Raw genomic sequence first — 121896 nt, 5'->3', positions numbered from 1 at the left:
ACCACTTTATAGCAATTCTACGTATTTATTTCACACGGAATAAAATTTCTGCAAAAACATCGATATGTAAATCTGAGCGTGACGTAGTTGTTTTGGTCGCACTGGACGGTTTGTATAGGTATATGTCTTATACATTATTTTAATAATTATTTGGTATAATTAGACATTCTAATGTGTATGATGGTATCAGGGCCTCAAATTTAATTATACATCGTTAAAAAACCCAAACAAGTTGTGTATTTTCGTTCCAAGGCAGAAAAATATTGCAAGACGGGAACCAGCCAGTATAGTTTAAGTTTCAGTAATTTATTCACAACAATAATATCATTCCAATGTAAGTATTTACTATTTTAAGTACCTTTAATTATGTCTAAGCATAAATAACGCAATATCGAGATAAATAACACTGTTGATACATTTGAGGTTTGGCCTCATTTGTTTTGCTTGTTAATTTACAGAATGAAGATGCAAATGCCAACTAGACAGAAGGAAATGGGCTTTCAACTGAATTCACTGAACATCCCACCATGGTTAGATTACGAAAAGTCAATATCAAATATCTGGGTTTTTTCTTTATAAAATAGTTCTATGTGTTATACTTCACAAAGTTGAGGATAAATGACACATATTTCATTGAAGAATGTGATTTTATCAAGTTTTTACAGCTTGGTATTTGTGTCATGAAAAACAGAAATTTCAAATATTTCGAATAATATTTACGTACAGACAATGTGTGACCCAAATGTTGTCACTGAAGTCAAGTAAATCCAAAGAAATGAAGCAGATATGTAGTCGAAGAATTCATAGGAAAACTTGATATGTTAAAGCATATCGAAACACAGATTTTGCAAAGTACTTAATAAAGTGTTGTAGTTACACATGTTTATAAAATTGTTAGGCTATTATTAAAATTAGCTTAAAAATTATAACATAATTTGTGCAATTTTATTACCAAAATATTACCAGATAATTTGATACAATTCAGAATGCATCATTAAATGTAATATAGATAATTTAAACCCTTTTTTCTATTGATAATATCTGAACTTGAACCTAATTTGTTTTATTTATCTTGTATATGAGTGTCTAATAATTCTATTCAACGATGTAATATGAATATCATGGTAGCGTTGTCAAATACATCTGCATCTGTATCTTTAAATTATCATCATAACATTTTTCAGTAGAATACTACTGACACAGTTCCCAAGTGACGATTGTGCTACTATTGGGTACTCTTCAAAGTCATTACCTGCATTTATTAATTTTCTTGCCAAGTTTTATACTGATAATATTTTTAGTTAATGTTTTTCAATATTCTAGTACATTTAATAGTAAGTGTTTCCAGAATACTCACTAGCATCCTTTTTAAAATTAGTATTTCTGTTATGATTACAGAGTGTACGGTCATATCGACCAATCGATTGTTGGCGAATTTGGATTATTTGACTTGATAAATCGCTGTTCAATTTTTTTCAGTTATCTCTTCTTTCCGTTGGTTGTACAAAGCCATTTTTTTAACTGTGGAATATAAGATAAATAAAGCAAATAACATCGAAGTGCACTAAAAAGCTTATACGAGGGTCACTATTTATATTTCGAGAATTGGCAACACTATTGTCATGTGAGTGCATCTGACGGTTCCATCGTAAAGCTTGACATTTTTGACGATATACGTACCTGGTGTCCTGTTTCTTCGCGAAAACTGGTCATATTGCAACAGTGCCTCTAGAGAAACCATTTGTTTGCCAGGAGTCTTCGGTGAAATAAGGAAAACAAACAAGATTTCGTCCTTCAAACGGTCCAATAACACTATGTAATAGTGGCTGATCCTTCCTTTTTCAAGGTAGTTAATGAAAACTAGTTCATTTGCATCCCAAAATACAGACGCCATAACCTTGCCAGCTGACTGTTGCGTTTTCCCACGCTTTAGAGCGGGTTTATCGTGTGCAGTCCACTCGGATGACTGTCTATTTGACTTACGAGTGAAATGATGGAGTCATATTTCATCCATTGTCACATATCGATGCCGAAACTCGGGTTTATTACGCTTAATCATCTTCAAACACTGCTCCGAATCATCAACTCGTCGTTGTTTTTGGTCAAAACCAAGCTCGCGCAGCACCCACTTTGCACAGAGCTTTCTTATACCCAAATAATCGTCAGTGATATGATGTACACGTTCAGTTAATATCTTTAGAGTGTCTGCTATATCATTCATCAAATTCAGCATCCTTTTTAAAATTAGTATTTCTGTTATGATTACAGAGTGTACGGTCATATCGACCAATCGATTGTTGGCGAATTTCGATTATTTGACTTGATAAATCGCTGTTCAATTTTTTCATTTATCTCTTCTTTCCGTTGGTTGTACAAAACCATTTTTTTAACTGTGGAATATAAGATAAATAAAGCAAATAACATCGAAGTGCACTAAAAAGCTTATACGAGGGTCACTATTTATATTTGGAGAATTGGCAACACTATTGTCATGTGAGTGCATCTGACGGTTCCATCGTAAAGCTTGACATTTTTGACGACATACGTACCTGGTGTCCTGTTTCTTCACGAAAACTGGTCATATTGCAACAGTGCCTCTAGAGAAACCATTTGTTTGCCAGAAGTCTTCGGTGACATAAGGAAAACAAACAAGAGACGCCGGATTGTTCTTCATCACGACAATGCGAGCTCAAACAAGAGCACTCAAATCATCGAAATGATGGGTCATCCGCCGTACAGCCATGATTTGACATCCAATGACTTCTTTTTGCTCCCATCCGTGAAGAATAAACCGCGTGCTCCACGATTTTCATCGTCAGAAGGAAAGGAATGCTTTGGAGGATGGTAGATGAAAATGTTTTGAAAATTTGTTTGAGCGTATGCAAAAGTGTATCGATCAACGTGGCGAGTACTTTGAAAAACAATAAAAATATATTCGCAGTTTAAGACTATTTGTTTTTTTTCTTTCCGAAATCTAAATAGTGACCCTCGTATTGAGGGAATGATGATTAGGAAATGATAAGTGAGGTCGATGTGCGTAGCACTTCTGATAGGTGTTTAACTCGAACATGAATGGTGAATTTTGAAATGTTTTTATTTGAGGTAAAATCTTAATAATACCACTTTTTGTTTTAAAATAAATGTATTTCTAATAATCTCTCTATTGAATATTATTATTATAAATCAATATTTTTGTGACTCTTTATTATAGTCATCTAGCCTATTCTTGAATTTTATCATGAGATGAAGCACATACTATTTTAGGCAAAAGCTTTAAAAAAATTTTTGATAACCTCTTTATTATATAAGCTTAGTAAAAACTTTTTTTTTACTCTTTGTGATTCCACAATCTGCCCTATAGGCAATAAGTATTTCTTATATCTATATTATATCTACGTGTCATGTAGAAAATCACTTCATTAGGCGATCTCCTGTATAAAATATTATCTTAATTAATTAGTCTTATTCTAAAGCTTATTCTAATTATTCTAAAATCTATATATGTCCAGTATCAGTGTCCAGTATATTTCACGTCGCATATTTAACTGGTTAGCGAGTATGTTGGGATGCACTGACACTCTTTCGAAGTACTTCACACAAACACGTTGAATTTGTTTGGTTCACTTCAATCTTCTGCGCGTTTTCCAGTAGTTGTATTGCATCCAAGTTAGTATGATTTAGTAATCTTCTTTCGTGTCTTAAGGATAAATCTTAGAAAACTTTGCAAATCCATTTGATTTCCAGGTCATCGTGCAGTTCTTCGTTGGTTACATAGCGATAGGCATTGGTAATTAATCGAAGAATTTTGTTTTGGCAGCCTTGATGACTAGTTGATTTGAATTTTTAGTGCAGCCCCATATTTGCACCCCATAGGTCCAAATTGGCTTAATGATGATAAATCCATCTCTTTGATTTTACATCAAGTTGAGAGTATATTCCGACTAACCAGTATAGTTGCTTTATTTTGGTTCTAATGTGTTTTGCTTTTTGTCTAACATGAACAAGCTTAACATTGACTAAATTTAATTTTGCTAAAATGTTGTAAAGGCACTTATTTGTGTAAAAACTTTTTTTTTTACTCTTTGTGATTCCACAATCTGCCCTATAGGCAATAAGTATTTCTTATATCTATTTTATATCTACGTGTTATGTAGAAAATCACTTCATTAAGCGATCTCCTGTATAAAATATTATCTTAATTAATTTGGCTTATTCTAAAGCTTATTTTAAAATCTATATATGTCCAGTAATTAGATCAGGTGGTGTTAGACATTTTAGTCTACGCACTTCACTATCACGTCACATATTTAGCTGATTAGCGAGTATGTTGGGATGCACTGACACTCTTTCGAATTACTTCACACAAACATGTTGAATTTGTTTGGTTCACTTCAATCTTCTGATTTCCTGCGCGTTTTCCAGTAGTTGTATTGCTTCCACGTTAGTATGATTTAGTAATCTTCTTTCGTGTTTTAAGGATAAATCTTAGGTAAATACCCAAATCCATTTGATTTCCACGTCATCGTGCAGTTCTTCGTTACATAGCGATAGGCATTGGTAATTAATCGAAGAATTTTGTTTTGACAGCCTTGATGACTAGTTGATTTGAATTTTTAGTGCAGCCCCATATTTGCACCCCATAGGTCCAAATTAGCTTAATGATGATAAATCCATTTCTTTGATTTTACATCAAGTTGAGAGTATATTCCAACTAACCAGTATAGTTGCTTTATTTTGGTTCTAATGTGTTTTGCTTTTTGTCTAACATGAACAAGCTTAACATTGATTAAATTTAATTTTGCTAAAATGTTGTAAAGGCACTTATTTGTGATTGAAAGCTATAATCTATATATTCCATATTGGGGTTAGGAACAGCCCGTGGGGCTCTGTTGTTTATCCTTTCAATTACTTAACATTTTGTTAAGAATCACCAATGATTTTATATGCGGGAGAATGTAATACAATCTCCAATAAGTGCTTTTTTGTCCATTTTAGTAGAAACACCCCTTCATACTTGAAAACTTCACCCTACTAGATAATGATTCGGTTTCGTATAAAAAAGAAACAAGAAACCGTTCTGGCTCGTTTACTTCCCGGCCTTTTTTCGTCTGTGGGGTGTGAGGGTTGCCCGAGAAAAAGACCGCTCATAAAATACGCGGAAATGACTGTTATATTTTAGAAGATTAATCAAAGGGTCTCTATCGATATTTACAACGATTTTATGATAATGCGGCCGCGATAGTTGTGTTGCCAATTTCGACCGGAATCATTTATTTGCTATTAATCATTTTGATTTGAGGAAAGTGTATTTTACATGAATATGACGTGACTATGAAGAGTCAGCAATAAAAAATCGCTTCCACTAGTTTAAAATTAGCAATGAATTATAAAAATGTTCTTTTTTGTGTAGATATCTGCAAATGTTTAACCATTATTGCCAAATCAAGCTATATTTTTGCTTTTTATTGCAATTATGAGCTGGCAGTGCCATCTGTTAAATCTACACTAAACCCTTCTAGACATAATATTGACATTACTGAAGATTACTACCCATGATATTCTCAAAAACCACTTAACTCATGCTGTTTTATTACTTGAATCAACACTAATATTCAAGTAACATAATAAATAATCCAACATAATTAAACTTAGTTTATAAATATTTGTACTACGTCATAAATATAAGTATCAAATTATATATCAAAGTATTAGTACAATCAATATTTTATTTAGTGTTTTAATTTAAAACTAATGGACCGCATTGGCAAAGTATTGTCAAATACCATTGACAAAAATTAATGTGTATAATAAATCCACAGTATTTAGATAACCAGATATATAAAAATATTTAAAGCAAATAAACATTGGTATGATTTTTAATGGGATTTTACACCGTTGCCGATAATTAAGGTTCTTTCATTGAATTATTTTAAAATGCATAAGGGTTACCTGAACGGGCATCACTCCTGGCGCTTTCACCATTCTGTTTCAATTGAAATATATATATTATTTATATGTTCTTTAAAAAATCAAAATATACGGCAGCGCCCTCTATTATCTAAAAACTTCGCTCTACTGGATAATGATTGGGTTTCCTATAAAAAAAACGTTCTGCTTCGATTACTTCCGGGTCATTCTTTCGTCTGAGGGGTGTGGGGGTTGCCCGAAAAAAAAAAGACCGGGCATAAACTAAGCGGTAAATATTATATTTTGGAAGAATAATCCAGGAGTCTCTATCGATATTTACAAAGATTTTATAATAATGCGACCGCGATAGTTGTGTTGCCAATTTAAGCGTAAACGGAGTCATATATTTGCTATTAATCATTTTGATTTAGAGGAAATGAATTTTACATGAATATAACGTGACTATAGAGTCAGCAATAAAAAAATTGCTTCTACTAGTTTAAAATTGACAATCTATTATAAAATATTTCGTTTTTGTGTTCAAATTCAATATGCAAATTTATTAACCACATTGCCAAATGAAACTTTTTTTAATTTGTTTTAAAATAATTACGCGCCATTATTAACAGCGCCATCTGCCAGAACCATACTAAACCCTCCTATACATAATTTGGAAGATTACTACCATAATACCATTTTAAAAAACCACTTACTTCATGCACTTTTATTAGTTGAATTAATACTAATATTCAAGTAACATGATAAATAATCCAATGTAATTAAACTTAGCTTGAAACCTTATACAAGTTTACTTATTTATCTTAATATATTAAAAAATATAAACGTAATAAAGTTCAAAAGAGGAATATATTTCAAATGCCCATTTCTGTGCCATTAATATAAGTATCTAATTATATTTCAAAGTATTAGTACAGTCAAACAATATTTTATATTATTTATTATATTAAATAAAAACTAATTGAATTGATCTTTTAACCTTATCAGTTACATAGAGAATAACTTTTCATGATATATCTAACTTCAGTATTCAAATTAAAAGTTATATTGAGCAAGAAATCAAGGCATTGACAAAGTATTGTAAAATACTATTGACAACATTTAATGTGGCTAATACCTCCTCAATTTTTAGATAGCCAGATATATACTAATATTAAAAAATTACATTGCTATGATTATTTAATGGGATTTTACACCGTTGCCATTAATCAAAGTTCTATGTAAATTAACAAATTAAAAATATGATTTTATTGAATTATTTTAAAATTTGTAAATGCTACATAAGGGAACCTAACTCCAATCGCATTCACCATTCTCTTTCAATCAAGATATTCTTTATGTATTATTGCGGTTCTATCCAAAAAGGAGTAAAATATTTTCTTTCATATTATAGAACCATCAGAACCATTTCAAAGTTTGCCAACAGAGCCATTCTATAACAGGTCAATTAAAAAGGCCCGGCCTGACACATAGATGGTGCTACTACAATTAAATCTGTGGCGATCGCCACGACCCTTTTGGGCCACCACGCATTTACCTACACCAAGTTCAAAGGTTGGCAACGCCGGTGGATTGGTACCATGCGGTTCTAGGCTATAAAATACCATCACGACGACGTCTCGCTTTTTCTTTTCTCCACCCCCTTATACCAGTACCACTTCCACAGCGCTACCCTACTTCCTTTACCTTAACCTAATATCCTGTCAATTCTCCCGTCGACCACATGTATCGTTTAATATCGCAATAAACAAGCTACAGAGACAGCTACAGATTCCGTCCGACTGACCAGACGAACATTCCTACAGTTGGTGACCTCGACGTGATCAAGGTGCCTAACAGATAAACCAGCTACACATAAGCCACTTGACAGGTGCTTGACACCTGCATGGAAGGATAGCACGAGGTATGGAACCCATCAACATCACATGGTCGACGTCATCCCACGAGACTAGTCTGATAGACGAAAACCACAGAAGCCCATCATGTATAACATCAACACATGAACACCCTTGCATCACGAAACGGGACACGTAAGGCATCACACTTATAGGTACCCTAAAACATTTTGAAACGCCCCAAGACGAACAACGTCCTGCTACAACTTCGATGGCAGCTGATCCCGTAAAACTCCTTGCTCAGGTTGGGATCCCCATTTCATAAGCAGTCCCTGGGCGATTCATTGTGTGATGACGGGAGTGATGTCGCTATCGCCACGACCCTTTAGGTCCCCACGCATTCACCAAGTTCAAAGGTTGGTAACGCCGGTGGATTGGTACCATGCGGTTCCAGGCTATAAAAGACCATCACGACCACCTCTCGCTCTCTTTTTTCCTTTCTCCACCCCCTTGTAACAGTATCACTTCCACAGCGCTACCGTACTTCCTTTACCTAACCTAACATCCTGTCAATTCTCCCGTCGACCACATGTATCGTTTAATATCGCAATAAACAAGTTTTATTCAACCAGTGTTTTTAGTTCTCGTGCAAATTCCTTCCACGAATAGTAGTGAGTGTTCGGACAAACAATCGCATCGACAGCTACACATTCCGACCTACCGACCAGACAAACATTCCTACAAATCCATATGTTTTTAGTTAGAACTCTGAATAGATGCGTGTATAAATTTGACAGCTGTCGGATCATTAGTTTGTGGATTATAGAATTTGTGTGAAGCAACTTTTGTTATTGTGAAAAAAAAATGATAAAAAGAAATTTCGTGTGTTGATAAAATTTTGAAGGGAAAAAATACTGTTGAAGCAAAAACGTGGCTTGATGCCGAGTTTGCCCAGGAAAATCAACCATCAAGGATTGGTTTGTTAAGTTTAGACGTGGTGAGATGAGCAACGAAGACGGTAAACGTAGTGAACGGCCATAGGAGGTAGTTACCGACGAAAACATTTAAAAAATCCACAAGATGATTTTGAATTGCTATAAATTGAAATTGAATGAAATAGCAGACACTCTAAAAATATCAACTGAACGTATACATCATATCATTCACGAATATTTGGGTATGAGAAAGCCTTGTGCAAAGTGGGTGCCGCGCGAGCTCACTTTTGACCAAAAACAACGACGAGTTGATCATTCGGAGCAGTGTTTGAAGATGATCAAGCGTAATAAACCCGCGTTTTTGTGCCAATGTGTGACAATCGATAAAACATGGCTCCATCATTTCACTCCGAAGTTCAATCGACAGTCATCGGAGTGGACTGCACACGATGAACCCGCTGCAAAGCGTGGGAAGAGGCAACAGGCTGGCAAGGTTATGGCGTCTGTATTTTGGGATTCGCATGGAATAATTTTCATTGACTACTTTGAAAAATGAAAGACCATCAACAGCGTTTATTACACAACGTTATTGAAACGTTTGAAGGACGAAAGCGTTCAGAAAATCAGCCGCATTTGAAGAAGTCGTTATCATCAGTGTTAGAGCAAAGGACAAATCGTACTACAAAAATTGTATCGAAAAGTTGGAGGGTCGCTATAATCAGTGTATTATTCTTTTATTATTCTATCCTTATATCTCCATGACTTATTAAAATTAATCAAATTCACAGAGAAAACGACACTCCCAAATCAAACATTTTTCAGATTTTTCAACAGCTTTCCAAAAACAACTCAGCTTAAGTATTTCTGAAAATGCGCTTGTTCACGAGCTGGTCGACACGTTGGGATCTTAGCCCCGCATCACCGTTTATGTCCCTTATTATATTTTGTGGTCTCTTTCTCCAGACTGCAACGACCTTATCCGTCGCTTTAGTCTTAATTTTATCCCCACACTACAGTACCCAGCCGTGTGTGGTTGTATTTATGGTGGCCTAAAGTTTTATTCGTCGCCATCTTTTGTTGGAACTATGAAATATTGCATTACTAGCATAATCTTTCAGATTTCTTTAAAATGCTGAGCATGTTACAGATTTCTATTATAATTTACTATTAAACTCAATTCCAGTGACTACATATTTTTAAATAATACAGTCAATTTTATATTTTACTTTTGATTCAGTATTTTTATAGTCGAAAAAAAGTGTTTTGTATTTTCTATTCTTGATAATTTAAAATATTTAAAAATCAGTATCAATATACAGGTTTCTATGACATGATGGATCTAATGATTTTACAGAATTCTTCATTTTATTTATAATAACTAATTCCTCAAAAATTTTAACAAATTCTTCTGTATATAATTTTTTATTTTTATATTAAATCAATATTAGATTACAGTTTTCTATAATATTCTACCGGTTAATGTTTAGACGACATATTTCACTTGTGTTAAACTATGGGTGTCAATAGATGGCTCTGATTAACACTGTCAAATATATTTAATTTAATCTGATTAATGGTTTTTTTTGTTGATTAATAACTTTGATTGGGTAAGATTTTTTTTTCTTCATTTTATTTTATTTATTTGATAAATAATGAGTTGTTTATTTTATTTTATTAGGTATTATAATTTATTTTATTAGATTAATTTAAAATTGTTGTTTAAACACATCATATCTACAATTCTTGTTCATATTTCATGGTTGTCTATTACAGTATTGTATTTAATTGTGTTATTGAGAAATTTCCATATATAATTATTTATTAATATTTATAATATTTTGAAGTTTAATAATTCTGACTCGAATATACAGGTAAAATGTTGAGAATTAATAGAGATACAAACATTTTCCTCGCTGTATCTCTCCTCCAACTATGTACACTATTAATTAATCTTACCGAAAACGATAAAGTATTTAAACTATTTTGATAAACGGTTCGAAGCCGAAAATATCAGCAAAGCCGGTAAAGCCCTAATACCAGACCAAAATATTTTCGGATAATCTGTGCCATTTGGCATATAATTATCATAGAGGCCTTTTAAGGCCCCCGGATGAGCGGAAAGGCTCGAATAAGGGTAAAATACAGTTGATATTAACATTTTCCAGATGGTAGCTACGTATAAAAAAGCAGCTGGTTTTTTTTTTATGCGAGCCGGGTACTTTTGATAACAGTGGGGTGTTTCATTGCTGCAATGTGTCAAAGATCAGCTGTCCGAACCAGGTTACTTTTAAGGGAATCGGTGATAAGCTCATTTGTAATCGTATAGCCTTTGAATCTTTAAATGTTTTATAGTTTCTCGTTTTAAGTAAAGCTTGGGTGTTTTGTATCTCGTGATTTGATAAGTTTTAATGGGAAACTTACTTTTTAAACTTACCCGGATGGGCTACGTCAATATTATAATATATAGATATATTTTTAATTGATAAAATATTCTTTTCACTTTTTGAGCTTTTTTGTTACTTATTTAAAATTGATACTTATTGTCTCAAATGTCTTTAGGGCCTCATGTCCGACCTTTAATAGGGTCGCAAATTATAATTAAGTACCAAGCCTGACAAACTTATAGCATTGAAAAAAAGGGTAAAATAGACAGTAAATAATCAAGGTTATTTCTAATAATATTATATTTGCATGGCTGCCTGCGATATTTTACTCGTTCCTTTTTTTTCTTCTTGAACTGCTTTCGGATATATCTGAAGTATTTCGTTTGAGATCTTATCACGTGACTTAACGAGTTTCAACAGCTCCCGTTCTTAGATAATATATCGTCGATATCATCAGGCAGTTCCAGTTCGTGCAGTTAGATTTAGTTGATGCTGAACATTCGTTAATCAAGCAAGAACAGATTTTTTGAAACTGATAAGATCGAAAAAAAAAACGTATTTTTACAGCTGTATGTGGCTTGATAATTTACAGCTGAAGGAGATTTATGACGGTAAACAGTTAGTATTTGGGTTGTAAATATGATTTATCGGGTTAAAATTGTCTTATTTATTGTTTATATAAATAAGAAGTTGATATTAAACTTGAAGCAAATGATCCATCAAGGTCTTTTTATTGTCATAAGGATCTAATGCATACTTATCTGTTAACCTTTTTGAAATATGTTTTTAGATTTATAGCTGCAATCAATTATTACATCTCAGTTTAATTATCGATGAAAATATCATTATACCAGTCATTGCAGACTCAGTAAATTTAAGAGCACCCTTAAAAATAACCTACCACACTTGATATATGCTCCCTCTTATTGTCATTTGTTTGGGTTAATATCACATGGCTAGGTTGACCGGCACTACTGGTCCTATGAAGAAGCAAAAAATTAAATCGATTAGTGGTTTGCTTGAAAAGATAACCAGTTTTCTGAAAGCGGGATTTCTGTTGTTTCTGAAGTTTTGTTTTATAACAAAACTAGAAAATAACAAAGTAAAAAACAGAAATCAAATTGTCCCTCTATAATTTAATAGGGTTTTTAATATATACCCTATAACCTAAAAGAGAAAACTGATAAATGAAAATATCACCATTCCAATGATTTAATATAATTCAGCTGTAAAAAAAATTAAACGAAAAAATAAATCAAGTAGTCGTTTTAACGAATTATCTGATAATTGGATGCATTTCGACGTTATTAAAAAATTGCTCTTATTATTTAATGGCTGTTTTATGAGCAGATGACGTGAATGGAGTGTTGCTTTTATTTTATTTTTTTAAATTGAGCCTTTTCCTACGAAAACAACGTAATTTTGTGTTATATCTTTGGTGTGGGGCTATTTTTATTTAAAGTGTGTAGTTCTGGTTATTTTATTATTATCAACCTCAAACATAAATGATGGCTGCTGTTTTTAACAATATTGTTGTGATGGAAAGTATCAATGTTAAAAATAGATGGTTTCAATAATTCAGGAAATTGAAGAAATTAAAATCATAAACGGAGTTTCTTGGAGTGCTTTCGGTGAAATTTTGATTGTAATTTTAGACAAATGTTCCTCTTAGAGTTTGCAAATGCAGGCAGAAACTGATTTAAGAATGTTTTACTGTTGTCGTATTAATTTTTATTCGGAACTGTTAATTTTCTTGGTAGTTTCTTAATTATATTTGTCAGCAATTTTTGTAATACTATTAATAATTCTCTGTAATAATTGTTTCGCTTTTATTAGATCCACTGTAACTAGAACAAATATATATGATTTTTTGATATTGCATCTACGTTTTTCATAGCTGATATGCTATAAAGGCTACTTATATTTTAAACCTTGTCATTACTAAGTACTGTTAAGCGCTATCTGATGTCTCCAATTGAAAGTTTGACTTTTATAAGCGTAGTCTTCTTTAGGTTGTTTTGTTGTTTACAGTGACTTGAAAATTTGGTCTGAGTTAAAAACTGCAGTTAGTTCGTGAACATTTTCATTTTTTACCATTTTGGATGTGACTTATCAAAACTGGGGTACATTGATGACTTACTTCGACTCTTGGCGGTGAATCCCCATCCTTTGCCATTGTGCTATGACTTGTCGTGAGATTGATAGATAAAAAATCCCTCTTAATTAGTCTTTGAAAAACTCCTATTTTATTTAATTTCAATTCCGAATTGGTTTTAATATTTATATAATAACCAGAAATGTGATGATGTTAAATTAACAGTCAAATAGTTTTTTTGTTAACAGTTTATGACTTTAAGAAAGAATTTTTATAATGAACAACTGCAAGTATTTTTTTCATAATAAAAAATGCAAAAACCAATTCACCAATTGCTTTAATTAGCAGATTGTGTAAATACTCCAAAATTACTGACCTCTATGGGAAACCAAAAACAGATTTTAGAAAAATTCGCTATAAATAAAAAATTTTTGAAATACAATTTTCTAGAATTTTTCTAGAAATAATTCTGAAATTTATACAAAGTTGCAATTAGGCCTGAAAAATAATTAATTTTGTAATAATAAGTATTGCAATAACGTTATATCACCTTGTATATTTTTCAAACTATAATCTTTTCAATAAAATAGCCAATACACCTCATATATTATATCGAATATACTGCCCAATTAATATATTAATATAATTAATATATAAATATATTAATCCTTGTTAAAATGTAATGCATGAAACACAGCGCGGTTATTTCCTTTTCATATTACCCTGGTTAAAACGAAACAGAATGCTGTCTGATGCGTCAGAACATGTAACCGAATCAATCTATATAATTCGATTTGTCTCTTGGTATTGGTCGACCATGTTGTCAAATGTCTACAAAATTCTTCAAAATGTTAGTGATAGTAATTAAAGGAACGAATAATCAGTCACGCCAGTAACCAGGCTGGGTAAGACGGGATGTCTTCCGGGATTGTCCCCAAGTTGGTCACTGGCCAGTCAGTAGGCATAATGCCGAGGTCCGTGGTTCGCAGTCCACGTTAAACTATAGTCCAGATCAATCCTCGTTGGTTAAAAGTCATAAAACGTTAAACCTTGTAAACCAAAAGTTAAATTTGGTGAGGCAACATTGCTACACATTATTGCAGGCGTAATAAATTTTGATGGCGTGCCTTTGCTGTTTTATTGGATAGATTATGTAGTCCATTATCAATAAAACAGTGAGATCGTGTCAAAACGTTACAGTGTTGTGAAAGTAGTTTTAGTTCATTTTGGCTTGATAAAAAAATTCTATTTTGAACAAAATAATGAAATAAAAATAATGTTATAAACATGTATTTTAACATTACAGTAGATCTAATGCATATATTGACTCGTTCAAATCAATAAATAATGCTGCAAAATTAGTTCAAAAACTCGTTCAAAATAAGCAAAGCGCCAAAACAAAACAAACAAAATATATAAACGGCCTTTTAACTGGCAAGAGGGGTCTCCATTATCTTGCTCCTGTTCGATGTAACTGATTAGAACAATATGTGTCCCACTCTGACTTTCTGCTTTAATGGTTTCACTGTTTTCATCCAAAATTATATTAAGCAGCGATTTGAAATGTATCAAAACAAGCAAAGCGTTAAAACTATGTTTGCCGATATATAAACTGCTGTTATTATTACTAATATTTTGAAGAAATTCTTCAAGTCCTCATGTTTCTTCGGTCAATAATTTAGGCACCATTTAAGTTATACTTTTTAATTTAAAGCATATAATTTTAAATTGTCGTCAATTTCTTTATGCCTAAAATGTTAATTAACGTTGACAAAAAGGAAAACATTGCGATGGGTTTTATTTACTCTTTGTGGAACTTTCGAAAAATCATTTAACATAAACTTACAGATATGAGACTTATTTCACTCTATGAAACCGTACGAACTTTCTTGCTAGTGCAATGCGCCTTAATAGTTTTTCCATACAGAAAAAAAATCAAAACGTTTCATAAACGATTAAATAATTTTATTGATCTCCAAACAGGAATTAACCATAAAAGATTACCCTAAACAATGAGTGGACCTATGACTGGATCCAAAGAAAGAGGGTCATTTTAGTTTCACATTTCTTTATGTGCGCTCCGCGCGACCTCATCCGGTATAACGAAAAACCCATCACCAAGTGCCGTGTAATCGACGAACCCAAAAAACGAAATCAAAACCTAAAATAAACTTTACCTAATCAACTTTAATAAACTACCGTCAGAACAACAACAACAAAAAAAGACCAGCGCCAAGAGGAAGAAGGAAAACCCATTATCCGCTTATAAAAATGAATCCTACGGGTTCGTTTCTATTTGATCGGTCCCGTTACGTTCACGACTGAACAGAGACGGGGCGTGTGATTCCGAACGGCCCAAACGCCTAGCAATAAAAACCTTGACAGGAAACCGGTAGCGAGGTCTCACGAAACCAGAATCCACGTACGTAGCTGCGCCGATGGCCCTAACTACCGGTTATGTGGTTCTTTGTGTCGGGATCAGGAACTAGTTCGGATTTTGCGTGAAATACATCAAATATCAACCGAAAATTCCCATCAGAACGGAGATAGTTAATATTCCCAACTATTTCAGTGATATTTTTATAGAAAAATTACTAAAAATACATTAAAGAATGTAAAACAGGTTTTAATTTCCCAACCGGCGTTGGTAGGAGAGGGACGGTGACGAGTCACGTCGTAGCTCTAAGCGGGTCGATCGTTACAGCTGATTCTGACACTCGGCTGTTGCCAGGCCAGAGGTTCACGATAGAAATCCTCTCTCCCCATTGGTCGGAATTACAGGACAATCCAATGGGCCACGATAATAGTGTTACCGGACAAAGTAATGCAATTATTTTAATCATATAGAATTTGTTGATTAAATATTGGAAATTGTGCTAGATTCTAACGTTTGCCGATTTATTTTTTACGTATATATTATTCAGGGTACAAGTTTTTTTCTTTTACAAATATATCCCTATGTTATTACCGTAAACTCTAACGGCTATATAATTATTTATCTACTGTTATATATGCTAAAATATATTATTTTTGCTGGGATTTTTTTAAAGTAAAAATTATATATTCTTTTATGTATTATTAAGTACTGAAAACCATTTCATAAGCAAAAGCGATATATAGATACAACGTGATTATAATTGTTTTTATGTTTAAACTTTATTTTTTTATTGAAATTTAAAATTTTGTCATTTTGATTCTTTCGTATACGTCTTCGTTTTTCAAGACGTTAAATTCTTTATATTGTATTCGTGATCTATACAAGACTAGTTTATGAAGGAAAAATATTTTTATTACAATAATTGACAAAAACATATGAAATCAGTGAATTTGTACTTTAAGAAATGTTTAAAAATCCAGTCATTTCACCAGATTTAAGTCTACATGATTTGTGGTTGTTTTATTATTATCTTTTTAATTTAAATTTATTTTATATATTAGTTTCTTAATTATTTTTTATTTATAAAGTATAATTATCATAGTAAATTAAAAATATGTGGAAAATAATAAAATCTATCTTTGTTTTGCTTGATTATTTGTTTAATATATGTTGTTGAATTGAAAATATGTTGCAGATAAAGGATTTCTGTCTTGCTCCATTAAATTTTCTATCAAAAGCTCTTATTTTTAAATCTTTATTTGTTTTTGTTTTAGCTGTACTCTATATTATATTCTTATAACGTTAATTTTATATGAGAATAGTTATACTTTTTTAAGTTTAGTTAAGGTTCCGAACTAAAAGGAAATAGACGTAAAATTAAAGGAACTGCCTTTGTTCTATTGGATTCTCTATTATGGGGAACATTGATTTTTTTTTGTTCTTATTTTACAACCAAATCAGAACAGATATTACTTATAAAATACTTTGTTTTCCGTAGTGTATAAAGTAAGTCCACTTTCTGAAATATAATTTGCATAAAATCGTGCTCGCTATAGATTGAAACTTGCCCGTAATCTCCTCAAACAAAGGAAAAAAAGCCGAGAGGAGGAAGCGTCGGTTAACGTTTGCTTGCTTTGTCCCGGCGCCAGTGCGCCGGTCCACTGTACGTTGTCGGGGCTGCCGGTTGATCAGCTGATATTCTGAGGCGAGTTCTTTGTCAGGCGGCGGTGGTGCAACATCATTTCCCCAGTCACATCTCGACGGACCATCGCCGAATACACACCGCACGATGCGAAGAGTGCTATGAGCTGTCGTCGTCGGCGGATCGCACGATCGTGACATTGACAGGGGAGCCGTCAAAAAAAAAACAGTAGTCAGAAAATAAAAAGCGACGAGATGTTCCGGAGCAGTTTCCAGGAGGAACGGGTCGTGGCCAAAGATTCCAAACTGCAGGCGGTTTTCAGTAAATTGTCGGGGGTGTTGCCTCGAGCCGAAGACTTTCAGGGCAACACCATACCGAAAATCATGTCCTCGGACATAATCGAATCCGTATTGGCCGATTCGCCCGTGCCGGTCTCTACAAGTAAGTAGATTTTCATTTCATTTCTTACAAACTACACGCTGTTATTCCGCGTGTCACTTATTCTCCACAAAATAAAAAAAAATACTTGAAAATTAAACAGCTAAAACTTTTTCCTGGGTGCATTTGGAAGTCTGAGATGCCACATTGTTTATAGAGTGATGCAATTTCTTAATAAATACTTTATAATATATATAAATACTGCCGCAATTCAATAAATATTTGTTGTAATGTAACGCGGAAAAAAATAAATGCGTCCGAAAATAGATTTCTGTTATACCAACATGGAAAATAGTTTATTATACTATGAAATCTTTCTAATATATTGCTTTAATATATATGTGATATAACTATGAAATTATTATTAAAACATTCTATATTTGGTGTTATAGCCTATTTGATCTTTTATATGTATCGTAGAGACGCTTTCTAGAGTTTTAAGGCTTCTAACAAAGTTTATTTGAAATGCATATTTTTTATTTCACTAGTTCATGAACTTATTTATATTGCGATTCTACGGAAGTTGCATTTTGTTTCATATTTTACGGAATGAATGTTTCTATTCAAATAAATAAGAGAATACTTTTTTAAATCCATTTTTTATACGTCAGGTATAAAATACATTTTACAATATAATTAAAGTTCTTATACATATGTAAAATATAAGACTTATAGCAAACTATTTTTTATAAAGAATATATATTAGCATGCAAATGTCTAAATTAATTTAATAATCTGATAACATCAAATTGAAAAATATTCTTAAATTATTTGGGCATTAAAGGAAGCTATATTTAATACTACACTGTTTCGGATATGTTATGCATTTCTCAATGACCTTAGAGGCTAAATTACTTTATACCAATTAATTCCTTTTTCCTGATAAAGTACAAAATATATTTTATGGTAGAGGATACATATATATGTAGTTTTTAATAAATAATATAGATCAGCACATTAACTTCAATATTATTAGTTGTAAGTTAAAATGTAAAAGTTCTAGTAAAATAAATATTTGTTCTAATATAACGCTGGTTTAATAAGAGTATCTCAAAATTTATTTCTATTATACCAAATGGAAAAATACTGACTTGTATTACATGAATACTAAACGAATATATATTTAATTTTTTTTGGGATCTAGGGATAGAGCATAGAAAATTACTCCAAATAAATTTAGTCATTTTTGTACTTGAGAATAGTACAATAGAAATTAGTTTTTTTGGTACATCTCGCAAGACAGCCTACTGTATCACTCGTAGTGATGCAATATCTAAATAAATAATTGCCGTTTATAATATACTGTCGTAATGAAATAAATATTAGTTGTAGTGCAATGCTGAAAAAATAATGTGTCCCAAAATAGATATCTGTTATACCAACATGGAAAATGCTTCAAAACTATGAAGTCTATTTGATATTCTATAGGTTTTATTCGATTTTTATGGCTTCAATTTGACTAAATCAATTTTTATTATAAGTTTTCTATAATGTTATATCTTTTCTTGATTGTGAATACTTATATTATTATTCGGTGACATATGTATTTAATTTTATGTTTTAAATAATATTAAAATATATACCTATAGAAGACGAGTGGTACTGTCTTTCTCATATATATAAACTGTTAAATATAGTGTTCTAAACAATGTTGTATATGTTTCACAATAAGTTTATTTATTTATTATATATTATTAATATTTATTAAAATAATAAATAAATAAAATGAAATAAATATTTATATATTATTGAACGAATCTGTTTCCCTAAAAAATTATTTGATCTTAATTGGTTTTTTTTTTAAATTCTAAAACATCTTATTATGCTGTGTTGTGCTTGTAAAATATTTTAATGGGAATTTATAAAATACACATTGAGAATAGAGGTTACATTATCATCTATTTAAACTATTTTCTCGAATTTATATAGAAAATATGTTATAAATACAAGATAAGACTGATATCACCATTCTAATTAGAGAAAAAATAGCTTTACCTAACTGAATATACCGGCCTTAAGATATCTAATCTAATTGGAATTATATTTAATATTATAAAGTTTTGGATATTGCATTTAAATATATGTTTCTTGTCTTTCTTTTAAAACTTTTCCTGAAAAAAATATTTATTTAATTTTTTATTTATTCAGTTTTATTATTTTTTTGCTTATTGAGGGTTATATTGTAATTTCACGGTAGTTTTTTAAAATGATTTTTTGGAATGATTTTTTGAATACTGAAAAAGTATCGTTGAGATTATGATATATATCACATTTGCCTCACTTTCGAGTATACTGTCTCTATAAAATAAATATTTGTGCTGGTGTAATAAATGTACCCGAAAATAGATTTCTGTTATACCAACATTGAACAAGTCCTCTTAAACCAATGAAGTATTATTAAACGAATCTATATTTAACACTGTCATAATGTTCATCATATTTACACGGTCTATATATTATATAAGATTAATTAATTTAATTAAACCTAATGTATACAAAATATAGTAATTCAGTTAAAAAAAAAATGTATCTGTAACCCTACAAGAAATACAGAAGGGGCTTTTATTCTTTTGAACACGATGATGCAGTAGGCGTCTAATATTACTCAGGCGCCTTTGATGTTTTATTCGCTTTTTAAATCCGGCGATTATTCCCTAGTCAAAAGGGTAACGTACGAGCTTATAAGGATTCAGAACGTGTAATATCTCGTATATTAAGCATATTTGATGATTTTATTCTTTCGTAAGGGTTTCAAAATGTTTTTGAACACTGTTATGGTGGAGTTTTTCTGAAAAAAATAAAACTTTTACTTTCCCTCGATTTCAAATTAATTAAATTTTTGTTTTTGGAGTAATCTTTAAGAGTTTATTGGAGAGTTATAATAACTTTAGTCGGCTGAAAACGATGCCTTTAAAGCGACTTTTTTTAACAGAGTAAAACTTAGTGATCAATTCATAGTAATGAGTTCAATTTATATCGATTAAGTCACCATATTAATTAATGGTGTACGAAAATGGGAATTATCCTCATGAAAAATGAAGAATTAAGGTTTATTATTGATTTTAAATTATTCAAAATTATATAAGCCTAAATACAGTACAATGTAGTTACGAAGAAAAAATACTATTGAGTCAAATTAATATAATAGAAACACAAGACAAACCCTGCCAAGTCAAAAAGCTTTTTTTATTGGTTCTTAATGATATTTAATATTTGACAGATATTTGAATGCCTAACAATGTTTAGTTAAAGTACTTTCGTAAATGTTATAGTTCTTTACGATTTTTTGTTAGCTGGTTATTAGATAAGCAATATGTTGAAGTAATTTTGAATCTTTGAAGCATCATATGAAAATGAGACAGACAGTTAAGGTTCTAAATATTATAATGCTCGGCTTGGTTAATGTAGTGATCAACTCGACAGGGCGGTCCTGCTACTGTTGCGATAGTCATGGGTTCGAATCTCACTGGGGTTGCTGGTAAATGTATGCTTGTTATAATTGTCATTGTCTTGTATCTAAGTCACCCCAGTAACCAGACTGGGTAAGACCGGATGTCTTCTGGGATGATCTCTAAGTTGGTCACTCGTCAGACAGTAGGTTTAATGCCGACTACTAGATGCTAAAAAATATGTGCATATGTGTTATGTGCACGATTATGTATTGCCGATTTAGCTCAGTAAAAATGTCGTTCTTGCATTATTTGTCCTGATAATTTCATATGAAAGAAACAATCAACGGATATTGTTTTATTTTAAATATCGAAAAACGGACTGCACTATATTTTGTTCATTGTTTTGTATGTTGTTTATCGAAGATCGTGCATACATTTTATCGCCTTGGTATTGTTATCTATAATGGCTCGAAAGAGAAATGCGCTACCATTTATTTGCCGGTTTCTATTTATTTAAAAGGAGTCTCGTTGATATAGGTTTAAATTTATGTTTCTAAAGTAGTTCGTTGTATAGTATGGTATTTATTATTAAAAATGTATTGGTTTTTAATTATATTTTACGAAACGAGCATTTTTTTAAAATATATTTTAATGTCTCCTTTTACCAACTATGGGTTTATCTGGACTGGGCCTAAAGTTTAACGTGGGCTCCGAACCACGGTCTCAGCATTAAGCCTACCGACTGGCGAGTGACCAACTTTAGAAATCATCCCAGAAGACATCCGGTCTTACCCAGCCTGGTTATTGGCGTGACTGGGATCATTTTCCTTGTCGGATTTTACACTCTTGCCTAGAACATTCACAAATTTTAAATAATTACAAACAGGATTCGAACCCGCGGCTATCGCAACAGTAGGAGGACCGTCCCATCGCCTTTACCACTGCGCCACCAAGCAGCTTAAACGAGTAGTTTGTTCAATTGTGTTTCCATATTAAAAAATAATGCGAAAAATATTTAAAATATATTTACATTTTTTTAAAAAATATTTTGAATTCTATTTCTTTTTTATTAATTATATCTTACATATGTTTAGTACAATTTTAATTTACAAGTTAACGTGTTACTGCTGTTCTGTTGTATATTTCTAAGAAAAAGTAAAAATAGTAAAATATTAGATTAAAACATGTTTTGTCACATAGTTTTTTAAATAAACCTTTAAAATTAAGTACCAGAATTCTCTAAATTAAATACCAATTTTAAAGGTTTATTTAAAATTATATTTAATTTATTCTGAAAAAGTTTCGAAAAATATCACCTAAAAATATCTGACAAAAATATCGATATATCGATATTATTTCTGCATCCCTAGTACGAGATTAATACATTAGTCTGTATTTCCCAAATTAAAATAAAACTAAACTACTTAAATTAATGTTAAAGAATACACTTATACACTAAATAAGTTCGTGTGGTTTGGTTGGCTTCAATCTTCTCATTTCCTGCATGTTATCCAGTAGCTGTATTGCTTCCACGTTGCTGTGATTTAGCGACCTTATTTCATGTTTTAGGGCGAAATCCTGGATCACTTCGTGTATCCATTTGATTCCGAGGTCATCGTGCAGCTCTTCGTTGGTTACGCAGCGATAAGCGTTGGTAATTAATCGTAGAACTTTGTTTTGGGTGCGTTGGATTACTAGTTGGTTTCATGTTTCAGTGCAACCCCATATTTGCACCCCATAGATTCAAATAGGCTTTATGATTGTCTGATAAACGAATCTCTTTGATTTTTGGTCAAGTTGAGAGTATCTTTCTACTAACCAGTATAGTTGCTTGACATTAAGTCTAATCTGCTCTGCTTTTTATCTAACATGATGTTGCCAATTTAACCTTCTATCGAGATATATTTCGAGGTATTTAGCTGATTCGGGTTTGAGGAATCGGGCACAAAATAAACATTAATGTTATTATGGTATAATTGAACATTATGTTATTCTTCAAAATAGTCTTTTTGTAATTCACTGAAAACTTTTGTAACTCATTGGTTGATATAGCCTTAAACTCTTTTTGTGATTGATTTTTAACCTCATCTATGTTTGATAAAGGATCTATTTCTGCTATTTTAAACAAGCTTTTTTAATTTTTGGGAATAGAAAAATTAACGTTGTACTGTCAGTGATTACTGAGGGCTAGATCTGGATTGTACTTGGGGGGCAAATCAATTCATCCAGTTCGACCATAATTTTTACAAATTTGTAACACAGATATAACAAAAGTTATTTCATTAAAAATACTATAAGTTTTAAACCAAATATTAGATTGTCATGAAATTTTGATGTATTATTTAAGGTTTACTGTTGTTAGGTTTAGGAAGGTTATCTGTATGTCTTACCAGGGACTTATTGAGTGATGTGTTAATGTATGCCAATAATTATTTAAAAAATTGAATAAAAATAGTTACTTTCGGTAAAATATAATGTACAGTATCATTCAAAGCCTTGGACCCAATAAGTTAATTTAAAAAAATATCTTAAAATATTTTGTACAACAAATTGAATGCAGTTTCCGTTAAGTCCTGGCGTCGTCAAAATGTGATTTTTATTACTTGTTCACAAATTTTACTCATTCTCTTTATTAACTTATTTAAGTATTCAGAGTTCAGTGTCTTTCATTCACTTTCTAAGTATTCTCCAAATTATGTTGGGCTCGACGAGCATCATCATTACTTCATTTTTCAATCAAGTTCATCTCATACTAATTCAATAAACACGCAGGAAATCAGAAGATTGAATCGAATAAAACCACACGATCTTATTTGGTGTATAAGTGTATTCTTCACCTTAGCTTAAGTAGATTTGTTTTGTTTTAATTTGGGAAATACATACTGATGTATTAATTAATCCCGTACTCGCCTTGTGTATTAATGCAAGTACAACAGAACAGTAATAAATTAATCTGTAAATTAAGATTGTACTAAGTATATCTAATGGCCATGTTTAAATCGTTGACATAAATGTAACAAATGTTGAAAAATGCTTCAACTAATTACATTTACTCTAGAAGGAATTCAATTTTCTTGCAGTATTTTTGGTAACCTTTATTTCAAGTTTTCTATCAATTTTAATCATATTACTGGGTTTACTATTACCAAAGTATATCTAAATCATCACCATGCTTAATAATCTGCATTGTGCATGCTTCTTAGATCTGTTCACATTTTCATTGGTGCACAAGGACATATCCATTAGGTCGGAAAATCTGAAATTTAGACTCATTCGTCCATAGGACATTTTCCTCATTTTTCCGTCAAGTTTTTTAGCCCACTCCAGTCCATTTCTCTTATGAGTACTAGGTAATCTCGTTTTTTTTTCTCTTTTAGCTCAATATACAAATAGTACTCAATTGTTCAAGGTAAATCCGTTTCCTTTTTGCCATTTTGTGCCTTTAGGAACTCTTGCAATTATTATATGAACTAATAGATTGGAAATGATGACGGTGTGATAACTTTTGTTGTCATAAAACACGTGTACTGGCCTTTTTTTCAAAATAAGGGACAATTTATAAGAAACTAGTAATTTTGTTTATTATTGTTATAGCAGGTTGTAAAAATAATTAACTTCAATACGAATACGTCTATTTAAACATTTATGGTAGTATTTTTATGTCAACTAATAATAGGGTATTTTTCAATCTTTCACGACATTGTAGTTCTTTGCCAGCGTCAATGTGTCACAATGCCGTGAAACGTGTTTTGACAGGGAGGCGGCCCCATCTATCCATGCACCCGTTTTTGTATTCTTTATGGTTTTACTAATATGACCTTTCTCCCAACCAAACTAAGAGACTTCTTTCCCTTCTCTTTCTCCCCCCTATCTGTCCATACATATATATTTAGTTATTAGAAAATATATAAAACAATATTTAATAAGGAAGTATTATAGCTGTTATTTTAACACCAAGTTTAAGCTCTTTATTTACGAATAATTCTTTCGTTTTACTATATTTTTAAATATATTAATATATAACATTACTGTTCGAAATTAATGCTGATTCTCCGTTAGAACATCAGAGGTATACATCAGCATGAAAAAAAACCAGTCCAATTACTCTTAAACAATGTTTTTAAAATGTTTTCTGATAGCTTTATATCGTGGCTTTCTTTCGCGTTGTATGCCCCGTGACTACACAAGAAACCGGTTTCGCGTTGGAAGCTGGTGATTTTGAGGCGGTGGCCAAAATACGTATAGTAAACGTAACGTAAAGTCTTCTAAAATATTTTTTATCTCGAATTATCGGTATTATGTTTTTTTTTTGGTTCGTAAAAATATGATTATATAAAATTTATATACATTAAGATAGTGTTTCTACATTTTTACATTATTTTTATCAGTTTTAAATATGATTTTGAATTGATACATACAATTATCAGTTCAGATTCTATTCGTCGATTTTTTATTGTTCAAAAACTTTTTTAGATAAATATATTTTTCATCATCGTCAGTCCGTTGCTGGTGATTTGGTAAAGTGTCTAATTCTCATAGAACGCTGCTATTGGTTCCCCAGGGCTTCGAATATCATCACTTCTTCGTTATTCACATTGTCTATTTCGATTTATATTTAGAAACCTATTTTTAGCACATTAAATAAAACATAATACTAAAATTAATACATGAGCATTTCTTGAAAAAGTTTTAAAACGTGCTTTAATGGAAAAGTAGTTTTCTACTGTCTGAAAATATGGATAAATTTTAAATTTAGCTATAAAATTACATTCAAGGGATTTTTTTTGTAGATTCCTGGTTTTAGTTTGAAAAATGGCATATATATTTTTTTCAAGCATTACCCATCACTAGTCACTATTTTATTACGTCATTATAACATTCGAATTCTATGTTAGTTAGAACATATGATAATGGGAATGGTGGGGTAGGTGTTTCTATCTAAGCATATCTAGATTGGTAAATATTGCTGCCTAAGTAATCATGTATGATAGCATATTTACCATGGATTTTCAATATAAATTCAATAGTACTTTTAAAGCCTTTAAAATTAATTCACAACTTAGTATAAAGTGTGCGATAGTGTTGGTATTTCATCTTGTCAGTATTTGTGGACATAGACTTTCTTTTATTATTGTATATTGTGTTGTGGTGATTTATCAGCATACGAATATCTTTATCAGTAATACTTCATCTTTCTAAACTGATGTATAAGGTTGTAGATGTATTTGATAGTAGTACTTTTACCCCAGTTAATTTTCTATCTTCTCAATGGATGACTGGAAACATCTAACCACAGTTTCTAAATGAGTAAATCTGAATATTTTTCGCGTTCGGTTTGTCCTCGGTTTTTTCTGAATTACTATGCGTTGAACATTTGCGAACAGTGGATGGAACGTGATTATTATCATCAAATTTAATATTTCTGTTAATACCATTTTATGGATGAATAATAAAATTTTTTAATGTTAATTTTAAATAATTTTATGAATATTTGATACTGACGATATACCAAGTGTGTCGGTAATTTTTTTTTCGTTTTTCGCTAGAAGAAAAATAAAAGCAGACCAGGCGTGGAGAGTATGACGGATATAATAAAACTTCTTATACAACTGATTTTAACATTTATTTATCTTGTTTTGTTTTGTGAGAAGTGATGGATAGTTAAAATTCATTGATTGATTGCAGTTAATGGGCCGGCTTCACCAAGTGATAACCACGATTTTTAAGCTGTTATTATTCGATGCAGAAGTAACTTCTTTTCATATTTTTTAAGTAGCATTTAACTGATATCTCGATTGTCTATATCTTTTCCATCGCTTGTAATCATTCACAAATTATGACTAGGCTCACATTCAACATTTTTTAACAATCGAGTCCCAACAGTACATACTTATGCCGAGAGAAATACTAAAAACCGACTACCCGGTATATGTTCTTCGTCCCTTTGGACCTAGAAACCTTTAGAGCTGATATCTGTATGCACCTAACACCATCACCGAATATCGATCACCGTCCATTTCCAGCTCTATTCAACTGGTGGATGAATCACCCTGTAAATAGAACGCGCCCTCCCCGCAGCGATCCGGCAGGCGAGATAAAGAATAGGCGGCTGCGAACGCCAAAATCGGCAAGACCCTCCGATCGTTAGGCAACCACCGAAGGAATTATCGTAACCCGTCTCTTTATGTCGGATAATCGAATGAAATATTCGAAATATTCCGAAATGAGGAGCGCGTTTGCCGCTCCAGATTGAGATTTTGGGCGAGCGCGAGCCTCCCCCACCCCCTGGGGCTTCGGTATGTGGATGGTGAGGGCGGGAGGGCCGAGGGGAGGAGAGAGTGAAAGGCCACATCTCGGTATTTTTAAGTATATATATTTCCCCTTGGGGAAATTCGCTACTAATAAAACTAGCAAAAGGTTGTTCATGTAAGATATTGGCTGAAATATTCGCAGTCTAACTAATAAGAGAACTTTTTTGTCACTTTCGAATACGTTATTGTCATTTCGCGACTATATAATTGTGCTTTTGCGCTTGAAGAAGGAAATTCCATACAATGGGCGTGGACAAACAAAAAATTATATGTAATAAGTCAATTGGAAAGTCCCTGGCCTACCATAGTAAATCACATTTTTCTGGGAAAATTAGTTTTTTTTTATTCAACATAATTTCCTTCAAGGGTGATACACTGATTATAGCGACCCTTCAACTTTTCGTTACCATTTTTGTAGTACGATTTGTCGTTTGCTTCAAAATCGCGAATGAGCTCGCGCGGCACCTACTTTACACTGAGCTTTCTCATATCCAAATATTCAATTGATATCTTTAGAGTATCTGCTATTTAATTTAATTTCAATTTACGGTCATTCAAAATCATTTTGTGGATTTTTTTAATGTTTTCGTCGGTAAAACCTCTTTTGGGCGCCCACTGCGTTCACCGTCTTCGGTGTTCATTTCACCACGTCTAAATTTAGTATACCAACCCTTGATGGTTGATTTTCTTGGGGCATCGTCCGGAAACTCGTCATCAAGCCAAGTTTTTGTTTCATTTTTGCTGTATTTTTTTCCTTCAAAAAGCAATATTTTATCAACACGCGAAATTCCTTTTTATCCATTTTTTTCACAATAACAAGTAACTCAAATTGCCGTAATTCAGAAACTAGTGATGCGACAGCTGTCAAATTTATACAGGCATCTTATGAGGATTAGGGTTAACTAAAAACATATGGATTTAATTCTAGTAGCGCCATCTATGTGTCAGGCCGAGGACTTTTCAATTGACCTGTTATAAATACTATGTACATAATAAATTAAAAATATATGACCACAATTTAACAATTTGTGTGTAACAATTTTACAATTTAGGTATACAAAAAATGTCAGCGTTCAGGATGAGGGTGGATCTACACTGGCGTCAGCAAGACGGATATCAAGACATTTAGTGAATTGTAGGAGTCCGAAAGGATGAGCTATTTTCTGTATGGTTTTATATATATATAACTGTTTTGAGCTCATACCAGTTGTATCAGGAATATCGTTTTTTTTAACATATAATCAGTCCAATGTTTTTCACACATAATGGATGAAATTGTTTCCAAGATGGTTTATTTCTTAACTTAAGATATTTTGATGTCTGGGAATAAAATTATCATTAAAGATTAAAATTAGCGATAAATGTTGAATTTTATGCTATTGGAAGATTAAACTAATCTAACTAGAAGAAAACAGTATTTTCGAAGAATTACGTTTTTTAATTTTTGTGTTAAAAAATCTCTTCTTAAAAGATATTTCTTCAGTTTCATTTGATTTTAGTAGTTCCTAATACACTAGACTTTACTGATCCCACCATATGCTTAATAATATTATGAACCAACCCTTTCTGTCACTGTGCAGATATCACTCCTGAACTAAACCATGGCTTTTTGCTTAGGATTGTTGTAATAAATCCACTTCTCATCGCCAGTCACAATGCGTTACAGAAAGCTGTTAGTTTTTACCAGACAATCAATGAAATCGTGATGTTGAGATCTAAATGCCATTTTTAGTCACTTCCTTTCCATCGCCTGTAAACGTTTGGACTTTATTTAAAGTTTTTTTGCTGTGTTTTGAGATGTTTAAAATTGATTTTTGTTCAATATCTCATCCAAGTAATTGACTTCGAACTTTTTTGGTCATTCAGGACGTTTTTTTTTCATTGACATCAAAATCACACAAAGTGGGATATGATAAAGCAGCATCACCATAAATTTCTAAAAGTATTTGATGGGTTCGAAATCTGGTTTCTTTAAATTAAACAACAGAAGTAACGTTATTTTCAATATTTTGGGCGTTCTAGGGGCAGTTTTTCCCATTTTTTCACTTGTTTCATAAACTATATTTTGTATTATTATTTTTATTGTTATAGTACTGGAATTTAAAAATAGTATTAATTTATGAAAAGACGTCATTTTTACGAATAGTATTGGATCTGAAATGAAATTCAGAAAATCTGTTCAGAAGTTCTGAAATTTCCTCTATACTAGTTTTGTCTTCAGCATACCAAAATATAAGGAAATCAGTTGAAAATACTTCCTACTTTGTCTCTTTTATCTAAAGATTTAGTTTCGGAAGATGAAAAAGAATAGCGCGACATCGGGATTTATCGCTTTCTTGCTGAAAATGGGGTTGCATTTTCCAAAAATAGTTATGCGTTGATGCATTTCCTATCTAAAATGTCAATTTTTGAGTCAGGATTTTAGTACTCATTTTGTCAAAGTTTTTCCAGCCTGTCGAAAAATAAAAGTTACTTCTTTCTTTTCAAGACTTTATAACATTCATGCTGTTCATTCATTGCATGTGTTTGCAAATATTTTAAGTTGTTTAACACCCCATATTCTTTGCACTAAACCGTTTGTTGAACTCTTGAGCAGTGACAGAGGAAACAACTCAATACATTGTCATCAGCTTATAGAATGAAGCTCGTCATGATTTATCTTTTACATACATATAGATTTAATTCTGTATCAATGGTTAAAGTTGCTAGGGTCTTCTATATGTTAGGGTTTTACAGTTTCGTTATAGTATAACATTATATCAAGAGATTTATCTAATTCCAAAATTGGTTTTTGCTTTGCCTTACACCACAGTTCGGAAAATTAATTATTTGATGTTCGCTCACTCGTGATTCTCTTTAATGGAACTGAGCTACGAAACCTTTACCCTCCCCTTCTTTCCTCGCCTCCCATTCGACGTTCATTATTTCACCGTCGTCTATCTTTCATTTTAATGGCCGAAACTAAACCAGCAACACCTAATCTTGGGCCTTTATGATCGGTTCGCTTGTAGCGACCGATGTGGGGATGTGGTAAAGATCACATACCGGGAAAAGTTTCGCCGCTTTCCGTCGAATTTTATCTGTTCCAGACGTTAATGGGCGATCCCCCAGGGGGGACAGTCGTAATTCAACGTTTAACAGTGCGCTAATATCTCAATTTTATTGCGGACGGTGTGTGTGCGTGATTTCGGGGGTGTGGGGAAAGGGGGGCGGCGATTTTATACGCTCAATAAAACGGTAAAAGGGAAATGAATTGAAATGTGATCCGAAATATAAAGGCATTGAAAGGAAATAAAGTTTTTTTGGTGATGTTAAAATGTCACAATGAATCCCACAATAAATTCGCTGTAAGAGTTATATTAAATAAAGGCTTGCTTCGAGCTTAGGGGTGGTATAAATTGATTTTTTTTTATTGAAGTTCGTCATTTTTTGTCCTCTCTATCTGTCACATAATAATTTAAAGAATAGAAATTTATTAATTTTTTTATCGAATACGCACGTGTTGTTGAAATAAAAAAACATCATGTGAACGTCAGTGTCTTCTTTCAAGAATTGCTCTTAGGAAGTAGCACACAAATGTATAATGAATATACTGCGAAATGAGTGTTGAGATGTATAAAACCGTTGATATTGTTTGATTTATTATTACATCTACTAAGTATATAGTACTATTTTAATTTACTAATTAATTCCTAACTTTTGTTTTGTTGCGCTTGTATCTATATATTTAAATTATATTACTTAAGCTAAAGTTAAGACTAAACATTTATACACTATACAAGTTTATATGGTTTGTTTTGTTTCAAACTTTTTTCTGTCCGTTGTTCAGTATTGTGTGTTGCTTGCACGTTGTTCTAATTTAGTAACCTTCTTTTATGTGTTAAGGCCAAATCGTGGTCTTCGTGCAATTCTTCGCAGATCAAGTATCGATAAGCATTGCTAATTAATCGATGAACTTCGGCAGCTTTGGATTACCAGTCGGTTTAATGTCTTAATTAAGTATGACTTATAAATGACTGATAAACCAATCTTTTTGATCGTAGGTCAAGATGGAACTTGAGTTTCGCCTTACCAATACGATTCTTGGTATTTTGAATCTGCTTTGTACACCTTTTGATCTAATGTGATGTATATTGTATGACTTGTTGATGATGATTAACGGTATGAACGAAAATGTAAATTTAATTTTCCTTACACATTTTTTTAATACATATTATGTATATAAACTAATGCTGTTAAATGAACAAAACATTGAAAAAGTGGTTTTTTGTCTAATTTCCAGATTTCTTTACAGGCTTTCTCAGAACAGAAATAATGTGTGTATTGTTAACACTTTGAAGCCATATTGTTGACAGATGTCGTATCTTATGAAATTGGAAATCTCTGCGCTATTTTGATAATGGCATCTTCTCTAGAATAAAACAGATGTTTTTAGTTAATAGCAGGTCTATTGAAAAGTCCCCGGTCTGACACATAGATGGCGCTACTAGAATTAAATCCATATGTTTTTTAGTTAACCCTAACCCTCAAAATATGCGTGTATAAATTTGACAGTTGTCGGATCATTAGTTTGTGAATTATAGCATTTTAAGTGAAGCAACTTTTGTTATTGTGAAAAAAATGCATAAAAAGAAATTTCGAGTAACGATAAAATATTGCTTTTTGAAGGGAATAAATCCATTTAAAGCAAAAACTTGGCTCGACGGCGAGTTTCCGGACACTGCCCCAGGAAAATCAATCATCAAGGATTGGTATGCTAAGTTTAGACGTGATGAAATGAGCACCGAAGATGGTGGAGCAAAAACAACGACGAGCTGATGGTTTGGAAAGTGTTTGAAGATGATCAAACCTAATAAACCTGAGTTTTTGCATCAATATGTAAGAATGTATGAAATATGACTCCATCATTTCACTCTGAAGTCCAATCGACAGTCATCCGAGTGGATTGCACACGGTGAACCCGCTCCAAAGCGTGGGAAAACGCAACAGTCGGCTAGCAAGGTTATGGTGTTTGTATTGGATGCACATGGAATAATTTTCATTGACTGGATTGAAAAATGAAAGACCATCAACAGCGACTATTACATCGCGTTATTGGGCCGTCTGAAGAACGAAATTGCCGGAAAACGGCCGAAATTGAAGAAAAAGAAAGTTCACCAAGAAAAGGCACCGTGTTATAAGTCAGTAGAGATGATGGCAAAAATCCGTGAATTGGGCTTCGAATTGCTTCCTCATCCACCGTATTCTCCAGGCCTGGATCTGAAAAGAAAGCTCGCTGGGAAGAACTTTTCGTCGAATGAGGAGAGGATCGCCGAAACTGAGGCCTATTTTGAAGCAACGGACAAATCGTACTACAGAAATGGTATCGAAAAGTTGGAGGGTCACTATAATCAGTGTATCACCCCTGAAGGGAACAAAAATGAATAAATAAAGCTAATTTTGCCAAAAAACTGTATTTTACTATGGTAGGCCGGGGACTTTTCAATTGACCTGTTAGGTTAATCACTTTCAAGATTACACTATTGTCAAGTAAATTTGTTTGCTGCTAAATTTGCATAGTGATTAATACTTCTTATTCATTAATATTTTATTTCTAATTTTTCTTGTATAATAAATATATTCTTTAATATTTTAGATTATTCAGTGATTAAGTTCTTTTATAGTTTCAATTATCAATAATTGCAATTTCACATGCCACGATAATGTTCCCTTAAACATAAACAATGTTTAATTTATGAGCTGTAATATATCGAGCTTTATTTTTGAAATTGGTTCTTTTAACACAGCCGAGGCGTCATTTTCATTTATTACCTTCGAATAGATGTACTGTTTGGCTATTTCGTAGAGTTTAGGTAAAGGAAAAGGCGGACCTATCTGGCAGATCTATTTGATTGGCCTATCTTTTGACCAATACCGGATGTATATATGTGTTGAAGTTGGTCTTTTGTTCCTTAACGGCAGGTAGTTAAAAAGGAGGAAGTATATCGTAAAACTGTTTCATTGTTCAAAAATATGGATGAAATAATAATTAGAAAATATATATTAAGCATAAATGTAATGCATACTCATAAAGTAAATAACAATCAAATATGGAAGTTATGAAGATGAAAAAATAGAATTGAAGACAGAAGCAAAATATAATGAAAAGAAAATTGATTATTTTTTCACGCAACTTAAAATAGTAAATTGTTTTATCACACTCATTGGTCGTTGACTCATTGTAGTCGAATGAAAATAACAATTTCTATGTCAATGGAATGCACCCTTCGAGGGTTTTTCCATTCGTGACATAAGACGGACATGTACACAGATAGAAAGATGATGGAAAGGGCACAGATAATTGTTCGGATCTCTCTGCTGTAAAAATCACTAAAGACAGTGTAAAATTAATTTTATATTTTATTGTTAGTTCTAAATGTTCTAATATTAGAATTTGTTGTTTTTTAATTACATAACATTAATCTTTATCAAGTATTGAACTACAGGGACCTTTAAATAAAATCATAGTTATTTACTGCTGATCGGGAATGTTTTTAAATTATCATTAGTTGAAACTTCTATAAAAAAATTAGCATTTAAAATGTTTGAATTGGAGATGCCAAAAAATATCGATATATCGGTATTTTGTTAGCAGATAAATATTAAAAAAAATATAAATCCAAAAAAGTTACGGACTGATGAAATAGGGGGCCTGCAAAAATTGCGCGACAAGCGAGAAATATTTTTACCATTTTCTGACATTTCCGAATTTTAAAAAATATTAAATATCCAAATGTTGTTGTACCTTCTACTGGAGAAGGCTCACACCAAATTTCTAGTAAATCGGTTTAGTAGAACTGGAAATGTCATGTTAACCATCTAGAAAAAGTAGTTTTTAAAAAACGTATTTAGAGTTTCGTTTTTAGAAGCCGCATCACTAAAACAGCTCTGTCTTCGAAAATAATTTGAATTTTAAAAATTGTCTTAAAGTTTAATATTTGAAATTATGAAAATTTTTTAATAACGATTTTTTCACATCTTTATACTATAATATTTCCTTAATATGTCTTTTTTCTTTTAATAATGAGTAATGATATATTTCTCTCAGTGCGGTAATAGTTTCACGTTCTATTATTCATTTAGGGTCGTTAATTTAATGAATTCTTCTCCCCGCTAATTAATTATCAATAACCCATTAAGTCCAATTGATGTTAATATCGGGTAATTTTAATTTCGGCCCATGGGTGCCGCTGGCCTTGACGATCTCATCACCGTTAATAAGCTCCCTAATAATAGACGCTTGTTTGTTTCAGATAATTGGCCCAATGATCCGTACTGTCACCCCCATCACCGCAATAATCAGTCGAACACGCCCCCATCTCCGACGACCCTCCCGGAAGACGTCAGTGACGATGTCGTTTCGAACGCCACCACCCTCACCAGACGTCTGGAACAAGAACTTCGGGCGGCGAAACGCACCCATCTCTCATGCGGGGAGGTATTGTTGCCCTGTAGCCTTCTTCAGAGGGTAAGCGCTAGTCACTAGGTGGTCTTGGTTTGGGGGAGATGTTAACTAGGGGGCAAATGTATCACGCATTGTCAACCATTTCGTTTTAATTAATTTTTCCTTTATATATATATATATATGTATATATATATATATATATATATATATATATATATATATATATATATATATATATATATATATATATATATACTAACGACCCGCCCCGGCTTCGCACGGGTGCAATGCTGATACTAAATTAAATACACTACAGAAAAAATATGAACGTTGTATATAAAAACATAGCGGCCCGCTCCGACTTTGCACGGGCATAAAATATATATGCCTATGTCACTCAATGAAAACATGATTAAAATCGATCCAGTATTTTTGGTTCATTCATTACTGCCCTTGGCCTGCACGCATTAAATTTGGAGTAAAACAATTCCTCTTCCCCTATACTTACTATGAAGATTTCCTGCTATCTTTGGAATATCTAAATTCATACAATTTTTATTACATTACACATTTTTAAACGCAAATTTTAAATTTGTAATATCTCCGAAAATATTTGTTTAATTTACATGCTGTAAGGAACCATATTGATCTATATTAATTGCACACTGTATTTAAGGTACTTAATTCGATAAGGATTAATGCCGTATTGCTTAAAATAGCTTCGTAAATAAGCCATTTTCTCATGTAAAAAGTAAACAATAAAAATGGTTAATGTGGGTTATCCTTAAAAGATAAACATATACCATCGCGGACTTTTTTGTAGACCTTTTTATGGTGTACAATACTGTAGTACATTAATTTGATCTAACTCGTAGGGTTAGGCAGCGTTTTTGCTAATTGTTAAATAAGCCTAAAAATAGGTTAATTTACGACATCACGTTAGAAACCTCTAAAATTAGCAATGTTGCCTTAGTATATTATGCATGTATTATACATATAAACCTTCCTCTTGAATCACTCTATCTATTGAAAAAAACCGCATCAAAATCCGTTGCGTAGTTTTAAAGATTTAAGCGCACATAGGGATATAGGGACAGAAAAGGCGACTTTGTTTTATACTATGTAGTGATCACTACATAGTATATATATATATATATATATATATATATATATAATATTAAAATAAACAATTTCGTACATAATCGAGCAAATATATAATAATCAATACTAACATATAATTTATAATATACTGGGTGTTTATAATTATATATAAGATCAGCAATAACAGGTCAATTGAAAGGTCTCCGGCCTACTGTAGTAAAACACATTTTTTTGGCAAAATTAGTTTTTTTATTCAACCTAATTCCCTTCAAAGGTGATACACTGATTATAACGACCCTCCAATACCGATACCGATACCATTTCGATTTCGATACCATTTTTGTAGTACGATTTGTCATTTGCTTCAAAATAGGCCTCAGTTTCGGCGATCACCTCTTCATTTGACGAAAATTTCTTCCCAGCGAGCATTCTTTTGAGATCTGGGAACAGAATAGGAATAGTCGAATAGAATAGGATTGTTGCCATCGTTTTCACTGACTTGTGACACGGTGTATTGTCTTGGTGACGCAGCACTTTCATTTTCTTCAAATGCTGCCGTTTTTCGGCGATTTCGTCCTTCAAACGGTCCAATAACGCTATGTAATAGTCGCTGTTGACAGTACTTCCTTTTTAAAGGTAGTCAATGAAAATTATTCCATGCGCATCCCAAAATACAGACGCCTTAACCTTGCCAGCCGACTGTTGCGTTTTCCCACGCTTTGGAGCGGGTTCATTGTGTGCAGTGCACTCGGATGACTATCGATTGGACTTTGGAGTGAAATGATGGAGCCCTGTTCCATCCATTGTCACATATCGATGGAAAAACTCGGGTTTATTACGTTTGATCATCTTCAAACACTGCTTTCTCATACCCAAATATTCGTGAATGATATGATGTACACGTTCAGTTGATATCTTTGGAGTGTCTGTTATTTCATTCAGTTTCAATTTACGGTCATTCAAAATCAATTTGTGCATTTTTTAAATATTTTCGTCGGTCACAACCTGTTTTGGGCGTCCACTGTATTCACCGTCTTCGGTGCTCATTTCACCACGTCTAAACTTAGCATACCAATACTTGATGGTTGATTTTCCTGGGGCAGTGTCCGCAAACTCAGCATCAAGCCAAGTTTTTGCTTCAACTGTATTTTTCCCGTCAGAAAGCAATATTTAATCAACATGCGAAATTACTTTTATCCATTTTTCTCACAATAACAAAAGTTGCTACACTCAAGATGCTATATTTCACAAACTGAGATGATCCAAAAGCTGTCAAATTTATACACGTATCTTTTGAGGGTTAGGGCTAACTAAAAACGTATGGATTTAATCTATGTATGAGGCCGGGGACTTTTCAATAGACCTGTTATATGTGGTATATAACATTAATTACAGTAACAAATGTCATATTAACCGAAGTATCATGAATAAGATTATCATCAATACTTCAACAACTTCAGAGAATGGAATATTAAATGAAGTAATACATACTTGTATATTAATAACAATACTGACACAATTAGGCACTTAATTTTTATATTATAGAAATTATATTGAAGTAATGCATTTATAATCATTAAATGAAGTGGTAACTTTATTTTATATTCAGTATTTTAATATTTGGAATGTAACAATGACATAATATAATAAAAATGATTGGTTTAGCTCTATTTCATTCCAAGGTCTGCTTACGAATATATTTTTTGAACCGTGTCATAAATGAGACGAAGATGTACATACTTATTGTCGAATTTTCTTCCAATTTGTTCAATTGACGTCGGTAGACATCTTGCTCAGAAAACTCTTCTTTTTTTGGTAAGCAACAGAATCGCGATGTTGGGTCCTTGTGGTAGCCATTTTCTCTTCTTTTCGATATTTTCTATCTCATAAAAACGCCCGGATAGTGTCGATTCACCAACTGTTAAGCTGTCTGAAAGCTGTTTGAGAGTTTGACCCGAGTTTTTATTCATTAAGTCTTACAATTCGTTATTTTTAAAATCACACTCAGTAATAATATTACTATTAATATTCAGTTATATAATGTTAAAACAGTAAATGCTACTAATTTATCTATATAAAGTAGAGATAGTGAGAGGGAGCACTGAATGTTAGCTGACTTCACCATTTTTCATGTGTTTCATCAACCATGTGTTAACAGTAATGTATGTTTTAGTCCCATTTTTAAACCATTAAGAGATTATTAGCTTTTGGCAAGTTCTTACACTGCATGGTACATTTTTGTAAATTTCTCAAAGATTGGACACACTTCAAGTTAATACCCCATTAACACAAGCTGATTTTAACGCAATTTAGCAAATAAAAAAACAGCCATTGAATTTTAGATGAAAGGCATATAAGGTTCCAAGTTGTTAACAAGACTTACCAACAGACAATTTTGAAAATATAAGGTTCTTTGGATTTGGTGTAGAAATCTTTTAGTCAGGAGTTTTATCGCTCTCACAAATTTAATATAAATGTAAGAGAAAGCTGTTGATCTACTTTTCTATTGTTTATTGAAACATTAACATTGACTTTTAACAGGAAATATGTTACACTCATAAGTCATTAACTAACATTTATCATTATAATAATTTGGCAGTGTTAGATATGGTTTCTTTGGTGTACTAAAAGTCAATCATGTTGGGTCTTAAAAGGAATGTGAGGTGTGTTGCGTGTATGAAGAAAGTTCATAGCTAACAATATAATTGTTTTTTTGTTATTACAAAAAATTAGTTTTCTTGTTATTAGGTGAATTTTATTTGGATGAAACCAATAAAATTAATTCCATCAAATATAACAAGAACCCTAATTCTTAAATTATTAAAAAAAATATAAATTATTTACACAGTTTCCTTTTGTATATAAAGGAGATAAACAAATATGTTAATGGTTGGCATTGCTCTACAAACTAAAAGTGAAAACTCCCAGTATTTCTATCAGTTTAAACTATATTGCTATCTTCAGAAAGTAAAGTAATTCTTTCAGAGCGTAATGTAATCATCGTGTCATCATGGTTGTACATCCTCTACTTCGCCATCTGTTTACCTCGAGTTTTATTTTCAAGACAGATATAATTGATATAGATAGAAATAGGTATATAGTTCTGTATGGATTTTATTTAAACAATTAAATAAAGTTTAACAAGTTTTTCTTATAATTATTAAGATTGTTTAACTTGATTTTTAAGAAAATTAATGTTTTAATTATAAGATTTATGAGTATAAATAATCAATTTATTGTTTTCCTGCTTTTATATATCATAGACCTCATGCAAAATAAACATAACTTATCCAAGTTTACAATATTAAAGAAAAAATTGTTTTCTATACTTTATAAATATAGTTTCAGAAGATATTACAAATATATGAATAATATTATTTAAAATAAATTTGTCCAGTAAAAAAATAGTCCCCTAATCTTTTCACTAATCGTAATCTTTGAAAAATATTTTAAATATTTACTATTATTTCTATATTTTTTAACTTATATAATATTTTGGTAAAAGGTTGTTTTTTTTTTAAATATTTTTAAGTAACAAAAAGCTTGCTTGAGATAATTATCCCGACTCTTTTAGTGTCAAGGCTAATGAATTGAATAAAATATAATTAATTTTTCTCTGCTTTATTAGCTATTTAAAAATTTGTTGACTAAGAAGTTATTAATTCGTTTTTGTTTAACAAAAATATGCTTTAAACTAGATTATATAAACTAATGATTGAAACAATGTAGTCTAACTGCATTTAATTAAATAAATAATTTTCAGAGCAAATCAAATATAGCTATCTCTCTTTTGTTGAAGGTGGCCAGGGATATCGCCTCTATGGCAGAATCAGAACCATACGGCTTACGTGGATGTCACTTGTACATCATCTTCGAGCCGCAGGGTGGTTTACCCAGTTGTCGTATAGGGAAAATTGAATGCGACCCCAGTACGGCCTGTACCTTTGAGCTATACCTGACACTGAAACAAAGTTCTAATGGCTGGAATTTTTTGCCACACTTTTTAAGGTAAGAGCATCCTTAACATTTATAATTACTCTGTGGGACACATTTTTTTCTTCTATGATATTAAATAAAACAGTTTTTTTTGTCAAATTGTACCTGCCGAACACAAAAACTTATTAAACCGATTTTTGTAACACGTACCATTTTAAAGTTATGATAAATTAAAGTACAATAAATTAATAAAGACAGTATAACATTTTTAAACCATATTTATTTATTTATATTATTAATTTTATAAAAAAATAGACAATGAATCAAAGGAGTTCATGTTTAAGTGGCTAATAGAAAAAATGAGCCATATATTCTGAAATAAAATGACGAAATATTAACTTTTCTTTTTGTGAACAGTAGAATCTGCTTTTATTACAAATCAGCAGTAATCTGCTAACATTTTAGTATTCCATCTTGCTTGATAACGCTCTTCTATCTGTTTTATATCCTGGTGAAAGCATTCATCTTGTTCGTCACTCACCATTCCAAGATTAGGGAAGATTCCAAGAAACGTATTTTTAAAGACAGTCGGCACCCCATTGTTTTAAATTTTTGTAACAAGTCTCAAACAACTAAAAACTCGGCATTTTCAGCTTTAAGTTTGCCTAAAAATCCATGAATTACTTTCTTTAGAGATTAGACTTTCTTAGACCAAGCCGCTAACTCTTTCGCGGCAAGATTTTCATCGAATGCACTATATTTTAAAACATTCCTTATTTGTGGACCAACAAAAATACATTGTTTCACATAGCATGTATAACTTCACTTAATTTAAATAAAATTATTTTCAAATACAATTTTTTTAATCATTTTTATACATGGCCTTAACAAAATTTTTCATTAAACCAAGTTTTATATGTTCGGGTGAAAGATTCATATTTTCTTGTGGAATAAGAGGTTCATATTTAACGTTTGCTTCACCATAAAGGCAGCCTTTTTAGTCAACCTTTGACATCATAGTGGTTTTTGGTGTCTGTACAGTTGTTCTATACTGTACTGTGAAACAACATTTCGTGAAACCCCCCTGTAGTCCAAGCAATACAGCAACAACTTTGATAAAGAATATCGGCTGCCATTATGAAATAATACAATAAAGGTAAATAATATTCACATTATTACTAAGGAGATGGCGTGTTTGACAACTATATCAATAGACAATATTTTTAACAATGGAATTAGGAATTTAAAATACGTAATCTTACTTATGTTAGAAAAATTGTGTCACACAGTGTTAGTAGTAATTTTTATTCAAATGTACTTTAAATTACAAGTAATACGGAGTTAGCTTACGGAATGTAAATTGATAAAAAGAAAAAATATAAGTAAACATTCAAAATACTTCCTTTAGATACGCCTATTAAAAAAAATCAAATCTTTGTTTCTTTCATTTTATCTTTATTAAAAAAATGCCGTCGATTTGTAATGGGTAGACCATTTTTGGTAACATGTTTGGTAACATCATTTTCTACACCTTTTTTCCATCTTTTTGGTAACATGGTGATGCCCTGTTGAACAAGACTCATTATGTCTGATGAACATTCTATGAAAACTTCATATTCCTTCATAACTAGTATAACTGAGCTGTCTAAAAGTTCTTTGAGAGTTTGAGCTCTTGCAATTCATTGTTTTCCAACTTTTTGGCCTTCCAGACCTTTCTTCGTTGGTAATGATCGTTGAAGCCATGAACGATAGTTAACTAACATGTGGAATAAGATGGAGCAGCATCACAATAAGAGTTTGATGGGTTTCAGTAGCAGATTTATTCATTGAGCCTTGAGATTTGAGTGTTCCATGATTAGTATCTATATACACTGAATAACTCAGGCCTTCTAGACCTTTCTTCGTTGGTAATGATCGTTGAAGCCATGAACGATAGTTAACTAACATGTGGAATAAGATGGAGCAGCATCACAAGAGTTTGATGGGTTTCAGTAGCAGATTTATTCATGGAGCCTTGAGATTTGAGTGTTCCATGATTAGTATCTATATACACTGAATAACTCAATAATACTAAATGATGTTTTGAATGTGTTTGTTTTATAGAAAGATATATCGGAATTTAGCAGTAGGTTGTTTAATATTCGTTTGCATCTATACTTTGTGTTTTCACTAGTAGATAGTGCTGATTAAAATACATTTTGATCGAGCGGCTGCAGTATAGATGTACAGTTTGGTGATAAGGATGGTTTAGATATTCTCATCACTTAATCTAGGTTCTTGTTCATTTGGGTCGTCTGAAGCAGTTTTTTAGCAAAATAAATAATAAAATAAAATAAATGCCGAATCACTGAGAACCTAATATATAATTTCCTTGACATTGATTTAAAACTGTATACAATATCGACTTAAACCATTTTTAAATATTTTTTGTGATTTATAAGTATTTCTAATATTGAAATGTGACTCTATTCTGCTTATTTGTCATTTGTTTACCTTGGGTTTAGAAAAAAACGGAGAACCATATAATATTTTGATAAATTTGTCCAAAGAATCGTATTCTGTCGGCCTGTCGTTCGTGTTCGATTGAGTTATGGTACGATATGAGTAAATGTTATTTAAATTACGATCCTTTTAGAGGCATACCATTAAATTTAACTTTTTATACTTGAACTTTAGCAGGTAATAACGGCAAATATTGCGACTCCAATTGTGCCTTATCACGCAACCATCTTTTAACTTATGTTGTAATACACGAAAACCGTCTCTGACGTAACGTGTATAAAAGGATACGTCGTTCGTCATCTTTTTTCTTTCCGAAGCTAACGCGATCCGGTCTGATATACTTTTTGATATCGAAGTATATTTGATCTAAATATGGACTATACATATTAATAGCTAAAAAATTAAAAAGGAAAACATACATGAATTGCTTTATATATTTTGTGATAGAGTAAAATTTTGGAACTAAACTTTACAAGAGTCTACTTATGATTTTGCCATGTTGCCAGTTTTTGTCCGTTATAGGCGTATTTCAAGAATTCGAAAACTGACTTAAAATATCCGATTAAGTCCCAATGTTGATAAGTTTATTGGTAGCAAGAACGTTTTATAAAAAAATTAATTGTACAATAATTTATATTAGAGGATAAAAAAAGAAAAAACAGTATGTGTAATAACAAATAATTATCTAGTCAAAATATCGATATTTCGCTGATATATTTTTGGGCGATATATATGATATTTTTCGAATATCGATAGTTGTAAAAGAAAGTATCGAATTTTGTGTTTCGAATTAAAATACGGTATTAAAACCTATTGCTTTTGAAGTAGAGTATTGAACCTTTGTTTTGAGATTTCGCCCCCCTTAGTCATCAAGAATTTTGCGTGGAAAATTAGTGTTGGAGTAAGAAAATATTAATAGTGCGAAAAGGAAGTATCGATATATTTTTTAAAATATCGATACGGATGTATCGATATCTGTCTCAACAGCCGATATCTCTAGAATGAAGAAATGTTAGCATTCCTTAAAAAATTATCTTATTGATAAATATTATACAACTGAGTAGTGAGAATTGTTGAAGCTGAAGACATCAAATAAAACAAACTAGTCAAATAAAACACTGTAAGAGTTTTTAAGTTCTGACTACAATTTAATAAACTTGCTGAAGATTTAATAAGGTCAACAGATGTTTGTAATTCTGTACTACAACCTTCGTATTATGTACATATTCAAGATGCTGCAATAGTATTCATCTGTCGAATACCAATTCGTTTAGTGAATATAGTTTAAATATATCAAGTTCTGACCTGACCAAGAACTATTTGTATTTCATTCCAGTAATGCTATTAAATATGTATTAAATATAGGGTGAGATGATACTTTACTGGTTTCATCCATATTATCCATATCATAATCATTGCATTTTTGATGGCCGATTTTTTCATTATTTACTTTTAATTTCTTTTTCATAAGTATGCTATGTTATAACGATACTCTATTCTGTCAATTCTCTTTGGGTTTTCCTAAGATTTCATCTACATCATAATTTCGCGATATCCATAATGATATTGTATAACTCAGTATATGTGATAAATTGGCTAAAATGATTGGTTCAGTGTGGTTCCTTTTGTTAATACAATATACAACAGACGCTCGTTAATGTAACCAATAATTCAAACCAATATTTGTCGTGTTCTGTCAATTGCTTGACCCTTAAAGTAGTGTAATATAGTATTTTTAACTATATATATCAAAAAGAAATCTCGGAAATCATTTTCAAGCCCTAAAAGGTGATATGGATAGCCCAAATATAATCTTTCATCACAGTAGTGTTGTCACTTCATGATTGTTATGTTATAAAAACTAGAACAATGGAAAACAATTGAGAGATGTGTTTTTATATCAGAATAAACTTTAAAAAAATAACCTCCTACTGTTGCGATAACGGCGGGTTCGAATCCTGCTGGGGCATGGTCGTAAATTTATGTTTGTGGTTGTTTAAAATTTGTGAATGTTCTAGGCAAGAGTGTAAAATCCGACAAGGAAAATGATCCCAGTCACGCCAGTAACCAGGCTGGGTAAGACCGGATATATTCTGGGATGATTTCTAAAGTTGGTCACTCGCCAGTCGGTAGTCTTAATGGTGAAGACCGTGGTTCGGAGCCCACGTTAAACTTCAGGCTCGGTCCAGAAAAAACCCATAGTTTCATCATTGGAACTTTATCTTCCTTGTCCTCTCAAAAAACTCTCTGGGCGTAGTCAGGATGACTTCTAATTGGTTCTTCTGAAGTTAAACAATTATATATTTTTTATTAGTAGACGTATAAAACTTGAAGTTGAACAGAGGAAAAAAATGAAATTATAATTTTTCTGGAGCCGTGAACAAAATGTCAAACCAAAAAAGAAAAAAAATCAAAGCACTAGGTAATGTTATTTTCAAGAAAGTGTATCTATTAGAATTTTGCTATAATCTATTTAAAATTTCGGAATAATGTTAAAGACGCCGGCTTAGTTGCAGCAGTGGTAAAGGCGACAGGACGATCCTCTTGCTGTCGCGATTAGTGTCGTGGGTTCGAATCCTGCTGGGGCACGGTCGTAAATTTATGTTTGTGATTGTCAGTCTGTGTAAGACCGGATGTCTGCTGGAATCGTCTCTGAGTTGGTCACTGGCTAGTCCATGACCATAGTTCGGAGCCCACGTTAAGCAGTAGGCCCAGTCCAGATAAACCCTAGTTGGTAAAAAGGATACTCCAAAATATAACAAAAGAAATATTTTAGACATAATGTATCTATCTATTTAATAAGATTAAGTATAGGTTTTTTTAATAAACTTTTAAACCCACCTAACTCCTTAAGAACGAGTTTTTTCCCTCAGTTAATTGAGCCAATAAAAAAGCGACACGATAAAGTCGGAAAGAAATGCTTCAAAACAGAATTCCGACAATTTTTATCGGCATCTATATTTGACGTATAATATTTATAATTTGACCTTTTCCGTCGTCGTATACAGACGCGTCCGAAAAGAAATAATAACAATAAAAGAAAACTGGAACTTTGAACTTTAGCGCCGCTACGGCGTAATGGGCGATTTAGTTTTGCAGCGACCTTTTTTTCGCACCCTCAAAGGAGAGTGTGTTGGAGCACGCATTACCAGGTTTTCAGGGCGCCTAGCCTCATTTTTCCTTTTCCCTTTGACGCTATTATTTAAGATTCCCTTTAATTATTCAGATTGCATGTCACTGACATAGGCGACAATTTATTTCTTACTTTGATGTCTACTGCATCGTTTTTGTTTTTATTTTGTAGAAAAAACGTGATATGTTCGCATACATATATATATATATATATATTTATATATATATATATATATATATATATATATATATATATATATATTCATTAATTTTTTCATATACCATCGTTGGAAAGTAATTAAAAAATGATAATACAACAGATTAGTTGTAGTATATTACTCGAAAATCTTACTCGACATATTACAACTAGTTATTTTTTATAACCATCTAGTAATTTTTCCTTTATTTTGTTTTTATAGTCCAGAATTTAAGACCTAAGGTTAATTAACATTTGATGGATGTACTGCCGCTGGTGCGCTCTACATATGGTTAGAACGCGACACGGTTTTCACAATTAATTATATTAGTTCAATATCAATTTCATCCCATATTATTGCAGTAGGAGAAAGGTCTGGTGATTGTAAAGGCATTTAGAATTTCAAGAATTTCATCATTATTTGCTATTTTTGTTACGTTTCGTTTTTACGGTAAGAACCTTTGGCCTAATTTTAACAAATGCTTGGGGTCATTATTTTTTTTAAACTCCTTTACTTAGAGTATTGATATCTGTCTTCTCTGGCGAAAAGTTTATAACAAAATAATTCGCAAAAACATAAAGTTTTAATAATCTTTTAGTATCAAAACACTTGTCATACCTTATCCAGACTTTTTCTTATGGGGTTTTTTAAAATCAAAAGTTTATGTGAATAAACTCCAAATGATTTTCAACATCTTAAAGACAATATTCGTCACGAAATTGAAGAATTTCCGCCTCAGATGTTGCAGAATGTCATGAAAAGTGTCTTAAAAAGAGCCGAAAGTTGCATAGCGAATCACCATTTAGCCGATATAATTTTTAAATCATAAGGAAAAATTATGTAACGAACAAAAGTTTTTATGAAAACCAAATGTACTTATCTTTTCTTTGAGCAAAGTTCTAGGCAATCAAAATGGTTGCGGGACCTCGTATTTAAATTTTTTTAATATTAATTCACACTTTGAACTAAAAAAATACTGGAGTTTAATTATTTGGCATATTTTTTGATTCATGTCCTTTCAGTTAATAAATGACACTTAACCCAATTTCGTAATTAATGATATTTGAGCCATTAAAACTACATTGAATTACGTGCGCTGAAGCCATAAAAAGTACGATCACGTTATGGGGCGTTTAATAAACATCATAAACTGTAAAGATTGTCATGGTTTACGGTTCGCGCGAGACAAAAGAATAGCAGTATTGTGTAATTAAAAAGTTGGTTCTATTATGTTGCCAATGATTTGTCATGTTGTGACAGTTACAGCTGGAGAAACGTTGCAATCGGAAACTAATTTCGTTTCGAGCAAGCAAGCAAGCGACGGCCGATATCAAAATATCCATTTTATGTCATGCATTTTACGTCCGTTTTACAATCTATATAAATAAAAATGGAAAATGTCGGTTTGTACGTTATATATTTGATAACAGTAATTTTAAATAGTTCTATTGATCGCCCTGTGGTCTAAATTCAAACACAATTTATAAAGTTCAATCACGTTTCTCTCAAAACAAAGTAAAGGGGCTAATTAACAAATTAGATCGGAAATGTATTAGATATCTAATATTAATTAGAATAATAAGTGTCTAAATGCAAATAAGTAATTTATCTTTATCTTTATCTTACCTTCTATTGCTTTCATTTCAGGAATTAAAATGCTATGAAGCTATTTTATATATTGCAAAATATACATTTTAATTCTTTATGTACAAATTTAACATACTTATTAACTGCAATATGCAGTTAGTTTTGTTAAGAAATGCATCTACTAAAGAATCTTGAAGTTAATAACACTAAATTTTTTATCTTTATGTTTTATCTTTTTATTCTTTATCTTTTTATTATTAACTTTACGTTTCTATGTCATTACAAATGTAAAATTTAGGGTTTCGTCTTGCGATTCAAAATTGCCTGCGGTACAACGTTGCCAGATTTTCTAAAAAAAAAATCACTAAGCTCTTTAATAATAGAAGAATAGATTAATATACAGTCTGGATAATTCTTATTCTTGTGTGTATTAATTATATTACTAGCCACTCTCAGTTTATTTAAGCTGTTGGTGTAGCGTACTTATTCAAATCATATTTCGGGCCCTATAAAATGTACACCCTTCAGGATTTTCAACGTTCAAGGAATGGAAGGTAACGAAGGGTGTTGATCGATTGGCCGGACCGTTTGCCATATATGGTTATCGCATTCATAAAACATTTTTGTATGAGGGTCTTTTATTCGGTGATTGATTATAAGATGAATAAGGTAGTACAGCTAGAATGGGATATCTGCGAAGGTGATAAACACAATCTCTTGGACATTGAGTTGTGTAATAGACTTGTAATATAGTGTTCGTTATCATTTTGATAAATATGGCTTTAAAATTCTTTTTAGTTTTTTTTAGAGGAAATTTGCTTAAAATAATTTAGCAATATTAGATCGCTTCTACATATTTGTTGTATAACACTAACTAGTTTTTTTGTTCCATGTGTGAGATTTAGTTACTAGTACTGATTGAGCATTTTGATTTTCTAGTTTGCTGATTACATTTTAAAACTATTTTTCACTTTAAAAGACATTTATGTTAAAAAATGTCTATATATATATATTAATCAAAATATTTTCCATCATTTACTACAACTGTTTCCCACTTTCTGGCAACCGGTGTTGATGCAGATGGCTCTCCTTGGCTAACCCATGACTTTCTACACTTGGAATTGTTGTAGTAGGTCCATTTTTAATCGCCAGTCACAATACATCACAGAAAAGCAATTCAACCGTGATATTGAAAGCGTTCGAAATAATAATTTCAGTCAATTTGTGTGATTTTTCCTCGTTTTGGATCTTTCTCATGGTATATAAAGGCCTGGAAACAGTTGATTCATTATCTACCAAGCTGTCTAAGAGTTTTTGGACAGTTTGAGTTGGGTTTTTGTTTTCGCCAGTTTTTATCATTGACATCAGAATCAACATTATAAAATCCTTTAAACAGTTGCAATATGAGTGAGCATCACCACAAGTTTCAAAAAGTGTTTGATGGACTCAGTAGTATCATATGGAAAATTATTTTATGTAGAAGTTTGTCAAAACCTGCTAATTTCTCAACTAATTCAACAAGATCCACTCTCTCGAATTTCTTTTTGTTTAGATGTTATTATTAGGGAACTGATGCAATTAATATGTTGATGAAGGACCCTGTTTGTAGCTCCTTTAAACTATTTACAATTCTAATCTGAACAGTTTGATCCAGTATAATGTGTCTGATGTACCTGTATAATCAAATCATATTAATAATGTTCCTTCTTGTAGAGCCTCGGTAATTGAAATAGCATTTTTAAGTTTATATACCGTATGTAATATGTTTAGTTGTGGCATTCAACTCTAATACGAATTAAGGCTGTTCGAACAAAAAATCTGAGTGTTGCTGGGATATTCAATGACAACAATAACCTATTTTTGGATTATTAACCGACTTCAAAAAAGGAGGAGGTTCTATGTAAGTCTGTATATTTTTTTTGTTTAGTGTATGTTCGCTGATTTCATGGTCAATTATGAATCGATTTTCAAAATTATTGCACTTCCGAGCTGGCCCCATTGGGACCAGGTCAGGATCTGATGGGCGAAGAGGGAGAAAACGAGGGAAATCGTCAAAAAATCCCACAAGGGCTTTTGAAAAGTTTTCACATATTTTTTTTATCTAAAATAATCAGATATTTGTGTTTAATGTTGTTGCTGAGCTGACGTGACGGAAAATCTCGGATGATTGTCGATTGGACTTCGGAGTGAAATGATGGAGCCGTGTTTCATCCATTGTCACATATCGACGCAAAAACTCTGGTTTATTACGCTTCATCATCTTCTAACACTGCTCCCAATCATCAAGTCGTCGTTGACAGAGCTTTCTCATACCCAAATATTCGTGAATGATATGATGTACACGTCCAGTTGATATCTTTAGAGTGTCTGCTATTTCATTCAATTTCAATTTACGCCCATTCAAAATCATTTTGTGGATTTTAAAATGTTTTCGTCGGTAATAACCTCTTTTGGGCGCCCACTGCGTTCATCTTCTTCGGTGCTCATTTCACCACGTCTAAAATTAGCATACCAATCTGTGATAGTTGATTTTCCTAGGGTAGGAAACTCGGGATTAACCCAAGTTTTTGCTTCAACTGCATTTTTTCCTTTCAAAAAGCAATATTTTATCAACATGGGAAATTCCTTTTTATATATTTTTTTTCAAAACAACAAAAGTTGCTTCACTCAAAATGCTATAATTCACAAACTAACGATCCGACAGCTGTCAAATTTATACACGTATCTTTTGAGAGTTGGGGCTAATTAAAAAACATATGGATTTAATTCTAGTAGCGCCATCTATGTGTCAGGCCGGGAACTTTTCAATTGACCTGTTATACAACAGAGTACTCATCCAGTAATATATTTTCTGTGTAATGTTTGTACTAATATATTCAGGAAGTGAGTTTTAATTTCGCGTTACATAGCAACGCTGAACTTATTCGAAAGGTTTCGTTTTCAAAAACAATTTGGGCGCTTGTTCAGTCATAACTCATCTCTGTTTCAATACGCGGGGCCTTAAATTACAACCCGAACACAATGCCGAATATCCTATTACATTATATCTCTCCTCGTTCGCCACCCGAACACCTCTCCCACCTCCCTCCACCCCTCTCGCTTTCCGTTTTTTTTCTCTCGTGTTTATTTCGGATAAAGTTCAACGAGGTTTTGCGGTTTTAATTGTCTCGGATTTACGACGTCGAAAACGCGCGACCCTTTTTAATTATGCCGTCGTGGTCGCCCGCTTACATTTCCGTTTATTTATAATACTAACACAATTAAACAATGTTTCTTTTGCTTTTGCTAACAAGCAAAGGACTTTTTCTTCGTCTTGTTCCTCGCGAACAACAACAACGTAACGTTTTTATTCGAATGTTTTCGTGAAGTTGGTCCACGGGTCGACGAGATTGTTGCCCGAGGCTTGTCTTGTTTGAAAAGGAAACTTCTGGTTCGGGTTTTTTTTTGCGATACATGAGTGAGTTCTTTTACTAGAAGATTGCGATTGTTTTAGTTGGTTTCTATTGTTATATTTAGGACCATTTTTTACACAGTATTGTTTGGTTATTATTACACAGATTGGCATTTCAATTAGAGACTTATTTTCACAGAAACTTCCAACTAATAGAAATTCCGACAGTCAAATCAAATATTTGAACGATTTGTGTGGTAGCTATTTTTGTTCTTTTTGTATCCTTCTCATCATATATAAACAAGTTAATTCATAAAATACTGAGCTGTCTAAAGGTTTCCTAATAATTTTTGTCATTGTCTTCATTGTCTTGATGTGTTTGATAAATGTTTTTAGTCCAGTAGGATTTGTCATTAGCAACAAAATTAATACTTTTAAATCGTTGGATCTGACAATTGGGATATGAGCGAGTACTATTTATATTTCGGGAATTGGCAACACTGTCATGTGAGTTCATCTGACGGTTCTATCGTAAATTTTTTGACGATATACGTACTCATAACATTTTGTCGCACGGACGCTATTTGTTTATTTTATATTTAGTTGAAAGTTTCGTCTCGGCAAGAAATGGAACTGAATCGTGAACATTTTTGTCCGATGATTTTTTACGATTTTCGACGTGGATTATCACAACAAGGGTGCGTCAACATGAATCAACTTAATTTGACTTTTGGTAATGAACCTCCATCAAAAACCACCGTGTATCGCTGGTTTAGTGAATTCAATCGTGGTCGTAGTTCGCTGTCCGACGAGTTTCGTGAAGGTCGTCCAAAATCGGCTGTTGTGCCAGAAAACATCGATGCTGTGTGCGCGAAATGATTAAGCAAGATCGTCATGTCACCTATTGTGAGATTGAGGCATCCCTAAGCATTAGTTCCACCAGCATATATGCGATTTTAAATGAACACTTAGCTGTGCGAAAGTTATGTTCGCGTTGGATCCCACACAATTTGTCAATCACTCAAAAAAAGGCTCGTGTCGATTGGTGTAAAGAAATGCTTAAGAAATTTAATCGCGGTGCTTCGAAAGACGTTTATAAAATAGTGACAGGATTTGAAAATAGTGATAGGACAACGAATCATGGATATATTCGTATGAGCCCAAAACTAAGCAGCAGTTGACTGTATGGGTGTTCCAAGATGAACCAAATCCAACAAAAGTTGTTCGCGCACGAAGCACTTCAAAGAAAATGGTGGCCTGTTTCTTCGGGAAAACTGGTCATATTGCAACAGTGCAAGAGAAAATAGTAGAACAGTAAATTCTGATTGGTACACAACCATTTGTTTGCCAGAAGTCTTCGGTGAACTAAGGAAAAGGAACAAGAGACGCCGGGTTGTTCTTCATCATGACAATGCGAGCTGTCACACATCGGCTCAAACAAGAGACTATTTGAGCACTCAATACATCGAATTGATGGGTCATCCACCGTACAGCCCTGATTTGGCACCCAATGACTTCTTTTTGTTCCCATCCGTGAAGAATAAACTGCGTGGTCAACTATTTTCATCGCCCGAAGAAGCTATTGAAGCGTTCAAAAATCATGTTTTAAAGATACCTCATTCGGAATAGAATAAATGCTTTGAAAATTGGTTTAAGCGTATGCAAAAGTGTATCGATCATCGTGGCGAGTACTTTGAAAAACAATAAATATATATTCGCAGCTTAACTATTTCGAATTTATTTTTCTATTCACGAAATATAAATAGTGACCCTCGTATTATAAGATATTAACTATAAGATAATTAAGTATATTATAGTTAAGATATATTACTATTAGTAATAAATAATAAATAAATGGAATAAATTTAAAAGTGTTTTATATAGAAAACTGTCAAAACTTCTTTATTTTTCAACTAATTCAACAATCTTCACTCGCTCGAATTTCTTATCAAACTATAACGCAATTTATGTGTTGATGAAGGCCCCTGTTCGTAGATTCTTCAAACTATCTACAGATCTGATCTGTATATTTTGATGGGGTATAATATGTTTGATGTATCAGATCACCTTGTTACTATTTTGTTCTAGATTCTCGCTAATTGAAATGTTATTTTCATATTTGTATACCATACTCCTCTGTAATCTAATTTAGTTTCAATTCTTAGTAATTCAATGACAAAAATTATTTATATTTAGATTATTTCATAGATGGTAAATGATAAATGTTTGTTTGAATTTTTGGTGCATCATAAACTAGGACTTCGTTGTTTTGTTATAAACATGGAATTATCAAGATGAATAATGTGAGAGTGGCTGAAAAAGACGTGATGAACTATAACTTTTGCTATTTTTAATGTCTAACGAAGACTACAAATAATAAAATATGGCATACCAATAAACAAAAGCGGAACTATTTGTTTTCTATCTGAAGACATTTTAAGATATTTTAATTAAACAATAAATACAAAATTGCAAGTTTTATTTCTGTAGAAAATGGTGAGGTGTGAATCAAAATTGCATAATATAAAAATCTAAAAAGTCCAGCAGGTTGGTTGGTTTTAGTTTTATATAAGTGTTCTATCAAGTAACCAAAGCATTCAAAAATTGTTTTTTTTTGTACTGTGTGATTTGTTTTTGCAGTTACTATTCTCCAACGCTAACTCGTAAGTTTTTTTCTTTCTTGTCAGTATATATATATATGTATATATATATTGTTACATAGAGCTATAGAAAATTTACAAGGGGCAGCGAACAAGACCCACAAGTGGACTAGAGACTGGAAAATACAGTTTCATAGCTCGAAATCACTCCATGTCAATTTTGCGTTGTGGTAGAAAGACGCAGAACCTAATTCTATAACTTGAGGAAAGCCTAATTACTCAAGCAAAATCAGCGAAAATTCTCGGCATCCATCTTGGAGGTAGATTAAATTGGAAGCTTGACAAAAGCAAGAGAGTCAGACTCAAAATTCACCTAAGATTAAAGAGATTGGTTCATCAGTCAATAATAAAGCTTGTTTTAACCACCGAAGAATTGCACGATAACCTTGAAATAAAATATGTCTACCAACTTATCCAAGATTTCGTTGTGAAACATGAAAGAATGAGAAAAACATCGTTCCTCAAGCCACCCTATTCACCCGATTTAGGTCCGCTTAATATGATAGATCGTCCAACCAGGTGTGACCACTCGAATCATGCCAGTAGCCAATTTGAGTAAGCAGTTTCTAGTTCGAGAACCCCAACTGCTTGCTTTCTACAGTGAAGAATAGGTTCAATTATGATATTGGAAGAAAAATCTTTGTTTTCCGCTGGTCCTCTTATTGGCATCACTGGCTGCATTACTACCAAGGAATATCGTAACGTTCTCAATGATGGGGTGCATACAATGAATAGCATATTGCTGCCAACATTTCCATATTCCGAGATGATAACGTGTCTATACGCACAGCCAAAAGGTTCAGTCTTGGTTTGAGAAACACAAGAACATCATCAAATATCTTTCCTGGCCAACACAATCGCCAGACCTCAACATAATTAAAAATTTATTCTACGAATAATTGCAGTTATTTTTAAAGCAACAAGAGGCTCAACGCTTGAATAAATAAATATTGTGCATATATGAGTTGTTCATATTATTTTTAGCCTTATTATATATCGTTCTTCATTCATTACATAATATGCTTATTATAATATCGCGGTATTCAGTTAAACTGCGTACGAATTTTAATTCGGCTAGAGAATTTCCTTTTTAATCGTTTCTCTTCGCTCCATTGAATTACGTACTGGATCCTCGAATCACTTTTCGACATCCATTCGAATTTGTTCCCCTCATTTAATTCGACCTTATTGGGCCTTAAATCAATTTATAAATGAGTTTGCGATCGATTTTAGGGCCTCTCTCAATCCCCATAGTTTCATTAAAGCTTTTTACCTTATCCCAGTGTTTCTAATAGGGCGTATTGTTTCGAGGAAAAGCTATTTAAGACTTTGGCTTTTTTAGAAATAGTCCGGGAATTTTATTATCTCGTTTATTTCCTTTTATTTGTCATCTTGTAATTAGATTAACGTTTTATTTTTTTTGTTTTGTCTGAAAATAATGTCAATAGTTTTACGTTTAATTATATGATGGAATCTTAGTAGTTACGTAAATTTTGATTTTATTAAAATTGAATTATATACATGTCATGTTAAATGTTACACTAAAAAGATATTAATTTCAAAAGGCATTGATTGGAGAGTGGTTTGAATATTGAGAGTTGTTCGAGATTAAAGATTGGCAGTTATCGGGGCATTAAATGGCACTATGAGTTCAGAAACTCTAGATTGTTTTAATACTCCTATTTAAAATTTAGATTTTTTATGATTTCGAAATGTTAATGTGTATTCTATAAGTAGTATGATGCGCGTACAAAAATTATTTATCATCCAATCCAGTCCATTTCCAGTCTGTAGTCCATTTGTGGATCTTGTTGATTGTCACTTAATAGTGAGTTTTCTATAGCTCTAGGTAGATATTGGATATCTTTTTCTAAATGAACAATTTTAAATTTTATTTATATTTTTAATTTTTTTTTTCTATAATTGCTTTTATTGTTAATCGTCAGTGTTTTTTAAACTAATACAAAGAAAGTAAAGAAGAAAAAAAGTGATGTGCACATAGGTTGTGGAAAGGGCAATGTCTGATAAACATATTAATTAATATGATTGACCAAACTGTATTTTCTAGTTTATAGTCCATTTGTGGATTTTGAAGCTTTCCTATAGGTCTAGACAGAAATATATCTTACATCATAAGAACAATTTATAAATTACTTTTAATTTGGACATATTTTTATGATAAATTGCTTTTATAGTGAATCATGAATATTTTTTAAAGCAGGTCAAAGAATATAAAGAAGAAAAAAAGTGATGTGCACATAGGCAATGTCTGGTAAACATATATTAACTAACAGATATTTTCTAGTTTATACTCCATTTGTCGATTTTGAAGCTTTTCCATAGGTCTAGACAGAAATATATCTTACATCATAAGAACAATTTATAAATTACTTTTAATTTGGACATATTTTTATGATAAATTGCTTTTATAGTGAATCATGAATATTTTTTTAAAGCAGGTCAAAGAATATAAAGAAGAAAAAAAGTGATGTGCACATAGGCAATGTCTGGTAAACATATATTAACTAACAGATATTTTCTAGTTTATACTCCATTTGTCGATTTTGAAGCTTTTCCATAGGTCTAGACAGAAATATATCTTACATCATAAGAACAATTTATAAATTACTTTTAATTTGGACATATTTTTATAATAAATTGCTTTTATAGTGAATCATGAATATTTTTTTAAAGCAGGTCAAAGGACATAAAGAAGAAAAAAAGTGATGTGCACATCGGTTGCAGAAAGAGCAATATCTGTTATTAATATCAATTGATATGGTTGACCAAAAAGCGTATAGTACATTAGAGAATCTTAGTGGCCGGTACTTGTAGCTTTCGCCATAGGTATATCCCTGCAATGATAATTATAAACTTAATTGCTTTGAACATATTTTTATAAGTGGATTTCATGGTGAGAGATATAGTATTTTTTAAAGGCAATTCAATAAAAATAAAAGAAAAAGCTAAGCGTGGATATAGATTGTAGAAGAGCAATATTCGATACAATTATCAATTAATATGATTGATCAAATAGCCGCATTTACCTGATTGTAATTTGGAGGATGGGGTTTTGAGTGACGCGACATTTGATATTTTTAGTGCCTTTTTGCTTCCAAGTTTTATTGTTTTAATTTTATTCGAATTAACTATTGCTTCTTGTGACTGGTTATAATAGTGTCATTATCCATAAGATAATTATATATTAATAATTACATATAAGTATATAAATATATAAGATATATTACTTTATTATATATATGTACTTTATTATTTATTACAGCAATTTAGTAAAATAACACTAATAAGCTATTTGTTTTTATTTGAACTTAACATCTATGTTTGTGTATCATAACTGTTTTACTAATAACTTCACTGAACTATATCAGATAATTTTATTCTCTTTAATCTTCTGACTAAGCCGTCATTATCTAGGAGTTGGAAAACCTCAACATTGATGTATTGATGGAGCCTCATATATATGTCTTTGGGTATACTCCTTAATAACATTATCGACAGATTCCATCCTCAGGTCCTTTTGCAGATTGTCATTACGAATGTACCAATGAACATCAATAATACCTTGCAGTAGCTTGTTTTGTAATCTTTGTATAATATTTCTATTGTTTTGGCTGGTAAAACCCCAGAGTTGAACACCATAAATCCACTCAAGGCTTGTTGGTAAAGTAAAAGCTTATTATATACTGACAAGGCTGAATGGCTTCCCAATAACCAGTATATTTTTTGTTCTTTCCATTTTTCTTACCATGTGGCTTCCAACTGAGTTTAATTAATATCAAGGGACATGCCACTATACTTGGCTGTATTTCCATACGGGACTGCTTGTTAATTTATATATACTGATTTATGTCTGATTCTTTTACTGAGATCAGACTGATATATTTTAATACATTTTGATGCTGCATTTTTCTGTCCAGCATTGTATTTAGGCAATAGCTGTTTATAACACATCTTCCTGGTTGACTGGGAAGTATCGGTCAGTTATATATGACTCAAATTTTTGAATATTGGCCAGGAAGAAGCATTATAATCTTATGCTTTAAACCCTCATGCCAAACTTTATTGAACGTTTGGGCAACGTTGATTCTGCGAACCTGATCATTTGGAGTATGTCTCTGTTTCATGAGGTGGTTTTCTTGGTTTAGAATTCATAATTACTTCAGCGGCCTTCCACAGTTGTGGTACATATTGCAGTCTGAATGAAGCATTTATTAAGTGAATGATCTTTATTAGTGATTTTCTTGATAGTTCTTTAATATTTTCCCAGAAAATATGACTAATTTAGTTGCTTGTCTGTTTTTTTCGTAATTTTACCGAAATAGATGTATTTCTCATTCATTACAATTCGTTGTGACTTGTTACGGTATCTGTTATGCATTTTTCCCTTTTAAATAATTTTTGTGGTTCTTAAATGTTATCTATACTTTCTTGACTAACACTAACGCAGTTTCAAGTGATTCTTCTATATTATTGCTGTCTCTTTTACCAAAGTTTTCAGCAAAAGAAATCGATCATATAAAGAATGTATCATGGTTCGTAATACGTTTATTTTTAAAGCTTTCTTTTGTTTGTTTCAGAAACTTGACTCGTGGCGGAACAGTGGTTCTGAGTCCGGCTTATACACTCAGCAAGAAGAAGCTGTACCGATCCAACGTCGAGCAAACCTCGCCGATTGTCGAAAAATGAACGTCCATCAAGACTGATCCATTGGATATGAACGTACGTGAGCGCTAGAAGCCTTGCCAACCGGTATAACGAATACAAAACAAATGGCAATCGAAGGTTAGTTACAGTTAAGGAACAACGTCTACACCTGATTGATTCCTTTGTTTAATGTTGTGGGATTAACCATCATTTATCATAGGCAGACATGGATGTCGTTGTTTTGCCGTACCGGGCGATGTACGAAATTACTCCTGCATCAGTGTTTAGTGACTGCGGCGGGAGGGGGTTAAGGTGGGGATAATTAAAAATATTCACCGGCTTGTGTGCTTTTGCATTTGAACATAAAAACAACAAAATTTAGGGTACATCCTGTATAGAGTAACAACACGTTTCATATCAAAACATTGACGATTTTATATATTCTGTTACAAAGATATATTTAAAATTATATTCATATTGCGTACAAACAAAACTTATTCAAGTTGAAACGGAACATCCTGTATAGTTTTGATAAGATGCGACCTCCATTCCAAATCATATCAAACCATAAATTTTATTATTGTTGATTTTTCGTGTAAATAATATATCATAGAAATAAATGTCAATTCACATGGAGTATAGTATACCAAAAGAGTTTCCTCAATACCAAGTTTTAGATTAGTTGCTACATTATTACATGGTTGAAACACGATTACAAATACAAATTAGGATTATATTTATTGATACAATTTTTAGGTTGTTCGAATTTACGAAATTAATTTGGAAACATGGAGCGAAATATTTTGATTTTTAAAGCTCATGTCGAATAAATCATTGATCTCACACGAATGATAAATTTGGTCCAATCAAATTTTAATTAATTATGTCTTGATTAGATTTAGAATGAATATTCAATCAGGTTCGAATAAATATATTTTTTCCAAAAAATTCAACCTGTTATTACCCCCTTTAGAATGTATTTCGAACGATTCTCGTTATTTGTTGTGTTGTATAGGTTATAATTGTGAATCTAGGTTGCCATGAAAATTATACGTTTTTCTTTTTTTTTAATAGATTTCTATCATATACATATCATATGCTTATAGCTTTACCTGATTTGAAGTGATATATGATGTTTGATGGTATTATGGGGATTGATACTGGCTGTAATATTTGTTTGCTAATTTGGTAATGTTTTTTATCTCGAGCCGAGGACATTGTTAAAATTAATTACGGTTCTGTTATCTGTTATTCTGAAACCTTACGAATGATATAACGCTCATTAATTTGTTTATGATCGTTTATTAGCTCTTTGATCCAAACATCGCCATTTTTAGGCGTTTATCTTCTGTTCAGTGATATTTTTAGAGCGAGTTGCCTTTGGATTGACTGAAAACAATTTGAAACAAACATACCGTGTTTTTTCTCATAATTTTGATAACTGTTCAATAATATACAGCATCAGTCATTTACATGTTTTTGATAAAATAATAATAATTTAAAATACACCGATTTTTATTCTAGTTTAAATGATATTTCAGTTTCATTCAATTTTTTTAACTATTATGTTACTATTTTAAAGTAAATTTTTAATGATTTACTTACACAATGAATAGACTTTTTTTCAATTTTAATTAAAAGAAGTATCTTTGTGTTATCTAGTTAATTTTATTTTTAATTACTATCGAGTTGGTGTTACTTTCTTTCACTATTTTAAATAAAATTTAGTTTGTTAGCCCTTTTAATGCTTATTAGAATCATTGCAGTTTTCGGTCTGATAACTGATGAAAATAGAGACACAAAAATAATATTCCCAGAATTTGTTCTAGTTAAATTCCTTAAAGAACAAAAGAAAAGAGCACTACAATATTAAATCATATTGATTCTTTAACACTTTTCTGAGATTTATGTCACTATTTTAAGCTGAATATCAAAACTGCCAACCTGAATTTTATTTTTGGAAGAGGTTTGTTACAATCAGTTTTATTTCCAGATTTTGTTCTACTTAAACTCAGTAAAGAAGGAAACATTATAATATTAAATCATATTGATTTCTAACAGTTTTCTGTGTTATTTCTATTTATAAACGGTGTCATTTCACTATTTTAAAATTAATATCAAAAATCAGCATCATAAATTTTATTTTTCAAAGAAGTTTTCTAATTTTCATTTGTTTTGTTTTTTAAACACTTCAATTTTTTTTTAGTTTGGTTTGAGTAGGGAAATAAGGAAGTACTGTAGGATCAGTGAACTTTTTTCGATATACCAATGAATAACCGTTTCATTTCATATCAGTTTTATTTTTTTAATTTCTGCTGAATTATATCAGAAGTATCTTTGTTTTATCCAGTTAATTTTATTTTTAATTACTATGAAGTTTCGTTTGTGTTTTTTGACAGTCTTAAAAATAATTTAGTAATTAGAAGTTTTCAAAAAAATCTAATTTTGGTTCAAAAAGTTTATTTATGTTTCTAATCACGTTTCATAAATTGTTCTGCACTATCTTAAATACATCATTTCTATTTTTGCCTAGTATATATTATCTTATTATTCTATAAAATAAAGATAAATAAAAAATTTTAATTTGAACTAAAACAAACACTTTTTTTTCATGCTAAAGCTTGGTGTTTGTTATTTAATATTTAAATTACTAAGTATAAGTTTTTATAATTTTTAGTAGTTTTTATAATATTACCTTTAAATACAAATAAAAAAGGTCGATTTCAGAAATGGTTTTAACTTGATTTATTGATATATTAATGCACATTAATAAAATATTCTCCGACGTCAATTTTAATGTTGCCTTATTTAAATTGGTTAAAATTAATTGAATATATTTTCCTTAAAATTATTTTAATATCAGTATTTTTGTGTTTCTCTTAAAACTAGATATTTTATATTAGATGTGTATTGATAATGTTTGGATTAAAGAGCTCTCGTTTTGGATGAAGTATCATAAAGTAACGAGCAAAATAGTTAGATTTTTGATGCGTGCCTGTCGAGCTGCTTAATTCATAACGATATTTTTAAAGGAAACCTTTATCTCGCTCTTGAGTAGGGAAAAGTTAAATGTTTTTTTTTTGTCTGTGTTATATCCCTCAGGGCAATTTACATAATATAACGTCGTGAAGGCCATTTAAAATGCAAATGATAAAAGCACAACTTCGTATATTCAACGCTTTAATTATCTTTTATTTCCCCCCGTTAACTCTTGTCGGTTAATTCGGCCTATAGAAAATAAATTCCACCCGGATATTCGCCCGTTTTCGCTACGAAATTATGGTGATTAGGTGCAGGGGTAGTTATCGACTTCGTCCGGTATTAGGAATTTAATACGTGTGTGTGTACACATCCATTGTAATCAAAACGCAACTATTAATATTACTGTTTTATGATTGTCCATACGAAATCATAACAATTCTTCTGAGGTTTTATAGTGGGGCTAGTGCATTGTAGAACTTCACCGATTCTAGTGAGGTTCTACAGCGTCTCAACACCATACCTAGATTAAGTAGAAATTATATCAAATAGAAACAAAAAAAAATTATATATATATACAAACATATATTACAAAAAAAAAAGAGTAGAATTATAAATGTGACTGATTTTTGAAATTTCATTGTGCTTCTTCGACTACGACGGCCACAACGAAATTTTTCAAGCCTTTTTGGAGGTGATATTAGAGTGATTTTTTTAACAAGTACCTGGACATCTGTCGGACTGGGCGCCTCGATTTTCCCCCCTCATTTTTCCCCGTTCTCATTCTGAATAATAGCTTATTGCCACTACCACGTCATCATCCCGAAAACAACAAAGAAAAAAATCTATTTTTCCAAAAAATAACTAATTCTATTTATGCTTTTAGACTATTAATGAAGCTTTAACGTGAAAGTGGAATTTTGACCAATTTAAATAAAAGTACCGACCAAAAACAAAATTGATTCGTTCATATTAACATATATTTCTTCCATTATATATCAGAAGATAAAATACAAATTTATTAGACTTGTGATCCGAATTATCGCTCTGGTCCAGATGTTGAATCTTTGACAGGTTACGTTGTCAAATCTCAAAAAAAACTTTTCAGACAATACACGGTCAATTTTCTCGATCCGGCAACGTCGCGTTCGCGTTTTTTTAAAAATCACATATATATCTATATTGTACGCGGTGTTGTCGGATTGTAGAGAAAAAAAATGGGAGTCTCGGCAATGCGGACAGAGTAACCTGTCAAGTGAAATAAAAATACTGTGAATATTATTAAGTACTATTTAAGTTAATTGTTCAAAGTAATATTTAATAGGATTTTCAAATTTGTCGGGTCGGATTTTCACAGCGAGAACCCTCCGTGTAGAATTCGATTTCAGTTTTTTAAAAATCTTTCCCCCGTCACCCCCCTCTCTGTTTTAAGTTCCGGACGTTTTGTGAGAAATCGCGTTTTAGTTTTAGGTGTTCTTCTAGGCGTCGGAGGGCGTTCGCTGTGGACTTGACCCGATGTGTAATGTTTCTTTTGTACATTTTTTAACTTATTTTGCATGTCTTGCGCTCATTATCCTTTGTGATATACTATAGTAACAATAAATGGGTCGAAATCGACACGGATCGGTTTGGCAACCCTGTAAAATTACATTACTACTAGTTAGGGTATTATTTCATAATCAGTATTTTTCAAATTAATAGTATTAGTTAGAAACAACAAATTAACAAATTCGTAGGTGTTAAAGGTGGAAAACAATTGTGTGGCATGGTAATGCGGACCATCCGGAATTTGGCGATGGTCCGCTTTACCTTGCACGTATTATCATTTTTTGGAACAAAGTGTTAGTACCTTAAAATAGTTTTAAAAACAAACTGGATTACATTTACTATACAATAGGTGTTCGAACGAAGTTAGTACTTACTTTGTATCCTGCTTTTGTACGTTATAAAATCCTTTATTAATATTTTTAATATTATTATCCTTATTATCATTAACTTCTAATACGTACTATATGTAAATTACATTTGTCAATAAATATTATTACAGTAACTTGTGCTAGTGTTTTTGTAAATTCCCATACCCCTCTCCTAAAATAGTCCCTCAAAATTATTAAAAAAAAGAAATGTAAAATAGAGAAGTGTTTGTCTATGTGTCAATGTGGCAACATAAGTTCAAAATGTTGTGCCAAATAATTTTTTTTAAGTATCTGTTAATTATATATAGACACAGGTTTAAAAGAACAATATTTTAACCAAGAGATATCGGAAATATTTATAAGAAATTGATCTATTAATACTAAAACCTGGCAACGTATTAAACTATAAATCGAATCTAAATTAGCCTAATGCACAGTAGTCACTTTAAACGAATATGTTTGTCAAAATAAGATAAAGCTATAAAATATTTAAAAAAACTATAAAAAATATTGTTCGAGTGACCTGTACTAAGGTTTTTATAAACTGCTATACTCGTTCTCTAAAATTTTTGGCATAATAATTACTTATATAATATAATATTTAATATATACGTGTATATGAGTTCCTTAATATATACATATATAATACTTAATATATACATACACACTGATTTAAAAGAAGAGATCGAATAGAACGAATATATATCAACATGTGATAAAGGTTGTAAAACATATGATTATAGCAGCTTGTGCTGAAGTTTTTATACATTTCTGTATACTTTCCTTACCATTTTTGCATCAATATCATAAAAAAATATTGAAGAAATCATTAAAAAAGAACAAAAACAACCATCTGTGGGACACACTCTTAATGGATACAAAATGTGTGTAATTATTTTTTATCTATGTATATATTTATATATTTTGTTATTAATTAGATATAGCCATTGATTTAAAATAAAATTTTTCTAATCGGCTGTGTAAATAAAGCTGAAAAAAACAGCAACAATTTCCATAATTTTGGAAAATATGACAATGGATATACTGTTGTTAATACACAATAATTTAAATAAGGTTAACTTAATTTATGTTTTGCTAAAATTTTCAAGCATATAAATATTTGGGTTATTCTGTCTATCATAATAATAAATACAATAATAATTTAAATATGAACATTATTTTAAAAGAAAAATACTTGATATTAGAGGTTTTGTTAATGTAAAGAAATATTGTTTAATCAACCAGTAAACATTTTAGTTTTTTTAAAGATATGGCAACACAGCCTCCGATACAATACTTTTTATTGTTTTCTCTGAACTCATATAATATAGCATAATGAACACAATCTTTTTATTGGCAATTTTAAGTCATTATTATTATCTTTATATACTTTACGTAACTTATATTTCTCATAATATTGATTTATAAATATACTACCACAATTTTTGAGATGTGGCAAAGGAACTTTCGATACACTGTTACTATGTGAAAAATAATTGGTTCTAAATCCGATATAAACTTCAGACTTTGTCATTGAGTACTTGTTATTTTAATATAATGTTTATATAGAACATTTTGTATTTCCCATTTCAACGATTATTTTAATATTGGTATTTTATATTAGAGAAAGATTGTGGCAAAATATTTAGTTTTATGTGCAGTTGAAATATATCCACAGCAAAAAAATCGTTGAATATGTCCCCACTCTTTGATAGCAGTGATTTACAACATTTTTATCAACTATTGTTATGGAGTTATTGGTAGTGTAACATGTTATCTCGTGTTGTTGAAATCAGGTTTTTTTTATTACACTTTATGGTGCACTAACATATTTGACAATTCGTGAAGCCAAATTACCATGGGCATTTGGCTTTATTAGTTATTTTTAATTTTTATAGTTATTAGTTAGATGTTGACTAATGTATAAAAATATATGGTTTAAGATGCATGGATTATCTAAACTTTTAATCGAAAATAAATATTATAAATATAAATATACCGCATAGAATAATGTGTGTAAATGTATCGGTATCAGATACAACAACGAATTTAGTGCGCTATTGCCAGATTATCAGGAAATATCTAATTATTCCTGATAATATTTCAAATATTCTTTTTTATATTAAAGAATTATCTTTATTTTTCAAGAATAATTGTGATTTCGAATTGGCTCGCTACTATATATTGGCGGTGATTTGCATTTATTCATTTTTTGAAAAAAGGAAAGGTTTTGAAAGTATAAACAATTACATGGAGATAGTTGTGGCGCACCGACCATATGATTTGGTACTATTTCTCCAAATGCTATATTTTTTATTAAGTGCACCTCTACACAACACTACAAACTATCAGATGGTTTGATTCTTTTAAGTCTGCGTCCTGCTGTATTGGTATCCAAAAGTTGCAGTACTTCAATATTCTAATGAGAATGGAGTCTTTTCTCATGCCCCCTTGCAATTATCTTAATTTCTTGACTGACTGTGGGTATCTGAAAGTCTCGATGTAGGTAGTCAGTTCTGTAGTATTCGGGTGAGCTCACAGTACTTCTCAAGACTTTGTTCTGAAAAATTTGTATTTTGTTTCTGTTACTCTTTGCAGAACATCCCCATAATTGAACTCCGTATATCCATATAGGTTTCAGTATTTGTTTATATAATAGCAATTTATTATGTACTGATAATTTTGATTTTCTTCCAATTAGCCAATAAATTTTCCTATATTTCAATTCTAGTTCTTTTCTTTTCTTTATTATGTTCCTTCCAGCGAAGTTTTGCATCAAGATTCATTCCGAGATATTTAGCGTTGTTGCTACATGGAATGATAGTATTATTTAGTGTTATTGGTGCTTATACGGTCTAATTGTAGGTTACCATAAAATGATGACTAAATTGCCCCTATCTGTGGAAGGATGTTTCATGTAATTATCCGTAGTAAATAACCGATAGATAAAAAATACTTAATTCCTAGGGGAGTCGTTCTACCTTAAAATAACTTTTTCATTCTCCTAACCTTTCAAGCCCCCCGATAAACCCCTCTGCCCTCGCGTAATTATTGCTTCGTTGATTTATGGGATACATTTTGGCCCGTGGCAGTCAAAGTACACGGATCATAAACTCCCTCGCTCTTCCTTTTTGTTATGGCGTTGGTCGGCCAGGCCATTTCGTCCGTTTCCTGCTTCCTTAACATCAGAAACGTTCCGATTAAGAGAAAGATTCCGTTTTCCTCTTTTGCTACTACCCTTGTCCGGTCGTATGTATTGTGGCCGTAGTTGTTCGGCAGACGGATGAATCTCTGACATAAACCGAATTCTTCCGAACGAAGAGGTCATCAGAGTAGTTGCTTTGTTACGTTTTAGTTTATTTTCAATTAGTTTACAGACACAATCCTGATGCGTTCGAATATGCAACTGAATTAACCCATAAAATTTGTCTACTTGTTAAATGACTGTAAAATTCTTGAAACCATTAGCAACATGAAACATAAGAGGTTATTATTACAAACGCTGTTTTGGCGCTTTGCTTATTTTGATATATTTAAAATCGCTGCTTAATATTTGTGATTACTCTGATTGAATATGCGGAGGTCAATAAACATACAGACCTCTCTAGGTACTTTTAGACTTTTTAAGTATCTAAGAATAGTTTTCCGTCCTATTGAAAAGTCCCCGGCCTACCATAGTAAAACACATTTTTTGGCAAATTTTTTTTTTATTCAACATAAGGGCGATACAGTGATTATAGCGACCATCCAACTTTTCGATATAATTTTTGTAGTACGATTTGTCGTTTGCTTCAAAATAGGCGTCAGTTTTGGCAATCACCTCTTCAGCGAGCATTCTTGAGAATCTGAGATCTGCGAAGAGGAAATAGTCGCGGGGGGTCAGATCAGGAAATACGGTGAATGAGGAAGCAAGTCGAAGCCATATTGCTTCCACACTGACTTGTGAACTGGTGCATTGTCTTGGTGAAGCAGCACTTTCTTTTTCTTCAAATGCGGCCGTTTTTTCGGCGATTTTGTACTTCAAACGATCCAATAACGCTATATAATAGTCGCTGTTGATGGTCCTTCCTTTTTCAAGGTAGTCGATGAAGATTATTCCATGCGCATCCCAAAATACAGACGCCATAACCTTGTCAACTGACTGTTGCATTTTCCCACGTTTTGGAGCGGGTTCATCGTGTGTAGTCCACTCGAGGATGATGGAGCCATGTTTCATCCAACATATCCAAAAACTCGGATTTATTATGCTTGATCATCTTCAAACACCGCTCCGAATCATCAACTCGTCATTGTTTTTGGTTAAAAGTGAGCTCGCACGGAACCCATTTGGACAGAGCTTTCTCATACCCAAATATTCGTGAATGACATGATATACACGTTCCGTTGATATCTTTAGAGTGTCTGCTGTTTCATTCAATTTCAATTTACGGTCATTCAAAATCATTTTATGGATTTTTTAAAATGTTTTCGTCGGTAACAACCTCTTTTGGGCGTCTAAACTTAGGATACCAATCGCTGATGGTTGATTTTCTTGGGGAAGTGTCCGGAAACTCGGCATCAAGCCAAGTTTTTGCTTCAACTGTATTTTTTCAAAAAGCAATATTTTATCAACACGCCAAATTCCTTTTTATCCATTTTTTTTTCACGATAACAAAAGTTGCTTCACTCAAAATGCTAATGATCTGACAGCTGTCAAATTTATACACCCATCTTTTAAGGGTTAGGGCTTACTAAAAAACATATGGATTTAATTATAGTAGCGCCATCTATATGTCAGGCCGGGGACTTTTTAATTGACCTGTTAGAGACGCCTGTGTGACTGTTTATTAGCCTTCGCATTTTCAATCAGAGTAATCAAAATATTAAGCAGCGAGTTCAAATATATCAAAACTTATATTTCATGTCGCTAATGTTTTGAAGAATTTTACAGACATTTGACAAGTAGACGAATTTTATAGGTTGATTCGGTTACATCTTCAAACGTATCAGGATTGTGTCCCTGTTTTAACTAAAATAAACTGAGAATGAATGATGAATATTGATAAGTTAATATTCTATATATACATTATATAACTATTATGCCATATTATGACTATTATTAATATTCATGATGTATTTACAAAAGTATTATTAAAACAATCTATGGGTGTTATGTTATTTTCCTGATTACAAGACTATATATCTGAACTTTAAATCACTTTGAAATCAATATAACTCTATTGAATGGATAATTGTTGAAGCCGGACATTGCCCGAGAAACATCGTTTTCCAACTATTAACGGAACCCTGATAGGAACAACATAAATCGACGTGATTTTCGGCCACCAGCATCGAAAAATTCTCCGTTAAGGCGCGCCGTTCAAGAAATAGTTTTGCTTATTGACTGTAAGTTTTACCACATTGGAATTAAATTTAGATCGGTTTATTTTCGATGCATCTACATATTTATTTATTCTGTTTCGCGTACGGTCGGGAGCCAGAGCTCGTTTATTTCCAGGAATTGCTACACGGACGGGGTCCGTACGGAACACCTTTTGGTGTATTTACGGCTAGGAAAAGGGGTTGACTATTTTCGAAATGTGACACCTTGTTTGTTTGTAGTCTATATTATACATTGTTCTAAATGGAAGAATCTAAAATAAGGGTGCAAGACTTTACATTAGGGAAGCCGAAAAAATGTAGATTTTTTCTGGTGTTCTTTTGCTGCGATATTAATATTTTGGTGCAGAGTTAAAGACGTTTTCTTAAAATATCGATATTCTTAATAAGAATTTAAAATTTATTTTCTGTTACTTAATTTTAAATGTTTATTGCATTTTGGTGGTTAATTTTAAAGGTTTTATTTAATACTAGCTGACCCGGCAAACTTCGTAGTGCCTCAAGCGATCCTCCGTAATTAATAAAAAAATTGCTCGGTATGAATGAATTTTTATTATTATTTTCGATTAATTACACATGATGTTTCATACTTAAAAACTAGAGTTTTTCTGCAATACTGGCTATTTGTAAGGTTTCAATTTCAAACAAGGACACACACAGTTATGATACAGTTTGTTAACCAATTTAAAGTTTTCTGATAAACTATATTTTTTGTTTTGTTTTGTGGTGCGTAAATAAACAAGAATGACTGTTTTCCAACGCGCGAACACGCGACTTATTATTGTCCATGCGCGAAACAGGGAAGCTTCAAGTTGATTCCGCAAACTTCCAACGACTGGCCTTGAGATTTATTTATGGTCATCGCAAAGGGCAGACGTACTGGAAATTGTAAAGTTTAAAATCTAATGGTAAATCCGTTGGAATCATCGGTATACGCGGTATCAAGACATCCGCTCCTTTGTACTCCTTTGTACGAATCGTCGACTTTTTTCCTTCTGACCATTTTCTAAATGGACTACTATAGGGTGTCTTTCATGGATCGCAAATGAAAAGATACGCCAAATTACTTCGTTGCTACTTATATAGCGAGACTCATCTGGTACTGTGATATTTCGTCATTTCCATTGGTTACAGCGAAGACGGCCATATCGCTACTTTTGTTAGCATATCTACATATGTACTTTATCGACTTTACAGAGTTACAATATTCCACAGAAATGTGAGTCTCAAAAGCTTTGTATAATGACGAGTATGGCACGATCTAACGATTTGTGCTGTTACCTTCACAACTATCGATCGCCTATTGTCCGCATCTGATCGCCGACGATACAATGGGTATCTATCATTTCCCGTAATGGTTTCAGCAATCAGGTTTCTTGGGTATCGTTTAGAACACTTACCGTTAACCATACAAATTGAATTGTAGTTGAAAACTACGTAAGGTCCATGTATCATGTGTTTGGTAACTACCGCATGCAAATTTTGGGTCAACTGTGGGAAAGTGGGCATGAAATTGTCCTGTATAATACGTGTAGCGCCAAATGATGTCATCTGGAAAAAGTCGCTATATTTCTGAATGTTGACCAAGAAGTGTTTAGAATAATTTCCTATCCCAGAAACTAAAGAGCGTATAGGATCTAGTGATGGGACCAATTGTGGCAATTTTACTTTGCCTCCAGCACAACATAATCCAGTAGATCCACCACTGTATTTTAACGCCTTGCAATATTTACAAATTAGTGTCATTTCCCCAATTGTTACTGATTTGTCGACACAATATTCTATTGGCGCATCGTAGTGTAATGCAGCTCGTTCCAGGATCACAGGAGCACTATGTCTGCGGAATTGCTCAATTTCATTATGTCGTGCTCGCTGTTGTTGTGTTGGATGTGTACGAACTCGTTGCCTATCTACTTCATTGTCACTCTCTAAAGAACACAATTCTTACATAGCAATACGACTGTTTTCTTGATCTTTCTCTCTTTGGTCGTCAGTGCGATTAGCAGGTGAGGTAGCTATTCGCACATTTGATTGACTGCGACGACGTAAGTCAGGTCGTCTTCTCCTCGACATCGTAAATTGTAATTAATTAAAGTTAGAAAACTTCTCGCGCACTTAGCAGTAAAGTGTTACTATGACAAAAAATCAACAGAAAAAAAACAGCATATAATTTGAAAGTTAAGAAGTTATAAGTTAAGAAAGTTCTCGCGCACGTAGATTGTCGGATTCGATCCTCGACATCAAAGAAAAAACAAAATTGTTGTTTTTATTTAATTTCGATCATTTTATTTATTCACCTTTTAAACCATCCCTGGACTTCCATCAATAATTCAAGACCAGAAGATTCAAGAAGAGAATATATATATATATATATTTAAATTATTCACTTTTTAAATCTTCCCTGGACTTTCAAAAATAATTCAAGACCAAAATTTCGATTTCTATTTCCAAAATCAGCTGTTCTCGAGTTTTAGCCAGACTAACCAAAAATGATAATATTTAAAAAGAAACTATATATATATATATATATATATATATATATATATATATATATATATATATATATATATATATTATTTTTGAAAGTCCAGGGAAGATTTAAAAAGTGAATAATTTAAATATATATATATTCTCTTCTTGAATCTTCTGGTCTTGAATTATTGATGGAAGTCCAGGGATGGTTTAAAAGATGAATAAATAAAATGATCGAAATTAAATAAAAACAACAATTTTGTTTTTTCTTTGATGTCGAGGATCGAATCCGACAATCTACGTGCGCGAGAACTTTCTTAACTTATAACTTCTTAACTTTCAAATTATGTGCTGTTTTTTTTCTGTTGATTTTTTGTCATAGTAACACTTTACTGCTAAGTGCGCGAGAAGTTTTCTAACTTTAATTAATTACAATTTACGATGTCGAGGAGAAGACGACCTGACTTATGTCGTCGCAGTCAATCAAATGTACGAATAGCTACCTCACTTGCTAATCGCACTGACGACCAGAGAGAGAAAGATCAAGAAAACAGTCGTATTGCTATGTAAGAATTGTGTTCTTTAGAGAGTGACAATGAAGTAGATAGGCAACGAGTTCGTACACATCCAACACAACAACAGCGAGCACGACATAATGAAATTGAGCAATTCCGCAGACATAGTGCTCCTGTGATCCTGGAACGAGCTGCATTACACTACGATGCGCCAATAGAATATTGTGTCAACTTTTCAAAATTTTTTATTCAACATAAGGGTGATACAGTGATTATAGCGACCATCCAACTTTTCGATATAATTTTTGTAGTACGATTTGTCCTTTGCTTCAAAATAGGCCTCAGTTTTGGCAATCACCTCTTCAGCGAGCATTCTTGAGAATCTGAGATCTGCGAAGAAGACATAGTCGCGGGGGGCCAGATCAGGAAATACGGTGAATGAGGAAGCAAGTCGAAGCCAAATTGCTTGCACATTGACTTGTGAACCGGTGCATTGTCTTGGTGAAGCAGCACTTTCTTTTTCTTCAAATGCGGCCGTTTTTTCGGCGATTTCGTACTTCAAACGATCCAATAACGCTATATAATAGTCGCTGTTGACGGTCCTTCCTTTTTCAAGGTAGTCGATGAAGATTATTCCATGCGCATCCCAAAATACAGACGCCATAACCTTTCCAGCTGACTGTTGCATTTTCCCACGCTTTGGAGCGGGTTCATCGTGTGCAGTCCACTCGAGGATGGATGATGACTCTCGATTGAACTTCGGAATGAAATGATGGAGCCATGTTTCATCCATTGTCACATATCGATGCAAAAACTCGGATTTATTATGCTTGAACATCTTCAGACACTGCTCCGAATCATCAACTCGTCATTGTTTTTGGTTAAAAGTGAGCTCGCGCTGAACCCATTTGGACAGAGCTTTCTCATACCCAAATATTCGTAAATGACATATAGTAGAGTGTCTGGTGTTTCATTCAATTTCAATTTACGGTCATTCAAAATCATTTATGGATTTTTTAAAATGTTTTCGTCGGTAACAACCTCTTTTGGACGTCCATTGCGTTCACCGTTGTTGGTGCTCATTTCTAACATGTATCAACGTCTAAACTTAGCATACCAATCCTTGATGGTTGATTTTCTTGGGGAAGTGTCCGGAAACTCGGCATCAAGCCAAGTTTTTGCTTCAACTCTATTTTTTCAAAAAGCAATATTTTATCAATACGCCAAATTCCTTTTTATCCATTTTTTTTTCACGATAACAAAAGTTGCTTCACTCAAAATGCTAATGATCTGACAGCTGACAATTATTCACTATTTAAAAAGAAACTATATATATATATATATATATATATATATATATATATATATATATATATATATATATATATATATATATATATATATATATATATATATATATATATATATATAGTTTCTTTTTAAATATTATCATTTTTGGATTTTTTTAGTCCAGATAATTTTTGTGGAGACCAAAAAACCCAGGTGTTAAGACACGTAGTTTTTGAAAATCAACAACTACAAGTAATAGAATATTTTATAGATTTTATCGAAAGAAAACGAAAACAAAGATGATTTTGAAATAAGTAATTATAGCCATATCAAATCAATAATTCATAAAGTTTAATTGTAAACAAACTAGCTAGCAGTTAAAGCGAGTTTAAAGTAATTATTTTAGGCACATTAGAAACAGCTACGGGCAAGAAAAAGTTTTAAAATGGTTCAAGACACATAGAAGCTGGTGAACATGGTGACTTGACTATCACCTAAATACAAGATCAAATGCTCGAACTTTTTTACGTTGTCCTTGCGTTATTTAATTTAAGTCCCGATGCAGTCATTTTTCTTTCTTTGTTTCCTAGGACTCTGATAATCTAGCACCAATGCAGTGAATGATGCTCAAGCAAAGAGATTTTATATAAGACTTAGCGCTTAAAAGTAAACTCTTTGCCGATGGTACTATAGTACTAATAATAAAAATGGAACCTGAGATTCATATGACACGAAGGAATATTTTTGACGACGGAACCACAGATACTAACTTGTTTTTTAAAAATCAGTTGAGACGGAAGCTGTTTTTTTCGTTTGATAGAGTCGTAGAAATTCGTGAGAAATTTTCAGCAGTTTCATCTACTACATGCCTTGTTTAAATGAAAATAAATTACTGCCGAAAATCATTGGGTCTTGTTGGCAACTTGCAATAAAAATAGTTCATTGATAAAAATGTGCGACTCTATTTTCTAAAAAATGGAGGCTAGAGCCATACGAAATCTTCATGAAAGATTTTTGTTGAAATAATTGCATCTGATGTGATATTTAGTTATATATACATCCCGCGACGAAACTTTAGCACATTGTGCTTTTTTTAAATTTTAATAAAAATAATTTTTAGCTTTTATGTTCTACTATTCATGTAAACATTATAAAGGTATAGCTGTTGTTTAAGTAAACAATATATTGGCTCAAACAACGCGACAAAAATTCAGCACAGATTAATAATAATAACAAAATAATAAAAGAATTGATCAATATTTTTAATTTTTATTTCAGTAATGGGGACATTCCTTACTTTTCACAATTTCACTCAGACTCTTGGGCTGCGTTTCATATAGGTTTTTAACATAATCTTGATTCAACTTTTCTACTCATCTTCACGTTTCATCATGGAGTTTTGCAGTATTGTCTTGCTGAAAAATATAATTAATATAATCAGTATTGGTATTTTGTGTTTTATTTCCCTATGTGTTTCCTCGTAACGAACTTATAGGTGAACAATATCTGTCCCTTTGTAATGTTTACATGAATTGTAAAATCCAGAAGCTATAATACACCGCTATATAGTCATTTAAAAGATATTTTAACAAAAAAATGAACTGATTTCAAAAAATAAATAAAGAACTCACGTTAAAAATCTAAGTTTGATTATTATTTAATTTTTAGTGAGTTCCTTATTTATTTAAGTCGGTTCAATTTCTTTGTTAAAAATATTTAATTTTTCTCTTTTTAGTGTTAGATATTTTCTCAATAACTTACGCAGTTATTTAATTTAATATTACAATTGGTAGGCCAAGTAAATGTGCAACCCGTCTGAGGAAAAATAAGAATAAAGAACAATTATTAAATATAAGGAACGCTCCGGGATCTGCTACCTAACCCTATAGTAGAAGCAGTTGTCTAACAGTTCAATTGAACAGTCCCCGGCTTGACACATAGATAGCGCTACTAGAATTAAATCCATACGTTTTTGCTTAGGCCTAATCCTCAAAAGATGCGTGTATACATTTGACAGCTTTCGGATCATTAGTTTGTGAATTATAGAGTGAAGCAACTTTTGTTATTGTGGAAAAAAATGGATAAATAAGAATTTCGCGTGTTGATAAAATATTGCTTTTTGAAGGGAAAAAATGCAGTTGAAGCAAAAGCTTGGCTTGATGTCGAGTTTCCTACCGAGTTTTTACTGTCCCACTAAGATTAACCGTGAAATGAGCACCGAAAACGGTGAACGCAGTGGACGACCAAAATAGTTTGTTACTGACGAAAACATTAAAAAATCCACAAAATAATTTTGAATGACCGTAAATTGAAATTGAGTGAAATAGCAGACACTCTAAAGACATCAACTGAACGTGTACATCATATGATTCACAAATATTTGGGTATGAGAATACTTTGTCTGTATTTTGGGATGCGCATGGAATAATTTTCATCTTGAAAGAGGAAGGACCATCAACAGCGACTAATACATTGGACCGTTTGAAGGACAAAATCGCCGAAAAACGGCCGAATTTGAGGAAAAAGAAAGTGCTGCTTCACCAAGACAATGCACCATATCACAAGTCAGTGAAAACGATGACAAAAATCGATGAAATGCACTTAGAATTGCTTCCTCATCTATCGTATTCTCCAGATCAGGGGCCCCCAGCGACTATTTCCTGTTCTCAGATCAGGTCATAGGTTGGATGGTCACTACAATAGTGTCACCCTTGGAGGGAATTAGGTTGAATAAAAAAAAATTGCCAACAAATGTGTTTTACTATGGTAGGCCGGGGATTTTTCAATTGACCTGTTACAATACTCCTATAAGATCTTATATGCTATAGTTAGCATCAAAAAGCAAACTAAATGTCTTCTGCAGTGAAGGAAAAATATGTGAAAATTTTGACATGAAGGCATGATTGACATAAACTACAGAAAATGTTACCAAACAACACACCGAACTACTAAAATACTACTAAAATAGCCAGAACGTTTAGAGTTAAACAAGAAGAAGCTTTTTCTACAATAAAAGATGCTGTACCACAAGGAAGTGTACTGGGATCAATGCTTTATCTACTATAAGCTTGTGATATACCACAAATGGATCATATTACGATGGCTACATATGCTGATAACACTGCGATTATAGCTGTCGGAGACAATAGTGAAGAAGCCACACGAAAATTACAACAGGAAAATGACAATATAGATAAATGGACACAAGCTTGGAAAATAAAAATTAACGAAAGTAAATCTGTGCATGTGCCGTTCACTTACAATCAGACCGTAGAAACACCAATAACATTAAATAATACTAATAATAATAATAATAATAATAATCATTCCATATAGCAACAACGCTAAATATCTCGGAATGAATTTTGATGCAAGACTTCGCTGGAAGGAACATATAAAGAAGAAAAGAAAAGGACTGGAATTGAAATATGGGAAAATGTATTGGCTATTTGGAAGAAAATCACAATTATCAGTACATAATAAATTGCTATTATATAAGCAAATACTGAAACCTATATGGACATACGGAGTTCAATTATGGGGATGTTCAATTGACGGAGAAATCGGCGAACATACATTAAAAAATATATACAGTCGAACATAGAACCTCCTCTTTTTCCAAGTAGGTTAACAAATAGAAACACGACAGGTGATTCTATTTTATAAAATGATTTGTTCTGATTGATGTTCAATGATTTAGCTTGTCAGCAAATTGCAATCTTTAAAGCGGAAAAACGGAAATGAGTTAGTCCTTTTATGGAAGACTAATCAAGCAGCAGTATTTAGGTATTTAGGTGTCTAAATTTAGGTATAAACGATGCGTTCAGATGTTTTATACTACAGCCGGGCCAGAAGTCGTAAGTTCCAAGAATTAATATGTGCACGCGCTTCGAAAAAGGCGCATGGTTACCGGCTTCGGGAAGTAATAAAGAGCCGAAAAGCGAAAAGGAGCATGTGCGGGGTGTGGAGTTTCATGGGTTTTGAGAAATTCTCGAGGATCTAGCCATTATATTTTACCGGGGCACCTGTGCTTGCGGTAAGACATCTGCTTAGTTTTGAAACAAATTTTTCGACACCCATGTTTTATCGTTATTTTTTATTATTAAAATATTACGAAAACTACCGTTTAACTCCTAGTGATGGCACGAACCGTCACTGTTGTGACATGTGGCTTCGCGTTTCAATAACGCCAGTCATAGTTGTGGGGACCTGTTGACTCACAAGTTAATTATCACGTCACATAATATTAGGCTTATAAATTAGTTTTGAAGGGTGATTTTTTTTTTAATTTGATGCCTTATTGTGAAAATTTCATGAGATTTTTATTAGATACGCTTAGTACAATCTTAATTTACAATTAATTAATTACTACTTTTCCTATGTACTTGGATTAATTCACAAGCAAGATGAGTGCGAGAAAATACATTAATATGTATTCCTCAATTATAAAATTTAATAACTTAAGCTAGGGTTTACACTAAAGGTATACACTTTATATAAGTTCGTATGGTTTTATTCGCTTCAATCTCCTGATATCCTGCGCGCTGTTCAGCAGTTGTATTGCTTCCACGTTAGTGTGATTAAGTAATCTTCTTTCGTGTTTCAAGGCAAAATCTTGGATAACTTCGCAAATCTTCGCAGTTTTTCAGCTTCTTCCCAGTTGGTTACATAGCGATAGGTATTAGTAATTAATCGAATAATTTTATTTTGGCAGCGTTGGATGACTAGTTCATTTGAATTTTTAGTGCAACCCCATATTTGCATCCCATATGTCCAAATTGGCTTTATGATTGTCTGATAAATCAATCTCTTTGATTTTAGATCAAGTTGAGAGTATCTTCCGACTAACTAGTATAGTTGTTTTATTTTGGTTGTCCAGCCTTTCAGATAATTTTGCGGATTTCATCTCGAAAGAACGATGTATTTTTTGAGGACGTCCATTAATCGACTTATCTTTAGGTATTTTCATTAAAAGTGAAGCGGTGCTCAGACTGGTCACGATTCATATGTCCGAACACGTAATAATTAGAATGAGCAAGGCCTGGAGAATACGGCGTTTGGGGTAGCACTTCCAGTTATAATATTTCCAAGTATATTTTTAGCTATTTTGCAAGATGTGATTGAGTGTTGTCATTCTCGGTTCTCGTTCGAGGAATAACACATTTTTTCCGCGGTGCTCAACCCAAAAGCATCAATTGTAGACGATAGCGATGCCTATTAATGGTCTCATTAATTTTTGTCAGCTCATGGTAAACTACACCATGCAAATATTTTCAAACCAAACGAAACTAATAGTGAATATAATTTGCCCGACAAGCTGAAAATTCGATGAATTAGTCACGCCGAAAGAGCTAACCAAAGTTATTAAAACTTACATTAACCCCAGGAAACCACCAGGCTATTATTTAATAACAGGAGAATTACTGCTAAAACTACCAAGAAAGGGAATTATAAAACTCACCAACTTGATCAATATAGCATTTAGATTAAAACATGTCCCAGGCATTTGAGAGATGGCGGAAATTATAACGATCCCAAAACCTGGAAAGTCACCAAAAGAAATAAAATCCCATAGACCAATATCACTGCTGCCAGTAATATCTAAGGTTCTTGAAAAACTTCTGTTGAAAAAAATAAAATCAACCATTGAGAGAAAAAACGTAATATTCACACCAGTTTGGGTTTATTAACAAGCATTCAACAATCCACAGAATAACAGATTGTTGAAAAAGCCTATGAAAGTAAAAAAGTATGCTCAGCTATATTCTTAGATGTGACATAAGCTTTCGATAGGGTTTTACATGAAGGCCTTGTTCATAAACTACAGAAAATGTTACCAAAACAACACACCGAACTACTAAAATCGTACATTACAGCCAGTATGTTTAGAGTTAAACAAGAAGAAGCTTACTCTACAATAAAAGAAGCTAAAGCAGTTGTACCACAAGGAAGTGTACTGGGATCAATGTTTTATTTAATCTGCACTTATGATATACCACATAGGGAGAATGTTACGATGGCTACATTTGCTGATGATACTGCGATTATAGCTGTTGGAGACAATAGTGAAGGAGCCGCACGAAAATTACAACAGGAAAGTGACAATATAAATAATTGGACATAAGCTTGGAAAATAAAATTTAACGAAAGTAAATCTGTGCGTGTGCAGTTCACCTACAATCAAACCGTACAAGCACCAATAACATTAAATAATACTATCACTCCATATAGCAACAACGCTAAATATCTCGATGAATCTTGATGCAAAACTTCGCTGGAAGGAACTTATAAAGAAGAAAAGAAAAGAAGTGGAATTGAAATATAGGAAAGTGTACTGGCTAATTGCAAGAAAATCACAATTGTCAGTACATAATAAATTGCTATTATATAAGCAAATACTGAAACCTATATGGACATATAGAGTTCATTTATGGGGATGTTCTGCAAAGAGTATTATTTTCCTGCTCGTACATTTTAACCAAATGTTCTTGTATATTCTGAACAATAACACACATGCTCATAAAGCTTTCACACTCTATAATACAATTCCTTACAATTAAAGTATATTAATTGTATACTGACCTTTTGTTGTTTCCTCTTACATTACCCTGTCTTGGTAATCGTCAGCATTGAATCATAAACCAACATTCATAAAGTTTTATTCAATCACAGTCACTTTCAGAAATATTAGTCAAGTTAATAACCAACCTGCTTATTTCCAATCTATTAAAAACTTGTTCAGGATTCATTTGTCAATTTCTTCTTCAATGTGTTTGATCAGCTCATACAAACCGACAATGCTTCTTTCCATAAATCCAGACAGTTATGGTTTGAATATCCTTCTCGACCTGAATATCTATTGTAATAATTCTTTGCAATGCTCCATATTAACTCAACTGAAATTATGGATTAATAAATGCCAACTCAACTGGATTAATAAATGCCAGTGACAGGGGCAATACTCTGTCGCCAAGACATTCAGTAATCTGATCTACTATGTATCTTTTCTCACGCTTAATTCTAAAAAAGTAAATTACATAAAATGCAATTAAATATTTCATTTATATTTACCTTCTGTAACATGATTTCCTCGAAACTTATTTTATGTACTTTAAGCCATTCCTTAATTGCAGCCTTGATGAACTTATTAGGATTTTCTCCACCATATATATATATATATATATATATATATATATATATATATATATATATATATATATATATATATATATATATATATATGGTAGATATGGTGTATTGTACATAACAATAATTGATGTGAACGGATGTTTTACATCTCTGAAATAGCTGTATGTCTTTTAGATCTTTGTGGATATTTTCAAGACTAACAATTTTCTCTAAAATAATTGAATTAAATTATGTTTCGATTGAAAAAACTACTTAGTGTTTTATAAATTTCGTATATTTGATATCTGAAACACCAAGATTGATGTTGAAACGTCACCTGTTTCGCATAAACACGGTTTCTTTTTGGCGAACTTAAGGTTATATTGTTTTTTGATATATTTTAGTGACCTTGTCCATACTAACATAGAGTGCAGCTGCACGTCGCAAAAACCATTTTCAATAAAAACCGGGGAGATTTCAAATTTATTAAAACAAAGCGTTAAAACAACGTTTGCCGGTTTATAACCCCTAATAATAATATTTTGAAGAATTTTCAGAAGCTTGGCTAACCGACACCTTTTGCAGGCTCATTCTGTTACATGTACGAAATTCTCTAACAGCATTCTATCTCTTTTTAAATATAATAAAATGACAAGGACAATATTGTCTGACTGTAAAACGAATTTACAACTTTAGACAGACATATATTGACACTCGTGTCATTGCTATTTTGAATTGACTATATATACTCATATTACTATGTATATATTTATATATTCGCCTAGTAGGTTTTATATGAGACATAGAAAATATTCAACAGTTAATGATTTATATAAACGTTACCTTAACAATATAATTAAAATACTGTTAATTTATTATTACCACAATAACTACATTATTATGAACAAGTATACTTATTTAGTTCTATAGAAGTAAATTAACTAAACAAATTTAAATAATCCATACTTAATAATGTTACTTGTAAATTGTATGATGAATATACAATACGCGTATATAAATAGATATGATGCATGTTAAAATCTGTTAATGGCACCTGTTTTACTTTTTTTTCATTGGCTTTTTGTGTTGCATAAATACAGTGTGTATAATTTATGGTATATTTAATTATTTAAAATGCCTAGTAGATAATCCTCGTTAATAATTGGAACTCATTGTAGCAGTGAATGTGTGCGGAATTTCATGGTTTTTTTCTATGATGAAACATGAACTTTGTTTTTTTTTTGCTTGAATTATCCTTATGAATAACAGGTCAATTGAAAAGTCCTCGGCCTACCATAGTAAAACACATTTTTTTGGTAAAATTCGTTTTTTTTATTCAACATAATTACCGTCAAGGATGATACACTGATTATAGCCACCCAACCTCCTTTCTTTACCATTTTTGTAGATTTGTCAATTTTGTAGATTTTGTAAAATTTCATCCCCGCGAGCATCCTTTCGAGGGTTAGGGCTAACTAAAAAATATATGGATTTAATTCTAGTAGCGCCATATATGCGTCAGGCCGGAGACTTTTCAATTGACCTGTTAGTTTAATGACAGGTTGTAGTAGGTTTTAGAGTTTGGTGCTGTTGATGTGTTTGGTTGTATGTCCGATCTTCGGTCCTCTTCGATGTTAACATGGGAGTCCTTCTGCACGTCTTGTTCCAAATTTCTTAATTACCTCTATGACAGAAATCCAGAGATCTTGGTGTAAATAATTGCTTCTATGATATCTGGGAGCTCTCACAATACAAATCAGGACTTTATTCTGAACTACTTGACATTGCTTCTCACAGAAGATTCCTATAACTGAGTTCCATATGTATCTGCTTGAAAAGCAGCAACTTATTGTGTACTTATAATTAAGATTTTCTTTGAAATAACCAATACATTTTTTATTTATTTGTATTTTTATTCCACCTATTTTCTTTTTTATATGCTCCTTTCGCCTAAACTTTGCATCAAGTTTCATCTCAAGGTACTTAGCATTGTTACTGTATGAGATAATAGTATTATTCATATTTATTGGTATATGAACAGATATGTTATAGGATACTTTAATATGCACTGACTTATTTTTATATTTTTTTATTATTATATTATTTATTTATATTATTATCTTTATGTTTCAGTGTTTAGCGTCATCAGCAAATCTAGCCATAGTAACGCTCTCTATTTGTGGTATGTCATATGAATAAAGTAGGTAAAGAATAGAACTGAAAGCATTTCCACACAGTACGAATACTTTTATTTATTTTATTGTTGAGTAAGCCTCTTCTTGCTTAACTCTAAACATTCGGGTTAAGATATTTTCTATCATTATGATCTGCAAAATATTATTTTTTTTAATGAGTACATTGTTATTAGCAAATTCCTAGAAAAACCCATTGATTTCTATTTAGTCTTTACAATACTAATGTTCATATTTTAATATACACTGCTGTTTTCTGTTAAATATAAATGTAAACGGGAATAAATTATGCCAAGAAATTGAAGCTTGTTTTATAAAACTAAAGCTTTAGACTGAAATGTCACTATTTCTAGAAGATTTATGACTGAGGTATTAACAATGGATATAGTATTTGTCATTTAGTAAGTGATAATAGATGCTTTTGCATGCTTCTTAACAACATGACTCAAATAATCAAATTTGTTTAAAATGGAAGTAAAAAGGACCAAAAATCAGCAAACAGGACTATTCGTATTTTCGTCTTGAGAATAAAGGCACTAAAACAGCAGGACTGTTGAATCTTGTCTTAAACACAATTCTCCAGCATCATCTCAATTCTCCAGCAACACAGTTTCCAGTTTATAAACTCCAGTTTGGCTAACTAATTTCCATCAAGTGATGCACATCGCAGAGAGAAAAACCTAATACCAAGACGCCAGTTTGGGTTTATTATATTACAGCATTCAACAATTGACCGGGTCCACAGAATATCAGATGTTATTGAAAAAGTCTACGAAAGTAAAAAAGTATGCTCAGCTATATTCTTAGATGTAGCACAAGCTTCCGATAAGGTTTGGCATGAAGGCCTTGTTCATAAACTATAGAAAATTCTACCAAAACAACACACCGAACTATTAAAATCGTACATTACAACCAGAATGATTAGAGTCAAACAAGAAGAAGCTTACTCTACTATAAAAGAAGCTAAATCAGGTGTACCACAAGGAAGTATTCTGGGAGCAATGCTTTATCTACTCTACATTTGTGATATACCACAAATGGACAATATTACGACGGCTGTATTTTACATACATCGAAACCTTCAGATACCCACAGTCAGTCAAGAAATAAAGAGAATTGTAAGGGGGCTTGAGGAAAGATTCCTTTCTCATGAGAATATTGTATTGCGGCTTTTGGATATCACTACACACAGACTCAAAAGAATCAAACCTTCTGATCTTGTGTAGTGTTGTGTAGTGAGCATATAATAAAAAATACAGCATTGACATAATAAACATTATTTCATCAGAGATTAGTTTTAAGTTATCATAAGGACAAACTGTAGGTTAGTAGGAAACGACTAGTAAAAATGTATTAATTAAATAATAAAAAAGGATAGTAAATATAGAAAGTAGATATCCTTTTTAACCAACTGCAACAAAGAAAAATCGAACCTACTGGAATAAGAGACGTTATCGATAGTTTTCAACGCAGTAGTATTCAAATTTGAAATAATATCGATAACATCATTAATGAAGCATTAGTTATAATAAGTCATGAGCCTCCAGAAAATTAACGTAACCGTCCAGGCTACAATAAATTTTGTCAGCGAATTTCTGCTTTAACGTTGTGTGGTGTTATAATAAATTTTGCATCGATTGATTTCATCATTTGATTGATCGATTTTCTTTAAAACAATCGATGTCATTTTAAAGAGCATCTTGTAGTTTCACACCTTTCTTTTCGGAATCTTTTGTAGAGTATTGAGGCAAATTTCCTCATGATAAACTCTGAACTGTCAGTTATTTATTGAAGAAATGATTGCAGGACATTAAATAGGTATACTACCTCTTCTAAAATGTTTAATAGCAATCAATCGAGGAGACTAGACAATTGTTAAAAATCATGGTAACAACTTCCATGACAACATTAGAGGCCCAAATATGTTTTTCATACAAAAAAAGCACATGAAGACATTTCTCAAAAATGCAATGGCCGAAGATCATTTAACTGCTCTTTCCATGCTATCTATTGAAAAAACAGTTTATAACCGAAATAGACAATTTTAATGACAAAGGGACTACCAAATTTGAGAAACAGCAAAGAGCGTATTATAAATTTAATTTATAAAATATAGGAAAGCTCCTTTTCTTGCAAACATTGCAGAATATCTTAAATGTTTTATCAGGAACCGCTACTGTTCATGGCCATAAAGTATTGCTGTCCATTTGGTATGTCCATAGTATGTGACCAGCTATTTAATACACAATGTTTAATACTTAATGTTTGGAGAGCGTTTCTCATCTGCCATCTTCAGGTTTAGTTTGTTTTTGTGTTTCCTAGTCATCGTTATAGGAGTTGAACTGAGAAGTCACCAGTTGAGTCCTTCTGAGAATCCAACGCGAATGAAAACCCGGAAAAATTACTCATCGTACAGCAGCTGCGGCAACATAAAAATAATATTGTATATATCTATATATATGCGTGTATACGTGCGTACAGAATTACATTATGTTTAAAACCGCCTTCTGTTTCTATTAGGACAATTTTCCCTAATTATCTTGCAAAATTTGCTTTTCACTAATTTAATTACCAACTACCACATCAATTTCTATATCTCGATGTTTTCAGAATAGCGAGTGTAATGACCTACGGTTCAAAAATAAATTTATATTCGCCCTCATTACATCGCTGGTACACAAGCTAGTGTATAGTCGCGGCATTTTGACTACTAATAATCTATTTGGCAGAATTTATATCACATAAAACTGTTGATTGACCAGCCAGAAAAGTTTCAGTGTTTACTTTTTTTTATAATAGAATTAAAAATTTAAAGGTAAAATATTTGTTGATTGTGTTTAAATTATTTCAGACACAATGGCTAAGTAATATAATAAAATAAAAACTGACAAGTACAAGATGATTTGGATGGAAGAGCCATCTTCCTTCTAAAGGAGGAGTCTTTCTAAGAAGATGTTATGCTAGTATCTTTTCAAATTATAAAGTAAAAAATAAACTTGCTAACAAGCACATTTGAGACATCTTGGAAAAAATGAAGGAGTATCACCTTGAAACCGCAGTGATATATCTGCAGTCGAAAGAATAACATAGGTAAGTGGCTCTTTTCTAAAATTACTGTGTTTAATGAGTTTTACTTTATATTTTAGGTTCAAAATATGGTAGTATTGTTGGAAAGAATCTAAAAACCGATTGCTGAGTATAGTGTAATAGAGTATAGTATTAATGGGTGGTTATTTTTATATATTGATCTGTTCCTTACATTTTAAAATGTTTACATTGTTTTATGAATTAAAAAAAATAGTAATATCACATTGTATTTTTTTAATAGTCATTTCTAGTATTTGTACAACTATCATATATGCTCCGAACCATAATATATCGAAAAATAATGTTCCAACAACCCTTGGTAAACTTAACTACTTATGTTGTCAATAATTATTTTATATGCGATTATTATTAAATATCTTTTCTCTAATCAGTGGTGAGATACTTTTCCATATTATTTGACAAGTTTTGTACGACGGAGATTATCAATAAATATAATCAATGAAAAATAATTCATATATTTTACACGGTTTTTTTTGTAATTACCAGTTGCAAAATAGAAATCAAAGTTAAATATTCGAATATTATTTCAGATTTCATAACAAGGTTCTTGCAACTAAAATATAAATATTTTAATTTTTCTTGTTTGTTTTAAGAGGTTTTTATATAATTATATGTATTATAAATCGTTAATAAATATTAAACATATATTTATTATTCAAAAACATCTTAATAGTAATAATTAAATTGCAAGGAAAAACGGGGTTATTTTCTCGAAACCAGAACCTTTGTCATTCATAATCCCGCTAATTTTTCCCACGTGCTTATGCGCAGTTTCAATTTTCTCTGGAAATTCACCCCAAATGCTCAGGTCTGTACCCACCATTAAATGGGCACGCCCGTAACCAAGTTCTCACTATGCATCTATGATTGATTTCTTGAGATTTCTTTGTTTTCATTCGATTTTAAATTTTCTGAGACATCTTAGGTTATATTTGTTTTTATTTATTTTTGTTGCAGAATTTTAAGTACATTTTTGTTAAATATATTGGACTGGACCTACAGTTTAATGTGGGCTCCGAACCACGGTCCTCAGCATTAAGCCTACCGACTGACGAGTGACCAACTCTTGAAATCATCCCAGAAGACATCCGGCCTTATCCAGCCTGGTTACTGACATGACTGGGATCATTTTCCTTAATTTTAAACAATCACAAACATAAATGTACGACTATGCAGCAGGCTTCGAACCCGTGGCTATCGCAAAAGTGGGAGGACCGTCCTATCGCCTTTACCACTGCGCCAACAAGCCGGTTTTAAGTACATTTGATGTTATGACGTTATTTTTGTAGTATATTTTTTTTTTTTTTTTTTTTTTTTTTTATTACTCTTCGTGAGTCCACAATCTGCCCTATTGTAATAAGTATTTCTTCTGTTTATATTATATATACATGGCATGTAGAAAATCACTTCATTAAGCAATCTTCTGTACAAAATATTATCTTAATTAATTAGACTTATTCTAATGCTTATTCTAAACTCTACATATGTCCAGTAATCAGATCAGGTGGTGTTAAACGTTTTAGTCTACGCACTTCACTATCACGTCGCATATTTAGCTGATTAGCGAGTACATTGGGATGCACTGACACTCTTTCGAAGTACTTCACACAAACACGTTGGATTACACTCGTTATAGGTTCTAGAGGAATATCGCGTTGTATCACTTTATTTGAAATATAGTACGGAGCATCAACAATGGCACGCAACACCTTATTTTGGAACCGTTGAATGATGGATATATTAGATTTGCTAGCGGTACCCCATAGTTGAATTCCATATGTCCAAATGGGCTTGAGTATAGACTCATACAGCAATACCTTGTTATCTAATGATAACTTGGATTTGCGCCCAATGAACCAATACATTTGATATAATTTTAGTCCTAGTTGTTTCCGTTTAGAGAGTATGTGCTTCTTCCAGGTTAGTCGTCGATCTAAATGCATACCGAGATATTTAACATGCTCTGCTTGGGGGAGTTGACAATGATTGATATTTACTGGTGGACATGTTTTTCTACGCAGGGTAAACGTTATATGCGTGGATTTTGATTCAATGGCTTTAATGCGCCATGTCTTCAACCATAATTGTATTTGCTCCAGGTGGGTTTGTAGGTTTATTGATGCTGTGACTGGATCTTCATGGGATGCTAAGATTGCTGTATCGTCTGCATATGTTGCCACAGTAGTTATTTTTGTGGTGGGCAGATCAGCCGTATACAGAAGATACAGTACTGGACCCAGTACACTACCTTGCGGAACTCCTGAATATATGGGATTTAATTCGGTATGTTCATCGCCTTGATTTACGATAAAATGTCTGTCAGTGAGATACGATTTTAGTAGCTGATAGTCCGGATGAGGGAGAAGTTTCTTTAGTTTAACCTGCAAGCCCGTATGCCATACTTTGTCAAAAGCCTGAGATATGTCTAGAAAAGCAGCCGAACAATATCTTTTGGCATTTAGGTCAGCGTTTATTTTGTCTACAAGTCTATGCACTTGTTCTATAGTCCCATGCTTATTGCGAAAGCCAAACTGATGTTCTGGAATAATTTTTCTTTTTTCTATTATATAGTTTAGTTTTTTTATGTATAATTTCTCGAAAACTTTCGAGATTATTGGTAATAAACTTATAGGTCGGTAGGAGGTCACATCTTCTGGTATTTTTCCTGGTTTAAGTATCATTAATATTTTAGCTACTTTCCAGATACTAGGGAAGTAATTAATTCGTAGCATAGCATTAAAAATATATGTTAATAGTTTTATAGCCTTTTCAGATAGTTCTTTTAAAATTTTGCCAGTAATTAAGTCATAACCAGGAGCTTTTTTAATATTAATCTCTCTCATTATTGTATGTTTAACTTTTTTGACCGTTAATTTCTCGTGCGGTAAATCCATTTGAAATGGCGAATCTAGAAAGCTAGTAATTTTATTTTCGTCATCTTTATGTAGCTGAGACTGGAAAGGTTTAAAAACATTTTTTAAGTGTTTTGAGAAAATGTCGGCCTTCTCTTTATTGCTTCTCGCCCAATTATTTTCGCTTGTTTTAATAGGTGGGTTATGCTGCTGGGATCTCCTAAGCTTTTTTGTTGCTTTCCACAACGAATAGTCTGTAGCCTCAGTTGATGTCAAGTTTTCTAGGTATTCTTGAATGCCTTGGTTTTGTTCAATTTGGATTAGATCTCTCAGCTCTTTTATGGCCCTATTAAATTTTCTTTTATTCTCTTCAGTCCTTTGCTGTTGCCAATTTCGTCGTAACTTTCTTTTTTCTGCTATCTTTTTCTGTATTGTACATGATATATGTGTATTTTTTCTTGGAAATGTTTCACTGTTGGGAGTCGCGGAATATGCTGCCTCCTGTATATTTTTTGTAAGATTTATTGCTGCTATTTCTATATCCATTTCAGTTTGTAACGGTAAGTTTAGAGAGATATTTTGGTCTAAGTTTTCTCTAAATGAGGGCCAGTTAGTTCTATTATTGCACAGAGAAGGGGGTTTATCTTTGATGGTAATTTTTGAAGAAATTGTTACTATTATTGGTGAATGATCAGAAGACAGGTCGAAACATGATTCTGCCTGACACTTTTTTGGATCAATATTTTTTGTAATACAGAAATCTATTGTATCTGGTTTTTTATTTCTGTCTGAAGGCCAATATGTGGGTTCACCAGTAGAGATATGTTGTAAGTTATCTATCCTTATGGCTTTGAGCAGTTCTCTACCTTTTGAGGTTATTATTCTTGAACCCCACATTAAATGTTTTGCATTATAATCTCCTCCTGCTATAAATCTATTACCTAGCGTACTGAAGAATTCTTGAAATTGTTCTGCCTTGTTGTTATGTTTGGGTGGGCAATAAATCGCAGAAATTGTTAATGGTCCATGGGCTTCGTCTATGGTTATACTGGTGGCTTGCAGGTAGTCTTTGCGGAATTTTTCTTTTTCGAAATGCTTTATATCATCTCGAATTATTATGGCTGTACCTCCATGTGCTTTATCATCAGGGTGATTTGTATGATAAAGCTTATATTTAGGAACTTTCAGATAATTCTTGTCCGTAAAGTGTGTTTCGGAAACCATCATAACTTCAATATTTTGTTCATTTACGAACATTTTTAGTTCCCTGGCGTGTTGTTGAAGCCCATTGGCATTCCAGACGGCGATTTTGTAGCTATTGGTTTCAGGCATTAGGCAAGTTTGCTGACGACGGTTGTGAGTAGACCAAGCATCGTACTCATTTGATCCATTAGTTTGGCCATCATATTTTCTAATCTTGAGATGTTGCTAGTTTCAGTAGGTTGAGATATTGTCTCTCGTTTTTGTGCTGAACCATTTTCAACTATTTGGGCATAAGTTATGTCTGGTTGACTTGTTCTGGTGGGTAGTGGTAGATTGGTAGTAGTGGATTGTTTTTGTTGATGCCTTTTTTCCCTTAAGGCAGGATAGAGTTTCTGCTGTAGTTGCTTGTGAACTGCGCAACCCTTGTAGTTCGCTGGATGATTTCCGTTACAGTTAACACATTTCACTTTTTCATCGCGAACTTTACGAGTACAATCTCCTGTCTTATGTTCTCCTGCACATTTTACGCATCTATATGATTTGCGACAGTAAGTCTTTGTGTGCCCGTGCGCTTGACACCTTGTGCATTGTGGTATAATTCTTTTTATATGTGGTGGTTCGCATTTAATAATATTATTTTCCAATTTGGTGATTTCATACACCGCCTTATTATTTCCATTAGGTTTTATGTCTATATAAAACATAGGCAGAGGTTTTTTTGTCGTGTGATGTCGTATATTGTGAATATTTACGACCTCGTGGCCTTTTTCAGCTAGTGCTACCTTGATGGTGTTAAAGTCCGTCCCGTGATGTAATCCTTTTAATACGAATTTAAATGTTCTCTCGGATTTTGGCCTGAATGTATGGTATTGGGTATTTCTTTCATCCAATTCTTTAATAAGAACTTTAAAGTGATCCGCTTCGAACAATTGGATTTTAATTGTTTCATAGCTCACTGTTTTAATTGTGTAGTTCGTAGTAATGGTTTTCAATAAGTCATGGATATTTTTTATTATTCCTACCTTATAGACTGTTATTGGTGGTGGTTTCGGAACAACTTTTTCAGGGCTTGGTTGTATGTTCTCTTCAATTTCTTCCGACAGGTTGCTAAAACTGTTTTTTGTCTCTATCGGTTTCTGCAACCAATAGTCACTGATTCTTGTTTGTTTCCTCGCGATTTCTTCTTCTGGACTTCTCAATCGTTTTTTGTTAATGACTGTAGTCCATTCTGATGGTGGAGTTTGCGTTATTGCTGTTTGTTCTAATCTTATATCAAAGTGTGCAGGTGATTTGGTTGAATCGCTATGGTTTGCCATTTTTTAATTTTTAATATTTTATTTAATTTACTTCCAGAGGATAAAAAAATAAAATAAATACATTGTTTATTTCACGCACTTCATTTTTCACTTACGTTATTTTAGCACTAGTTTTTTACTATAAATACTATAAATGAATTTCAAAAGGACTGTTGTAAAATAAGATGAAATAATTTTAAACACTAATAAAAATGAGATGCAGTCCTTTTGTCTGGTCACGTAAACACGTATTCACTACACTTTAGGTCCACTGAGAGACGGATAGCCGCATCTGTTATGCGTTTTTAACACTCTATTAAATAACCGTAATAAAATACTGGGTTTTTTTTAAAAAAAGGTATCCTTTTATAGCTTGGACCGTATTGAAAATACGTCTTCACCCTACGAAGGTTGGAACTGAACTGTGTAGTATATGAGGTAAATATAATATTGTTTGCTTAACTCATAAAATATAATAAGAGTGTTGTTTTTCGGTATGTGAAGGTTAGAATAAAATTAATTACTTTCCAAAGGATCATGTTCTAGCGCAGTAATGGGTTTTAACAGCAAATAATGACAAACTTCAGGAAATATCTTATGATATGAAGCTTTCGAACAGGAAGGTTTATTCTTTCCAACTTAGGTCAACCAGATTATTATGGACCCAAAGGTATAATAATAGTAAGCCTTTAATTAAAATCTACATCGATATTTGAATTGAAATACATAATATGTGTATATTTACAAATTGTTGCCCTTAATCTACCAAAAAGGTCAGCCAAAATTAGAATGTTTAAAGGGAGTTAGAAGTAAATACAAAAATAATATTAAAAATTATTAATTTTCTTAAGGAAGTAAAAGTGAAGGGTTTGAAAACATATATTTCTCCGCAGATGAATCTGTGCCTTCAACATTATGTGTGCAAGATCCAGACAGTATAGCACCAAAAAGTGCACCAATAACTAAGTGTAAATGTGGTAACAATGGAACTGATAAAGTTACTTGTATTAGGGAAATTATACTTTGTGGCAGTTCTCAAGAGTAGGTAAGTAAGAAATGAGAGTAAAATAACTAATTAATATAAAAACTCAAATGAAAAGTCCCCGGCCTGGCATATAGATGGCGCTACTACAATTAAATCCATATGTTTTTTAGTTAACAAAAGTTGCGTGAATAAATTTGACATCTGTCAGATCACTAGTTTGTGAATTATAGCATTTTGAGTGAAGCAACTTTTGTTATTGTAAAAAAATGTATAAAAAACAATTTCGTGTGTTGATAAAATATTGCTTTTTGAAAGGCAAAAATACAGTTGAAGCAAAAACTAGACTTGATGTCGAGTTTCTGGACACTGTCCCAGTAAAATTAACCACCACAGATTGGTATGCTAAGTTTAGACGTCGTAAAATGAGCACCGAAGACGGTGAACGCAGTGTTACCGACGCAAATATTTAAAAAATACACAAAATGATTTTGAGTGACCATAAATTGAAATTGAATGAAATAGCAGACACTCTCAGGATATCAACTGAACATGTACGTCATATCATTCACAAATATTTGGGTATGAGAAAGCTCCGTGCAAAGTGGGTGCCGAGCGAGCTCACTTTTAACCAAAAACAATGATGAGTTGATGATTCGGAGCAGTGTTTGAAAATCATCAAGAGTAATAAGCTCGAGTTTTTGCGTAGATATGTGATAATTGATGAAACATGGTTTCGTCATTTCACTCCGAAGTCCTATCGACAATCATCCGAGTGGACTGCACACGATGAACCCGCTCCAAAGCGTGGGAAAACGCAACAGTCGGCTGGCAAGGTTATGGCGTCTGTATTTTGGGATGCGCCTGGAATAATTTTCATTGACTGCCTTGAAAAAGGAAGGACCATTAACAGCGGTTATTGCACAGCGTTATTGGACCGTTTGATAGACGAAATCGCCGAAAAACGGCCGCATTTGAAGAAAAAGAAAGTGCTGTTTCTCCAAGACAATGCACCGTGCAAAAAATTAATGAAAATGATGGCAAATATCCATGAATTGGGCTTCGAATTGCTTCTTCATCCACCGCATTTTCCAGATTTGGCCCTCAGCGATTATTTCCTGTTTTCGTATCTCAAAAGAATGCTCGCTCGATGAGAAGAAATTTTCGTCGAATGAAGTACTAAAAAAATGGTATCGAAAAGTTGGAGGGTTGCTATAATCAGTGTATCACCCGTGAAGGGAATTACGTTGAATAAAAAAACTAATTTTGCCAAAAAAAATGTGTTTTAGTATGGTAGGCTGTGGACTTCTCAATTGACCTGTTATATTTATATTTGATGCTTTGGATTCGTTACAGTTCAATAATTTTATTTATGATACTTCTTTATAAGGTTCAGTGGTGTAGTACTGTAAACTTATCAATACTTTGTTGATTATTGAAACTTATACTCACCTAACATTATACTCTTATTATTAGATTTAATTACATTCCATTTAAAAGAGGTTATTGAGGGTTAGTTCTTGAGATAGTGGTAACAAGTTTTAGTATCCTATAATTTTTAAATTATTCCCTTAACTCTGTTATGGGAGAACACCAGGCGATCACTAGTCATCATTAATGAAGAACAGAAAACGAATGTTGCTAAGGAAATACCGAGGACCGACACTGTACAGCGCCTCAACTATACATTTACAGTAGCAAATCGAACTAAGGCAAAGAGATAAATAACTGAACCTGTTCCAGCTACCGTGTTTTACTTTCTATATGCAGTTTCTAATGGGATTCAACAAGGAAACGCTATCACGAAGTGCTCGGTTACCGACGATCGAAGTTTATTGCTCGCTGACTTCGAAATCTGATGCCGACAATATTTGTATGTACATGTAGAACCGTTCTAATTTTCGGTCGACTTCGACTTAGCGCTGGATTCATCGGCATCGAGCGATAGGCGACTGATTTCCATAAACAATGCAATGAAAAGTTTTCGAACGATTTGATTCGTTTTGTTTTTTTTACATAATGTAATATTTATCTAGATCGCATTGGAAAGTATTATAAATATTTCGATTTCAAAATCGATCCATCGATCATGTTTAAGATATGTATTGTCATCACATATTGTCAGTTTTGTTTTTATATTTATTTGGTCATTTGCATTTTAGCCCTTTCACTCGCTTTTTTAGACCCAATTATTAAATAAGCGCCATTATTTTGTTTTTTCATCCATCATATTTGAATCAATTATTGTCATCACATATTGTCAGTTTGTTTTTATTTTATTTGATAATTTCGGTCCTTTCACTGGTTTTCTAAACCAAATTGTTAAATATCAGTATAGGTTAAATAATCAGGGATTTCCACTCACCAGATTGACGCCACTTTTTTATTTTGATTACAACAGCACCAGAGAATATTTCGATTTCAAAACCAATTCATTCATCATGTACTGTCATCACATATCTTCAGTTTTGTTTGTGTTTTATTTGGTCATTTGTAACACATTTTAATCCTTTCACTAATGTTTAGAATACATTATTTATTAATTGGTTGAGCCGAATAATTATGGTTCCCCATGCACCAAATTTATGGGGGCCATCAGGAACTTTTAACATAATATAAATAGAAAATAGGTAGGACTTCGGGGAAATTCGAATAAATATTTGGTTAGATTAAAAACCAATTGATCCATTATGTGCTGCCATTATATATTGTCAGTTTTGTTTTTATATTTATTTGTTCATTTGCATTTTCGCCCTTTCACTCGCTTTTTTAAACCGAATTATTAAATAAGCCATTATTTTGATTTTTCATCCATCATATTTGAATCAATTATTGTCATCACATATTGTCAGTTTATTTTTATTTTATTTGATAATTTCTGTCCTTTCACTGGTTCTCTAAACCAAATTGTTAAATATCGGTATAGGTTAAATAATCAGGGATTTCCATTCACCAGATTGATGCCACTTTTTTATTTTGATTACAACAGCACCAGAGAATATTTCGATTTCAAAACCAATTCATTCATCATGTACTGTCATCACATATCTTCAGTTTTGTTTGTGTTTTATTTGGTCATTTGTAACACATTTTAATCCTTTCACTAATGTTTAGAATACATTATTTATTAATTGGTTGAGCTGAATGATCATGGTTCCCCATGCACCAAATTTATGGGAGCTACCAGGAACTTTTAACATAATATAAATAGAAAATAGGTAGGACTTCGGTGAAATTCGAATAAATATTTGATTAAATTAAAAACCAATTGATCCATTATGTGCTGCCATCATATATTGTCAGTTTTGTTTTTATATTTATTTGCTCATTTGCATTTTAGCCCTTTCATTAGCTTTTTTTTAAATCAAATTATTAAATAAGCGCCATTATTTTGATTTTTCACCCATCATATTTGAATCAATTATTGTCATCACATGTTGTCAGTTTGTTTTTATTTTATTTGATAATTTCGGTCCTTTCACTGGTTTTCTAAACCAAATTGTTAAATATCAGTATAGGTTAAATAATCAGGGATTTCCATTCACCAGATTGACGCCACTTTTTTTATTTTGATTACAACAGCACCAGAGAATATTTCGATTTCAAAACCAATTCATTCATCATGTACTGTCATCACATAATGTCAGTTTTGTTTTATTTTATTTGATCATTTCGGTCCTTCCATTAGTTTTCTAAATCAAATTATAAAATATCGGTATAGGTTAAATAATCAGGGATTTCATTCACCAGATTGATGACACATTTTACAGACAAGTAACATACCTACTTTTCTTGGAACCACTCTATCCACCGAATATCTGGATGCCGTACGTCCATATAGCCTTAAGGATTTATTTATACATCAGTATTTTATTGTATGTTGACAAGACAGATTATTCTTTCCAATATATTATCCCAGTAATATCCAATTCTCATTTGATCAATCCAGAGCAGCTTCGCATTCAGTATTTTTGACTTAGTATATGACTTTGCGTTAGTTATATGTAAAATTAACGTGGACAGTCATTTTCATTTAGTCTCAGTCAAACTGGTTATCCACTGTTTGGTCTAGTTGTTCAATTTGTTTACTAACGTATTCTCTTTTCATTGTCTTTATGGTATCCTATCACATCACAAATTCCAAATAGCATGCGTAAGCCTGAAGGCTCTATACGAAATACAAGATTTTAACAGTTCTGTAAATTGGCTGGGCGACATCTTCCTTAATTTAAAATTCAAACCGTTAACTTTATATCTGTAACATTGTTGATGATGTATAATTTATTGACTATTGACTTGGATACAATGCATTTATGGTAACGTTTTATTCAATCCTCCAGTCAATTGGTCTTCAAAGTTTTCTTTGATTAGGCTTATTTTATTAATCAATATGGAACTATATCTTGTCAGTTTCGAAGTTAAAGAAATTACCGTAATTCAAGTAGAACTAAGTGAGGTGAAGCCACGAAGAACCATTACTGTGTTGAAAGGCTCATTACTTTTTTTTTGTTCTGGCCTAAAACTAGGCGGTGGAATGCATGACGCATATCTGGTCGCGGAGACTTGCCCTGGAGTGACAAGTTGGAGCCGGTTTTGTGGGACTGCTTCTGGGCTTACCAATAAAGTAAACCGAAACCGCCTCACAGTTGACCCCTGTGGATCGCTACTGCTACTGCATTAAATTTGGGGATATGGCACCCGCTGATGGGGCAGCCGTTATTGGGCACGAGGACCCGGCGATTCAATTGATTCGTGAACCTGAGTTAACACACAACTGGATACTGTTATATGGGGGCAAAAGTTATGACTGTAGCGACGGATGAGGTCGTTTCAGCCTGGAGAAAGGGGGAGCTTAGCGGTGACGTGGTGCTGAGCTCCCAGCATGTCGACCAGCTCGCTAACAAGGGCGTTTTCAGAGGAACTTGAGCTGAGTTATTGTTTGTGGAATGATTGAGATATGAAGTACTTTATTTCTGGAGTGTCAGCTTCCTTATGAATTTGATTATTTCTGACAAACGATGAAGGGTTTAATATTCCCATGAAGAGCTTATTTAGGAAAATTTGAAGCCGTTTGATCAGGTTGGGTGTAACAATCTTGAAGTAGACAATGGATCAGTAGAGGAGTACGGACCGAATTAATATCTTGAAAATAAGCAGTGATGGGGATGGGAAGTCTGCTAGAAGGCCAGATCAGACAAAATAACAGGTTTGCTATCCCCGAACCTTTCTGGATTGCTTTCTGGATTTGGCCAACAAATTAGGTCGAAGTGGAGACCTGGGAAAGGCTATCCAGCAATGGAATTATTGCGGTGTCGATCTTAAGTTGCGAGACGCGCAGGGCGTAACGCTTCTTATGGAAAATGATGATCTGGGTTTTCAGGAGGTTGATTTCCAACCTCCAGAATTTGAACCACTTGACCGCATGATCGAGCTGCTTGTGTAAACGTTCATGCGGCCGTGAAGAAAGCAGTGTCGTAAGCGTAAAACGCGACGTTAATGTGCTCTTTTCTCGGCAGATCTGAAATAAAGAGGTTAAATATGGCTGGGGCCAGCGGGGAATCTTGAAGTATGCCAGCATCGTTTTGTTTATGACTGGAAAGTGATTCCCTGATCTTAACCTGGAAAGATATGTCCGAGATATAGGATTTGATATGAGCGGTTAGGTCTTTTGGGAGGCCTAACCGCACGCACTTTGCGATCAAACCGTCGTGCCAGACCTTGTCGAAGGCTTTGGTTAGGTCCAGAAGGACTACTCCAAGCTCTTTACGTTGGTCAAGAGCGTGATGAATGTGTGCGGCCAGACGGGTAGCCTGATAGACGGATGAGTGGTGAGCGGGAAAGCCGAATTATTCATCAGGAATGATGTTGTTTTCTTTTGTGAAAGAGTTGAGAGTGTAGAGTGTTGCCCTCTCGGCAAGCTTCGAAATGGCGCTGAGAAGGCTGATAGGCCTGTAGTCAGATGGAGATGATTTTGCTCCTTTCTTGGGGTAACCGCTATATGTGCGTGTTTCCAAGCTCATGATGGAGTTAATGATGTTTGCCAGTTCTGCGAGATGCTTATGCGGGAGCTTTTTTAACTGGGTAATCGATATTCCGTCGAATCCTGGAGATTTTTTGGTTTGAAGGTATGGCTCGGTGAATGGAGGTAAAACGAAATAAAACAGTGTTGTTTACATTATGTGACCGTTATTTATTGGCTATATAAAAAATGTGAAAAATTCAAAATAGATAAAATGGATGCCAGTGCTGTTACCTGGAGACGAGTCTTGGGCAGTCGATGGTGGCCCGCCTAAACCAAACGATGGTCGGTTACTGAATGATTAGAAATATCCTTCAATAACGTCCTAGATAAACGTCCCGGGGTTGCCAGCTATTCGTTATCGGGTTCTAGTTGGCGCTGCTGTCACCCCGCCCGTGTTCAACATCTGGGATTATATTTCTGGGTACTTTGTTGACTGCTATTCCACTATATAAAATTCGACATGCCTCAAGGTCGCTACAAAAACAAATATTTTCGTGAAAATTGCCCGTAACACTAAAATTATGATACTCGTTGATAGTATGACCTACTAGAAGAAATTTATTTAATTGATATTTTTGATCACAGTAGTATATTAACCCAAATAATATTTCAACACAACAATTCATAATGAGTTCGTTTTTATAAATAAAACAATCATGCAGTTTAAACCTGATTTAATTCAGCTCCCATTTACCAGCGGAGATATTTTTGAATACATCATGTTTTACATGACTTTCATTCAGTACGGCTATTAATACTGCATCAGAGAATTTTGGCGTTTGTTCAAAGTAAAAATGCACAAAATTATTTCACCACAAAAGATTGTTAAGTGCATGAAAACAACAGCTAATTGAACGCATATGTCGAGTTCGGAGTAAACATTTTTTTTTAAATTGAAATGTCACGATATTTCGTATTATTTTGACTCTCGTGTATTTATATAAGCTTTTATTTTTAATAAATTCTATAGCATAATTGTTGTTTGACTAATTACCTCTAACACGAAGAGTATGTTTTAAATTACATTATATTTTATTAAAGTTTCGTCTCTCTCCAGTAGTTTATTTAGACTAGATCTACTTCTTAACGTAGGCTTCGAAGCTCAGTCTTCAGTATTGACCCTGTCAGCTGGCGAGTGACTTCTGTTACCAAGCTTGACTATTGGCGTGAACGGGATGATAACAGAACACTCATGGCTTGAGTGAAATTTGAACCTGCGACCCTAGAAAAATAAACAAAATAAAGTAAGTATTAACTCTATTAAACTTGAAATGAATATGTCAGGGCTGAAGGTCACATGGATACTCACTCAACAACAACATACGTTCGACATTTTTTCGTTAAATTGACTAAAATCGTTTAAAGTTTGATACAGACGTGTCAGAGTGTTAACAGGTCGATTGAAAAGTTCCCGGCCTGGCACATAGATGGCGGTACTAGAATTAAATCCATATGTTTTTTAGTTAGCCCTAACCCTCAAAATATGCGCGAATATATTTGACAGCTGTCGGATCATTAGTTTGTGAATTATAGCATTTTGAGTGAAGCAACTTTATTTATTGTGAAAAAAATGGATAAAAAGGAATTTCGAGTGTTGATAAAATATTGCTTTTTGAAGGGAAAAAATACAGTTCGAGTAAAACTTGGCTTGATGCCGAGTTTTTGGACAATGCCCCAGAAAAATCAATCATCAAGGATTGGTATGCTAAGTTTAAGCGTGGTGAAATGAGCACCGAAGGCGGTGAACGCAGTGGACGCTCAAAAGAGGTTGTTACCGACGAAAACATTAAATAAATCCATAAAATGTTATTGAATGACCATAAATTGAAATTGAATAAAATAGCAGACACTCTAAAGAAATCAACTGAACGTGTACATCATATCATTCACGAATATTTGGGTATGAGAAAGTTCTGTGCAAAGTGGGTGCGGCGCGAGCTCACTTTTGACCAAAAACAACGACGAGATGATGATTCGGAGCAGCGTTTAAAGATGATAAAGCATAATGAACCCGAGTTTTTGCATCGATATGTGACAATGGATGAAACTTGGCTCCATCATTTTACTCCGAAGTCCAATCGACAGTCATCCGAGTGGACTGCACACGATGAACCCGCTCCAAAGCGTGGGAAAACGCAAACGTCGCCTGTCAAGTTTATTCCGTCTGTATTTTAGGATGCGCAAGGAATAATTTTCATTAACTACCTTGAAAAAGGAAGGACTATCAACAGCGACTATCACATAAAGTTTTTGAGACGAAATCGCCGAAACATTTTATTTTATAAAACTTATTCTTAACTGAAATTATATTGCTACCTGGCACATGTCATTATTTGTTGATTTAGAATGGTCTGGTATTCATCCAAATCTTTTTTAATGACTATAATTTTGACTACCTTAATCATTGTCATACTGACCAATTACTTCTGTAAATACTACTCTAGTATAGATAGATAGTATAGATTTATCCTATAGTATAGGAATTGATTTTTATGAGTAATATTATTATAGGATGATAAATTATTGATCATTTTCTCGGTTTTTTATATTTTGTACTTGCATATATTTTGATCAGCAATATATATGGATAAAAAACTAATGAACAGTCAAACCTAACTATTAAATTCGATAATTTTGGTATTTATCCATATAAAATAACAGTTACCCATTTAGTATTATTGAGTTATTCAGTATATATAGACGTTAATCGTATGCTGAAAGTTGTATTTTCAAGATTAATTATTTTTGTTGTTAAATTTGAAGATACTCACTGCCGAAGCTTCAAACGCTTTTAGAAATTGTCAGTTTTTATTTAACCTATTTAAAATTAGTGATTCTGATGTCAATGACATAGAACGGGCTGGAGGACTAACGAAGCTTGAAGATAGTGAATTTGAAGACTTATGGGACGAAAACCCATCTCAAATTCTCAAAAAACCTTCACATACTTTCGTAGTTGATGAATTTTAACCACTTCAAGATGTTTACATGTTAGGAGAAAGAGTCAGGAGGAGATAAAATGCCTACCACATGAATTGACTAAAAATGCACTCTCAAACCTTTTTAAGATAGAGGTTTCATTACTTGCCTGGCTAAGAAAATATTTTTTTATGATGGAAAGGGGATTTCAATTGAATAAATTGACACTGCGTTCCTGCCAGACCTTGTGGCAAGCCTAGCAATAGCAACAGATGGAGAATAATCCTCTTGCCTGTGACAATGTTACAATACTTATATACTTATATTTAATGTCCTTTACCAATATTCATCTTTCATATTTTTCAGCATTTTACATGGAAATTCTCATCTTCAGAACGATAACAGTATTGAATAACACTGGTAGCAGCATCTGAGCTCATCAGTCTTGGTTTTTTGATTATTTGTTCTTTGTTTAATAATTATTAATTGTTATTTTATCTTAACCCCTACTCATAGAGCTTCTTGAACATTTTTCTTTTAATTAAAATGACACTATACGACAACAAACACATTTTCACATATTACTGTACCAAAATTTGTTTATCCAGTCTCCTCAAATAATGTAGTTCTAATACTTTCAACTCCCAATATAACTGTCTAATAATACCAACGATGTCCAGCAGCTGGATGCTTTTAACGTTGACATGTTTTTCATAGTTTTAAAGTTTCTGACGATAACTGAAAACGCTGATAAAATAATTTTTGATTTATATTAGGTCTACAAATAACTCTCACACTTTCGAACAATAGATGAGGTCAGTAATTAAATAACGTAAAATTGTCCGTTTAAAACTAATCGGCCATATCGTAATATTGGACATCTGTAAACAACATAACCTTCAGGTATTAGCGAATTTGTATTCTTTTTAGCATTCTTTTTATTTAGAGAAATGTGTATATAATATATATCGTCTTTTTTTTGGTATATGTATATGGTAATGCTGAAACACATGGCCTAAAAGCTTTATGATGGTCTCGGATACATCTCACCTTAATTGTGAAAATATACGTGAATTGAAATCTATGCAAAAGTCTGAAATGGAATAAGACGTACACCACTAGTCGTATTCACCAGATATTACTTCTATTAAATTTTTTAAATTCTCATGGTGCTTGAAAGGTGGTAAAAAGTTAAAGCTACATTTTCATTTTTCTCATATTTTTTTGTCTAACATAATCAGATATTTGTGTATAATATTACTGCTGAACTGATGTGATGGAAAATCGGAAGTAGTTCGGTGTAAAAGCCATTCAGTTAGCTTTTTAAGTTCTAACTATATCATATGAAAAGTCGTAGGAAACCCGTAGGAAACTGCATCTATGGTGTAATGGTTAGAGAGTTCAAACCCTATACGGAGGTCGTGGGTTCGATTCCCGACGGGGGCAACAATTTTTTGATGTTCTAGTTTGATTGGAACATTTCTAAAATCACATCAAATTATTTCTACAATGCATACACAATAATATATTACACAATAATTTATACATCTGAATTCATGTATATGTTTCGTTTTAAATGGACAGTAGAGAAAAAAGTAATAGGAAATATGATCCTGAATATGTATTGATGAAAATATATTGATAGAAAAATTATTGATTATGGATATTAGATATTATTACTTAGATACTTTTATTCTTGTTACTCTTAGCTCCATGTTGTGGAGCATCTAATCACTTGTTATAAAATTTTACGACAGTTGTTTTTGGCTGCAAAATTTCTGATCTTATGTGTAACCGTAAACACTGAGATATTCTAAGCGACTGTATGTAATTTTAAGGGGCTCCTGATGCTATTGAAAAAATATATAGAGATTTAGGAAATAATAATAATGCTTTCTAGTTTTTATTTTGTTTCATTTAATTAATTATTGTCAGATATCAGAATATTCAGTAAAAAGTTAAAGCTACCAATGAACTACTTAAAATAAAATACATTGTAACAATTTCGTTGGCTAAAGCTTCTAAGTTACAAAAAGGTCCCACTATGTCTTAATTAAAAGACTCAATGACTGACTTAATCATTGACTCGTTTAAAGTAATTTAAAAAAAAATATTGTTACATAATTTCTACAACTTTTCCCACATTTTTGTCAAGATGGTGATACCGTGACGGAAGAAGATTATTGGTGTGGCAATTTTTGATTAATTTTCGTAATTTTTTACCATTTGGACATCGTGAGCCAGGTAAGCTACATTGTACCGATCTAAACAAGTAGTAATCAGAATGCCCTATTTCTGGTGAGTACGGTGGGTGAGTTAGAACTTCCCATACCAGCTGCGACAGTAAATACGTCACAGCTCTTGCAATGTATGACTGAGGTTGCTTGCAACCATACGTCATATATTTTGTATAGGAATTTTGGTAGGAACGTTCATCTTTTCGGTCGGAATGTGTGCCTGTCGATACGATTGTTTATCCGAACACTCACTACTATTTTTGTGGAAGGAATTCGCACGGGAACAGAAAACACTGGCTGAATAAAAAAATTGTTTATTTCATTTGTTAAGTGCTACATGTGTTCGACGGGAGGATGGGCAGAATATTAGGGTAGGTTAAGGAAGTACGGGAACGCTAAGGAAGTGGTACTTTGACAAGTGGTAGTGAAAAAAGAGACAGACTTTTTTTTCTTATTCCAGAATGACAAGCTAGAGCCAAATGATCTTCTGCTGATGTCACTTCCGGTTTACTTATCGAGTTTTTGGATGAGTAGGGATTTGATTAGATTCTAAGGCGCCTAGGCAGAACCTCATACTGAAAATGTTTGTGAAATTTCACGAACGGGATGCCTGATCCGAGATGAGTGTTGATGCTCCTGATAAACCATGGGACACTGAGTAACGCGCGAACTTTTTTGGATTGAAACACTTGAACTAGTGCAAGTTATCTCTCACAGACGTACCTATACCACATCTGTTCTCCGTAGAGTCAGACTGGACGGACTAGCATCTTACACAGAGTCGACTTTTGGGGGATTGGAAGTTTGCTTTTTCTGCAGAAGAATGTACACGTGATTGCCTTTGCAGATAGGGTGCTTGATTTGGACAGACCATTTTAACCTGCGGTCGAATTGAAGACGGAAGACGATGTGTGATACCTTCTGGAGGCATGGGGACTTTATCGAATTGGAGGTAATAAACGCGGAACTCCTTGCGGTGGAACAGGATAGCCTGAGTTTTGCTCGGGCTTATCTGCAGCTACCATAATTTGTACCACGCAATCGCCTGGTTTAGTTGGGCTTGAAGTCAGTCGCGGTTGGCGTCGGGGCGGTGGTAAAGAGAGCTGTACCATCAGCATAAAATGCTGTATGGGAATGTTTGCGGAGTGGGAAATCAAACATTTAAAGTTTGAACAGGGCAGGGACTAGTGGAGTACCTTTCGGGACTACTGCGGAGATCTGCTTTCGAGAGGAGACTGCGTCACCGACCCTCACTTGAAAGGATCTACCATCCAAGTATGAATCTATCATTGAGATTTGGTCATTCGGTAGACCAAGCTGTTTCGCTTTGAAGATAGACCGTTCTGCCAAACTTGATGGAGAGCTTTCGAAACATCTAAAAAAAATAGCCCTAGCTTTGCGACCTTTTCTTAATGCCTGGTGGATGGATGCTGCGACGCGAGTAGCTTGATGAAGGCTTGACTGTTTCGCACGGAAACCTAATTGTTCATTCGGGATTATGTGGTGCGCGTTTGTGAAACTGTTTAAAGCATGTAATATCGCTTTTTTGGCAAGTTTGGAAAGTGTTTGGAAGGCTGATGGGCCTATAGTCTGATTTATTGGACTTGGCTTTCTGAACGACAGCGACAACTGCCTGTTTCCAATTATTTGGGAAATACTTTAACCACAGGATGAAAATGATAATGTTGGTAAGCTTTGAAAATTGCTTGCTGGTGAGGTTTTTCAGATGGTTATTGAGAGCTGACTGTCTCTGGGAGAGACTATGCTCTTTAGAATATGTACTGATTGGAATTTATTTATATTGATGTATATACAATTCATGAAATTCAATTGAATTTCCAGTTAATATAATAACATCAATTTTTCCTCGTTTTAGAACTTTCACATCACCTGTAAATAACTGAAAACAATTTATTTATCAACCACTAACCTATCTGATAGATCTTTTAGAGTTTGAGCTGGTTTTTCGTCCGATAAACCTTCTATTCTTCTAATGTTTGAGCTATTCATGTCAATAGCTCGAATTAACATTTCTAAATCGTTGAAACCAAAACCTATAGTTGGGATATGATGCATTGAGATCTGTTATTTCATGTAGAAAAACGTTAAAATCATCGAATGTAATAGTTATTTACATTGATATTTCGCATTTTTACCAATAGATATCAATGATTAAAATGCATACAAATACCTAATATGACGAATACTTGGATGATATAATCTAATATTCTTCAATCGACACAATATTATCAGCTGATACAAAACAGTAACAACAATACTTTTTTACCAACTTAAGCTGTTTTGTATGTTTAAAGTAATTTATGGATTAATTTTTTTACGACAACTATACAAAAATAGCTTTCCCCATTCTATTAATAGACGAGGAAAATATCAGTGATTGCATTCACTGTTCCGACCATGGATTGGCCTACCCACGTAATCAGGCGGTCATTCTATGAAATAGTCTGGCACAGCGAGATATATATATGATAAAAAACAAACACTTGCCAAGATTTATGGGAGCATGTCAACGATTGGCGCTATTTAAAGAAATAAACAGTGAGGATGAGATTTTCTAGAATCTCATTGACGTTCTGCTCGATTCCGCCAGTATTGTAATTATCTCGCATCTGTCAAGGAACATCATTTGGTTTAAACATCCGAATCATTATGATTTAAATTGATTTAATTGGGCTCACCCGCAAGGTATATTAATACTTTAATACGCACGTTAGGAAGTCAGCCACAATAAGCGTGGGCTTATGTTGTAAAGATGTTATCTAATATTGAATTGTATCAACAAATTGTTAATAGGTGTTGTGTTTTGATTTGTTCTTTTGATTTGGTTTGTTCATTTTGATATGGCCCCTTCTTTATTTCATATGTATATTATATCACTACATAGTATAAAACAAAGTCGTCTTTTCTGTGTACACAGGGATATGTGCGCTTAAATCTTTAAAACTACGCAACGGATTTTGATGTGGTTTTTTTCAATAGATAGAGTGATTCAAGAGGAAGGTTTATATGTATAATACATGCATAATATACTAAGGCAACATTGCTAAATTTAGAGGTTTCTAACGTGATGTCGTAAATTAACCTCTTTTTTTAGGCTTATTTAGCAATTAGCAAAAACGCTGCCTAACCCTACGAGTTAGATCAAATTAATGTACTACAGTATTGTACACCATAAAAAGGTCTACAAAAAAGTCCGCGATGGTATATGTTTATCTTTTAGGGATAACCCACATTAACCATTTTTATTGTTTACTTTTTACGTGAGAAAATGGCTTATTTACGAAGCTATTTTAAGCAATACGGCATTAATCCTTATCGAATTAAGTACCTTAAATACAGTGCGCAATTAATATAGATCAATATGGTTCCTTACAGCATGTAAATTAAACAAATATTTTCGGAGATATTACAAATTTAAAATTTGCGTTTAAAAATGTGTAATGTAATAAAAATTGTATGAATTTAGATATTCCAAAGATAGCAGGAAATCTTCATAGTAAGTATAGGGAAGAGGAATTGTTTTACTCCAAATTTAATGCGTGCAGGCCAAGGGCAGTAATGAATGAACCAAAAATACTGGATCGATTTTAATCATGTTTTCATTGAGTGACATAGGCATATATATTTTATGCCCGTGCAAAGTCGGAGCGGGCCGCTATGTTTTTATATACAACGTTCATATCAGCATTGCACCCGTGCGAAGCCGGGGCGGGTCGCTAGTATATATATATATATATATATATATATATATATATATATATATATATATGTATATATATATATATATATATATATATATATATATATATATATATATACTCGAAAGAGTGTACATACGAGGTGGTCTCATTGGAACCAAGTCAGCATTAGATAGGGGGAAGGGGGGAAATCGAGGGAAAATCTTAAATTTTAAAGACGTATACAAGGTTTTCATATATTTTTTTATCTAAAATAATCAGATAATTGTGTATAATATTACTGATGAACGTGATGGAAAATCGGAAGTAGTTCGGTGTAAAAATCATTCAGTTAGCTTGTTAAGTTCTAACTATATTATATGACAAGTCGTAGGAAACCCGCAGGAAATTGCATCTATGGTGTAATGGTTAGAGAGTTTAACCCCCATACGGAGATCGTGGGTTCGATTCCCGACGGGGGCAACAACTTTTTGATGATCTAGTTGGTTTGGAACATTTCTAAAATCACATCAAATTATTTCTCCAATACATACACAATAATATATTACACAATAATTTATAGATCTGAATTCATGTATATGTTTCGTTTTAAATGGATAGTAGAGAAAAAAATAATAGGAAATATGATACTGAATATGTACTGATGAAAATATATTGATAGAAATATTAGTGATTATGGATATTAGATATTATTACTTAGATACTTTTATTCTTGTTACTCTTGGCTTGATGTTGTTTCATAGAAAATGTAGACCATTTAATCACTTGTTATAAAATTTTACGACAGTTGTTTTTGTCTGCAAAATTTCCGATCTTATGTGTAACCGTAAACATTGAGATATTTTAAGCGTCTGTATGTAATTTTAAGGGGCTCCTGATGCTATTGAAAAAATATATAGAGATTTAGGAAATAATAATAATGCTTTCTAGTTTTTATTTTGTTTCATTTAATTAATTATTGTCAGATATCAGAATATTATTCAACTAGTTATTCCTCTGGGCTTGGCCCTTAACAAATTTTTTTTTTAAACAAGATTTGTAGACCTATGTTTTTTGAGCCTATACATAGTCAGATTAAGAACTAGTTTTAATTGAATACTGTTCTTGTACATTTATAAGAAAAAATCGTCTTGAAGTCATTTATCTCTAATTAAAGTAATGGATTTTAAAACTTTTACATCACTGCAAGCCATGAAATCTAAACTTATTACTAAAATTGGTTAAAAATCTTAAAAACACTGAATGTCTTTTTCAAAATTCTTCCTTTCTCCTTCAAAATATTTAAGAATTGTCAAGAAATGTTTACATTTCTCACATTGAGGTCAAATTTTTTGTATTTGTTAGATATGTTTTATCCAATTAGCAAGGACAATTAGATAGGTTTTATATTAGGTCACATTAAATTAATATTTCCTTGATAATTTTGTGACTCCTTTCCTGATTTTTCAGAAAAAGCAGAGCTAACATATCACTTTCATAGTAATGAACCCCTAGCGCTTCCTTCAGAATGTTTATCCGCTTGTTTAATTCTAAAGAATCTGTTAACTCATAAGACAGTTACAATTAAAACGATTTAGAGATGGACTTTTGACTCTCAAACTCTTTGAAATGATAAAAAAGTCACCTAGTGACAAAGTTCTAGCTGAAATTGTTATTTATGATTGAGAAAAATTGTTTTAAGAGGACAGGAAGTGTGCTCCGCGTTTTGGTGGTTCATTAATATCAGTCAATGAGAACTACTTTAAGCAAAAGCAAAAATATTTAAAAGAATTTTGAAAAATGTTACCTTATATGCATTGCATTAAGTGTTGATTACTTTAAAATGGACCAAATAGATTTCAAAATTTAAATAACCCGATGTTTTTATTTCAAAATTTGTTTGTACAAAACGTTTAAAACGCATAAAGAGTGCTAAGTATATGAAAAAAAAAAACATTAGATATACCTCAGATACCTAATGTATACATTTTAAAACAAAAATAAATCAAATATTTCCTTTGAAGTGATTCCATTAACGCTAAATCACGTTACGAGCAAAAACAGTCAAAATAAATGTAGTTATTAATTGTGCAATATCACTTAAAGCCTAATGAGACACAATGGGATAGTTAACAATAAAATATAACCTTCACATGTGCAATAATTAATATTATATCATTCTCAATTTCCCACTGTGTGACGATGAACCATAGCAGTCGCCAACTAGTCTGGTGTTGTTTTTAATGAAGGCTACCCGTAATAATCTTTTTTTACATTTTAGCTGGCAGGTGTGTACGTGAAAAACATATCATTAAAAACTTTTTAAATTTAGCTTTTCCAGTAATTGTATTATGGTGAAAACGCGAAATCTAGAGGTCAACCTCTATAAGAATGTTAACGAATCTATAGTAAAAATGTTTATAGTAAATTAATTTAATATATTTTTTCATAACATTTAAAGAAGATAACAAAATAATTGGGATTTTTATTTAATTTGTTTAAATTAGTTATAATTCTTTTCATCAACAAAAGAATCAAGTAATAGCCAGTATATATGTATATATGTATATATATATATATATATATATATATATATATATATATATATATATATAAATCGAATAATAAAAATACAACAATGTGTTTGGAATTTCATCGATAGCGATTAGCAGTTATAAATGTTATAACCTAGTGTTATGAGCCAAAAAATATGGTCTACTCGGAATGGTAGATAATGAGCTGTAAGCTCGTATATACCCAAAAATTTATATATATATATATATGTATATATATATATATATATATATATATATATATATATATATATCCTCGAAATGTATCTCAAAATTTTTGGGTATATACGAACTTACAGCTCATTATCTACAATTCCGAGTAGACCATATTTTTTGGTATATATATATAGACAGTACAATTGCCATTTGTATCCAAGAAATTTAAATAATTGTGTAAGTACAATTTTTAAAAAAGTGTGGTATCTGATAAAAAGATTAGTTTTTTTTTGTGCCTGCGAAAGTAATAAAGTCTGCTCAGCCATATTCTTAGATGTAACACAGGCCTTCGAAAAGGTTTTGGCATGAAGGCCTTGTTCATAAACCACAGAAAATGTTACCAAAACAACACACTGAACTACTAAAATCTTACATTACAGCCAGAATGTCTAGAGCTAAACAAGAAGAAGCTTACTCTAGAATAAAAGAAGCTAAAGCAGGTGTACCACAAGAAAGTGTACTGGGGCCAATGCTTTATCTACTCTGCATTTGTGATATACCACAATTAGAAAATATTACGATGACTACATATGCTGATAATACTGCAATTATAGCTGTCAGAGACAATAGTGAAGAAGTCCTGAGAAGTATTGTGGGCGCATCCAAATACTACAGGATATTACTTCAGATACCCAAAGTCAGTCAAGAAATCAAGCGAAGTTCAAGGGAGCATGGAAAACGATTCAATTTTCATGAGAATATTGAAGTATTGCGGCTTTTGGATACCACCAGAGCAGGACACATAATCAAATGTATCATACCATCTAATCTCTTGTAGTTTTCTGTAGTAAGGCGCATATAATAAAAAATATAGCACTGACATGTATAAACATTATTTCACCAGAGACTGAGATAGTGCCGATGGGTCCTCCTAGTTATATACCTAGATTTAAGTTATCATAAGGACAAATTATAGGTTAATCGGAAACGACTAGTAATAATGTATTAATTAAATAATTTTTTTTTCGAGTGATCATGAGATATATGAGAGCCAATAAGCTGAGACAGGTTCATAAAAATGTAGAAATTTTCATAGTTCTAGTCAGCAATATTTAGGGATGAAGACATGGGTTTTAGAGAGCTGTTTATAGAACGAGTAATTCATACGTTGAAAAACCAACTAAGAAACAATAGATTATGGCGGTAAATTTTGTTAAGCCTACCGACTGGCGAGTGATCTGATTGAGAAGATATCCGATCTTAGCGAGCCTTGTTACCGGCGTGACTTGGATCATTTTCATTGTCGAATTTTACACTCTTACCTAGGACAATTTTATTCTTTTAATTTATTTTTGTTGAATTTATTAATAGAAAATAAACAGCCACCTTGATGAATTGATATATATCAACATAAGTTGTGAAATATGAACCGATCATAACTGAGTACTAAAGAATATTGTTAAATCACTGATATATGTAAACTGAAAATATTTATATGGAGCTTATGATGCTAATAGTGTCAAAGAATGTTCAATATTTTTTTAAAAACTGTTCGGAAAAGCAAATAACTAATTAAATAGAGTCCATAAATAGCTGTACCATCAACTTATCAAACTCTAAGCAACGGATATGTTCTATATTACAAATTACGTCTACTTTGGTTGCGTATATTTGTGAAAAAAAGACTTTTTTTTTCAAAAGAACAAACAGTCCATCACCAAATTCAGTGAACCAAAGTGCGAATTATTCTGACATCCAGCTTATTCCCCAGATATATTTCCCACATGGAACATATTTACAGTTTTATGTATTTCGATACATACAAAAAAACATGTGCGTGTACATATACTTTCATCCTACATAAGCAATTATAGAACAATTGATAATTCATTTCCAATTTTTTCTGTTTTCAGTTATTTTTATTGTATGTTTTGAGTGACTATAATTGGAATAAAGTAACAATTTATTGTACCATTGTTACTTATGATTATTCAATATGCTGTGAAAATTGTATCTGTTTTTTATTGTTTTGTCATTACCATTTTACCTACTTTCAATTGTTTGGTTGAATGTGTTTTACAGAAAAACGATTTTATTGTATCTTTGATGTTTATTATAAAATAAATGGTTGCGTGATTATTTTGTATATTTTTTTCCGTTATACAAGTTCTATATTAAAATAAAATGATCCTGTTAGTTTATTTTAGGTGTTTTCGGAATGTATTTTTTAAACAACATTTTTATGCTTGTGTCGCTCTATAATTTATGAGAGAGCGAAAAAAAGAAAAATTGTCACGTTGTCAAACCTTTTTGTCCGCTGTTTTTCCTCGGTTACTTGACACCGCTTGCGTCAATGGAGTCTTTTGAAAAAAATACTTGCAGGATTGGCAGCTGTTCCCAACCACTCCGTTCAGAAAATGAGTTTTTTTCCCGCCAGCGTTGCCTTTCGTGAGAACGCCTGGAACATCACACAAACAATTATTGAGGTTAATCATCCAAATATCATACGATATCTATCAAAAGGGGTCTCTGAAGAAAAGTTTTACTGTGCCCAACATCCAGACGGCGTTATATCGGCCATTCAAGTAATTTTATTGGTCAATTTAAATCTCCATTATAGGCACCTGTAAGAGAAACATTTTGTTTGCGAAGACATTTGATTGGTTCTTGGTTAAAATTTGGCACATGAGAAATCTGACGTCATGTGAAATTGACCAATAAAATTCAAATAAAAAACAATTTATTTTCTGAAATTAAATTATTGACTAAAATTAAATGAATGAAATAAATATATGTTAATCTGTAAAAATAAATATTGGGCTGCATATGTATTTTGTAATGTATGTTCGCCGGTTTCTCCGTCAATTCTAGACCGATTTTCAGAATTCTTTTTTTATTCGAAAGAGTGCACTTCCGAGGTGGTTCCATTGGAACTAAGTAAGGATCTGATGGGGGAAGGGGGAGAAAATGAGGGAAGCACTCAATTTTCAAACGCACGTAAATATTTTCACGTATCTTTTTTCTAAAATAATCAGATATTTGGGTGTAATGTTATTGCTGAACTGATGTGACGGAAAATCGGAAGTCGTTCGGTATAAAAACCGATCAGTTTGTGTTCTAAGCACTAACTATTGCATATAAGACCTCATAGAAATATTACGGACAACTGCTTCTTTGGTGTAATGGTTAAAGTGTTTAGCTTCTAAACGGAGGTCACTGCGTACTTTATTGAGTAAATATCTAACACTGAAAAGAGAGAAATAAAATATTCTTTACAAAAAAATGGAACCGACTTCAAAAAATAAATAAGTAACTAACTAAAAATTAATAAATAATCAAACTTATGTTTTTAACACAAAAAATACATTTTAAAATAAAATATGGCCGGCTTGGTGGCGCAGTGGTAAAGGAGAGTGGGACGGTCTTCCTACTGTTGCGGGTTCGAATCCTGCTGGGGCATGGTCGTAAATTTATGTTTGTGATTGCTTAAAATTTGTACATTTTCAAGGCAAGAGTGTAAAATCCGACAAGGAAAATAATCGCGCCAGTAACCAGGCTGGGTAAGACCGCATGACTTCTCTCCATTCGGTAGGCTTCGGTCCGGAGCCCACGCTGAACTTTAGGCTACGTCCAAATAAACCCATAATTGGTAAAAGGAGACTTTAAAATATACATATATATATATATATATATATATATATATATATATATATATATATATATATATATATATATATATATATATATATATATACCTTATTTATCAATCCACTACACGTATTTTATATTCTACTATATACACACAATTTAGCTTAATACCTACCTAAACCCATTCATCTACTTACGATATTATTATTACTACTTCAAATTGTAAACAGATAGAAAAAGATATAAACAAATCTAAATTAATGTATTTTATATTATTATTTTTGTATTGTTTGGGCTTGATAACATATTGTTTGGACTTCAAAGGTTAAAGACAGCCAAATACTTCTTCGAGGTAAAAGTATTTTGAATTCTTCACTATCTGTGCATCCAAGAGCATCACTGTACGATCGACTTAACGTTATAAAAATCTAAATGCATTATTCCTTACGTGAGGCATGCTGGAAATGGCGCCCGAAATAAATAGAAAACAAACCACAAAATATTGAGAATTTAGAAGGGTATTTTAAATGGGCACATGCAATACCGTGTTCTAGTTATTTAATTGGCAGCCAGGTGGTTCCAGGTTTGGTAAAAAAACTGAAATTTGACACTTTCTGCTTTCAGAAGCCTATTCTACAAAATAAGAAGACGTAGTGTACGTATGTCTATATTTGGTGGAAATAATCAAAAATTTACTGGACTAATATCTTAAATCACCAAATGTATTTTTCAAAACAATCAACTGTTTTGAGCATTCTGAACGAGACATAATTAGAAAGATAATGGTTAGGTGTTGTCTGTTTTCGTGGATGAGAAAAGGGAACAGAATAGCAAAAGGTAAAAATGAACATTTTTTTATTGTAATATCTAAATATAACACAGCTTATATGGATGATGTACAATTATATACTTAACAATAAATATTTGACAAAGAAAATATTAAAAGCAACATTTCAAAATCAATAGTCTTCAACATATATGTTGTACTGTGCTCTATATTTGGCAGAGTTATATTTAAGATAACATAAAATGTTCCATATTCTATAGTTTATTAAATTTTGTACATTTAAAAGTATAAGCTTTGTGTTAAATGTGTTATTTTATGTTTTAATGTATTGTTAGTACAATATATTGTCATTAAACATAGAAAATTCTAAGAATTTTCCTTTGATATAATTGTATTGTATATTTTACATATATTTAAATAAAATGTATTTTTAAGCTTATATTGCATTTTTATTAATATATTATTTTAAATTTCCCGCTATTCAAATTGTCAGTCGCACCCTCTGGTGGCAAATTAATGCTAAATTTGTTTACAGGTATATTCATATATGAGAGATACACGTTTAATTCCTCTATGTTTTTGTGCACCAAACACACCATAGAAACGAAGTGAGCCAATCAGATACCGTGGCTCTTAGCATAGCGACTAAAGCATATAATAAGTTCTAAGTAGAGACATCTAGATGTACGTCGCGAAGCATTTTCCCAAAATTTTCTATAAAGTTAAATCTCTATATCTCTGTGATCTGGACGAATTTAATAAAAAATACTTAGTATTAATGTCATTTTCAACGACGGATCTTAACCATACGCGAAGTCGATATCGAAATAATTTTTAGAGTAGGAGCGACTAACGCGTGGTTGCTCTTCTTTATAGACGCGCCATTTGATCTTTATGAATAGTTTGACAAGGAACACATGTTTATGTATATGTCGGTCTCGGGCTTATTTTTAGTAGAAATTATAACGAGTTGCTAAGGAACTAATCGTATACATGTACGAGTGAAACTGTGTTAACGTAATTTTTAGCTCGAGCAAAAAGAGTAATTTCGTGTAACGAGACATACCATAAACTAGGGATAACGACAAATATCGATATAACGTTACATCGATATTTTTTGAAAAAACATCGATATTGTTGGTCGATATTTTTCGATATTTTTTAAAAGAAATTGAATATGTTTCTTCAACATTATAAAAAACCATTTAATTATTATATATCATTAAATTGACACTTAATTTTAAATGTTTGCCGTATTTAGTACTTAGTTTTTAACGGTTATTTCATTTTGTTACTTAATCGTAAGGGTGTTTATTAAAAATACCAATATATGCAAAAAGATATCGATATATTTTTTTCTTCGCTATATCGATATTTTTTAAAAAATGTCGAAAATGATATATCGATATTTTTTAAAATACCCATGTATAGAAATATGGATGTATTTTCTCGGTGGCAGACACCCCAACCACAAGCCTTTTTGATAATAAAACATGAAGTTTATTGTTGGACAGTTATAATTTAATTCAGTTGCATTATTATTTATCTTTATTAATTAATTTATTAATAACGAGTGAATAGAAATTTCAAGAAAAAAAAATTTCGTTAACATGAACATGTTATTACTTTATATCAGGTGTGTAAGTAATGTTTTAAATTTTTTTTCGCTAACAAAACGTGTTATTTACAATGAATAAGTAAAATGTGTTTATCCAAAGTATTAGTCGTCTCATTCTAAACATTTTGGTCAACTCTCGAATTAACTCCATTCCAAAAAAATAGATTCTCCTTTGAGTTAAACTTTTCATAGGGCTATTAGGCCTATACATTAGTTTTAAAGTTTTCATTTGAAGCTTTATCATGAAAAACCTTACAATGTATTTTCTCATCGATAGTCTCCACTTTTTCCCATCTTTAAAACAATTTACGGATTCCATCCCGAGCGAACGATGTATCTTGAGGCTATCTACGAATCAATCTATTTTTTGGTATCTTCGTAAGAAAGTGGAGCTCTGCTCAGACAGGTCATGACTCATATTTCGGAACAAATAACAATCAAAAGAGGCAAACTCTGGAGAATGTAGCGGGTGAAGTAACACTTCCCATTTTAATGATTTCAATTATGTTTTCACCGGTTTTGCAACATGTGGTACAGCGTTGCTATGCTTAAGCATAACAATGTGTGTCTTTGTTCATATTCTGCCGTTTTTGCACATTGATAGTTTCATTAGGTTTTAGTGGCTCATTGTATACCGTATCAAACAGATCCCACCAATTACAGAGAATTAGCTTGAAGTTCTGGATATTGAGCTTTGCCATTGATGTTAATGTATGACCAGGTGGTCCCCATGATTATTTTCACCTTCGATTATCGTAATGGATTCATTTTTCATCACCAGTAACAATACGATGCAAAAAGCCTTTCCAATTTTGCCTCTTGGCTTCACTTCTAAATATAGTACAAAATTTCTAAGCTTTTGGATTATTCTCATGTTCCTCAAGCAATTGAAAATAGTTTCTTGTATTGCTACCAACAATTCTTCTTGAGTTGTACATGGATCATCATTGAGCCTTCAAGTCCTTGTGTACAATTTTTTTTGTTTGTCCAGCACGCTCTTTGTCGGTGTTAAAATCTTTTAAAACGTCGAAAACAGTATTTACATGTTGAAAACGATTGAATAAGGTTGCCATAAGCCTCATACTTTCTGCAAATACGATTTACTCAGTACAAATTCATATGTTTTCAACGCAGTGAAAAAATGGAAGGCTGTAATTTATAGGCTTAATATTTTAAACTGCTTCGAAATAACGAAGTGATGCTCCGTATGTGCGTGCTTCATCGATACGAAAAGGTTGTAGTGTGATGGAGCTAGGCCTGGAGTGTATGACAGGGATGTTAAAACTTCTCATCCAAGCGATTTCAACACTTATTTGCTTGGTTTGGCTGTATGACACCATTGTCATGCTGCAAAATCACCTTATCATGTCTTTGAGCATATTGTGAGCGCCTTTTGATCAATGCACAATTCAAATTGATTTATTGTCGGTATTAACAGTGTATTCTTCAGCTTCCAGTCCATTTGTGGATCTTATTTACTGCCACTTGTAGTTTATATTGAGCTTTTGGTAGTGATTTATCTTTTGTTGTTGGTATATCGCCAGTGTATGAGAAAAAGTTAGTAAAAAAATATCATGTCATTCATTAGGTAATTCCAGTTACTGATCTCATTGTTATAGATAGTTGCACGCGAATTCACCTCAACGTACTAACAAACCTGCTGTAACTGTAATCAAAATCATCACTTTTAGAATTTCATTTTTAATATGTGTTATATTTGTTCGAAATCCTTCGAAATCAATTCACATTACTACTATATTTTGTATGTTGTATTGAACGTCGTAATAATATTAGAAGACAGAATATTTTTGACATATTCGACAACAAAATCGAATTTTTTTCGTTTTTCTATCCAATTGCTTTTGTATTTGTTATTTGGTTATTCTAGTGTGAATAACAAGTTAAATATAATATCAAATTGTAATTAATCACTTATAATAGTAATAAAGCATTCTTGGCAACATTTGTGGAGATGTTGTTTTGTAATTTATGATATTTCTATTTTGTTATACAATAGATCATATTTTCTTTCATTTTATTCAAAATAACCTATTCATCTCTATATGACAATATTTCCAGACAAAAAACAAATGATGAAGTTAAAATGGAGATCAATTATGTTTATGGGTATTCTGCGCCTTCGATAGTAATCATAAAATGAAGTATTTCAAATAAAATGTTTGAGTATTTGAACTGAATTTGTGAATTGTTAAAATTATTGTTACTTTACATATGTAACTGTAATTTATCAGGATTTAAGTAGATATTTCCATCCAAATATAAATGTGTTATACAGTATGTTAGATACTTAACATCACTACATAGTATAAAACAAAGTCGCCTTTTCTGTCCCTATATCCCTATGTGCGCTTAAATCTTTAAAACTACGCAACGGATTTTGATGCGGTTTTTTTCAATAGATAGAGTGATTCAAGAGGAAGGTTTATATGTATAATACATGCATAATATACTAAGGCAACATTGCTAATTTTAGAGGTTTTTAACGTGATGTCGTAAATTAACCTATTTTTTTAGGTTTATTTAGCAATTAGCAAAAACGCTGCCTAACCCTACGAGTTAGATCAAATTAATGTACTACAGTATTGTACACCATAAAAAGGTCTACAAAAAAGTCCGCGATGGTATATGTTTATCTTTTAGGGATAACCCACATTAACCATTTTTATTGTTTACTTTTTACGTGAGAAAATGGCTTATTTACGAAGCTATTTTAAGCAATACGGCATTAATCATTATGGAATTAAGTACCTTAAATACAGTGTGCAATTAATATAGATCAATATGGTTCCTTACAGCATGTAAATTAAACAAATATTTTCGGAGATATTACAAATTTAAAATTTGCGTTTAAAGATGTGTAATGTAATAAAAATTGTATGAATTTAGATATTCCAAAGATAGCAAGAAATCTTTATAGTAAGTATAGGGGAAGAGGAATTGTTTTACTCGAAATTTAATGCGTGCAGGCCAAGGGCAGTAATGATGAACCAAAAATACTGGATCGATTTTAATCATGTTTTCATTGAGTGACATAGGCATATATATTTTATGCCCGTGCAAAGTCGGAGCGGGCCGCTATGTTTTTATATACAACGTTCATATTTTTTCTGTAGTGTATTTAATTTAGTATCAGCATTGCACCCGTGCGAAGCCGGGGTGGGTCGCTAGTATTTTATATATTTATTACATTTTTTTTTGTTAGTATCAGACGTGTATATACTTCGTTGAATGATAGGGTCTCATGATATTAAAATTTAAAAAATATTTTTTTCATAAGTAATAATCAATTCAATAAAAAAAAAATTAAAATATTTTTGGCGCTTTGACGGATGTTGTCGTTTCGCGACTATATAATAGTACGGTTATGATCTAGGGGGGGACGGAGACAGACAAAAAGTGTATATATAAAATAATGTATAGTATATAATTAATAAATAAATGACATTTATAGCACAAACAGGAGGGTTAAAAGAATAAATAGTGTATATACAATTTTAAAATAAACTCAAAACAACCATAACGAAGTAGAGGATACATTCAGACAGCACACAACAGCACTCATACCGAAGTGGTACTGGTTACTTGATCAGTAACTCTAAACTTAGCATAGGCTAGATTCTATGGAGAGAATCAATCTCTCGTAGAAATCTAAGGAGTCGGTCGGTACTTTCTCCTGTTAAGGCATTTTAAAATTTTGCAACCCATACTTAGATCTAATCTGGGTGAGTCGTGGACAGTCGTTTAATATATGGTAGATTGAAATAGGGGCACGGTGACAAAACTCACAGTGAATAGGCGGGCTCGAAGTCATCAAGTGACAGTGCGAGAAAGGACAGTGGCCCAATCTCAGTCGATTCAAAGCTACGGAATGGTGACGAAATGAAGGAACGCGAAGAGTGGGCCCAACGACGTTGTATCTTGCTATTCGTAAAACAAGATACAAATGGTATTAGGTCGGTATGGACACAAACATCCGTGATGGGGAGGGGAGATGAGGCTGCCGATTTAGCTGCAACAATCGTGCGCTTATATCCGGGTATACCAATGGGAGAAGGGATCCACAGTAAACTTGCCCTGATCCCATCCAGATTGAGAGTACGGATAATTGACAGTGAGTCGGTGACCAGGGGATGGTTGAACTTCGGGAGTCGGTCAGGATTAGCCATTCTTTGAAGGTTTGTGGTGTTGAGATGTACGATAATGCTTTGAGTATCGCAAAGAATTCAGCGGTCAATACCGAACCCTGTTCATATATATATATATATATATATATATATATATATATATAAATATATATATATATATATATATATATATATTTATATATATATATATATATATATATATATATATATATTTGTGTGTGTGTGTAAGAGTGGAGAAGTTCACAGAACTGGAACCGAATAATGTATGCAAAATATTACTTTTGATAAAATTGACATATTGATATGTTTATGAAGGGGGCAGTGAAGGTCCAAGGAGGAAAATTGTATTAGTGGACAAAGAGGGGATGTAACAAGCCAATTCCAGCACTGGACAGAAGATCTATGATTATGTGACAGGGATAGGGACTAGGGACTAGGGATAAGACGGTCCTTTATTAAGACTATTTTCAAGTACAGTACTTTATATTTTTATATCACTGAATAGAATGATATCATTTAAATTCTATATCGAGATATAATTTATGTTATCTAATAAAACTTGGTTTAATAATATAGTTGATAGTTCGATAATTTAGTATTTAAGCATTTTTATTTATTTCATTTTGTTTAGTATATCTCGCCATAAAGAATTTGTTTCAGTAGTAAGAAGGGTCATCAAAATATCTTATTTAACGAGCTCCAAAAAGTTTTATTTGTGCTTGACAATTCGTTTAAAGCTCTCAGATGAATGAAAGCTTAAATCCAGTGATAGTGTGGCCCAAACATGTTTTCATCGAGAAATCTCATAGCATTACCACAGCCAACTAAATTTCAGCTAAAAAGTAAAGGTATATAAAAGCTAGATGGCTTTTCGTATTATTTCTAGCTCATTAAAGCTCAACACTTATAAATTATTATTAATAATAATTTATTATAGTAAGTAATATTTTAAAAAACGGAATAGTGATAAGTAGAAGATGATCTATGTTGAAGGATAAGAAAAAAAATCCTTATAAAAATATTGGAGTATTAGTATTGTTAAAACAAAGCTAGGTACAGAATTTAATTATTTCAATATGTTTATAAGCTCGACCCTTTCACAGGACATCGTAATGTTGCTCAAACCAGGTAAAACGCCACATGAAAGGACTAATAGAAAATTGGTCAACTAAAGTACCGAAGCAATATATCACAATCAAACAATTGAACAAGGAGGACATCGCACTGTAGACGTCATCAGTAGATGCCTGAAGATGGGCTGCACTGTTCTACTGCGTTTTTGGACATAAGTCAAGCGTTATATAATAATGTTTAGCATGATTGTCTATCGTACGAACTAAGAAAGAAGCTTCCTCATGCATATTACCACATAATCTCATCCAATCCCATTCAAAGAAGCTTCATGGTTAATTCTAAGGATGAATATTCTATTTTGCATGTAATAACCTCATGGCTCAGCATCAGAACAGTACACTGCGGAGCTTACAAATAACAAGGGCACAATGACTGCGGCCTATGCTGACAGCAGTGTTTGTCCTGTCAGTGCATTCTGATCCAAAAACTGATTTATTCCAATTTCAAGCCATCTAAATAAAATAGAGAAGTGATTTAACCTTGAAAATAAAGGCAAACCAAACAAAGTTCACTCATGTTACTTACACACTCAGAAGAGAAATCTGTCCATCCGTAAATTATACAACGAAAACATTGAAGTAGGATATTGGTGCTTTCACTTGGATTGTAGTTTGACTTGGCAGAAGCACATATGCACCAAGCATAAACAACACGAGAGCAGACTCCGTATTGTACATTGAGTAACAGGTTGCCACTGCCACTCAAGCGATGAGAGTAATACGATAGAATGTAAAGCCATCATCAAGCCAATCTGGGCATACGACATTCAACTACGACTTACAGCAAGCAACAGCAATATTGAAATATTAGCATTTATCTAGATCTCAACATGAGTATGATAAAGCGGGAAATAAGTCAGCACAGTATAAAATATTAAAAGAGACTTGCGCAATATACAAAAGATAACCTATCGTCGTCTCAACAACAGATCTACATAATGGGATGGATGCTGCGTCCACGGATGGAATCCTTTCATAAAAAAATAATAAAAAATACAACAAACAAATAGTTCAGAAGTTGAACAATACAGCTGCTTATTGTTTTGAGACAAATTGCCATGGCGCATAATACAGAAGCAAAGAATACATTTATGACATAGGCTAATGACATAAATATAGACATTTTTATGAAAAATTATTTATTATTAGGAAAAGGATTAGGGAATTTTTATTATAAATTATATAAATATATGTAATTATGATAAAAAAAAATGGTACTACATACATAAATACCTACGAATGTAATGTTTTATTTTCCGTCGGTTTTTTTATATAAACTAGTAATCGGCACTTTTCAATAATTCTTGCGTGTGATGTAAACATCTATGAAAATATTATTGATCCGTAGTATAGAGTAAAAAAGTAATAATATAATTTGTGACAGTGACTTGTGAACTACAAACAACGTTTGGTACTATAAGAATTGGTTCAAAGTCTTAGTAAATAAAACCGAATAACATTTTTATTTTGTAAATTTAAATAAATATCAATACTGTATTGATTATAGTTTATACAAAGTTGATGCGAACATATGTTATCTAAAATTTATGATGTGAAAATATCGCAATGTTGCCGTATCAACTCTGAGTTTTAGTACAATTTGGTTTTGATAGACAACAAAATTCTAGTTTAAATAAAATAATGAAACAAAAATGTTTTCAAATATACGTAGTAGTCAA

The 121896-nt window shown here is 32.3% G+C and overlaps 1 protein-coding gene across 5 annotated transcripts; it reads left to right on the top strand.

The window, feature by feature from the left end:
• The first annotated feature begins 17253 nt into the window (after positions 1-17253).
• Positions 17254-62978, top strand: LOC143194937 (protein charybde). Of its 5 annotated transcripts, none has more exons than XR_013005411.1 (5): positions 17254-17634; positions 34627-34841; positions 39679-39887; positions 57883-58508; positions 58639-62978. XR_013005411.1 is itself a non-coding variant. In XM_076401742.1 (4 exons), the coding sequence occupies exons 1-4, from the start codon at positions 17448-17450 to the stop codon at positions 57989-57991; spliced, it is 720 nt and encodes a 239-aa protein (XP_076257857.1). In that variant the 5' UTR covers positions 17254-17447; the 3' UTR covers positions 57992-61576. The 5 variants fall into 5 exon arrangements, 1 of the variants encoding a protein (XP_076257857.1); XR_013005410.1 differs by having other exon boundaries at positions 57883-58531; positions 58632-61576; XR_013005414.1 differs by lacking the exons at positions 57883-58508; positions 58639-62978 and adding exons at positions 40773-41673; positions 41856-42976 and having other exon boundaries at positions 17259-17634; positions 39679-40260.
• Positions 62979-121896: the final 58918 nt, after the last annotated feature.

The sequence above is a fragment of the Rhynchophorus ferrugineus genome, unplaced genomic scaffold, assembly GCF_030347505.1.
Source record: "Rhynchophorus ferrugineus isolate W39M unplaced genomic scaffold, kcgeb_rfMv2 rfM1, whole genome shotgun sequence".
Lineage (NCBI taxonomy): Eukaryota > Metazoa > Arthropoda > Insecta > Coleoptera > Curculionidae > Rhynchophorus > Rhynchophorus ferrugineus.
Note: the sequence above shows the minus strand (reverse complement) of the source record. Positions and strands in the feature narration are given on the sequence as shown.

Excerpts from the sequence above, each read along its gene's own strand:
- LOC143194937 (XM_076401742.1), top strand. The coding sequence starts at position 17,448 with ATGTTCCGGAGCAGTTTCCAGGAGGAACGGGTCGTGGCCAAAGATTCC. Across the intron at positions 17,635-34,626 it reads GCCCGTGCCGGTCTCTACAA|ATAATTGGCCCAATGATCCG; the intron begins GTAAGTAGATTT and ends TGTTTGTTTCAG. Across the intron at positions 34,842-39,678 it reads CCTGTAGCCTTCTTCAGAGG|GTGGCCAGGGATATCGCCTC; the intron begins GTAAGCGCTAGT and ends CTTTTGTTGAAG.